The 106,348-nt window shown below is 46.0% G+C and overlaps 1 protein-coding gene across 1 annotated transcript; it reads left to right on the top strand.

Annotated features, from left to right (window-relative positions):
- Window positions 1–15,499: 15,499 nt before the first annotated feature.
- On the top strand, window positions 15,500–102,736 carry LOC110089234 (SPNS lysolipid transporter 2, sphingosine-1-phosphate). The gene is made up of 14 exons (XM_078378913.1): window positions 15,500–15,930; window positions 45,360–45,425; window positions 53,766–53,902; window positions 78,052–78,203; window positions 80,756–80,822; window positions 83,147–83,289; window positions 84,206–84,358; window positions 85,869–86,058; window positions 86,911–86,976; window positions 89,237–89,335; window positions 89,994–90,157; window positions 91,556–91,638; window positions 99,064–99,110; window positions 99,895–102,736. Exons 1-12 carry the CDS (start codon window positions 15,594–15,596, stop codon window positions 91,617–91,619), a joined length of 1,638 nt encoding a protein of 545 aa, XP_078235039.1. The 5' UTR covers window positions 15,500–15,593; the 3' UTR covers window positions 91,620–91,638; window positions 99,064–99,110; window positions 99,895–102,736.
- Window positions 102,737–106,348: the final 3,612 nt, after the last annotated feature.

Raw genomic sequence — 106,348 nt, 5'->3', positions numbered from 1 at the left:
CCCATTCTCTCATCAGTGGTGGCGCTGATGTCAGTGGAGGATGGACAATGAATCTGCTGCAGGTTTGACTAGAGATGTAAAATTTCTGAAAATGTCCATGTATTTCTTGGGGCGGGGGGAATGGAGCTTTTCAGAAATTTTACATCTCTGGGTTTGACAGTCTTTAAAGGATCTGTCCACAGTGCTGAACCAGCTCTATTGATGCGGTTCAGAACCTTGGATAGATCCTGTAAAGTTTGGACCAAGACCCAGAATGGCCCCAGTGCCCAGCTGAGTTTGCAGCTCACGATTGTCTACTGATTTCCTTCTGCTTCTAAATGCAGCCTTCAGGGCTCGTTTTCAGTCCGTCCACACCCTTTGAGTGTCACATTTCGTTTTGCACCCAGTGGTGGAATTTTCCTAAAAATAAACTGGGTAGCAGTGGCTGGGAGTCCCCGAGCTGTCAAAGCACACCTTAACAGCCCAGTTCAGCTCTGTGGGTTTTAAGGTTGTGGATAAATTGCCAACCCTCTGTTTTGGTCAGCAATAATATTCAGTCTTCCCTAGACTGAGATGGGGAAACTCAAATTTTTGGACTACAACTTCCACAATCCCACAATCAACATGGTCAGTATGAGATTCTGGGATTTGTACTCCCCTTTGATTTCAAAATAAAAAAATCAATTCTTCACTGCCCCGATTTCTATGGAGGAGCTAGTTTCTGGAATGAATTATGCCCTTAAAAGGGAACAATTGGCCTTGAAATGTCTGCCTCTTTCAGTGTCATGGAGCTTTTTTTTTTGCTAATTTTTCATCAGAGAGGTGCTTGGCTCTTTTTCTTTGTACAGAGGCATGGAGCCTGCTTTCCAGATTTGCTGTAATATTTCTGCTGGGCAACCAGGTGGCGAGAACAAAAGAAAAAAAATCAGCAATGCTAAAGCCACAGCAGTGACATAGGGGACAGCGCTGGGTGTTTGTGGCGCAGAGCAAGCCTGTGTGGTTTGATTACGTCACAGCTCTTGAAAAGAAGCTTGAGGGAGGCAGAGTACAATCGGTGTGGCAGAATTACTGGAATGAGGGTCAAGAACATCATAACCATAGGCCGAGTGATTTTTCACCTGTTTGGGATGTTTCAGAAGTGGTGTGGAAGGGAAAGAAGCTTTCCTGCAAAGCCTAAAGGTCTAGCGTGGGGTGAGAATCATTAGCAGACTTCAGGGCTGTGGTGCACTGCAACCAAATGTCGCAGCATGAATTATTACATATTCCGTTTCTTCCATCCTCTCTCGTTGTTGTCTGAGATTTCCACCCGTCAACTGAAACTCCACATTCAAAAACTGCTAACAAAACAGGATTAAGGCATGCTGAAGCCTTAAGCTCAGTCAGGTTTGGAAGGCCCATAGTAGGACCACACACACACACACAAAAGGCCCAAATTGTGTTACCTAAGGTACATTGGTAATTAAAGAGTTCCTCCTTTAGTTCCAGGGCTTGCTGTGCTAGCATACAATGAGACTGTTTGCAGGTGAGTCATGTGAGCACTGGGACTGAAGTAGGGATTCTTTCATCACCAGCCATTTGCTGCTGTTGGAGACATTGTTTCTGTTAATACTGGTATACTGTATATGCAACACAACTTTGGTCCACACATACTGTATTGTTCCAACACATTGCTTTCTGAATTGAAGACATTTCGGTGGATTGAGCCTCTGAGCAGAAACAGGCCCTTCCTCTACTTATGCTGGACTGTCGTTGGACCGATCCAAACATTCAAATGAAAAGCACTTTCTTCTTTCTTTGAAAGGCAGCTCTTAAATTGTTTAAGCTTTTGTGCCTTCCGCAGGGGAAAAAGTAAAAACTGGCAGCAAGGACAGGCACAAAACACTGGCGATGGGGGGCGGGGTTTGGTCTGTTCTGGTTTGGCATTTTTTTGTTTTGTTCGGCCATCTATTATTCAGGGTACATATAAATATTTTAGCATCGCCCTACTTGGATCTTGCAAAACTCCTTGCTTTGGGCTGTCATTCTTTCTGTGCCATTCTTTGCTTGTTTGCTCTGAAGAAAAATCTCATATGAACAACACTTGAAAACCTTAGGTACTTCAGAGGTGCATCGCTTCCGTGTAATTGCCTCCTGTACAAGGAGCTTTCTCGTACTTTGGCCCGGAATCAAACCCCACCCTCCCCATCCTAAGTATGCCAGTCTGATCTGGCTTTGGAAGCCCAAGCAGGATGAGAACTAAGTTGGATGATGACGGCATTCGGACAGTGGAAGCTTGTAACATAGGAGAGCAATGAATTTGCTGTGGGTTTCAGCCTGGATGCCAAAAGATCTATCCAAGGTCCTGAACCAATTCAGAACTATGGAGAGCTCTTAATGTTCTAAGTAAAAGCTAGAGTGGATTCCTCCATACCAGGACATTTGGAGTCTCCAGTAGATCTGAAGATCTTGGGTTGGTTAGTCTCAAAGGGCTGTTGTGAACATGAAGGTTAGGGTGGAACTTCTTGGCGAACTCCGGTCGGTTGGAAACACGGATAGAGAGAGGCTCGAGTTACACACTCCACCTTGGCCTCCATGAGCAAATGTGTCATGTTTTGGAAGCTTCTACCAGGGCAAAGCCAGTGGCCAGGCTGGCAGGCGGATTCAGAGGGCTGTCGTCCAAAGAAAGGACCTTTCCCAAACTCCGGAAATAGCTTGGCGAATCTTTAGCACACTCGGGTAGCTTGAGAAGGTCAGCCGAAAAAAAGAAAAGCAGCAGCTTTGCCAGGGGAGTGGGAAGTCGAAAGAACTTTGTAGGTTTTACAGGTGGGCAGCGTGAGGTGTAAGGGCTTCCTTATGCCCCCCCAAGGGCACAGGGGAAAATTTGGTGACTTTTTTTGGCCCCGTGATCGAAGGCGGTCCTTTTAGTTCATAAGAGGAGTCACTTCTGGTCCTATCTGAACCTGGTCCAAAGTTGGATAGATATGGAAAAGTGGAAATATTTGATGAGATATGGTGAAATCTGCATATGGGCCATTTAAGCTCTCTCTTTTTGACTACTCAGTCGGGTGTAATGGATTGTGATGGGCAACCACCCAGGAGATCTGAGTTTGAATCTCCCACTCAGCCATGGAAACTCACTGGGGAGGAAGAGCTGGTAAAAGCAATCCTTAAATATCTCGTTAACCTTGACAGCTCTATTACGCTCGCTATAAATCAGTTTCAGCTAGACAGCACATAGCCTCCCCCTCTCTCTATATAGATATATAGATATAGATACACACACACACACACACACACACACACACACACGTGTCTCACATACACCAACCTGGTTCAAATCTGGAAGGAGGAGAAAACACCTCTGTTAAGAGGGGAGGCCGTCCTGCAACATTTGGTTTGCAGCTTTCATTGAGCGTATCGCCCCCATTTTTCCGCTTGGGTGCTCGAAATAAAAATCCTTTTCCTTTGTGCGTTTTCAGCACTAATTCTGGGGTGGGGGTAGGGAGGCAGAAAGAAGGCCTGATTCGGTTCCCTATGATTTGGAGGCACAACCGTTTCAATTAGCTGATGACCGTTCCTACACCTTGTCATCCCTTAGCTTCCCGTTGGGTTATTTATGTCTGCTTTTTCCTCCCTTTTTGGTTGGGGAGTAGACAGTTTCCAATCTGTATCCATTAGCTTAATTAATTTAGTTGCAAAACCTCCACCGGCAGAAGTATAAATTGCTTCTCTTTGGGAAGGTTGCCAGGCGTCTTTACAATACAGCTGTTTCCCACCGAGGAGCAGCTCCGAGCAAGGGAATGTCAAATAAAATGCGGCAAATAAAAGAAATTGAAATGAAATGAAATTAGCACCTCTCCCTTTCTTTTCATTGAGATTTCTAGCCCCAAAGCCCTAGCAAAATGTTTTTTCTCCAAAACGGATGTGACGTAAAGAACCCCTTCTGATCTCTCAGGCCGGGGGTCTAATGACGAGCAATATGACAGTATGGATCATCCAAAAATCAAGGTAATATTTAGGCTGAGTGGAATCAGAAGCAGAGGCAAGCAAGATGAGAAACCCAAAGTGACATTAGCATATTTACATTTAAAAATAAATTGCATAAGAAGCCAAAAGAGGACAGGGTGATTCTCTTGGAGGCGGTGGGGGGAGGAAGCAGATGCAGTTGTATCACGCTCCCAGGTAGTGTACTGAGGAGGATGTACCATTCCAGAGTTTTGAATTTTGGGGGGTTATATTCCTTGAGCTATACAGCAGATGTGCAGGGATTCACAGAGCAGACCAGCTTCCAGTTTCCCAGACGAGTCCACCCCTTTCCTCATCCGCTGGCACTTACAGTCTCGGTGAACTCCCTCTGAAACTTTTCTAGGAAAAAAAAAAGACTAAACTGTTTCATGACTTCTAAGGGAACAGATAAAACAGCAAACTTGATTGCTTTCAGCCGCAGACCTCTAGAGAGGGAAAAAGCCACAGTGGAGAAGAGGTGGAACTCTGTTTGAAATCAGAGCTGGGAGGAAACTATGGGTGGAGGCTGAATGGATTGACGGTCACCCCAGCTCATAAAGGTCCCTTCCAGGCATTATGTCAGATTGTTCTTCTTTAAAAAAAAAAATTCATCACAGACTTCGGGATGTTTCCCTATCCTGGAGATGCGCACCTTATCCGAGTATAACATTTGCGACAATTTGCAAAGAAGTGTTTTTTTCTGGACTGCAGAAAAAGACCCATAGTAGTTATTAACTGATGTGAGTTCTTTGTCCCCCCCCCCCCTTTCTATACATTTAGATATGACTCTCAGAAAGCTGTGGGGCAGCCGTGGGTGTGTTTTATTTTGTGCCCCATCAGGGCAGGGACGGGCATGTCCCACCCCTTCAGTTGCAACCAGGTTTCCTTTTCTCCACTTCTGTTTCTGGTGCCTGATTCTGAAATCTAGTAACACGCTGATCTGATCCGAGGAGGTGTTTGTGAGTCAGCACATACCTTTTCCACCCCTGACAGGTAGTATTGCTCATTTTCCTCACACAATTAAATGCACCTTTGATGCCTTGCTCCTACACCCGCCGCCCTCGCACTCTGGAACTTGGATTTGCCCCAGTCAACAGAACCCCAACTTTAATTAGGAACCATGTAGTCAAGTGTAGTCAAGCCTCTTTCTCTTCTTCTTTTAATTAAAGGAGTATGCGTTTCTGATAGACCTTGCCTTGTATACATTATTGCTATGGAACTGCAATGGCCAAGTGTCACAGTGACAAAAGACAGCCTTGACAGATATATTTGGAGAACTTGCAAACAGACCACAGAGAATCTGTCACATGTCATGCCTTGGTCTCCAGCGATCCAGGATAGAACTGATCTGGAAACCAAGGAGCGTAGATTGCTTTTGAAGTGGACTCATATTCTTTCTGAGTTCCCCCCCCCCCAGGCAATCAGTATGTGATGCTGATTTGTTACCCAAACGAAAACAGTGAAACCTGTTGCAGAGTTTTGAATTTATGGGTAAAATTCCCTTTGCGACGCAGCAGAAGGATAAAGACTCACAGAAGAGAATAGCTTCAGGTTCCTCGGGTAGTCCACTTCTTTCTTTCTTAACTGGCCCTTACTGTCTCAATAACTCGCTCTGAGACACTTGTAGGAGAAAGAATAAAAATGTTCCATTACTTACAGTTGTGAACAGATCAACAGCGAGCTAACAAAACACCACTGACTGCTTCAGCAGACTTTAAGAGCCTAGAGAGAGGGAAAAGAGACACTCAGCAGAGAGGCGGGGCTCTCTTTGGATTCAGAGGTGGGAGTGAACGATTGGTTAGTGCTGGATAGATTGATAGTCACCCCAGCCCTGGAAACTCCCTTCCAGTCCTTCTAATCACAGGCAGCATGCAATATTATATAAACTCCACCACAGCCAATGCACAAATGAGTTGTTTGTACAAGTGGAGCGGAGGAGGGAGAGGGAGCCTAAGGCAATAAACAAAATTTCTGAAAATAGAAACCGGACAATGACGGGCAGAAAAAAAAATCGGGAGTCTAGAGGGGAGGCAAAATGGAATTTAACTGGTCCCTAATTTTGCCTGTTCCGGCAACTTGGTAGGTAGCCTGCTGTTGTGATTTGCTAAAATTCTCTTCCTTCAGCTGTGCTCTTCCCCTGAGAGTCTGCAAGAGTGTAAATTTTTCACACACACACACACACACACGTACGTCTCCTAGGAAGGCTTTTAAATTCAGAAAATAATTTCGAAACGACAGAGTGGCTGTCTTACTTTGGGCACAATATGAGAAGGCAGGATTCTCTGGGAAAGACAAAAAAAATACTGGCAAAGGTGGAAGGCAGCAGGAAGAGAGGAGGACCGAATACGAGATGGACTGACGCCCTAAAGGAAGCCAGCAGGATTGAGTTTGCAAGACCTGAGAAGGGCATTTGAGGACATTTTGGAGAGCGCTCATTCATAGGATCACCACGAGTCGGAAGCAACTTGACCGCACATAACAACAGCCACAACAAATGCTGAGAGATACCGGGGTTGTTAAAATGGGCAACCCCAGGGGGAACCACACATCCACACTGCTGCAGATCTTTAGGGGAAAAAGACACTCCACATTCTTGGCTTATAAGTCCCAGAAGAGAGGCGACTCCAGGGAGTTACTTTGCACAGAAGCTTAGGAAGGGGTGAGACTGGAGGCACGTGTCTCTGCCTGTGAAAATATATCAGACTAACGCTAGTCAGCTGGTTCTCGGCCAGCTATGGCATTTGGCAGAAGGATGTGAGTGTATCATGGGCTGGTCCCCTTTCACACATCACACTGGCTCATTCTACCTGGATTCCAGGAGAATGACATGATACATTTCACACAAGACTCCTTCAAAGTTGACCCAGGACATGATCTGGTAACTATTTTTTTTGCCCAGTCCTTTCAGTGTGTCTGAGCAGAAGTGTCAATTTAATCTGTTTAACAAACAAACAAACACATCCATTTTCTTATCCTCGTCAACTAGGGAGTATTAGTATGAACACACAGAATTCTCCTTGGTTTATATCCTGGTCATGCCAGGAAAAAAAGTGGGTCTGCTTTCACTGGGACCACTAGTTACACTTGAACCCGTAGATGAGTGGAATATACTGTTGACATAATGAATTCTCTTCCAGGATGGAAGTCAAGGATCTGAATCCGACTGTAGATCTCAACAAGAGTTGGGCCGTGCTCTAAACTGAACTGCTAGTCCCGGACATGGAATCCATGGCTGAATGGTAGGTAAGTCGTATAAATCTTATCGATGGAGAGGGTCTGTTTTAATTGGTCACTGAATCAATGGAACTTACATAATTGTTGACTTACGAGGTTCCCACGGATTCAGTGGATCCACTCAAGGTGGGACTTATGAAGGGATACAGTCCAAGGTGGTGCTGATTGAATTTCCAGGCATCTCCCATCCAAGCATCAGAGGCTGGGGATGTTTCCTTTGGTTGGTCTTCAACTCTTAAAATCATCCATCCATCGCAGGAGAGATGAATCTGGCAGTTTTATCCCCTCAATTCCTTTTCCCTTCCCTGTCATATTTCCCGAGAAATATGCAGATTTCCGAAAGCCTTCACCATGAAAATCAAGTATGCAGAATATTCAGTCTACACTATATATGAATATTCAGTCCACACTGTATGGAGCGAACCTTATTCTATTTATGTGCTCTGGCACTGATGAAAATCACCTGTCCGGGGGGGAAAAAATCCTTATCTATAAATACAAATTCAGCAGCACAGTCATCGAATTAACAGCAATTCAAAGTCAGGATTGGTCACATTTTGAGTTTTAAGGCATGTTTCTGTTGCGTTGTTGAAGGAATTTATGAGTTCTCGCACCAGTCACAGCACGCTGGGCATGGGAAACATGACCCCCCTTTGGACAACAACTCCCAGAATCCACAGTTTTTGGCTCACACATCCCATTGTTCTTGCAGGCTGGGTTTCCTTGGACTCGTGACCCCAAAAAGAAACGTTTTCACCTTTGGGGAGGGTGTGCCTCTGCGCCGTGCCGTTTGCTTAACACCTCTTTACTGTATTTGGAGGTCTTGTGGCCCTCTTGGCTTGTGAATTAAAACATCCCTGTTGCTCCTCTTTGTGGGAACCACTTAAATGCAACCAAAGCATGTCTTGAGGAGCCCGTCTGCCATCCGTTGTTGAGCTCCAACTCTTGCGATGCCTCGTTATGGTCCGTGCTGGATGGAGATGATGGAGTCTGACGATATATGGAGATTTGCAAGTTCCCCACTCCACTTGTATATACATACAGAAAGGAGGAGGAAGGCTTGCTCCTTTGGGCTGAATGAACCAAAGGTCTGACCATCAGTAGACGGTTGTGTTGCGCGACTCCAGTCTTGAATGAATCCCCGCGTAAGAATGGGTCTACAGTTATCACCAAGTTTCAGATCTGTCCTATAGACCAGTGGTCCCCAACTTTGGGCCTCCAGATGTTCTTGGACTTCAACTCCCAGAAATCCTGGCCAGCAGAGGTGGTGGTGAAGGCTTCTGGGAGTTATAGTCCAAGCACATCTGGAGGCCCAAGGTTGGGGACCACTGCTATAGATCAGTGGTTCCAGACCTTGTCCCCAAAGGTTCGTGGACTACGCCTCCCAGCAATCCAGGCCAGCCACAGCAGGTGCTGAAGGCTTCTGGGACTTTTAGTCCAAGAACATCTGGAGACCCATGGTTGGGAAATGCTGCTTTAGGCAATAGGGCCCCCTTTCATTTCTTCACCCTCTTCCAAGTCCACACCACCTGTGGATCTTTGGCAAGATGGGTGCCTTGGTCAGGTTCGCTGGATGATGGCCAACAAACGGTGAATCTAATATTTTCCCCCATCCCTTTTTCTGTGTCTGAGTTACACTGCAGTGTCTCTGTTGCCTGTGTGTGTGTCCGTGATGTCATTCCGCCTTTCCTTGAAAGTTCCTCTCCGAAATCTGCCACCCCACTGGACGAACTAGATATGAACCACAAGGGGATCACCACCATCCTCACAACGGCTCCCCTTTCCCTTTCCCGGTGTGATTCCCACCACCACCAACCCACTCCATATTCCAAATGCCAAATATTCAGGCTTGCAAGCTGCATTGGATCTTTTGTGTGTTTATTGAAAGGGAGTTTGGGGTTGTTTAAAAAAAAAAAGACTGAAAAGCGCAGATTGGCTGGAGGGAAAGCGGGGTGGAGCGCTTGACGCAGGGCAGCAGAAGCTCTCTCCATGGAGAATCCCACAGCAACAAAACCTTGGGAAGAACTCCAACCTACGTCATGTGCTAAGGGGGAGAAATCACACATATGGCAAATTTCACACTGTTACCTTCCCTCGCCTGCTGCCGCTTCGGTTCTCCCAGCGCCGCCTTCCCTAGGCTGTTTTTTTTGAACGTTTCTGCCCACCTCCCTTTCTTGTGTCTTGGTAACAGAGTGCATGAAAAATAACACTTTGCAAATGAGCCAGGGATGTAATTGAAGGCTGCAGTAATACATGGTTTTCCTCCCATTCATAGATGCCTTGCACACATTCTCTCTCTTACACACACACACACACACCCGTGTATGACTATGTCATGGCTTCCTCTCCCTGAATCACCTGTGACAAAGCCAGGAAATAGGAAATACTTCGCTTTCACAGCTAGGTTTGCCAAGTGGTTTCGGTATCTGGCTCCAGAACCAGAGGTTGGGAGTTTGATTCTTGACTGTGCCTTCTGTGAGCAGAGCCAGCCTGTGTGGCCTTGGGCTGCACAGTCCCAAAAGGCCTGCAGAGAAAGGCAATGGTAAATCCTTCAGAACATCCCCTGAAAATGAGCCCCAATGCATTTTTTGGAGCAAAAATTAATACAAGACCCTGTCTTCTTTGCGGGGAAACAGGTGTATAACACCCCTTATTATTAGTCAGTTTTACCTTAACTGGCAATATAGTCTCAATAGAGTCAGAAACTCTTGTGGTGAGAAAGAATAAAATGTGTTTATGTTTTACTCACAAATCTTCATATACTGTATGTATTGGAATAACAAACAAAAGATATTTCTTTGTTAGTTCATGAATGTCTGGATCCCAGATTTAGAGACTGCTGGTTCAATTCCGATCTCTTTGTAATATGAATCCATTGGGTTGCGTCCTACTCTCTGGATCATCAGAAGATCTTCTTGGTCCCTCTTCCATGGAACCCTTCTGGTCTTTGAAGACGGCTTTCCATAATCATGAGCTGTCAAATCAATTCTGACCTATGGTGAACTTTTTGAGGGTTTTCCAGGCAGAGACGACTCCAAAGTGGTTGACCAGGGCCTCCTTCTGGGGGTGTCCGGGGGCCATCCTGCAGCTTGCCCAAGGCTATCCAGGCTGGCTGTACTCCTGGGAACGTGGGATTGAACTCCCAGCCTTTGGGTCCACAGCCAGAGACCTAAACCACTGAGGTCTCCAGCCAGTATCGCTTCTCTCTCAGCTCTCAAACACCCAGGCTGCTCAACCCTTCTTCACAGGGTTTGGTTTCCAGGCTGTTTACACCATCTGGGTTCACCCTGTGATACAAAGCTTGAGTCCAAACCAAAGGAATGGCCTCGGTGCTGCCAAGCTGTTAAACAATCATTTAAAATATCTCTCTTCAAACAACAACAAGAAAATAAGAAAGCCTGCCCTAAAAACCACAGGGACAACCTGAGGTTTTCCACCGACCGCTGGATGTATTCTTAACATTTGGGGTTATTGTTGGGGTTATTCCCCCCCCCCCCCGCTAGCTAGTTGGCCTGCTTTGCTCTCTGGGAAGCGGATGACTCGTAGCAGTTTTCCATAACGTCCTCCCATAAGCCGGTCTTCCCTTCATTTGACAGTCAAAAAGGTCAGAAAAATGTTTGAGCTGAGCAAAGCTATTTTTCCTCCCCGTAAGGAGGGATCTTTCAGAACGTCTCATTCAATGAAAGACCAACCCTACGGTTCTTGAATGATCACACCTTCTCAGCCACTTTCTTCAAAACGTTCATGAAACTGTTATGGTCCGGACTTGTCCTGCGTTTGGAACTGCAGTGGGAAAGAAGTTACAAATAGCACAGTTACTTGCAACTTAGCTCCTTTTGGAAGAAAGGAGCCGTTCTCAAATTCCCTTTCAAGATTTACATGATGAGTAGCACCATTAGTGTCATCAGGAAGGTTTCCTAGTTACTTCCAAAAGGTATTTTTATGATGCCATCTTAAGGCATTTTAGGGGCATTTGCAAATAGTATGTCATTCTGTAGCTGGTTGACTAGCTCGGTGCCTTGGAGCGCATAGCTGTGGAGCCAGGGGTTCGATTCCCCACTCTGCCTCCTGAGGCAACAGCTCCTTACCTTTGGCCAAGCTGCCCTGGGATCCCAGCACACCATCCATAAGAGGGACAAGGGAACCACTTCTGAGTACCTTATACCTAAAAACCCCTGAGAAGTGATGTAAAAAAGATGCTGTCAAGTCAGTTCTGACTCCTGGTGACTCTTTCCAGGGTTTTCCAGAGAGAGATTGTGCAGAAGTGGGTCATCATTCCCTTCTTCTGGGGGTGCGCTGGGACTGTGCCGCTTGCCCAAGGCCACCTAGGCTGGCTTTACTCACAGGAGACATAGGGGGGAATCGAACTCCCAACCTCTTGAACCACTGAGCTATCCAGCCAGCTATCCGGGAATTGACTTTACATAATGATTGCATTATCATATAATTTAGCCCAAAATCATCATCATCATCATCATCATCATCATCATCATCATCATCATCATCATCATCATCATCATCATCATCATCATCATCATCATCATGTGCCATTGAGTCAATCTGACTTTTTTCAGAGTGACCCTTTTCAGAGTTTCCCAGGTAGAGAGTACTCAGGTTTCTCATTCCCTTCTTCTGGGGGTATCCCTGGGACTGTGCAGCTTGCCCAAGGCCACCCAGGCTGGCTCTATTCCCAGACAGCACAGTGGGGAATCGAACTGCCAACCTCTGGCTCCGCAGCCAGAGACCGAAACCCTCGAGTTCCCCAGCCAGCTTTGTAAACAGACCTGTAAAACAGCACAGAAACAAAGTGAATATAAAAAAGCTACTCTAAAGTGTGCAGGATATAAGGGTCATGATCCAGTGGCGTGGTTTGTTATGGAATTGGGACTTTCTTCTCTCCTTCCCCACTTGTGCCAAAAAAACTGCCTTTGGCATGTTTTCCGGGTGCTGTGATTATGCTGGATGAGGTCTCATCATTTGATTCAGCTCTTCCAATCCCACTGGTTGGATCCATATCCGTGTGTTGGGGGGGGCAAGGGATGGGGAAGGGTGCTTGAGATGTTGCTTGCGGCTTAACAGTAACCCTACGAATCACCAACCGCGGAAATATCCTGTCATTCACAGCTTGCTCAGCTCTTGTCAAGCCAAACCCGTGGCTTGCTTTATTGAGTCAATCCACGTCACGTTCGGTCTTCCTCTTCTCCTGCGGCCGTCAGCGTTTTGCAGCAGGATTGTCTACTTTAGTGGGTCTTGATGCGTCCAAATCACAATACTTTTAGTTTAGTCTCTCTCTTTTTTTGCTTCTAGAGAAAGGACGGCCTTGATTTGATCTAGCACTCATTTATTTGTTCTTCTGGAGATCCGTGGAATTTGTAATGCTTTCTCCCGACATCCCATGTCAAATGAACACATTTTTTCTACCTGCTTTCTTTACCATCCAGCGGGTAGGGAAAACTAGGGGGGGATGATCTTGACTTAGGTCTCCCACATATCTCAACTCCTAAGGAACTGTTCTAGTTCTTTCATAGCTGACCTTACTAGTCTCACCTTCACCTGAGGTCACCAGATTTCTTGGCTTCCCGATGCATACCAATGTAAACGATGGCTATGGCTCATGTTGTATTTCTTTTTCTGTTTCAACAACGCATCTGAGTTTCATTCAGAATAACGACCAATAACTGTAATTCTTTTATGTTCCCAAAAATGGAACAACTCAGGAGGTGGTGAGTGCTCCAGGAGCAATTTAAACAACCACATGGCAGATACCCTTTGATTTGGATTCTGGCCTTGAGCAAGGGGTTGGTCTGGATGGCCTTACAGGCCCCTTCCAACTCCATTATTTAATTTATTTATTTCAAATATTTTTACCCCGCCTTTCTCCTTAAAAGAACCAAGGGGGGGGGTTACATCATTAAAAGGACAATATTTAAAAGCTAAAAAGCAATAAGTATACAAATATTTTTTTAAAAGAGTTAAACAAATATTATATGAATAACGGTAAATAAAATCCATACTAAAAGCACATTTAAAAGTAACCAAGCATAACAGTTCAATTATTCTACGATTCTGTGTTTTCAGATAAATAAATCAACATAGTTTATGTCTTTCCTTTCCATTTTTAAATGTCCCTGGCACCATAGATCAAGTTTTAAAAAAAGAATCTGTTACTTTCCCCCTGTCCCGGGCACATGCATGGACACCAGACACCTGGAATTTATTTATTTATTTATTTTTATTTATTTATTTGGTTTATATCCTGCCCATCTGGTCTAGTCAACCACTCTGAGTGGCTTCCAATAAAAAGAAACATATACAAGAAATGATAGAGATTTTACAGACAGACTGTGGCATATACTGTACGATAATAAAAGAAATAATAAATGTTGCAGTAAAACAAAGATCTTTCAGGGAGATTAAGGGTGTAAATTTGGTTAGCATTGACACTGAAGTCCAAAACAGCCCGGCCAGTTTGCTGACCAGCCCCAGCCACTGGGAACATTTATGATGTCTCTTCCTGAATCAGCTTCATGGGCTACCAGTCTGTTTGCTTGTTTCTTTTCAAGTATTCCTACGTGGCCTATCAGCAAAGCAGAGCATGCTTCTTATATCTCACCCCATAGTGGCCTTCTCAGCCACACTAAACGTTGTTCCAAGACCTCTATTCAGAGCACCTTGACATAGTCCCTGGAGGCTGAAGGATGCCTACAGTCCTTAAAGCACTCTCTGAATGGTTTGAATTATGCAGGCTACATATTGCCCCTCCCCTCCCCAGGAAGTGGGGTCCTCAGTATACTGACCTTGGAAGGATGGAAGGCTGAGTGAACCTTGAGCCGGCTACCTGGGATTGAACCTGGCGTCATGAGCAGAGTTCGGGTTGCAAAAAACCAAATACCCTACCAAAATACCCTATAAAACCCTATATTGACTTAAGTGGATCATCTTCTTCCAGCCTTTGGGATTTTTCAGAAGTCCTTCTCTCCATCTCACGACCTTCCGAGATGCATGTGCTGAGCTACGGGACAATCGCTGTTGACCTTATTGATAGTTTTGTTTCCAAAAGTTCTCTTTCCTCAACCCTCTGGAGCGCCACACATTCTCTGCGGCTTGTTACGTTGTGCTCCCATGCGAGCCGGTCCTGGAGGGTAATTATATTGTATGGTTTCTATATAACCTTCCATTCAGCAGGAAGTCTCCAAAATTTGGCAGCTCCTTCAAGCTACGGAATGCCTTGGGTTCTCGTTAAATTCCTGATATTTCCACTGCTTGGGAAGTCTTTCGCCATCAGCGTTTTTTTTTTCGTGCTGGCTTACCCGGCTTCCTTTTTCCCCCCTTTCCTAAGCGGACGGAGGGAGGTTGCACACGTTGTGCCAGAGCCGTGGCCTATGAAAGAGGTTGCCGTCTCTGCTCAGATGTGTAAAGGACAACTTTTCTTGGTTGGGACATCCTGGTGGAGACAGTTACAAAAAAATAAAATAAAAATCCAACATGAAAACAACTCCATCCTCAGCCGATCTTGGACCAGAGACCCATGCGTCCACCCTGGCCTCCCTCGCAGGGCTGGCGTGCGAGGGAGGCCACCCGTGGCACATGGAAGAAAAGGTGGGATAGGAAGGTGGCTTATAAATGAAAGTGTGGAGGTGCCCAGGCAGAGAGGGACTCTGTTTTCCGGATTGCATGTTGTGTGTGCGGAGTACGCTAAGGCACCCTTAGCATGCTTCGCCTCTCGTCCTCTGCAAGCAGTGTGCAGTGCAAGCGCCTGGCTTGGATCCTGGCCCTCAAAGGAGCAACAGGGCAGATGTTGGCTCCAGAAAAGAGATTTACCAGGGGAACGGAGACCCGGGGGGGGGGCAGTCTGGGAACATCTGGTTTTCTAGAATCCATTATGGTGGCCAATAAGGGAGAGGGTTGCACGGGTTTAAAGCCTTCCCACGTTCCTCTTGGGAGACTCCAACACCCAGAAGGCTTGAGGATGGGGGTGGGAGAGGGCAACTGGATTTCAGAGCCGGGGAAACGTTCTTCCCTTTCTCCTCCATTTGGACTACCAAGCCCAGAACTCCCAGAATTCTGGGCCTGGTAGTCCTGGGGAGAGTAAAAAAAAGTGGGGTGAGGGGAAGGCTCACGCTACCAAGCTTGGGGCTGCGATCCTCCCGGGAGGGACCGACTGGAGCGTCTCCGCCTCGAAGGGCGGAGCAGGGCGGCCGGGCGACCAACCAGGCGGCGATCGGGGCGGGCCGGGAGGCGATCGAGGCAGCCGGGCAGGCAGGCAGGCAGGCAGGCAGGACCGGGCGGCGAGCGGCTCCGAGATGCAGCGCTGAGCCCAGCGGCCCCCGGGAGCAGGTGCGTTTCTGCGGCTGGCTCGCTCGCCCGCCCGCCTGCCAGCCCGCCCGCCGCGGCCCATGATGTGCCTGGAGAGCGGTGGCGGCGGGAGTGGTGGCGGGGGCCCTCCGGGTTGCAGCGGCCGCCTCCGGGTCTCGGCCGCCGCTAGCGACGAGGAGGAGGAAGACGACGGAGGAGGAGGAGGCGGAGGAGGCGGCGGGGATCGGGGCTGCTGTGGCCGAGGCGGCGAGGTGCAGACCCTCTCCGGCGCCGTCCACCCGCCCGCGGCCGCCGGAGGCAAGGAAGGCGCGGATGCCGGAGCCGCCGCCGCCAGCCTGGGCAGAGCCCGCGTGGCCGCCGCCGCCATCCTCAGCGTGGGCAACGTCCTCAACTACCTGGACAGGTACACCGTCGCAGGTGAGACACCCCCCCCCACCGCCGCTCCCCTTGGCCTCCCTTCCCCCCCTTCCAGGCTTCGCTTTTTCCTCTCGGGCTGCGGATGATGGGCCAGGTGATCCCTCCCAGCCGTAGGGCTCCCCTGGGGCGCGGGTTCCCTTCTGAATCCGGTGTGTGTGTGTTCCCGGCGGGTTGCCTTACAGCCCTCAGCAGCGAGTCCACTCAGGTCTGGGAGGGAGGCAGCGGCTCCCTTGAGCCCTTATCCCCCCCTCTCCCCCACCCCCTTTTCTCCCTCTCACCCTCTTCTCCATCCCACCCTCGCCATCCATCGCTGCCTTCTTCCCGTTCCTCCTCCCGTTAATTCTCTCCCATCTACCCCATTTCCCCCTCCCTGCTCCTGCCTCCCTTCCGTTTGTCCTGTTTCCTCCTTCTCCCCCTGCCAAGCCCACTACCTGCTCAGCATCCCCCCCTCTTCCCGATTTCATCCCCTCTGCCTCCTCCCCACCTCGCCCCAGCTTTCCCCCTTTTCCCATCTGATTCCCTCCACCCTTCCCTTTTCTCTGGCACAGCATCCTTCGGTGGCTCCCCAGTGGCCCCCTTGTTCCATCTGCGCTTTCTCTCCCCCTCCCTCCTGCTTTCTCTCTCTCTCTCCTTCCTGCTTTCTTTCTGTCCCCCTTTCTCTCTCTCTCTTTTCTTTCTTCCTCTCTTCTCACCTTCTCTGCCGCATGCTGTTTAGCCCTTTAGCAGCTTTTTGCCTGGACCACGGATGCACGGTGCATGTAAAAGGCAACCTGGCTGGCGGGCGTGGAGGTCCACTAGGCCACGAGAGAAACCAGGCGACCCTCCCCTCCTTTTCCTGATTTTTAGAGGTGTTTCGGTGGCTCTGGACACCCTTATCCATCCACGGCACCCGCTTTAGAGAGAAGGCTCCATTGTGACATGGTGCCTACCACCAACACCTCCAGCTGCTGCTGCTGCTTTTTAAAACATGCCATCCGTCCGTTCTTGTTTGGTGAACTGGGAACTGATTTTCAATTCAAGACAGGTTGATTGCAGCCAACATGGACTCAATATGTGTGTGTGTGTGTGTGCATGTGTGTTTGAATGAAAGGGAACAGTGAGGTTGAAAGAGTCTCTCTTCCCTGCCCATCTTCGCCAGGGTGGTTGGTCTGCAGTGCTTTAAATGAGGTGATAATTTTTAAAAAATTAAAACAGGACAATGATCCAGTATGTGAACATGCCTTGGTCTTGATCTGGTCATTGCGGGCAATTAGAGTAGACCTTTTGAATTAACGTGGCTTACATAAGTGTCCGCTTACCGTTTGTTTATTTGTTTATTTTGTTCTTACCAGTCATATTTCTGCCTTAGTTGCCTTCTAAGCAGAATCCTGGGAGAGCCCGTGGCTCTCCCCCTCTCCCCTCCTGGATCCCCTCAACAACGGTCCTGCAAGGAAGGTCAAGCTGAGCTAGAGAATGACTCGTTCAAGGTCACTCAGTTACAGAGACGGTTCAGTGGGGACTGGAAACTGGCTTTCCTAAGTCTGCCACTCTAGACACTACATCGCATGGATGATTATTAAAGCCACATTGGTTCTGTGGGTTTACTCTAGAAACACAGAACTAGATTCGAGCCATGGGGGTGGAGGTTTGCATTGTTGTCCACCTTATACAGTCTCCTCCTCCAGTACTAGAAAAAGCACACAAACCCATCCCCTCTGAGTTTTGCCTCACAAGCATTGTTTGCTTAGAAAAACATGCTGGATCCCACCCACCTTTCCTCCATCTGATGGTCCTCTCGGAAGCATTGCTGTCTGTATGTCTCACATCAGTGATTCCTGACTTGTTGGAGAAGCAGGAGAAGGGGTTGGCAGAGGAGTGGGCGCCCCACGTGGTACCCTGGCCTCTCTAGGGATGATGGTGGGCGCAATGGCCACCAGAGAGATAAGCACCGTCGGGGGGACAGCAGGACCGTGGCTTTTCCTTCTGATTTCTTTGGAAATGATTGCAAGGTGCAGACATGCTGTTCTGGGAGGGTGTGCCTAGGTGTGTGCGGAGTGTACGCCAACCGGTTGTGTGGAATATGCATCCTCGTCTTAAATTTGCACCAACAGGAGAGGGCAAACTTGGCATCTCTGGAAAGCCTCTCTTTTCAGCTGCAGGCTGTTAGGTTTGCAAGAAAGCATTCTCTCGTAGGTGAGAAAATAGGCTATGATTTGGCGTGCGGTTGTGTGTGTGAGTGCGAGTGTGTGTTTTCTTTTCCTGGAGGGGAAAGGATGGTGAAAAGCTCACAGTTCACATGTGTGTGTTTCTCTCTGAAATGGGGACTGCCTTCAAAATGGTACGCTTAACAGGCGAGAGTGTTAGAAAGCATTAGATCTGAATTATCACTGCACGGGACTGCAGTGACGATATTTTGCTGGCTTAGCAAAATAAGGTTCCACAAAACAGTTCTAAAAAGGGGGGCATCCCCAATTGATATTTACTATGCCTGCCCTTCTTGCTTTTGGGTTTGTGTGGTGGGATCCCTCTTGAGAACTTGCAGACGGGACCTTATACTTGTTTGACTTTCTCGGTTGTCCTGCCTTACAGGACTGTTGTGAGATGGACTGAGCAAAGGGAAGTTGCGTTTGCCTGAGTGTTTACAATCATGGGCTGTTGCCTTTGAATGTTGTGTTTTGTGTGCAGGGCATTTTGCCATTACAACAATGATGTATTTTAAGCTGAGGTCTAGTAGCTTAACTCATAGACATTTGGAACGGAGCAAAGGAAAGTGAAATCTGAGTTTTTTGGGTGTGAAGCCAACAGTATAACTCCAAGCCCCACAATGTAGTGCAAAAATTGTAAATTTCATGCTCCCCAGCCAGCTGGGGGTTGCCACCCTGCTGGTTGGCATTCTAGAGGTTGTAGTCCAAAAACATAAAGACACACCCCTTGAGCACTTATTTAAGCTTTAGACTATAGAGTGTATATTTGGAAATCTCCTGGGTCCAGTGTTATTTTCCTAGAACTGCTGGAGAGTTCAGTGATTTAGGTCTCTGGCTACAGAGCTAGAAGCTGAGAGATCACTTCCCCATGGTATGTCCTTGATGGGAGCTGGACTTGATGATCTATAGGGTCCCTTCTAGCTTTGCAGTTTGGTGATTTCCCCTAAACTTTGGAGGCTGTGAACATCACTTACGCATCTTTTGTGGACTTCCCTGAAATCTGTGTGTTAGCCACAGAAACTACAGCTCCCATGAGCCCCATGGAGGAGAATGCTGGGAGTTGAGGTCTGGAGGGCCAGCCGTGGCGAAAGCCCCTCTTGCATGAGATGTATGGAGGGATGCAGGGGGCCAGCTCCTTGCAGTGTTAAATTCTGTATCTAGAATCTCATGTTGGACAGATTCAGCTGGACGTCTCGTCCACAAAGGGCTTGATTTAAACAGCACAACAAACCCTCAAGGTGTTGATTCAGGATGTCAAAAACCTGCTCATCGAGGGGCACGTTTCCTAGATTCGGCCTGCAGTGGCTAAGATGTTCTGGCTGTTTTAGCCCCTGAAGTTAGTTTCCCCAAAGCTATCTTTTCAACTGTGATTTAATTTAGAAGTGGGCAAAGTGTGGTCTCAGGGGGTGCAGATGACACACACACACATGCACAGACACACACACACACGCGCACAGAGAGAGAGAGAGAGAGAGAGGGAGGAAATTTTTGTGGTCTTTAGATACCCTGCTTTTAAGGAGCAGTGGCTTTGCAATGAGACTCCAACAAACCAAAACTCCATAAAACTGAAAGTAGAAATGAACTTCCTATAATGTTTTTTTCTGATCCCCCCCCTTTTTTTCTTTTTTTTCTTTCTTTTTGTCCATTTTGGGATCTGATATAACTGTTGGGTCGTAGAGGTAAAAGAAATCGCCCTCAAGATCCTCAGAAGCTGCCCACCCCTGGCTTAATTGTGCACCTAAATTGTTGCATGCTATTAGGAGAAAGTCAGGTAGTCTCTTCCTTTGTGACAACAAGCAAACTTCCTGAATGTTATGCATTCTTAGCGTCCTGAGAAATCTGCTTGCTGGGCAATAATTCCGTATATTTTCATCGCTGAACAGAAAGCCACAGATGGCATTCTTATTTTCCATGTCTCTTGTTTGCCTCTTAGCAGAGAGACCCATCGCTGGCTCTTGACAGGAAAAAGAAGGCGTGGGGGACCGTCGGATAGGGAGGAAATATATGGAGGAAAGCCCACAGCTTACCAGGTTTTTCCCCCCCAGGAAGACTAGGAAACGGCTGTGTAAACAAACACCAGGAGGGAGTCGATAACTGGTGATCTATTTAGTCATAACACCTTGGTGGCTTTGAAGTGCAAAGTTCGTGGGCCTCCCAGTGAGCCCCACACTCTTCAACTGGACATTTAGATGGGACTGGTTGTTGGATTAAGAATCATTAGAATTGTAGAGTTGGGAGGGATCCGGAAGGCCATCTAGCCCAACCCCTGGTGACTGAAAGAGGACAGAATCGTGGAGTGGGAAGGGGCCTTGAAGGCCATCTAGTCCAACCCTCTGCTCAAGTCAGGAATCCAGGTTAAAGCAGATCTGATAGACGGTGGTCCAGTTTTCCCTTGAAGACCTCCAGCGTTGAAGGGGCTCAGAATGCCAGCTGCCACGACAGCATCCTCAACCAGCTTAGATACCTGTAGCAAGAAAAAGATTCATGAAAGGGATGTAGACGAGTTGGTTTCGCATACCTGTAGAAGCCACCTGCTCTGGGTCCGGTCAGTTCCTGGACTAAAAAGGCTCTTATCACTAGGAAGTTCCTCCTGGTGTTTTTCACCCAACATTGGGGTGCAAAACCTGCTTTCCCCAAGAATGGTTCTAATCCTGCCCCCTTGGGCAGGAAGAGAAGGGTTCTTCTGGTGTGAAATCCAAATTTCAAGGCATCCTAGGGGCTCCAGTGATGTGGGATCAAAAATACCCACACGTGTCTACTTAAAGGGTTACTTCTAGTTAGCAACAGAGCCTTGGAAGGGGGAACTCAACCAACTAGAGAGGGAAAAAATGTTCTGATGAGAATTCCAAGAAATGATAGTGATGTAGGGCAGGAGATGCTGCCATCTTGGGAAGCATTTGCCCTTCCAGCTTCTGGGAAGGCCGGCTTTAGCCACAAGGCCTGAGGTTCCCAACCCTTACCCTTCAGCCTTTTCTTCGTCTTCTGTGCGACAGCCCTGCAGATGGATGGATTAAAACATTTCTCCCAGGGCTCAGTTGTACCCCGTTCCACCGCTGAATGTGTGAAAATCAAAACCTCATTGTCCATACCTTACTTAAGGCCCATTGGAGGGTATATATGGTAGAGCAATCAGAAGTCCTCCAGATGATGTTCGGAGCTTCTGCATAGGGCTCTAAATACTCCCTTATTTCCATTCTGCAGAGAGAACAAAATGTTTCAACAGTTTTCTTTCACTGGTTGCGATTGAGGCAGACTTGCTGGGGCAATGAGATCACAAGCCTTTTTCGCCATTCTCATGGTTTGCCAAATTTGCACAAACTGTCTGTGTGCAAAACTCACTTTGTTCCCTCCAAGAACAAAGGGCAGATCCTGACTTTAAAAAAAAATCTCCTTGCTTCTAATCCTTAAAATGGTATGCAGTAAAACAGTTGCCTCATCATTTTGTGCAATTTATGTTAATTGTATTAATGTTTCATTTGCACAAGTTTGCTTAAGTTGATGTTCTGCAATTCCGAGCCCTGCCTCCTCTGGCAGGCACCCCTTAAGAGGGCATGCCTGAGGAGGCGAGGCAGGGAAGCCGGGGTGCTGCCTGAGTGGGTGCCTGCTAGAGGAGGCAGGGCTGGGAATCACTGGTTTGTTTTTCAGCTGAAAAATGAACCAGCGCAAAGCACCGAACCGACGGTTCATGCCCATCTCTAATTCTCTTGAGATCACCGTGGAAATTCCTCAATCTGTCGTAGAATAAGGAGGATTTTTCAGGAGAGTATCCATTGTTCTCTCAGTTCATATGAAGTGACAGCAAGCTTGCTGTTGAATTAATAATAAAATTAGAATTCTAGAGTTGGGGGTATCTTAGAGATCATCTAGCCCAACCTCCAGTGAATGAACGATCTGCAACACAGGCTTTGACCTTTGACCAGTGGCCATCCAGCAACAGCTGCTTAAATACCTCCTGCAAGAAAGAGGGCCACTAAAAGTGCGTAGATTTGAGAGTTTGGACTACAGCTCCCATAATTCTCATCCTCATAAAGATTTATATCCCTTCTTGTGTAAAGCGGTGGTTCCCAATCTCGGGCTCCCAGACGTTATTGGATTTGAACTCCCTTCGCCACTAGCTTCGCTGGTCTGGGAGATGCAGTTCACGAACATCTGGGAACCCAAGTTTGGGAACATCTGGGAACACCGAGCATCATCAAACCTTGTCCAGGATGACCCCTCCTCCCCACGTGACTAGAAATCTTCTAGAATCCTCTGCAGCGTATGAGTCTTTTCACAGTAGTTTATGTGTTCCTAGTCACGCCTTTCCCACGATGATGTTGGTGCCAGCAAAGCTTGGTATGAAACATTGAGGACTAGAATCTTTGACTCCAGTGTGGGATGAGAACTAGTACCTTGACACGGTGTGGCATGTAGCAATTATCGGCATGCAACCTGTTTACAAGGCTTGGGTTTGCTAACCTGAGCAAATGGAAATCCAACAGCCCAAGGCAATGGAAAGATTACGCGATGTTAATTACCGAGCCTGACCTATCCCTGTATAAATGTGTTACATACCTCCCACCCCAAATTTTTTCTCGTCTGGAATCCATGATTCAGCATTTTGGCGCAAGAAGGATTCGGCTCCAGATGGGTGTCGGCGGAGCCCGTTGAAAACTGAATCAGGTCACCGGGTGAGCGATCCGGTTTGCGCCTTGGGACAGGCGGCAATTAAGCCCGAATTGCTCTCCTGGGACCGTCCATGTTTCTGGCACCCTGGTTAGTAAGCCGGCCGTCACCGAAATGAGGCATGGCCTCAGCTACAGAGGTGGAAATGGAGCCAGAGGTTGGGACATCCGGAAGGCTCCCGATTCAGCATGTGTCAGAGATGCGGTTTCTGTCTTGGCTGTGCGTTCTTTCGCTAAACTGGTTTAGCAACGTGTGCCACTGTGCCGGCATTCATTTCCCGATACCTTGCTGAGTAACGACGTGTTATTTGTCGTCGTCATCGGAAAGGCAGGTTTCGAAGAGAGCTGCGGCAAGTTGCTTTTTCGGGACTGCATCTCCCCCAATCCCTCCCCCCCCCTCCAACGAGCTGGCTGGAGAGCTCAGTGGGTTAGCTCTGTGGCTGAGGAACCAGAGGTTGGGAGTTCGATTTCCCCACTGTGCCTCCAGAGGAGAAGAGCCAGCCTGGGTGGCCTTGGGCAAGCCTCACATTATCCCAGGGATACCCCCCCCCCCAGAAGAAGGGAATAATCAACCACTTCTGAGTATTAGCGACTTGGAAAATGCGGGAAAGGGCTGCTACAAGTCAGAATTGACTTGACGGCCCGTGATAATTTTTTAAATCCGAAAAGGGCACTTTCCTGATGCCTGAAATTGAATATTTATTTTTCCCTTTTTGTGTTCTTTTTTTTTAATGAATGTGAGTGCACTGTCCCGTGTCTCCCTATGAGGAAGAAACGGTGTAAAATTCTTCTCTCTCCCCCCCCCCACTTGTGCGGATGATACAGAAATAAATATGTGTGACTCAAAATGTAGATATTTGAAGAATGCGTCCACAAACAAGGTGTATGATGAACACAATGTGTCCATTGCAGGAAACATTTGCTTTAAAAAGTACACAAACTTCCGTGTAAAATAATGTAAGACCACTATTTGGAGCTAGGATGGGCCAAGAAGGAATGATAGGTTTCTGTGAAATGCAGATGTTCACGTCCCTGGCTCAAGGTGAATTTATCGGATTCTTTCCATCCAGAGAATTCCTGGGAAAGATTTTTCATGCAGCCTGCCTGTAACAAATCTGGAATTAATAACGATTAGGCGTTTAATGCATGATTGGCCGAGTGGGGGGATTAATCAGTTTTAAAGCCTTGTCATAAACTAAAAAAGTGTTGCCGATGAATCAGGTAAAGGGTATTATGCTTGGGCAGTGCACTATGGCACATGTATCAGGCCCAGGAGGAGGGGCCATTGACTTCATGTGGGTTGACTTTTGAGGAGACCCATGTAGGACCACTGAGCGGCGCATTGAATGGGTAGCTGCTCAGCGCTATCCTGTCTTTGGCGCAACGCTCCCCTGTTTCTCTCTTTTGCACCAAATGAATGACTTTTTATAAGACTCCTTCTCCTGTGATATTGCCATGCGTGTTTAGAAACCAAATGTTTTCTTCTAAAGACTGAGAGGGAAAGAGTCAATTAAAGCTCTTGAGAGTCACAGAGAAAGCTTATTTTTTTTAATTGGGGGGGGGCTATACGTACTTCATTTCCGTTAGTTTCCCTTTATGAGCCTGCTCAGCTGTTAAGATCAACAGGGGAGGCCTTTCTCTCCATCCCACTACCTTCACAGGTGTACTTGGTGGGAACACAGGAGAGGGCCTTCTCTATGGTGGCTCCCAAAGACTTTGGAACTCCCTCCCACTGGAGGCCAAGCTGACCCCCTCTTGGCTGTCCTTCCCGAAGCAGGTGAAGACCTTTCTCTTCAGGGAAGCCTTCCCCTCAGTGACATGAGTAGAGTTTTTAAATGGATGGCTGTGCCTAACAGCTTTGAATATGTTTTTGATGCTGTTTTCGTTTATCGTTTTGTTTCGGGTTTTTTAATGTAGTCTCTTGATGACACTTTGTGGTATTTGTACGCTGGCTATTTTCAGCTTTAAACATTGTCTTTTAACGATGTGAGCCACCTTGGGTCCTTTTTCAAGGAGAAAAGTGGGGTAAAAATATTCTAAATGAATAAATAAATACATAAATAAATGTTATAAGAAAGCACAGCTGGATTATTTATTTATTTATTTATTTATTTATTTATTTATTTATTTATTTATTTATTTATTTATTTATTTATTTATTTATTTATTTAATATCCCGCCTATCTGGTCGTGTTAGGACCACTCTAGGCAGCTAACATCAAAAAGAATAATACAATAATATATATATAAAAACCAATTTACATAACAAAAGATACTAAACATAATAGGAGAGCTATAGGGGAAGGGAAAAGTCGTCAGGGATTATCTGTTGGGAAGGCCTGCCTAAACATCCATGTTTTTAATTGTTTCTTAAAAATATCCTGTGAGGGCCTCAGGAGGTAGGTTGTTCCAGAGGCGAGGAGCCACTGCTGAGAAGGCCCGATTTCTGGTCTTCTCATTCCGGGCCTCTCTCGGCGTCAGGCTCCTCAGCCTCACCTCCTGGCTCGCGCGAGTGACACGGGTAGATCTTGGTGGGAGGAGGCGTTCCGCCAAGTATCGAGGTCCTAAACCGTTTAGGGCTTTATATGTGAGCATCAACACTTTGAAGTCGATGCGGAATCGGATGGGCAGCCAATGCAGTGCGGCCAGAGTGGGTGAAATGTGTTGGAATTTTTTCACTCCACTGAGTAATATGGCTGCCGCATTCTGCACCACCTGTAGTTTCCGCGGCAGCCTCAAAGGTAGCCCCACGTAGAGCGCATTGCAGTGGTCTAATCTTGAGATTACGAGCGCATGCACCAAGGTAGTAAGCTCAACGGTTGAGTTCTGTGGCTGCAAAGCCAGAGGTCGGGAGTTTGATTCCCCCCCCCACGGGCCTCCTTGACAGGCCGGACTTGGTGATCTTGAGGGTCCCTAGTTCTAAGATGATGATGATGATGATGATGATTGCTGCAATCTCATGTCAAAAGAGTGAACTCTGGATGCTCCCAGAATGTGATGCCCGTGTTTACTTCTTCATCATCCAGTCTTTTTGGCTTCTTACTAGATAACTGACTGTTTATAGGAGATACCATGTTTCCCTGAAAATAAGACAGGGAATTAATTTTTGCTCCAAAAAAACACATTAGGGCTTATTTTCAGGGGATGTTTTATTTTATTTTTCATGTAGAACAATCTATGTTTTTTTCCAATACAGTCAATGTCATCTTCTGGTTGCTGCACAAGGGTGGAAGGCGGGGTTTCACTTCACTGGGGTTTATTTTTGGGGGTACGGCTTATACGACGAGCATCCTGAAAAATCACACTAGGGCTTATTTTCAGGCTAGGTCTTGTTTTCGGGGAAAGAGGGTATGCAGAAATGGGATTTCTGAACGGCGCTACTTTTTAATATTTCTTCTCTCCAACCTGTGACGAATGTTTTACTGACACGCTCGCGCTACACAATGGCTTACCTTTTGAGTAAAATGCACCAGTTTGCCATAACAAAGGTATTCGTACCGTCTTATTCATTCTCTCCAATTGGCTGAAATCCAGTAGTAAGTTGCAGCTGAAATAGGCCCATTGAATTAGTGGAGTTTAGAATTGTTATGAGTGTGTGTGTGTTTTGATCTGGTCTCTGAGTGTTCTTTGTGAATTTAGTTTTATGTGTATACGTTCAATGACAATAAATTATTATTATTATTATTATTATTATTATTATTATTATTATTATTATTATTATTATTATTATTATTATTATTATTATTATTATTATTATTATTATTATTATTATTATTATTGGAAATTTGGTACGTTAACACCTATGTAAATCCCATTGATTCAACTGGGCCTACTCGAGTTGTGACTTACCACTGGGTTTTAGTCATTCATTTGCAATGAGGTTTCCTTTGGCTTTTTGAATGCGTTTGTCCGCTCCTTTGCCGATGTGCGTAGCTGTCAAAAGGCAGAGGCGCCCATGTTGCTAAAAAGTTGGCAACCCAGCCTCCACTTTTAAGAAGATGACAGGAAGACAAGGATACTGGTGGTAGAATTTGGGGGGTGATCCAAAATGGGCTGATTTGCGCCAGACTTTTTCCCTGCTGAGGCGTCCTGGCACCTCTTCTGTTCCTGGGAAAGGAAGGAGAAGAGGGTATGAGAACGCAGGCTGCCCTGTGAAGCGATCCGAGTCCTCCATTGAGAAAGAACAGCCGAGCAGCATTCCTGAGGCACCTGTCGACAGACACGGTGTGCTTCGCTCTTCTCCAAAGCGAACCTTTCCAGCGCTCAGAGGCCCCGCTGGAATGTTGTTCTGCAATCCACACCTCTGAGTCATCCCTTGCTGCTCCTTTGAGTAACTCTTTCCATGTCTTCCGGATCCTTGCTTCCTGTTTCCAACCATTGACAATACTGCTCTTTACAGTTGTTGATTTTTTTACTTCTTCTCCCCCAGCATCGCAAACAAAAACAGAGGGGGACCTGAGAAGATCTCCTTTAAAGTATATCACACTTCATAACAGGCATGCTATGAAATGGAGTCTTAACCACCTCTGGAAGAAATGTGGGTCATTCCAGAGATGTGGTGGTCCTCTGAGGGCCATATTTAGCTCTCTGGCCTGCGGTTCCCCACCCCTGACTTAGTCCTACATGCATGCACACAGACATATACTGTACAGTGTTACACCCGTGTCTTTCTCCACCTGTCCTGCCCCGCAGGACTGTTGTGATGATAAATGCAGAGAATAAATTATATTATCTCAAATGCTGTGGAGAAAGATGGGATAAATACATGATGCATTTTTAAACAGCCCCATGAGGTGCCAAGTTAACACAGGGTTTTTTTTTCCACGTCTAGAGATTTTGGTGCATAATAACATTATATTTTATTTATATCCCTCCTTCTAATGTTCCTGCTGTTGCGTGAGAGGAGTTTGAAGTGATTTATCGTAACTTGGAGGGGATCAGAAAACCCCCAAACATTGTAAGCCATCCTGTACACCTGCGGAAAGACAGCTGACGGAAACGTTTTGTACTGTTCTGCCTGCAGATGATGGGAGTTGTAGTCTAACCCATGTGGAGGGCACCAAGATTTTTTTTGGGGGGGGGGACGCTGTTTCATTAAAATGCAGCTGAAGGTTTGCCTGAATCATGTCACTGGAATCCTAAAAGATTTGCAGCTTCTGGAATCTGGACTGAAAATGGCTGGAGTTTTTCCAACCTCGCATGCTGCCTTTAGTACATTTGCCTGGGAGAGGCCTTCATGGGCTGGGGTGAATGTCAATCTCTCCAACATTAACCAATAGTTCCCTCCTGCCTCTGAATTCAAAGAGAGCCCCTTTGCTCTGCTCTGCACCTTTTCCCCTCCTGTGACTCTGTCGAAAGCAGTGAAGTCTCTTGATCAGCCCTGTTTGTCAGTTTGCTCTTTGATCCGTTCCATTGTAAGTAACTGAAATGTTTTTTATTCCTTCTCCTACTATTAGAGCGAATTACTGAGACTGTAAGTGCCAGTTAATAAGTAAAAGGGGTGGACAACTCTGGGGAGCTTTGTGACTCCTTGCTCTTCTGCAGCACAGCTCGAGGTATTTAACCAGAAATTCAAAACTCGGCGACAAAAATAACTTCTGCTGCTAGAAAGAATTTTATTTGGCTTAATCCTCACCATCAAAAAGGGCACTTCCTAGATGTGGCATCGCGTTTTGCAGAAACGGGTAATGTGAAGAATTAAGGTTGTCAGCAGAACCCAGGCTTCCTTCGAAGCTTGTGGAATTTCCTTCCTTCCTTCTGGGTCAGGGACGTTTCGGAAACCTGCAAACGCCTTTGGATGGAAACAGAACAGCAATTCCCCCCCCCCCTTGCCTTGTCCCCATGAGCTGACCTCATTCCTCTTTCCCCTAAGGAGTGTGTTAACCAGGACGGCGTTTTCCGTGGGTTTTGCAAGCCTCCTGAAATTGGTCATGCAATTCTCCGAAGAATCGTTCTTTCAAAAGCATCAAAAAGGTAGCCATGCAGGGAAAGGGTGTGTTTAAAAAAAAAGCATTAGGAAAAACAGGCTTTCCAAAAATGCTTACCCTAGGAGAAATTTATCACAGGGATAGGAATACGAGTGAGATGAATAAGACATGGCAACCGTAGTGGATCGCTTAATCTTCTTGGGTGGCATGCCAGCCAGGGTGTGCCCTCTGCGATGAATAAAATGCGGTTTGCCATCTTTGATCATCTTAGAACGGCAAACTGCATTTTATGGACCGCATGGATCATTTAGGGACCCCATTGAGTTCAGCCCCTCTTGAAGAGGCACTGTGAGGATTCGAACTCACACCTTCTGGCTCCGGCAGCCGGATGCTGTTTGGGTTACTTGACTTCTGTGTTACATTCCCCCCCCCCCCGCTTCCGTTGCGCTGACCTCAATGTTAACGCAGGCAGAAAATGCAAACGACGTTGGCAATATTTCTCTTTAAGCGAGACTTGCCGAGGGAGTATTTTATTTAGTTTTTATGTATTTATTCAAGTCCCACTTTCAGAGCCAACTATCAATAAGGTTTTTTTTTTTAATTGTTGCAATTAAAACGACACTTCTTTTTCCTGTTATTCCTCTCCTATCAAAGCATGTCTGACGTCTTCATGGTGTTTTATGGCTTTTTAAGCCCTAGCATTTTTTAAAAAAAGAAAAGATGGATTGTACCTCCAGCAATCTCTAACGTTCCTTGGCCAAAACATTTTCCTCTTTCGTCGGCCGCCCCAACCCTCGTTTATTCTACCTCAGATGATCAGGTTTAATAATTTCATTTCTCATTACATGACCGAACGTTGTCTAGCTTTCTGCCCAGTAAACACACCGGGGGGAGAATGTTAAGACACAAAATTACATCAATGATAATATGAAAACACAATTGAATTTAAAGCAGTGCTAATGGCTTTTAAATGGGTGTTCGCCGGTTTTGATTCGGTGCTTGTTTATAACATGATCACTTCTTTAATTGCATTTTAATGTTATAACTTATGTCTTTTTAGTTTTTCCACCCCACTCGTCTGTTTTGGCACATCTAACAAAAGGATATTTAAGGAAGTGTTTTGTGATTTATGAGACCAGAGGCTGAAATAAATCAGCTAGTTTTTAAGGTGCCGTAGTGTTTTTTAAATATATATTTGCTGGACTGTTTATGCATGTTTATAACTATCTGATTAATTCATGTTGTGAGTGGCCCACACTGGTGGAAATGGGCAGGAGAGAAAAGGAACGAATAAGTGCACCTCGTTTAAGATTCTAATAAGCAGAAGAAATAATCATTCGCCCAACAAAAAGCATGGCTTTGGTAATCAATAGGTTTTACCAAAAGCTCTGCTGAAAAGGGTTTGTCTGCTGGTGGAAGGACAACATAGGGGGCCCATCCAGGCTCTTGTGGCAATGAGTTCCACAGCCTAGGGGCCAGCACTAAGAAGGCTCTGTGTTTTTCTTAGGAATTTATCAACCAACACATGAATGTCAAAACTCAGGTCTCAGGGACTGGATGGGTTCCAGCTCTAGCTGAGGATACCTGGCTCAGGAAGGGAAAGATTTAGCATAACATTCTCCGTTAATTAATTAATTCAATTTCTCTCCTGTGTCCCACCCCTCCCCTCCCGAGGAACTCTTGGCTTGCGTCTCCTCTTCCTGGGACAGTTGTGGCAAATGGAAGAGTAGACCTGTATGGACTGAGCTGTGTCTGTTTATCTTGTCCATTCCTTTGTCCAGCCGGCCTGAGTTCGGAAGCAGCTGCATCCCCCGAATCTCCTGAGCATGGGGAGGGTTCTGCCGAGCACTCTGGTGTCGTCTTCCCTTGAATGGCGTCTCATGGGGCAGAGGGTTCCACAGGCTCATTGCTTGTTGCGTTTCTATCCGGTGGGCCCACCCGTGAGCTCACGTCGCAACAGATGTTTCTCCTTCTCCCCGCTCAAGACTCGCGACGGTCTTGCCAGGTAGGCCGGGCTCAGCCCCCTGCGACTGGCCGAGATCTGCTGCTGAGCTTCATGGCTGAATGGGGGATTTGAAACCAGGTGTCCCGAGTTCTAGCCTAATGCTAGCGACACCACACTGGCTCTTACTGTGTGCTGGGTGGGTGGCGGGTTCAATTCATCTGCCATGAATTCCCACCACCACCCCCGTTTCACTGAATGCCTCTGACGTTTTAATATACGTAACAAGAGAGGGCAAAACCTTTCCCTCCATTCCACAGCTCCTAAATAATAATGTCCCAAAAATGGTTTAGCCTGGCTTTACGCATCCTCCAGGTGGATCTGACTACGACTCCCATTGTCCTCAGATAGAAAGGGTTTATTTAGCCTTTATTCTTGCAGACAGCATAGCCGCCTTCCGATCCTTTGGGCCGCTCTTCATCTGCTTCCTCCAGTTCTTTGCCCGATTCCAGTAAAGAATGCTTGAATGGCAGAAGTTACTTTTGGAAACTACCGCTCCCAGAATGATACAGGCTGACTACACAGAATCCCGGTCGTTACTGTGCAAAAGAGGAGCGCTCTTCGTACTTGGATGACGTTGCTGGACGTGAGAGCTTGGAAAAGTGACGGACGTGGCCTGCTCCTCCCAGAATGCTGGGCAAAGGGATTCTGGGAGTTGTAGTCCAAAAAAGAAGCTTCCAAACCACCCCACCCCACCACTCCATTCCCGAAGTTCTGATTACAGAGCGAATGTCCCTTTGGTTCTTCCTGGAACGGTCTTCGCAAGTTGATTTTGGCAACTACGACTCCCATGTCGGCTTGGAGATGATGGGAACGGTAGTCCGTAAAGCTACCTTTTCCCATGCTCTGGCTGGATGCAAGCCAGCCTGGCAAGCAATGCTTCCTTGAAGCGTTTTGCAAAGCTTCAGCCTCCACTGAGATGCCAGCCAGCAGAATCTTAAATATTAACATTTTAATAGCCTGATGACAACAGGAAAAGAAAAAAAGGGGGGGGAGAGAGAAAAACAGGGAGGCGACGGCATAAATTTTAATGGGCCTTCTTCGTCTTAATGGTATTTTCCTTCTCCACTGAAACTGCTGACTTTTTCTAGATAATCTACACTCAGAAGCATCTGCCACCCTGCAGATATAATGTTCGTGTTATTATTACTATTATTATTTTCCCATTCCACTGGAAGCCGAACAAAGATATTTCCCAGCAAAATGTGAAGCCCTGGACAAGCTGCTCCCAATCCTCCTGGCTAACTAAAACGAGTGTCTGTTGTCCTTCGATCTGTTTCCTAGATTGAGCTCCCTATTTCCTTCACGGACGGTGTCTATCCCTTTTTCCTCTGAGGTTAAACCTCACGACGGCCTTGTGAGGTAGATCAGGCTCGGAGATTTCTGACTAGCCCCAGGCGAGGTTCCGTGGCTCGGTGGAAATTTGAACCCAAGTCTCTCGCGTTGGCTGCCCGGTGCTCCGGCCACTACACCGCACTGCTTCTGAGGGTCGCAAGGCAGGGAAAAGCAAAAGAAAGGGGGAGAAGCTTTTTCGCTCCAGATCTCAAGCCTCTCTGGCCGTTTGAAGATGGGCCTAGAATGATCAACTTTCCTTGAGAATATGCAACCCGTGACTTAACAGGGTTTCTCCCCCCTCCCCCCAAGGGCTCTTGAGAAGTAAGGAGTCCTCAAGATAATTAAAAAGTTTGTCGCAAGCCTTTACGACAACCATCAAGGGGAGAGTCGAGTCTGTGGCGAAATATTAGCAGACAGTCCGTATGCTCACTGGGGAATTAATATAATATAATCAAGAATGCAGGACTTGCTGTCAACTTGACTCAGACGCAGTTTGAGTGTTTTTTTTTTCTTCAATGATTCAACTTGTGACTTGGAACCCACACTCCCCCCCCTTTTTTTTCTGAATAAAAAAACACTTGTTTTTAATAGGGGATTGGGACTTAGTACAAAAGACTCAGCACCTGAACCCCAAAGGCTTGCCAACATCCCTGAATATAATATCCTAGAATGGCACAACGGGAAGGGGACCCTTTGGATCATCCAGGAGGCCCAGAGGGGAGAATCAAACTCCCAACCTTCGGCTCTGCTGCCAGAGACCCTGTTTCTTGATCGCCTGACTCTTCCTTACCCGGCTGTTGTGCCATTACTTAAAAAAAAAACAAAAAACCCAGCACAGGATCACTTTTACACCTTGAAAGAGATGCCGGCTAAGACTGGAATGAAGTCTAAAGAAATCCATTGAGTCGAAGGGGACCCTGTGTGCACCCATTTTAAACCTCAGGCTTTGGGGCAGGCCTGTGCTTATGAAATGGACCAGACCTCCTCGGTTGCAATTCGCGGCCCTTCTGGACCTCTTGTTTCCAGCAGGGAGAGACAAAACCGGTGTGAATCTGGGACAATGGGCTGAAACATATATTTTTTGCATTGTATTTTTCCCCCTGCGACGGCGACAGAGATGGGAGATCTGTAGAAGATCCCCTCGTTCAGCATCCATCTCCCTTCTTAGAATAGACCGGGTCACTGGAAAGCTGCTTCCTCTTGCCCCATCGAGGAGCACAAGCCTTGCAAATAGAATGTGTGCGTCTTGTGGTTTCCCGGTTTTGAGCTGTCAAAAGAAATGTCATGGGGGAAGAAGGAGGGAGAGGGTCAGAAACACACACACACCCCTGGCAGCCGATCTGGCTAAAAATGGGTTCCGTTTTTTGAAAAAGAAGGAAAATGCACCAGGCAGGCGTTGTGATGATGCTGTCCTTTTTCATAACAGGGAGAGGACGGGATGAGAGCCGGCTGTCATGACACAGGTCCCTTCGGCTAACAAGCCTGGCGTATTAATGGGTATCATTTGGAAGGGAGTGTGTGTAGATTTTCCAGCGGTGGAGCTGCTTCAGTCGGAGAGAGAGAAAGCGTGTGCTGTGTTATTTGAAAGGCTCATTTTTGTTGGTGGCTGAAAGATTTTTCTTTTTGGGAAGGGGGTAAAGCGGTCTCGGCTGCCTCCCCTTCACTTGGAACAGGTGGGACACGCAGCGTTGCCAAAATTTCTTAGGACGCATCCATGCGGTGGTGTCTCCAGTCCTTCTGGGGCTGTTATGGGTTGTTTGGCTGCTTTAAAATTGCAGACCCTTTTCAGGATTTTCGAGGTAGAGAAAACTCAGAAGGGGCTGACCATTCCTTTCTTCTGGGGGGGGGGTATCCCTGGAACTGGGCAGCTGGCCCAAGGTTACCCAGGCTGGCTCTTCTCCCAGGAGGCACAAGTGGGGAATCGAACTCACAACCTTCTGGCTCTGCAGCCAGAGACTTAACTCACTGATGTTTGGAATTGTTTTCTGCCATCGTAAGTCACGGAGAGGCGCAGACTGACTTGCAAAATGCAGCCTTCTGCCTATGGTTGGCACTACAAGTCCCATCAACCCCAGCCAGCATAGCCAGTGGTGAGGAAATCTAGGAGCTGCAGTCAAACAATGCCTGGATGTTAAGACACTTGGTCTTAATATCTCATTTAAGCTCCTTTTTCTACAAAACTGGAAGTTGCTGAACCAGGTTTCCAGAGAGAAAGGCCTCCTCTGATGATCTTAACACCCAAGCTGGCTCATCATGGGAGAGACTGTCCTCGAGATAGTTTGGACCCGGACCGTTTAGGACTTTATAGGTTAAAACCAGCCCTTTAAATCATGCCCGGACATGGATTGGCAGCCCGTGGAGTCGCTGTAGCAAGGGGGGGGGGTTATGTGATCCCTGTAACCAGCCCCAGTCAGCCATCTGGCTGCTACATTTTTTTTGGACCTGTTGAAATTCGGACTCTGACTCCCATGAGCCCCATTCCAAGGCCAAAAATTTTGGGAGTTGTAGCCCATCATCCCTCCATAGTTGCTGAGGGACTAATATAAGAGTCAGATTTGTCAAGAGTCAAAGATTGTCTGAATGGGTGTACCCTTGGGAAAAAAAGGTTTGATGGGGGCGAACGATCCTTTAGTGGGTCACACCTTATATAGGGTTATGGCAGGAATGGGGACTTGAGTCAGACTCATGGTATGCGGACTTAAGTTGCATCGGGGAGTCAACTCGGACAAAACTCAGGGTTTTCCCCCCCAATGAATCAGACTTGACTTTCGAATCAGAACCCACCCACCCCTCCCTTTTTCCTGGAGGGAAAGCTTATTTTTAATAGACAGTCGGGCTTAGGACTCCGCACTTCGTACCAGAGACCCAGACTTGGGGGGTCGGATCCAAAGACTTGCCAACGTCCCTGGATCAGAGGAGCTGTAGTTTGAAAACGTAGCTTTTCCAAGACCTGGAATAAGGTGCCTCTACGAGTGTGTTCCTCGGCTCATGTGTTTGCGAGTGGCGGTGAAACCGAGCTTTAAAAGTCCATTCATGGAATAGAGAGTAAACAAAGAGTACTAGCTAAGAAACGGTACTATTTTGGTTTGCTTTGAGTTATTTTGATCAACGTCGAGTTCTCGTCCAGAATTGTAACATTTTCGAGCTGGGAGTAACGTGTGAAAAAACAAAATGCCGCGGGAGTGATCAAAGAACAGGAAGAAAGCAGCCACAGTAGTTCCCTAGATGCAAACAAGACAGAAAGGCTTCTAGTTTTCCCCCCTCTAGAGTAGCTCGGCTCGGCTTTTTGTTTTTTGACAAGCAGCATTACCGAGGGCCGAGGCAGCGTTCCTGCCTTGCAAATCAACGAATAAAATTGCCGAGCGCAGCAGGGTGTCCCCTATAATTTAGCCGTGGCCCTGTTGCTCCAAACGTGGGCCGGTTATCAATCATGCAGGCAAGCTCGCCGCAAAATTATGACTTGAATCGGTGTCTCCCCGGCTCGGCGTTTCTGGGAGGCCAGAGCTACTCCCGTCGCGGCTTAAATTAGCCTGCTGCGTTCCATCCAGAAAGGGCCTTTGGGGCAGAGAAGCCGTGGAGGTTGGCCTTAAGAAGGGAAGAAGGGAAACACTTAAATATCGCTTTAGGAGGTATAAAAATTTGTCGCTCTTAATGACTCTTTCTGCAGCTCACAGTTATTCTAGGCATGTTTTGGATTTTCTCTTACATGGAATGTTCTTGGGAGGGGGATGTTTGGTGAACCCAAACCACAAAATGAGCAGGATCTGTGATTTGTATGTTTTCCAATTTGAAGTTTCTAGTCCTTAAGTTTAGGAAGAGGACTTAGGGAAGACTTAGCTTGCACACTGGATGCTGCTGCTAGTTCTGCGTCCTTCTAGTTCCGTATCATCAGCTTCATGGGTGTGAAATTTGCCCCCTTATAATACTCGGTTGTCAGAACGCCTGTTCCCAAAAAAGGTTATGTCCACTCATGGAAGCCTCCAGGATGGTGGTTTTGCAATAAAATGGGGTGCAGGATCTGTCATGGCTCCCAATTGAAAGAGAAAATTGATTTCTAGGAAGATCTAGGTCTGACTATTTTTTTTAAAAAAATCCTCATTTGGGGGAGCTGATGGGGTCCTGGCAGTTTCCCCCAGAAGCCTTGAAGCTGACTTCTAGAAGTGGTTGGGCTTCAGTCCCCACCGTTGGTCATGCTTGTTGGGGTGAAGTAGGGACATGAATTCTTGCTCGTCTTGCTTCACATGCAAGAATGAGGAACCAAAACACATTCTTCTTACTGGCCAGGGCAGCAAAATATTTCTTGGTGCTGTTGACAAGCATTCTCTGGTGAGAATGGGTTTTTGTGGAAAAGCACGCAATGGACCCAAACGATGATGGCTCCCCTTACATTTCGCCGGCTTTAAAGAATTAGAAACCTTGGATAGGTTGTGTGTGTGTCTTTTCAATCACTCATCGAGTTCCACTCTGCTGACTGGATGCCCAGGCTTTGTCCCTCCTAAGAAAAGGATGCTAGCTTTGCTCAGAAATATTTTGTGCCAATTGTAGACCTCTTGGGGGGGATTCTTTGTGTTGCCCTTGTGCTAGAGACAGTACAGTCAGGTGTGTGTGTGTGTGAGAGAGAGAGAGAGAGAAAGAGAGAGAGAGAGTGCACACTCCATTCTGGGTTTTAGTCCAAACTGTACAAGAACTATCTTAGGTGCTCAATATTACCCTCAAAATAGGTTCAGCACCATGGATAGCAGCTTTACAGTTTGGGTTAAGTCTCAGGCCATCCTTGAAAAATTGTATTCATCAGCTTCCAGTGGCTGAATACAAGGAATTGGGTATGTTAAGACAACCTAAACTATTTGAATATGTTAAGACAACCTAAACAGGTGAGAATGAGTAATTCAGCAAGCATTTTTCCAACAGCTTCTGGATGGCCATCTTTTTATCGCTCATCGAACGATCATTGGGTAGGAGCCATAATGGAATAAGCCAAAGGTCTAATCCATCAAGCATCTTATGTCCTCCTCTGCCCAACCAGGTGCCTCTGGAAAGTCCACTGGCAAGCATCGCAACTGTTTCTCTGCCATTGGTATAATTCAGAGACCTCTTTCCTTTGAACCTCAATGGAGCCTTCAAGACTGTGGCCACCACAGCCTTTCAAAATGACCTCTCTTTGGGGCCGCACCCCCTGCTTCTGTATCGCTGCTCCATGTTTCTGACTGCCAGCAGCAAAGGTGGACGGGAGAGCGCGGCGTGAAGACAAGGAAAATTTAAGAAAATATTGATAACTTCCCTTAAATGGATTCCAACTTAAGCATGGTTTTCTAAATATAGATTAGTCAGATGTGGCTTATGCTTCCCTTCTTCTGGGGTGCCCTGGGATTCTGCAGCTTGCCTGAGGCTGTGCAGGTTGGCTTTTCAACCAGGAATAAGAGCGGAGAATTGGAACTCGTGACCTCGGGCTCCACCGCCAGGTCCCCAACTCATTAAGCTACCGAACAAGCTCCAAAACTGCCTGTTACCCTTTTTGACATCAGCATTCAATAGCCCACTTTTTCTAGCCCCTGGCACTGGGTTTCGGATTGCACAAGTGTTTGTGACCACTTCCATCTTTCCCGGTCATTGCCTTTCGGTTCCAATGCTTGCTGTCGTTGTAGCTCTTCGTATATAATATTACCATGTCGTGTTATTATTTAGTATAATTTCAGAAGGGAGGGTAAAAAAAAACACCCTCCAAGTTCTTTCTCTGTGGGTTGTACTTAGCTTTATAAACCTCTGCCGTGTCTCCTCTTGGTTTCCTTTGGTCCGTAATGGATGGTCTTTATTTCCCATAGGAATGAATGACTGTTGTACTTCCACGAGCCAAATTCTTATTCCTGGGACCTGCCAAGAGCCACACAGACCCACCAAAATGTTTTAAAACGGAACAACTAAAGCCAGAGAAGGCTGGGAATCCATTTCTGATTTCCTTAAATTTTTAAAAAACTTCTCTGGAGGGATGTGTGTCTTTCTCCCCCCTTCCTGATAGTGGAGGACAATCTTAAGAGCCATGGGGTGCATGAAAATGGCCCGGAGGCCACTTCTAACAGTCCCCTGCCAGGTGCAACAAGGCTCACATCTCCGAGTTGTGCGTCCGTGCATGTGTGAGTATGCGTAGGGGCAAAATTCTCATACTTCCATCCTCCAGGATAGCAAGCCTCCAGCGAGGCCTCCAGAAAGGCTGAGAAGCACTGCTTTTCCCCCGTTTCGAGCATGTGGGACTAATTCTCTCCTTCTCCAGAAGCGCAAGATCTAATTAGGGGGAACAGCAGTTGCTCTCCGCCCAATTTCATGGAAACTTGAACAGCACGTCAACAAACAAAACTCTCTCCCCCCGTCCCTCTCTGCCGCATCATCTCCATCCTCAGAAAAGAGCTGTGTTTAAATAGAGATCTCTCTAATTCTCTTTCTTTCTGTGTGTGTATATGTGGTTCCCCCCCGCCCACCCGCCCGGGCGGCCTTAATTTGTTTTCTCCCTGGCAGTTGACATTCTTGGGAGATTACAGGTTTTTCTGCGGCAGAGCAGTCCCCGCAAGGATATAATTTGGCCCTCTTTGTGACCGGCAGCCGCCTCTTTGGAGCTGGCCCTGGGTTGGCTTGCGACCAGCTCTTGAGCATGTGATTTGGTGAAATCCAAAAGTGAGGGTTGAAACAGAGGTGTGTGGGAATTGATCTTGGCAGCCGGGAACACTTTTCCGCTGTAGCTTTTACTGTTCTCCCACGCACACTGCTTTCAAGGCCTCTTCTTCCCTTACCTGTTCTCCTCGGTGTCAAATTTTAGGTTGTAAGTTCCTCGAGGCAGGGATCTGTCAGCTCCCGCTCCATAAAACCCCATGGAGATTGATGGTACTGTACAATATCAACAATATTAGTAATGTCACGTTGTTCCTTCTAGTCATAAATTCAGGTATGTGGTTGTCAAAAGGAGCCCGGAGAAATCAGATGGGAAATAACAACGTTTTTGGGTGAACCTTGAAGTCTGAAATACGTTTTTCACCCGGAAGCTGAAGCAAATTAAATCAAAACGTTTGCTTGCCATTATTTTGATTGAGGAGTCTCGCGTTCCTCCTGCGTTTGTGTAGAGACACTTTGCAGACCGAAGTAGAGGTTGGATGGCCGCCTGTCAGGAATGCTTGAGCTGTGGGTATCCTGCCTGGACCAGAGGGTGGGCTGGATGGCCTTTGAGGTCCTGTCCGGCTCTACCATCCTATCATCCTATGGAACCTGAATGGGAGGAAAGGGGTTCCTTGTCTCACTCTCACGCTGAAGGTGAGGCCACTTGCACTTTTCAATTTCAATCCAAATTTAAATGCATTTGGTTTTTTAAAAAATCACTATTTTTTATCCACCTTGAATAAGAGCAATATTAAAAACACAAGTAAAACAACTGAATACGATAATCCCGTTATAAAAAATCTTTCTGCTCAACCTGTAGGAAATCTTTGCTTCCCAGGCTTCTTAATGTCAAGAACAAAGTCAGCTTTGTGTGTTTAACGCATGTGTGTGTGCGGCCAATTAGCAAGATCAAAGGCAAGCGCAGGATGCATCGTGCTGCTACAACGGTGGTACAAACCAGACGATTATGCCACCTGCTTCAGAGCATCTCCCCCCCCCCCCCCCCGCCTCTGGAGGACTTCTACTTTTTCAAGCTGGAACACTTCGAACTAGCTTTTTCTGGTGCGGTTAGTTGTGATATGTTCTTGTCAAGCTAGGGGGCATGTTTTAGGGTGGTGTTTTGGTGACAGAGCCAGATAGGATGAGAATATCAGGATCAGGGGAACATTCTCCTCCTCATTCTTTCCTTTCCCCCACCCCGATTCTTCAGATTTTTTTTAAAAAATTAAAATTTCTTACATATAAGATTGTCTCACTCTATCACCTTATTGCTGGGTATTCATTATTATTGTTTTCTTCATGTATACCCTGTGAAAGGATTGGCAGAGGTGGGACCAGAGGAAGGGAGGGAGGGAGGAAAATACAGGCTTCAAATCCAATTCCTGTGTAGCTGTGCTCTTCGATTGCTCGTGCCTTTCTCATTTAGGGTTGGGAATTCTGTCCAAATTCCTGGAAATCAGTTATCAGATCAGATATACAAGACTACACCAGATGGCCCAGTTTTTAAAAGGAGGCTGGCTGAGTAATACAAGAGCTATGGATACAGACTTTTATATTCAGTCCATGTTGCCACTTCCTGGTAAGGATGGGAAAGGTGTGAAACATTGGACAGCTCATGAGAGCAGAAGACAGGGAGACAAAGTACTCAGGAAATCGGTAATTAAGCCTAAATCAAAACCCCCTCCACTTTATCATTTGATGAAATCAATTTAGGGTGAAATATCCCTGCCTTAATTGCAGAAGCCTCTGAAACCTTCCTATGCATGTGGGCTAGTTAGTAGCTGTCATGAAGACTCCATATGTAGCTTCTGTTCTCTACCGAAGAAGTGGCAACTGAACTTTTGCGGAAGGAAGAGGAAGGAAACGGGCCTAAGAGTATCAGTCTACATGAACAAGGTGGTTAGTTGGAAAAGACAAGAAGGGGGAAGATACCTAGCTACTCTACCTGGCTTTCTATCAGTGTTATCTTCCCCAGTGGTCCAGGCTGCTTGTTACAAGTTTGGGTGTGCCCAACATCCTAACTCTTGCTATCATAACTAGAAAAGGATAAGGTGAGGGAAGCTTGCTCCAGCTGGCCAGTTATGCCCACCTGAATCTGGATTGAGCCCTGGATGTTGAGTGAATGACATTGATCCCTAGTTTATGGGGGATGCTTGTCGCATCTCCGAAAGGTGCTTGTGTCACCTGCCATCTCAGGGGAAGATGTCCCCAAAACATGAGATGTTTTCCTGATTACACAGCCAAGGGGTCGCCAGACAGGGTCCTACTTGTGGGATCCTCCAAGCTAGGGAGGATCCCACCTGTGAGGGGCAGACACACCGGCGGAGCGCCGACAGAAAGAGTGTGTTGCCAAAAGAGCTGATTGCGTGGCAGTCGCTCCGAGGGGTGTACATGTGTGCGTTTGTGTGTCGGTGTCCGTTGTGCAGAACAATCAAGCTGGCGCGTAATTGGGTTTTTTTGCTCTATCTCGGCTCATCTCCCACCCCTCGCCCACCGCAGGAGGCGTATCTCTTTTCTGAGCCGATTTCTCCCGCATTTCTTTCCCCGGCACTAATTGCACTTCATTTTCTCTCTCTGATGTTTCTAATTACCTGTTGCACGCTCTGGCAAGGCGCCAGAGCCCTTGTGTGGAGGAGAATGGAAGATCTCCTCCTTCCCATAGGAATGGTAAACAAAGGCAAGAGGACCTGAGGGGGAGGCAACCCTTTTCGGAACGCGCAGGCAGCCTGGCGCCCCGAGTTGGTGAAACTCGGGGTGCGTTCCCGCTGACGACAGGTCGGTTTCCCAAATGGGGAGGGGAAAAAAATGCAAGCCCAGCTCTCTGAGCGATTCCCACAGTCGAGGATGCAAACAGGCTTGACTGTGTAGCAACCGATCGGCTCTTAAAAATAACCCACCGCTGGGAGGTGGTGGGTGTTTTTCACCAGGCACGTTGAAGTATGAGTTTCTTTCCTAGCCACCAGCGTTTGCAAACAGTACATCACATAGAGTATCAAAGAATAAAACCGCCACATCAAAAATCAGGAAGAAAACTATAGCTGGGTGCATCGGATGGAAAACAGAACTGGATAAGATGAAGTCAATCAAATGGATTAAAAAGGTTTAAAGTTCAAGGCTCTGTATTCTATCTTATATTCATAGCACCTGCCCAGAATTTTGCACATTCGTCCACTCATTTTATTGTTTTAATCTGCAAAGAGGGGAAAAAAACACACAAATTCCAGGGGGTGGCCTAAGACTAAACAATCCTGAAGGATTTCCATCACTTGCTTATTTGTTGGTTTGTGGATTTAAATTTTTTTTACTGCGCCTTTCTCCTAAGAAAAGGACCCAACCATCCTGGGTTAACCATTCAGAATAGCGCTATGCACTCATGGGGTGGTATATAAATGTAAGAAATCAATCAGTCGTTGAAAACACAGTATTAAAAGTTAAAACCAGTAAATGATTCAAATACTAAATAGTGTGCAACATTGTATTGAAAATGTTAGGCAAAGTGTAACATTATACTGAAAACGTTATGAAAAACAGAATTGGGAGCAACAAAATAGAAACCATCCTCTTTGTTATCCCCTAAATAATCAGTTGCTAAGGTGGGAAAACTGCCTGAAGAGAAAGGTCTTTGCCTGCTTGCAGAAGGACAGCAAAGATGGGGCCAGCCTGGCCTCCAGTGGCAGGGAGTTCCAGAGTCTAGAACTGGTTGTTGAAACATAGTGCAAAAATGAAAGCAGCTGGGTTGATTCTCAAGAGCAAGGCATAATATCAAATCCACAAGTGAAAACTGTACCTAGGAGACATGGCTTCAGATTCCCATGGAGGTCTAAGGGTGTTCGGGTAGATCATGGCAAAAGAATCCTTATGGAAGGATGGCCTTTGATCCAGTCTACCTTACAGGATCGTTGTGAAGAAATGAATTGGTTCAAACAAGCTGCTGAAATGGTCTTTAATAATGGCGGTGCTCTACGCCAGGGCCTCTTCGTATCTTACGTCCCGCCAGTGTGTGGTGAGGAATAAAAGCTTTTGTATGTGAAGGATCTCCTTCCTAGGCCTGATCCAGACATTCATAAGGAATTTGCAAACATTGCATTTCACAAAAATTATTCTTTTGGAGGGGAATTCCCCCAAAGGCTCAGTTTGACAAATGCAAACCCTCCCACCGCTTGACGAATGGAAATCTGTTGGTTCAGTCTCCTTGTCAGATCTCCAGCCATCCCCCTTGATCTTATCCTTCTACCCTCTCTGCGACTCTCCTTCCCCTTGATTTGTTCTTCGGTGCTGGGGGGGGGGGGCTGTCTGTTCGGTCTTGCCGGCGCTTCAGATCACCCGGTCGCTCGGCTGAGAGCTCGCGTGGCCCTGGACTTGTTTTAATTCTGAGATGGAGCCAAACATGCTGGATGGCTGGTTGGGCAACTCGTCCTAATGATGTTATAAATATATGTATGAGGATGGTGATTAATCAGCGGAGAGATGGCGCAAGAAATCTCTCGTGGAGGGTAACTGTCAGCAGAAGGAGGGTCATTTCTCAGGGAAGGGTGTTGGCTGCTCGCAAGCCATTCCTTCTCTCGAGATGCGTTGATGAACCGTTTGATTAGTGCACAATTTTTTTGTCTGGCGCCGCCTGTGACTTGCTTTCCTAATCATGCATCAATGACTTCTGGAAGATATCGGAGGGATTATTCAAAGCAGGAGACACTGCTCTCAGATCTAGCACAGGATAGATTTGTCGTTTGATGAGCCGTGTCCGCTCCGAAGGTGTATAGGAACATTGTGCGCTGCCTTGGTCCATGGTCAGCTTTTGGGTAGCTAGAGTATTCCTGGCCAATGGCCGTACAGCTCCTCTTTGAAAACCTCCAAAGGTCATCGAATCATGGAGTTAGAAGGGGCCTCTAAGGCCATCGGGTCCAACCACCTGCTCAAGGCAGGAATACCAAATCAAAGCAGATCAGACAGAGGGTGGTCCAGTTTTCTCTTGAATGCCTGAAGTATTAGAAAGCTCACCACCTCCCGAGGTCCATTGTTGTACTGCTCTAACAGTTAACAAGTTTTTTCCTGATATTCAGCCTACGTTTGGCTTCCGGTCACTTGAGATAATGATGTGCCTTGCACTCTGGGATGATGGAGAACAGATCCTGCCCCTCCTCTGTACGACAGACTTTTCAGCTATCGCCCCTCAGTCTTCTTTTCTCAAAGCTAAACATGCCAAGTTCCTTCAATCTTTCCTCAGAGGGCTGGTTTCCAATCTCCTGACCACCCTTCTCACCCACCTCTGAACTTGTTTCAGTTTGTTGGCATTCTTCTTAAAGTGCAGTCTCCAGAACAGGACACAGAGTACTCTAGATCACTGGTTCTTAACCTTGGGTTACTCAGGAGTTTTGGACTGCAACTCCCAGAAGCCTCCACCACCAGCTGTCCTGACTGGGGTTTCTGGGAGTTGCAGTTCAAAAGCATCCGAGTAACAAAGGTTAAGAACTACTGCTCTAGATGAGGGAAACTAGGAGGGCATACTTCTGTTAATGCATCCTAAAATCGCATTGGCCTTTTTTGCAGCCGCTTTGCACTGTTGGCTCATATTCAGCTCTTGATTCACAACCGTTCCAAGATCCTTCTTGGCAGGAGAAGAGCCTCCAGCAAAGGAGGTTTTTGAGTTTGCTCATAAATCTATTCCATCTTGTCTCGGCGCCGATTGGGATGTGTTTAAAATGCAAACTGTATTTTGAACACAAGTGGCGCATGGCGACTGTCCACCTTGCTTGGTGGCTCAAGTACATGCACGTGCAAGCAAGAAAGCTGGAAATATACCGTAATTGAAGAAAGATAGGAGGAAGTGCGTCTGTCCCCTGAAAAATGTGACTTAAGGATGCTTGCCTTCCCTTGAGTGTCTCTCACATCATCATCGTGGTCCCCTTGCTGTGTGATCTTTCCAGAACGGTAGAAAAACACTCTAAGAGCCCAAAGGATTTCCAGAATGAGCTTATGTGTGAAATAGAATTGGATCCAATTAGTGACCTTAGTCCCAGTAGGACTGGTTTCCTTGAGCTATTCCCACTGGAATTTGGGCCATGTATAAGGAAAGCTGGTTTAAACATCATATGACACCTTAGGAAAAAAAGAGAAAAACAGAAGTACCTGTTTCTCTAGAAAGAACAAGGAAAAGGCCATGTGGTTCTCCGAGATTACACAGATGTAAGCATGGGGGGTGTCTTTTATTGGGCCAATAAAAAAAATCAAACAGAATGCAAGCTTTCATAGAGAAAATTCCACTTCTTCAGGCTTAGCACAACCCCTTTATGGTTAATGCAGAAAAATGGTACCCAAGTGTCCAAAAACCAAAGCCATTTTACTATTAAAAGAACTTCAATTCTGCAACTCATTAACTGTTGACAAATTATTGCTGTCGTTTGCACCACTGGAGCGACATGGAACTAACGAATCGGATTCTGCCTACAGGTCCCCCCTACCATCAGCCCATGGTTTCAGTTGTCAAATAATAAGTAAACTCTTCCATAAACCTAATTGATTTGCTGGATCTATTTTAGTTAAAACGAGCAATTGGATTTAAGACAAAAAAAATCTAGAAATGAGAAGCAAATCGGGTTGTTGAGAACATAGCTTGAAAAAATCAGCACGGTGGCCCAACCTTAGATTTTCAGTGTCCAATGTTCTTCCTCTCTTCCAGGTGTTTTGCTAGACATTCAGCAGCATTTTGGAGTGAAGGACAGCGGGGCAGGCTTGCTTCAAACAGGTAAGAGAATCCTGTTTGCGTCTTTTTCTCTTCCGGATGCCGTTTTTCAGAGAGGTTTGGCGTGTTTTTGAGACCGCTTTTTTGCACTTTTGTTAGCACTGGCTTGAAGGCATGCAATTATCATTATTTAAAGTTTGGACAAAAACCCAGAGCGGACTCAGGGCTTGGCAGGCAGCGGACTCACCAGCCTTCACTCGCCAATGGATCAAAATAAGAGCAGGCACGATGGAGGGTCAAGGGGACACGTCAGCAAATCCGACTCGCCCCATTGCATGCACTAGGAAAACAATGCACTCCGAACGAAGTAACATTTCCAAGTGCTGCCTTTCTCCAGTATTTGGGAGAGAAGAAAAATAATCAGTTCGGGTTCACCTTGGAATACATCTGCAGACTTCCACTGTATTAGGGCTTCCAGCCTTCACGTCGATTGCTCAATTACGTTAACAGAGGAAAGCGTTCAGATTTAACTCGGAAGTCCCTCCTGGTTAATTAGACAGTAGATTTTGAACAGTTAAAGCTATTTGTAAATCTTAGCCATAAAAAAGTGCTGGTGGCGAGCACCATCTTAGAGAGATTTTATTCGTTTTGTCTCCTCGGATGTCTGGACCTGTGCATTGTTTAAAAACCACCAAAGGGCTAAAATCCAGCAGCGCAGTGTAGCGGGTGCAACAGGGAAGCTGCCATCAGCAGCATGAAATGGTTGCATATTAACACTTTCCTTTGGGGTGCGCGTGGCTTGTCGCCTTGTGTACAAATTGCCCTTCCCTGAATCAGTGGTGAGTCTCCCCTTCCGGGTCCCAGGAGCAGAGCTTTAGAAAAACAAGCACGCTCCCTGGGGATTCTGGGACACGAGGTCCAAAAGGGTAGCAACCCCCCCCCACATTCTGTAGCCAGGAAGGCTGAATTTGGGATGTGTCTTCTCCGTATCAATTCCCAGCCTGGACTGAACCCACAAACACTGGAAGAAATGCCAAGGGCCCTAAACCCCAGTGTTCGATTCAGGGGCTGAGATCAGGCTTTGCGTCCTCTGGATGGTGGGGGGAAAAAAATCAACCTGCTAGCAACAAAATGAGACACTTCTGTAAAGCATATGCTCTGTCCGGTTCAGCCTGTAGCCTTTTCCAAAGTCAAGCCGGCTTTAAATCATGTATTTCCAGAGGGTTAGCAATGTTCATCCCCTTGCAGGAAAAATGACAAAGGATCTCGTGGCATTTTAAGAATTAACAGTTTTTTTTGTGGCTTTTGAGACTTTGGCCTGCGCCTGGAATCTTAGACCTGCTGAGCTGGAAGGGACCCTGTAGATCATCAAGTCCAGCCCCCTGTCAAGGAGGCACCCCGGGGGATTCAAACTCCCAACCCACACCTAAAGCAACAAGCGATCCAGTAATTCACAGCACAAACAGAACCCACAATAGCTTTTCAAACTGTAGCTCTGAGAATTCCTCGACTTGGGGGGAATTCTGGAGGATGTCGTCAGAATTTTTTTAAAAAAAGAACTTTCCCAATCCATCCACGTAAACAGAGAACGAAGACAAGCTCTCTCTTGTAATCCTTTAGCTGCTTTTCTTTTATGTGATGGAATGATACCTCCCTGCTTCTCCTGGATTTTATGAATCTGTTCACAAGTGTCTCTCTCCAACTCTGAAAAACAGCAGAATTAGCAGACGCTACCGCCGGCTTGTTCTGCACGGCGTGTTTAGAAGCTTCCAGGGATTTGGATTAAGCTCAGCCAAAAGGGCGGCTGGAGTTGAGGGCGCTCTGTCTGCATTTTAAAAATGTTGGTGCATTGCTTGCCTCGAAGAAGGAGACATTCTGACTGCAATTGATTGCTTCTCCCACTTACTTTTTCCTTCCTTCCTTCCTTCCTTCCTTCCTTCCTTCTTTCCTTCCTTCCTTCCTTCAGCTCCCTCCCATTTTTCCTAAAAGAGAGTCCAGTAAGCTGGACTACTTCGGTACTGCTCTGCATGGGTCTTCCCTTGGAGACAGTTTGGAAATAACAGCGACTGCTTAAAAAAGCTTATATGCATACACCCCACTGGTGTATGCTTCAGGCGTGCTTCTCACTGGATGCTCCATTTTCCAGAACTTTTAAGGATCGGATTTTCTGCTCTCCTCCAGACATAGGAATATGTCTGGTGGCGTAGGGTTAAGTTTGCCTTTTAGATGATTCTCCTGCTATTTTTATCGGCTTTCTCACCCACCTCCCTAGTGGTGCATTTCCCAGAAGTTCCTTTTTTACATTATTACTCATCTTGAGCAGGAAAAGCACCAAAGTAGAGCGAGGATATCCTTTATAACTCCAGGGATGTTCTGGCAACGTGTCCAGCTGTTTTGTTTTCTGCTTCAGATCCGCCAAACGTCTCCCCAGAACTTGCTGACTGCACTTAATGTCTGAGGAATCGGGTCCTCCTGTTGTGCTCAAGCTGGCATTTGTGCTGCGCTGTGTCTCTGTGTTACTTCGGAGTAGACATGCCCTTTTGGAAATGCCCCGTGAACATAGAATCATGGAGTTGGAAGGGGCCTATAAAGCCATCAAGTCCAACCCCCTGCTCAGTGCAGGATAGGAATCAAATCAGATCTGTTATATCCCATTATCTATCAGAAAAACAGGTGTAAGGATTTATATTATTTTGTCTTCAAGCTCCCGGCTTTCTCCAGCAGTATCAAAACAGGAGTGTGTAAAACCTAGCCTCAAATAGTGATGTGTTTGCATGCGTGGCAGGTGTACTCACTAACCTTCAGCATAAAACCTGTATCTCATGAGCAGTTGTGTGTTAGCCTCTTGATATCCAAAGTATGCCTCGTTCAACCTAGATGAGATGCCAGCTTCGCAGTTAAAAGCAGACCATACGTTTTCCCTCCAGGGACGTCATTCATTCAGAACATCATGCCTGAGCCACCGGACTTGCCAATGAAGTCTGTGTTGACCTGCCAATAACAAGAGCAAGCCGATTTTGCAAGATACAGGAGGCGAGGAATGCTCTTTGCTGGAATAACTATGCCTTTTCCACTTAGGGGAGTGCTTTAAATGACGTGCTGACTGTAATGTTTAATTTGACCTCTTAGAGGCCTGTTGGTGGTGTGAATTCCAGTTTCAGTTTCCCTCACACCTTCTCCTGATCGGTTTTTTTTTTTTTTGGGTGGGGAGAAAGGAGGCCTTTAGAAACCACAACCTGGTTAATCGCTATCCATTGCCTCCCCCAGTTTTTTTAAAAAATATGCTTTTGTCTTATTTCTCTGTAAATCAGCAGCGCTCTTAGATTTCCTGACAGAGAGGCGAGTTGCCTCGGTTGACTGGCATCTCCCAGGGCGGAAGATGTCCGCTGGCGCGTGAAGGGAACCCAATCGCTGTAGAAGATGGGCTGTTTGTTTTCCTCCATTCACCTAATTAAAAGCCGGGGAATTTCCAGCTACGTACAGAAAAAGAACAAGGAGAGTCGTGAGGAAGACACCTGTATTGGGGCGGATCAGCCCCATGGAAGCAGAAATAGTTACAGAGCCACCGGTCCTGCCTAGATAATTAAACCTTTCCTGTCTTTTCCACCACAGCCCCGGTGAGAACAAACGCATTATTTCCATCCTTTGAAAATATCACCTCAAATCCATCCCATTTAGGGAGAAACCTTCAATCAGAAGGGCGTTGTGTTGCTTCACTTATTTTTTTTTTTTACTCCTGTGCCCTTTTCTAGCATTGGCATCTGCTGGTATTTTGGGCCTGGGAAAAGCAACCCCTGTTTGGAGAAGGATCCAGTTAGCATTTCATTAGAAGCAGCGGTCTTGGGATCAAATAAAAGACATCTGATTGTCTTGGGACAATCTTCTCTCCTTCAGCATTTGGCCATTAGCTTGCTTTTGTTTTCTGGTTGGCCTGCTAACAGGCAAACGTGGACTTCAATTACAATTCTCCTGGTGCTTTGACAGAATTGCGTGCCTGGAAAGAATGCATTGTAATAGCAGGAAAATATGCATAATCTTTAATGCATAATCTGACTTTCAATACTGTAATATTTCTTCCCCTACCAAATGGCAGTTTATTTTGATGTTTCTTTTGTTCTTTGGCTTTTTGTTGTTGTTGTTAAAGCGCTGCCTTTCACAGAACAGGATTTTATTTTTTGTTACTGTTTTAAAAATAACTGCTAAAGAGAAGTTTAAAACATCACTTCTGTGCGTGGTGCTCTTGTCGAAGTGATCCTCGTTTGGGGGTGTCCATAACGGCCGAGCTGCGAGGCTAGCTTGGGTGGGCATGTGTTGTTGAGCAGAGTAAAATGAAATTCAGACGACTTGTGCAGAGTGAGGGCCGCCGTGCAACGGCTGGGGAAGTCGAAGGTCCATTCTGTCGAAGAAAGCAAGGGCAGGATCACTGAGTGATGACCTGTTTTCATTTAATGCACTACAAGGGAGTGAGAAGGAAGCAAAATAGGAGCAGGGGAAGGATCGTAGCTTCGTAGCAGGGCACGTAATTTGTAAGCAGAGGGTTGCCGGTTCAACCCTGTGTGGCTCCAGATATGAAGGTGTGTGTTCATGTGTATCTGGGTACACACACACACACGGGGGGGGGGAGAGATGTGTGTGAGAGATATTTTTTTAATAATCTAGAAAGCAACATTTCCTGCATAATAAACAGAAATTGACTATACAATACTAAGCAACATACCATTGGCTGGTTGGTTGGTTGGTTGGTTGGCTGGCTGGCTGGCTGGCTGGCTGGCTGGCTGGCTGGTTGGCTGTTTGGTTGGTTGGTTGGCTGGCTGGCTGGCTGGCTGGCTGGCTGACTCTTCGGTTGGTTGGTTGGTTGGTTGGTTGGTTGGTTGGTTGGTTGGTTGGTTGGTTGGTTGGTTGGTTGGTTGGTTGGTTGGTTGGTTGGTTGGCGGGCGGGCGGGCGGGCGGGCTGGCTGGCTGGCTGGCTGGCTGGCTGGCTGGCTGGCTGGCTGGCTGGTTACACCTCCCATCTGGCTGAAGGCCATCCTGGGCATGTTACAAAGCAAAATGAAACAATAATCGTAACACCAAAGATGTAACAGAAATTCAAAAATCAATACAAAAAAACCCAATACATTTTTAAGTACATTATAAAATAAGCAAGACCTTTTAAAATGGGAGTAACGTATCACATTGGAGGTGAATAGGCTTCAGCCATCTCCTCAGTTGGGATATTTTGAAACAACCAGACTTTTTAACGTCTGTGAATGAGGACTTTCTCTTCTTCCTTTTCTTCGTAGCCCTGACAAAACCAACTGTTGTCAACAAACACAACAGCAGTCGTAGCTGTGACCAAGTGCAGTGTTCTGCCACCAAAGACAAAATACAAGTATTATTTAGAACATTTGGTGACAAGTTCGGGACATATCAAGGGACTGTGGCACTTACTCATCCAGGCTGAAAGTTCTTCTCTTTTGCTTTAATTAGCTTGCATTCTTTTTACAAGACCGTTTCTTGCATTTTACATACTGTTCATTTTTATCGGCATATCGGCATTAGGGCTAGGAAGGCCCCGTCTCCAAAAGCCTGAAAAATCTTTAAATCCTGTCAGCGTAGACAGTGCAAAGGTAGGCGATTCCAACTTCTGACATGCCAGTTGGCTACATCGGTGCTGCTTATTCTTGGTCAGCTAGTAAGTTCCTCTCATGACAACCACTTCAATGGAAACAGGCCCGTGAAGGTCGCTCACTGGCCAACTGTCTTGAATTGGCCAGTGAGCGACCCTCACGGTCTTGAAAAAAGGACCATACACCACCTCAGGGTTCAAAGATTGGCAGCCATCTTTGTTTTCAAGATGGTGGCTGAACCTCCAAGGCCTTTGGGTTGGAAATGAATGCTGCCTTCTGGAACAGGTGGATGTCACCAATGTAGGGCCACCTGAAACCCCTTAGCCAACTGTGTTCTTGCTACATATTGTGCTCGTGCCCCACTTTGTGAGCTTCTGGTAAAAGGCACCTGATTGGCAATGGTGGTATAGTGGTTATAGCCTTATCTATCTATCTATCTGTCTATCTATCTGTCTATCTATCTGTCTATCTGTCTGTCTGTCTGTCTGTCTATCTGTCTGTCTGTCTATCTATCTATCTATCTATCTATCTATCTATCTATCTATCTATCTATCTATCTATCTATCTATCTATCTATCTATCTATCTATCTATCTATCTATCTATCTATCTATCTATCTATCTATCTATCTATCTATCTATCTATCTATCTATTTCAATGACCAGGAAGATTAAAAATATGTTATAGAGATAAAATTGCATGATAAAATGTTGCAAAGATCCCAAAGTCGTTCTGTGATCTTTGCAAAAAGATTCTTACAAAATATCACAGCATCGTTCTGAGGATTCCCAGGGAAGAAAGAGCTGTTTTGCCCAGGAGGATAAATGTGACCCATAAAGAAAATGAGAAAAAAAAATTACATATACACCTGTACGGATGAACACCAGAAGATAAATTACACAGATGAGGATCGGGAAGGCTACAGCGCTGGAACGTCATTCATCCGTCGCATGCGAGCGCAATCACAGGAATTGATTGGGACCTCATAAGATGAACCGGCATTCCAATCTGTCTGGAGAGGTTCACCTCCATTTCCTGAATTTGTTTGCAAGTCAATCAGCGTTCCTCCGTCACGCGCCTTTCAAGACCCCATTAAGTTCATCACCGTGGCCGGCCTTAGCGGCATTATTCTGCCACCCACATTCTGTCATGCCTTTGTCTCGCTGCTTGCATATTTTCCTTTGTTCTTCCAGATTTCTCTCCTCGGCTCCCACATTAAGGCCACCGATTTTTCCTGATATCCTTATAATGACAAATTGCACATCAGTGCACATCTTCTGATTAAACACACACACACACACACACACAATGCAAATATAAGAGAAATAGAAAACAGATGTGACGTAGCTTGTGCAAAAAAATTTAACATCCCTTTCAGCCCAAAACATATTAGAATAAGACGACAATGTATGCAGATTTTATGGTTCTTTAGATATTTTCATTGGATGCTCTTTAAATTCTGACCGGATGGGCAAGTTAATGACCTGTTCTTTCTTATTTCAACAATTAACGTCATTTTCAACTTCGCTATTTTTCAAATGGAAGATTGCAACCCATGCTATCTTTAATCATCCCATCTCCATTTTGAAATAGTAAAAACCAAGTGATTTCTGAACCAGCTTTAAAAGCAGACATCCCCTGTGTGTCTACTCAGAAGTAAATCCTTTTATCAGGTTGGCCTGATGGGCGAACAGTGTAGCTTTGTGCCTGTTTACTTAAGACCAAGACCCGGTAACTTTGCTAGGGCTGAGTCCTAGGCAAATGTAGTTAAAACTGTGACTTATTTCACATTTTTAATCAGTTTATGAGGTGCTGATTAATTAGGCTGCAGATTCTTGAGCATCAGGTGCTTTTTTGAACATTGAAAGGAGTACCGTAAGCCCTATCCTAATAATATATTTGCAGACGAATGCGGTTTTCCTTCCCATTCTGCAAACCTGTTCTCACATGTGAACTAATGTAGATTGAATCAATCAATGCAGTTAATTGATCAAGATGTCTTTTCATCTCTTGCTCTTGTTAATTTGGCTGCAAGCCCAACAGGTACGTCCCTTATCTGGGATGACAATCTAGGGCAGCTTCTCCTCATAGATCCCTCCCAGAGTTTTAAGATCAGTGGCCACCCAGGTAGGGGACGCTGAGAGCTATAGGCCAAAATACCTGGCTGGATAGCCCAGTGGTTTAAGTCTCTGGGTAATGGGAGAAAAGCCAGCCTGTGTGGCCTTGGGCAAGCCGAAGGGTTCCAGAGCACAAGCTAAAGTATTCTCTCCCTGGAAAACTCTGAAAAGGATCAACGAAAGTCAGAATTGGCTTCACAGAACTTGATGGTGATCATTGGAAAAAAAAAGTCATGCATCCGTGATGAGGCTGGACTTGATGATCCTCAAGGGTCCCTTCCAGCTCTGCTGCTCTAAGATTATTTATTATTATTAGAGAGTTCTGTTCCTATCAAATGAGGATGGGTTACTTCGCAAACCCTCTTCTGAAAGGTTGCTGTGTTCATCATTTTCCGCAACAACATTGAGAAAAGTACATTTGGTATGATATGTACTTTTGTATATAGTAGTGATAATACGGCGGTGATGAAAGTAGGCCCTGCTGTGTCCGAAGGGATGGGCCCCGATCTGTGAAAGTTCTCTCTAAAAAAAAAAAAAAAATCTATGTTCCTTCCTAAGATATTACAATACTTTTTTCTTGTTTTCGAGAACTGTCACGAGGAACAGGAATTGACCCCCTTTCAAAATGTAACTTTGGCAAGTTCTGGCTCAACCCGCCTCTCTGCTTCCTCCTCCAGTTTTCATCTGTAGCTTCATGGTGGCAGCGCCCATCTTCGGCTACCTTGGAGACCGTTTCAACCGGAAGATCATCCTCAGCTGCGGCATCTTCTTCTGGTCAGCCATCACGTTCTCCAGCTCCTTCATCACCGAACAGGTAAGATGGTTGGGGAGGGAGGAACAGCGTGTGGGCTAGAGAGCATGTGCTAAGTGGTGCTGGTAGCCACATTGACGGGGGGAGTCCGTTGGGAGACTTCCAGAGCCATTGGGTGGTTTGACGGGCCAGATCCACAAGCAGGGCCTTCTCAGTGGTGGCCCCGTGTCTGTGGCATGCTGTACCGATGGAAGGGCGCCAGGGCCTTGCTCTCCTGACATTGAGAAGGCACATCAAAACCTTGCTGTTTAGAGAAGCTTTTCTGGACATCCTTCCTTTGTAATTGTTATTTTTATGATTTTGTTGAGATTTTTTTTTTGCATCTTTTATCTTGCCTGTGGCTGCTATCTTGTGCTCTCTGTGAGTCACTTTGAAAATATATGTATTACTGGGATGTGAGTAGGAAGGTAGTTGTTTTTGTCATGTTTATGCTTATCTTTATGTTGGTTAACACCTGGAGTAGTAGCGTGTCACTAGGATGGTGTGGTATAGAAATAGAATGAATGAATGAATGAATGAATGAATGAATGAATGAATGAATGAATGAATGAATCGTCCCCACTTTCCAGTCTTGGGGATTTTGAGGGGAGGGTCTTCTCCATTCCCACCACCCTCTCCGGCAAGAGGGTACTTTCGGTGGGCTTTGTAAGTATTTAAAACCTGTTTGCATTCTGTAGTTTTAATTGTTGTGAGCTGCCTTTTTTTCCTCCCTACGGGGAGAAAAGCAGCACATCAAATGAAATTAAACTAAATTAAATGAAACCAACCAACCCAACCCATCATAGATGTGGGGCTCCCCTCCAACACCTTCTGTACACACCGAATATTGTCCCGGGCTTGCTCTCCTCGGCGTTCTTCTGTGCGAAAGGTTTCCCAGGGCGTGCTTGCGTTTTTGCACGCTCTCACGCTCCCTTCCAGCGGGCTAAATATAACCCAGCCGAGCGGCCGGAGCCGAGGGTGAGACACCACCTCCCGGTTCTGCCGCACGAGTGGAAGAGGCTGTGTGCGTCTGGGAACCTCAGCCGTTTTGCAACCTGTGGGACTCATTCATGCATTCCTAGCGCGATGAACGCAGCATCGTTGTCGATGACTCCACCTGCAACAACGGGGGGGTGGGGGTGGTGGTGGAGGGGGGAGCTTTGCTCGTATTTTCGGTCCGGCTGCATTCCAGAGATTGGTTTCATCCTCACCACACCCAGAGGGTGAGTGTCCGGCCGGCCAGGTACCTCACCCCGCCAGGATGTCATTCCAATACAGAGTGGTGTGACCAACACATAAAGAACGGGTGGGGATCGCTGGTCACTCAATCACACAGCTGTATTTCCTAGCAACAGCCCTGGGTGACAATAATCACATTTCCGACAGGAAACTCTGGCCAAACGGATCCTCCCGTCTGTGATGGGCTGGCTGGGTTCCCCGGTCACCCATTACCTCAATTTTCCCATCTGTAGAATGGGAACAATAAGGGTCATCTCTTTTTTTGGCCAGAATTTTCACAAAGGTAGCCATTAGTGTGGTAAAGCAGACATAATGACTAATGATGATAATGATCATCATCAACAGCTTGCTTGTGGATGAAGCACATGTTACATACAGCACTGATGTTACCTGTCTGTCATGGGTTTGGAGGGAAAGTTCCATCCTATGGGGAGTGGAAGGCGGGACATCAGGAGGAGGGGCTGTACTATATATATATGTGGAGCGTGTGTGGTGAAGTGGAAGAGACACTGGGAGACACTGTGAGACACTGGGATGTGACGAAGCAGCAGCTGGGAAGAAGAAGCTGTTGTGGGAGTCTGTGTGTCAGACAGGGTACTACTGTGTGTCAGAGTACCAACCTGATAGGTTCAGGTGTCTGTTGGTTAGCCAGAACTGATAGGTTCAGGGTCTGTGCTTCAAGTTAAGGGTTCTGGGTGAACCAAACTGTATGCATGTGTATGAGTGAAACTAAGCCACGTTACTTTATCCTATTCACCTGATTGTTTATTTTTCCCTGTGTGTATTTAAATAAACCTTATTCTTTTTATTGTTTAAAAATCCATCCCTGGTCTGTGTGACTTCTTAAAGGGAATGGTTGGTGGCAGCTTAGTGTAACTGTGTGGCAGATCCCAGTAGGTCTGGGTTTGTCACATTGATTGGTGTCCAGCGTGTGGGATACGACTGGTCCAGTTGTCCAGCGGTCCAGCAAAGCCTTGGCAAGTGTGCCCAGAGCAAGGGGGGTCTAGTCAGGGACAGTCTGAGGCGCGTAGGTAATCTTCTAGGTGTACCTCACGGGGAGGTGCGCTAGTAGAAGAACGTGCCAACTGGGGAGACTTAGATTAAGGTGCTCTGAGGCAGCCTAGTTTTGGCGGGAAAAAGCTGAGGCAAAACTGCATAGTAACAGCGAGCTAGCTTGCCAGCTGAGAGGCCCAGCAGAGGGGGGTAGGCTCTGACTCGATACTGTTGCAAGTTAGTGCTGAAGAACAGCAGCAATCTCTAGGGAGAGCTGGTTCTGAGGCAAGAAGGAAAAAAGTGGTCGTTTTATTTTGAGGCTTGACTTTTTAAAGCAGCCTGTTCTGAGGGGGGATTATGCCCTTGACTCGAAGCCAGATGGCAGAAATGAGTGAAGTGAAAGACCCCCAGATTGACCAAGGTTCTGAGGATGAATTTGGCTCAGTGCAGGGTGACAGCACAGGAGAGCAGAACCCAGAACTCAGAAAATTGATCCTAGCCCAACAGAATGAACTGAGGGTGAGGGAAATGGAAATCAGAAGAAAAGAAAGAGCTGAAATCAGTCAGGCAGAGGCAGATGCCAAGACAAGGGGAATGGACATGAGGATCAAACAGATGGAACTGAAACTCCAAATTAGAATGGTACAATTAGAATTGAAGTTCCTAAATAAGTTTATTAACAATTTATCAGTGGAAGAAATGTCAAAGAAAGAAAAGTATGAGGCTCAGGCCAGACAAAGTGAGCAAGATCTTGAAAAATATAATCAGCAAAAAGACATTAAATTAAAAGAAATCAGAGATAAGACGGAAGAAAAAGTAAAAGAGATAAAAGCTAGGGCTGAGGAAGAAATTTTACAGATCAGGGCTGAGTTTGAGGCCAAGCAAAAGGAGCTGGATTTGAGAATAAAAGGGAAAAGCCAGCAAGGGGGAGGGGCCCATGGTGAAGGGAAGCCCTCAGACATGAAACCAAGACCTCAGATTTTGGAGGGAAAACCAAAACAAGATGAGAGAGAATCAAAATACACCAGAAAATGTTATTTCTGTCAGGGAAAGGGTCATCTAATCTCAGAGTGTGAGATATTAAAGCAGCTAAAAGGAATGGTGCCTCAGGAGTCTAGTGGGACCAAGCCAAAAGCTGTGTTCTGTGTCCAGAAAGAGCAAGGCTCAGTGTCACTGAGGGAGCCTGTTGCCATGGCTACTCAGTCTGGAACAGCTACCTATGCTGATCAGGCTGAGGAAAATGGTCCTCTTATAGAGGTAAAGCGCTGCTTGCTGGTGAAAACAGATTCTCAATTGTTTGAGACAGCCGGGGTGGACGTAGGAATACTTGACCGTCAGTATAGGGGGCTGCGGGACACTTGTTCCCAGGTAACCCTGTGCCATCCAGATATTATTCCTAGGGAGTTTATAATCCCAAATGAGAGCATGAAGGTAGCAGGGATTGAGGGGCAGGTAATCTCTCTGCCAGTAGCAGAGGTACCTGTCAACTTTCAAGGCTGGAGGGGAGTTTGGAGGCTAGCGATTTCATCGACTCTGCCAGCAGCCGTGCTCGTGGGAAATGACCTGGCTGAACATGTGAAAAGGGTGCTAGTGATTACACGTTCACAAGCCACCACGGGGACAGTTCAGGGGGGTAATGATGAGCCAGAGACGGAAGCAGAGGGGAGTTCAGAAGCTGTGGTGGAAACCTTAACCACAGACAGCAGATTTGGACAGGAGCAAAAGGCAGACGCCACTCTCCAAAAGTGTTTTGAACAGGTGACTGACGCCCTGCTAACACCTGAAACCCCAGTGAGATTTCTGGAGAAAAAGGGGATTTTATATAGAGAGACCCTGAGAAATATCTCAAAAGGGGGAGATGGGATCAGAAGTCAGCTGGTGGTACCGGAAAAGTATCGCCCCATGATCTTACAAAGGGGGCACTCTGACATGTTTGCTGCACACTTGGGAGTGAACAAAACACAGCAGAGAATCACACAGAATTTCTACTGGCCTGACATAGGGAAGCAGATCAGGGAGTTCTGTAAACAATGTGATGTGTGTCAAAGGCAGGGGAATAACCGCGACAGGACCAAAGCAAAGTTGTGCCCTTTGCCTGTGATTGACACTCCGTTCAAATGCATAGGGGTGGATATTGTGGGACCTTTGCCCAAGGCTACAAAGAGGGGGAACAGGTTCATTCTAACAATTGTGGACCATGCCACAAGATATCCTGAAGCCATACCCTTGACTAACATCGAAACTAACACAGTGGCCGATGCTTTGGTGGGGTATATGTCCAGGATGGGATTTGCCTCAGAGATAATCACAGATTTGGGCGCATCGTTCACATCAAAGCTCATGAAACGCTTATGGCAAATCTGTGGAATTAAGCACAAGGAAACCACTGCCTATCATCCGGAAAGTAATGGGTTAACTGAGAAGTTCAATGGGACTCTAATGCGCATGATTAGGGCTTACTTGGCAGAGAATCCAAACAATTGGGACCAGAAGCTGCAATCCCTTTTGTTTGCTTATCGATCAGTGCCACAAGCCAGTACCGGGTTCAGTCCATTTGAACTTTTATTTGGAAGAAGGGTGAAAGGGCCCCTTGATTTGATCAAACAAAATTGGGAGCAGATCACCCAGGATGACCCACAAGACGTTGTGACTTACATAGACACCTTGATGAACGACCTAAAGCGAAATCTAGAGCTGGCAGCAGAAAACCTGCAAGCGCAGAAGGCCAGACAGAAAACCTGGTATGACCACAAAGCTAGAGAGAGGCACTTTGACCCAGGGGAGGAAGTGCTTTGGCTTAGGCCCTGCAGAGAGAACAAATTGCAGCTCAAATGGGCAGGACCATATAGGGTCATTTCCAAGATGTCAGACCTGAACTACCTAATAGAGCAGGAGGAGAACCAAGCAAGGAGGGTGGTTCATGTGAATGCCCTAAAACCCTACTACAGAGGGGAACAGAGGGTTTTATTCGCGATAAAAGCAGCTGAGAGTGAGGAAGCTGAATTACCATTCTGGGAGGGTAGAGGGGAAGTAAAATACAACCCAGAGGAGGTAAAGATCAGTCCTGCACTCACCCAAGACCAGCAGCAAGAACTAAAAATGCTGCTTAGTAAATATCAACAGGTGTTTTCCAACAAGCCGGGGATAGTGAAGGGAGTGATGCATCGGATCCACACAGGGGATGCACCCCCGCAGGCAGTATCCCCATACCGAGTAACGGGACCCTATAGGGACAAGGTGCGGAAGGAGCTGGACGAGATGCTGAGGGAGAACATAATCGTCCCCTCTTCTAGTCCTTGGTCCTCTCCGATAGTCCTTGTGGACAAGCCTGATGGGAGCATTAGGTTTTGTGTCGATTACAGGAAATTAAACCGTGTAACCACTCCTGATGCCTACCCAATGCCCAGGCTAGACAACCTGATTGAAACCATAGGGGGTTGTCGGTTCATCTCATCATTGGACCTGGTAAAGGGATATTGGCAATTAAGAATTGATCCCAGGGATCAAGAAAAGACTGCCTTTTGCAGCCCTTTTGGTCTCTATGAGTTTCGAGTCCTGAGCTTTGGTCTCAGAAATGCACCAGCCACATTCCAAAGGCTGATGGACCAGACCTTGGCAGGGCTCAGTGACTTTACAGTGGCCTACATTGACGACATAGGGATCTTCAGTAATACCTGGAAAGATCACCTGATACACCTGGAGTTAGTGCTGCAGAGGTTAAGTGCAGCAGGGCTAACAGTAAAGGCCAGCAAGTGTCAGCTGGGTAGCCCAGAAATAAAATACTTGGGTCACATGGTAGGGGGAGGAATGATAAAACCCCTGGAGGCCAAAATAGAAGCAGTTCGTGATTGGCCTAGACCCAACACCAAGAAAAAGGTCAAATCATTTCTTGGGTTGGTGGGCTACTACAGAAAGTTCATCCCGAGGTTTAGCGAGATTGCGGCTCCGCTGACCGATCTGATGAGGAAGAAGGCTGATGACCGCATCCCGTGGACCAGCGACTGTGAGGCGGCGTTCCAGAGGTTGAAGGAGGCGTTAATCAACTATCCTGTCCTGCGTGCTCCAGACTTCGACCGGGAGTTCATCATCTACACCGATGCGTCTAACAGCGGCGTAGGAGCAGTTCTGTGCCAGGAGGATGAGAATGGTGACCAACATCCGGTGTCCTACCTGAGTAGGAAACTTCAAAAAGGTGAGAGACATTTGGCAACCGTGGAGAAGGAGTGTTTGGCCATAGTCTACGCGATCCAGAAGGCCAAGCCTTACATCTGGGGAAGACATTTTATTCTGTGTACTGACCATTCACCATTGCAATGGTTAAAGACAATGAAAACCCACAATAGCAAACTTATGAGGTGGGCTTTAAACCTACAGGACTATGACTTTGAAGTGAAGGTGGTCAGAGGGTCAGTGAACTGTGTTGCTGACGCCTTATCAAGAAGACCTGAAGAATGAAGACGACGAAAGAACATGGACTATGTGTATATAATGATGACAAAAAGTTAAATGTACCTGGTTTTGAATTTGGTTTGTATGAATAAAGGTAAATTGATGTAATGTATATGGTAAATGTTTAAATGCCTAATTGCTAGGGTTAACGTAGAATGTAAGTATAAGTAAGTATAATATGGTATGTATAAATGTTGTTGTATATTTTATCCAGGTTGTTTTTTGGTGAAAAGCACGTTAGCTTTCCCCCTACAAAACAACTTATAAAGAGGGGAGGTGTTACATACAGCACTGATGTTACCTGTCTGTCATGGGTTTGGAGGGAAAGTTCCATCCTATGGGGAGTGGAAGGCGGGACATCAGGAGGAGGGGCTGTACTATATATATATGTGGAGCGTGTGTGGTGAAGTGGAAGAGACACTGGGAGACACTGTGAGACACTGGGATGTGACGAAGCAGCAGCTGGGAAGAAGAAGCTGTTGTGGGAGTCTGTGTGTCAGACAGGGTACTACTGTGTGTCAGAGTACCAACCTGATAGGTTCAGGTGTCTGTTGGTTAGCCAGAACTGATAGGTTCAGGGTCTGTGCTTCAAGTTAAGGGTTCTGGGTGAACCAAACTGTATGCATGTGTATGAGTGAAACTAAGCCACGTTACTTTATCCTATTCACCTGATTGTTTATTTTTCCCTGTGTGTATTTAAATAAACCTTATTCTTTTTATTGTTTAAAAATCCATCCCTGGTCTGTGTGACTTCTTAAAGGGAATGGTTGGTGGCAGCTTAGTGTAACTGTGTGGCAGATCCCAGTAGGTCTGGGTTTGTCACAGCACACTTCCATGATCCCCATAGTTGGGGGGGGGGCTTTGGGGAACAACATTGAGAAATTTCACACAGTACAGTGATGCCTCGCAAGACGAAATTAATTCATTCCGCGAGTCGTGTCGTATTGCAAAAATTTCGTCTTGCGAAGTGCGGTACTAACAGATATGCGATTTGAAACAACCCCAAAAAAGGAAAAAAAATCATCTTGCGAGTCACCAAAAAAATCGCAAAACACTTTCATCTTGCGAGTTTTTCGTTGTGTGAGGCATTCGTCTTGCGAGGCATCACTGTATTATAAGCGGCTGCAGGTCTCTGAAATCGCCCCCATCAGAGCTACAAAAAACAGCAGTGTTAAGAGAAGCATACGTCCTGTGCTGATATTTAACAGATCTGTAGGTTTTTGGTTAAAACTTGTATCTGTTATATAGTACCAGTCAATGTTTTTATAATTCTGATTTTACTGTGTCTGGTACATTAATCGTCGTCCTTGTCATCTGATGGGCATTGTAGTTAAACATTGCTCACTCTGATTCTCATTTTATGGAGTAAAAGGGGGATTTTGAGCTTCACCCCGTCCTTTGCCACATTTCTGTCCTCCCTCAAGCCTCTTGACCAAGGTACGTGGCCCACGTGGCCCTCACAGCTGTGGTCACGTCGGTCCTGGAGGGGGGAAAAAAACCCACCACTTTTTCCCTTCAAATTTTCCACTTTGAAGCTGGACGTTGTGAGGGAAACTTCTTCTTTTTGCAAACCTCAGGCTAGGAAGTCGGGTTATACCTCACGGTGTCTGTCACCACAGCTTACTCTCTCTCAAGGCGAAGCTTGTTCATGCCTGCCCGACTAGGTGGGGTGAAAACACAGCCCTTTCAGCTTTAGATACCAATAGGGATAAAAAATACATTTTTCTCCGTCTTAATGGGTACTTTTGGAGGCTCCTGAGCCTCTGTCGGCCAAGGCAGAGCCACTTCCGCCGCCTCGGCTGTGAAAGCGCCTTGCGCAGCTGGCAAGGCATGGATTTTTATTCCTGGTGCGGCCGACCCGAAAAACGCTGCTGCCTGAGGCAGAGGAGAACACCACACTTTAAGCTATGACTCACAGAAATGCCCCATTCGTAACTATACCGGTGGGCTGTTTCTGGCCATGCAAAAAGAAAAGTCACTTTTCCAAGATATGGACCCTCACCCCGAACTTACAAAACAACAACAAAAGCTTAACTGAGGAGTCGTTTGAGTTTTCTGAACGGGAGACATCTCTCTCGACAAAATTGCAGCTGGTTAAGTTAGGGGTTATGGGGTGCACAAACGGCTCTCTCCTCTAATCCGTTATTGTTTATTTTTTTCTAATTCCTTCGTCTTTATTCTTTCGCTTTATTCTTCGTTGGTCCTCTTCTCAATGGGGGGAAATACTTGCCGTTTCATAATGAATCCACATTTCAAATGCTTCTCTGCTTTTTAATCGCCTACACGAACATCCACCGTTCCCTGCCATACAGTAGAACTGAGTATACAAAGCACCCACACAATGCTTATTCTCAAAACCCATGTTAAGTTTTTGTTGAATTTGACATTCTGTCTACCTCAGATGCTCACAGAAAACTCCCTTCCTATATAAGCAAGTGTTTCAGAAGTGAGAGGGGGGAAAATAGCAAAGCCACAGATCAGACAAGGAACCGAAACTCCTTCATAGCCCAGACTGTGATGCTGGTAAAACAGGGAATATTCCTTCCCAGCTTTGGGAAAACTATTTGGGTTTGTGAGGATTTTTTTTTGTCCCACAGGAAAATAGCAGACTAGGGGACAAAAATAAAGAAATAATTCAATAACTCAATCTTAATCAGGAGTAGGTGATCTCGGTAAGCTTAAGGGAGCCCCCAAGTCTTGACCCCGAACTGGCTGGAAATGGCAAGAAAAAGGAAGTGCCCAAATGGGCACTTTTGATTTCTATTTTGGTGTTTTGAGGACAAAAATGTCACTCTGAGACTACTGCCATGTTGTCTATGCCTGACATTGAGAGAGTTTCAGAAGGGGCTGTACAGTGAGAGAGCAGGAAAGAATGAGGGTCAAATGAGACATTGAAGGAGATGTCTATTTCCTGTGATAGCTCCCAGTTTTCCTCTAAGGCACGTAATGCCTTCAGAGTTCCATGACGAAGCAATCAGACTTGCAAACAAAGGCCACCTTTACCTCCTGGTGTCCAATCCCACAGCAGAAGCAAGCTGATGTGCAACATGCAAAGCGAGGCCAGCTCATGGTAGGAGAAACAGGTGGAAATTTCCTCTTAAGGGAACTCTGCTTCAGATTATGGGCTACTAATGTGGTTCATAGTTTGACCTTCACAGTGTGATCCTTGCAACACAGGATTTCCCTAGAAATAAACTCTGTTTTGTTTTGATATGCCTTGAGCCAAGCTAAGCATGTGGAGGATTCTAGTCGGAGAAGATACCTAGAAAGTTCTCAAAAGTATGGCCCAAAGCCCTGTCTACCTGCATACTTCCTTAAACTTAACCCTGTTTTTAAATGTTTATTGACCTGTTTCTCAATAGCGCATAGTGGTTACTTTTATCAACATATTTATTGACTGATTTCTGTCCCACTTTCCTTCCAGAACTAGGGCCCGGATTGGCACATAGCAAGATAATATATAGGTACAGATGAAAAAGTGAGATTTTTAAAAAAGTCAAAAAGTGACATTGTAAAAATTCAGTGAAACATATAATAGCATTACACACAATGGAACAGAACAGAAATTTGATAACATATCAATAAAAAGTACAGTACTGATTTGTTAAAAGCTGCTTTTAAATTCTCCCCAATGGCGACAGATCCCAGTTAAGGATGCTGGTTCCATGGGGGATTAAGAATATCTGGTGGGCAGAATGTTTTCAGTCCATCTGTTAAAATCCAGACCCTGTTCAAGAACAAGGGTGGTCATTTCCTTTTGACTAGCGTGTGCATGAAATGATCTTTGATTTTTGGAAGCTCTGTATTCAAGCTGAGAGCCAATCTACTGGAAAAGAAGGGTCGTGGCTTTCCCCCGTGTCCTCTTCCAGCGTTTGACACATGGAAGTTGAGACATGGCTTTTCATTTTATTGTGGTTGTACCACATAGCATCTTAGCCCCGCCAGCCACTGGGTGGATTGGCCTACCTTGTCCTAGTTTAAACGGCAATTTTTTGGGTGCAAAGTTAAACCAAAGACTTTGGGGGTTAAATGTCTATGGCTGTAATAATTTTTAAAGGTTTCTAAGGGCTGAAATGGTTCCCTGTTTTTAAAATGGATTTTATTCTGAAAAGATAACTGTAAACTACTTTTAAAGTTCTACAGAGTTCAGATTGTTTTCATATTCTTTTTGTAATGTTGTGCCCTGAAATCTCATGGTTAGGTACGGTTCTACCTTCGTTACAGCCGTGTTTCCTGCTGCCTCATCCGTTCCATGATTCACCGCCCCAAAATGTCAGGCAGGAAGGGAGGCTTGGAAAGGTAACGAGTCTACCTACTCACATTAAAATGATAATAATCATAACAGGATATGAACCGAAGCGCGGTGATAAAAGCGGTCACTTTTCAGGGAGATCTAAAAGAAGGATGTGAATAGGGACAGCGATGAAATGGGAGAGGCCTCAAAGGCTATGTGGTGCCTACGCCGTACTGTTGTGGTGTCACCAAGAAGTGCCTCTGATTTTAAAATCTCGAAGAAAAGACAGTTCCCCGTCGAACTGCTTGTACCATCAAGGAAATTCTTCCTGGTCTTTAAATCAAAATCCGCTTTCTCATCCTTTGAATCCGTTAGCTTGGCTCCTGTCCCCAAGAGCACCTTTCTGCAATTCCTGGGAACGATGGGAGTTGTAGTTCGAATAAAACCTGGAGGTCACCCCACTGGGGAAGCTAATCTGGGAGCACCGCGTGGCGAATGAGCTTCATATCTCTAGGACCGCCCTGAACGTTCTTGTAGATGACGATCGTCACACCTCCTCACCATCTCTTTGCTGGGCTAAACATGCCCAACTAGGTATGGCTACGAAGAACACTTAGGGTGATAAAACGGTAAAATATAAGGCGCTCCAAGGGTCGGTTGAGTCCAGCTCCCTGTCAAAGCAGGAAATCCACGGTTAAGCATCTTTGCCAGATGGCTACTCACTCTCTGTTTAAACATCTTTAAGAAAGGAGAGTCTGCCACCTTCTGAATTAGTCCTCCCCGTGGTTCACCAGCTCTTACGAATCAGGACGTTCATCCTCCTCTTGACTTGACATCTTATCCCCTGTAATCTCAGTCGGTCCTACCTTCAGAAAACAAGCTCACTCCGTCTTCCCTATGAAATATTTGAATCCGGCCGTCATACTCACCTCTCCGTCTTCCCATTTCCAAGCAGATCCATCTTGGTGGACCATTTTTCAGCAGACCTGGGTTTTCAGGCCTTTTATCATCTTGGCTACTGCCCTCCAGGCTCATCCTGGCTTGTCAATATCTTCCTGACTGTGTGCCACTCCAAACTTGGATCCAGTATTAATGTGAGGTTTGACCAGACCAGAATATGATAATAGTGCATCACACTGACCCATGTTTATTTAGCTTCTGGTCAACTATGAACCTTAGATCATTTTAGTGCATATGGCTACCAAAACAGCTGTCTCTCCCTTCCTCAGTTTTTGAACCTGGTTTTTCCTGCCTAAAGGTACATGTTTATGTTGTTCCTTCTTGAGACCTACGGGCTCATTTACTTCCTTAATTATTTCATCTTTTTTAAAAATCAAAGTTATCTCAGTGGGACACACCGATCTGTCGTTTCTGTGAGTTTCTTTGCCTCTGGACAAAGGCAAGACCAGGAACAGCATTTTCTTTCACTCGTCAAGTCCTCTGCAATTTGCACAAACTGGTAATTTGCACAAATCTGCTGTGTTTTTTCTTTCTGAAAAAAAAGCTGCACAAAGAAAAAACACAGAACTGGTTGTTTAAGATTGTCATTTCTGTACCATTTGCATTTTTCTCATCAAATTTGTGTAAATTTGCTGAACTTATACAAAACATTTTTCTCTCATCTGGTTTTCTTTCATGGTCAGGAGTGACGCACATATCACCTCCATCTTTGACATAATGTCACCATGTTTTATTGTTTAACTCTTTTCCTCTGCCACCAAAATGGTGTATTTGTCATCAGGGCCCTGTAGAGTTGTTAATATGCAAGCTATTAATAGGAAATCTGACAAAAACAGTTTACTTTGTCACATTCCTTTTCCATCACATTAGAATATAAATTCATTTTGTTTCTGGATTATTTTTTTTAGTGATATTCTTCCTGGTAACCTAGCAAAGATTTTCCCATATTTTGGTGGTACACTATCAGGTGACAACAGATGTTCTGAAAGACCTTTCCAAAATGAGTTTAGTTATTGGTGCGCTTGCTCCTTTATAACAACCCCTTTTTTGTATTCCTGTGACCTGCAGACAAATGTTGCAGCATGGCATGCTTCTGTCCACATTGCAGTCAGCCAGCCATGATCTTCTCCAAAATAGTCTGATCCATTCCAAGGTGTGGAATATATATTTTCTTTATTTCTTAGATGACCATTCTTGTAATTCTCCATTCTCGGAGTTCTCTTTCAAAGACAGGTGCCTTATAGACAGTTGAATATGGGTCACCTGGGAGTAAGGCCTCAACTGGAAGGCTTTGAGCCTTAGCTAGGCCTAGCTCTGCATAGCTTCCCATCCAGAAAGAAAGCTCCCAGCTAGCACTGGGGCAGGAACAGGAAGCTTAGGCAAAGCTAGGCCTAGCTAAGCCTCAAAGCCTTCCAGTTGAGGCCTTTTCTCCCAGGTGAGCCACATTTTAGGTGTCTTGTAAAATGTCAGCCAGCCAGTCAGGTAGAACTCCCCAGAACTGAGAATTATGGGATTTGCAGTCCTAGAAACCAAAACTTCCAATTCCTAGCCCTTCCTCCATCATGTGCAATTTTCATTCTGCTCCCCCTCTTCCTGCCATTTTGTTTGTGCTTTTGATAACATTGAAGTCTGCCCAGTCATGACTGAATGCTGGAGAAATGCTAAAATACAAAACCTAAGTCAATAATTCCCTTTAAAAAGTGGATTGATTGAGGTTGCCCCTTTCCATTTGCAAATTTCCAGCTTAATTCGTAACCGGGTTGATTTGAATATATTATTTCCTGTCACTGCTCTCAGGTCTCCAGAATTTTTCATGGTTCATTTAGAAATGGAGATTAGAGCTTCTTATGTTCCTTAAAAAAATATTATGAGCTCCACCTTATTTGGCCCGAGAAATCTACTGTTTTATTTAATTTTAGCTGGGGTTATTTTTAACCCCACTTCTCCTCCTTTCAAGGTGCCTCGCCATAAAATTAGATAAGTAGAAACCCGATTTCTAAACGACTACCTGTTACGCAGAAACATTCACAAATAGCAGAACTAATTGCATAGCCCAAACACGGGCAGCTGAAACGGGAAACCCATAATCAGGCAGCGCCTCGTTCAAAATACCTGTCAAAAAGGAAGGTTTTGCACTTTCCTGGAGGATAAAAATAAGGTTTGTCGTCTGACCTAACAAAATCCTATCATTTAATTGTCATGCTCTTACGCCAATCTGAACAGGTTTTCGTAGGAGACAAAACCCACAAAGAGCCACACAATAATTTAAAGGGATTAAAAAAAAACTTATAGATGGTACACACCTGTGTCAGAAATGGCAGCGTGTTTTCTTGGGTGCAAAAGAAAGAATGTCTCCCTTAAGATGATGATTGCTACCTACATTTTTAAAACCAGTTATGGATGTTTGTTGTTCTGTCCCGTGAGGTTGTCTCGGACGGATGGCGACTCTACAGGGGTTGTGGTGAGAGGGATTAGTTGTCTCTCTCTCACACACACCCCAGTGAATGACTACAGCCCAGTGTCAATTTGAACCCAGGTCTCCCTGATTTCTAGTTCAACATGCTATCTGTCACACAGCACAAGAAAAATAAAGATATCCATAAAATGAAGCCCACGTAGAGAAAAGAATCAGTAATATTTTGCCCAGTTAGTCACTGGGAACTATTTGATACGTCAGAATGGCTGAACAGGTCAAATGGGATGATGGCCATATTGTGGCCCTAATCAGAGAACCCATATCTTTCAGAACCACCCATAGTTTACTACAACCTAAAGTTCAACCGGTGTAAGGACGTGTCCTTGGAAACAACTGGACACCAGCCATCATGTAGGAGTGAGAAATTTGGACAATACAGAAAGCTGGCAGGGAGGAAAAAACAGCAACACCAGTTTGTTGAAATGCAGGACTGGAGGAGAGTTTCGTGGACAACCCTGGAAAGACTAACAAGTGGGTCCCAGATCAAATCAAGCTTGAACTATCTCTGGAAGTTAAAACGTTGAAATGGAGGCTGCCCTATTTTGGGTTCATCCTGACAAGGCAGGAGTCTCTGGAAAAGACCGTCATGCTGAGAAAGGAGAGAAGCAGCAGGAAAAGAGGAGGACCAAATACGAGATGGATTGACTCTCAAAAGTCTATTGGGGGATTCTGGGAGTTGTTGTAAAAAAAACAACCCTAACATTCCTAAGCCTGTAAGGAGAGAAATTCCTATATTTTGACCTCATGTCCTTCTGACCCAAAAACTGGCTGTTCTCAGAGAGCCTATAACGGGGCATTTTGGAAATGCATCCTTAAATAGCATCCCTTTTTTCGTGTTTTGTCATTTTTGCCTGTAGCGGATTGTAAATGGCGGTTTGGGGCAGCAGTCCCCACCTTTGGGTGCTTTGCCCCATCCTGCCTTCTCTCCTCCCAGCATCACGTTGATGGCCCTTCACCTTGGATCTGCTCATCCGTCTCGGAGAGCCGAGGCGCCTGTCTCAACCGCCGGCTTAATCCAGCGTGATTCATCTTGCTTGGATAGAGAAGGGAGGCCGACCATTGGAGACAGGGAAGGGCGCCTTCGAAGCCCGGAGAGATGTGTGTGACCTGGCTTATACACGGCTCGTGACCCGCGTTGGTCGGGGGCTGGCGTGAGCGGGATGAAATTTGAACAGAAAGGTGTGCAGCTGTAGTCACCGCAGGAAAAAAAGGAGGCAGAAGTAATTCTTGCCCTAGAGTAATAGGATCATAGTATTAGAAAAGTATTCCGAGGTTGCCCCCAGCCCGCTGTCCTCCCCGTAGGGGAAATCTACTACTTTATCATCTAAGAGTATATTGAATTTTGACTTAAAACCCTCTGAGGAAGGAGACCCATCTGGTGCTGGGGAAGGCGGTCTCTTCTGCTCTTGAACCACGTATTATGTCAGGAAGTGTAATGTGGGCTCGTGGGTTCAGAGTGTCTGGAGCCACAGACCAAATGTATTCCATTATTTATTTATTTACATTTTATTTTTTATTAGACTTCCACCCCGCCCATTCTAGACCCAAGGGTCTACTCTGGGCAGCGTGGACGCGAAACCCTTTTAGATGTTTCAAGAGGGCTGGGTGGTGTAGGTTTGTAGAGTGTCAGACGCAGGAGATCAGGGTTCAAATGCCTACTCAGAAACTCACTGTATGGGGGTGGTCGGGGTAAAGCACTCCTGGACTATCTCACATACCTCAAACTACCTTATTGTCATTGTCATGGGCTGTCAGGTTGCTTCCGACTTAGGGCAACCCCGCGAATAAGCGATCTCCGAAATGTCCTGTCTTCCACAGCCCTGCTCAGCTCTTGCATACCTAATCCTGTGGGTTATTTTCAGTCCATCTCCTATTGGGTCTTCCTCTTTTCCTGCTGCCTTCCGCCTTTCCCAGCACGATTGTGTTTTTTTTCCAGAGAACCCTGCCTTCTCCTGATCTGCCCAAAACAAAACAGCCTCTGTTTCAACATTTTTGCCTCCAAAGGAAGTTCAGGCTTGATTGGATCCAGGACCCACTCGTTCATTTTTCCCCCCTGGCCATCCAGAAGATCCACAAGGCTCTCATCCAGCACCACGCTGCAGTCCTGCTAGGTTCACCCTAAACGGGAAGCAACTTGAGCGCAGTACATAAAAAAACAAAGGATATTGTATTTTAAGAAGGTAGGAAGTCATTGTACTGTAACCAACATTGATTCATTCATCCAATCTCCTTCTAAAGCCGTCCCTATGGGGAGGTCCTTCCTAGCTCCCATGGAGGCAAGTTTTGCACCCAAGACTGAAAACTCGTCAGGAAAAATACCCAGTGAATTCCAAAGGAAAGCTCTTTGGGATTCTGGAAACACAGAAGCTTCGAAATGAGAAAGTCTCGAGGCTTTCTCCGGGAAGTCTTGTAGGCTTGGCGACATCCCATCACATGCCCTTTCTAATACTCCATGACCCATGACTCCCCTCCTTCTCTCTCTTTCTTCCTCACTTTTTTCTTCTTTTTTCCCCCTGAGAAGTTAAGGCTTTGCCTCTGGGCTTTAGACATACTTCAGCAGATTATGGATTTATCTGTGGCCAAGGCTCTCTCAGAGTACAGTAGCATAATTCTCTTTCTGTTGAGCAATTTATAAGCCCAATGGGAAGCGTAGGAACATAGTTAGACGTATTAAAGTATAGATTACCTCCTTGGCCGGCTGTACCACCAGGAGATAAACTGGGTATCCAGGAGGGCCCTGGATTATTATTATATTTTTTTTCTCATGCCTTTAGAAACTTTTTTTTGGAGACATTAATATGGTGAAATTCTATAAGTAAGACGGCTGATCGCATCACAAAGCCAAATCTGGCTGAATAAAGAGGCTTCCATATCTCGCTGTGAACGTGAGAAAATTTCTCCATACTTTTACAAGCCCCCTCCTCCCTGTATATTTTTTTAAAACGGCTGTGTTTCCCAAGGGAGAGAATCCTTCTGCAGAGTAAGGAAAGTTACTTTTTAAAAGACATGCAAACAAACAAACAAAAAGGATGGGACCAGGTCAATCCATGGTATTATTTTTGTAAATTCCAAATCCACACAAGTGCAATCTCTTTATTGGGATCAACTACAAACCGCAAAGTACACTTTTATGGTCTTGACTTCTTGAGGAAGTGGATCCATGAAAGCTCATGGTGAAATAAGCCCAGCTCCCATAGGTTCCTCCTCTTTGCCTTTTTACGAAGAGAGGGACAACGTTAGCTCTCTTCCAATCATCTGGGATTTCGTCCAGTCTCCATGATTTCAGTAAAATAATAGATCGCTTCAGCCCATTCCATCAACCCTCTTGGATGCAGTTCATTCATCCCTGAAGATCTGAACTTGTTCAATGTAATAAGGTATTCCTTGACTATTGGTTTATCACTCTGAAGTAATCTTGTCCTCTCCATTTGCACTTCACATTTGCATGGAGGGTCATAGACTCTCTTTCGGGAGCTGAAGTGGGAATTGAGCACTTCTGCCTTTCCTTCGTCATCTCTTACCATTTTCCCATCCCCGTCGAGTAGCTGAGCCACTGTTCCTTTTCTCCGTCCTTTGCTACGCACATAACCAAAGAATGCTTTTTTGGTTGCTTTTAGCCTCTCTTGCTAACCTCAGCTCATTCTCAGCTTTTGCCTTCCTAGCGCCATCCCTGCAATTCTTTGCTACTTGTCTGTACTTTTCCTTTGCACCCTAGCCTTCCTTTCGCTTCCTATGTGTATCTTTTTGTTTGTTTGTTTCAGGTCCTCTCTGAGCATCTTGAGAGTCTTTTTTTCTTCCACCTTTTTTTCTTGTTTGTAATTGTGCCTTTAATCTTTAAGGTGCCGTATCACTCTTCCTTATATTTTTGCTTCAGATTTGTTTTTATTATCCAAGCACAAACTGCAAGCTTTTGAGCTGTACAGAACTATTCATCAGATTAAATGGGTTAAAAGGGAAGAGGGAAGGATATAGGTAAAGGTAAAGGTTCCCCTTGACAGTTTTGTCCAGTCGTGTTCGACTCTAGGGGGGCGGTGCTCATCCCCGTTTCCAAGCCATAGAGCCAGTGTTTGTCCGAAGACAATCTTCTGTGGTCACATGGCCAGTGCGACTTAGACACGGAACGCTGTTACCTTCCCACCGAGGTGGTCCCTATTTATCAACTCGCATTTTGACATGCTTTCAAACTGCTAGGTTGGCGGGAGCTGGGACAAGCGACGGGCGCTCACTCCGTCACATGGATTCAATCTTACAGCTGCAAATCTATAGACCTCACAGCACAGAGGCTTCTGCGGTTTAACCCGCAGTGCCACGACATCCAAGGGAAGAGGGAAAGATATAGATCTCCTAATATTTGTTCTGGTAATTCAGTGCTAAAGTAGTTGAAGAGCACTTACATTTACTTTTTAAGCTCTTGGATATGTAAAGTGTTACATTTTTTGTGATGCTCTTTCTGAATTTTAGGGAAGAGGCTTGGCATTGATAAGAGAAAAGCAGAAAAATCTTTGCTGAAATGCCTCCAAAGAGGATATTTAAAAAATAAAATTTGAAAGTAACTAGAAAATCTTGTTCGTGAGAAGATCAGTAAATTAATTTTGACCTTGCAGATTATATTGCTTTTAAACTGTGATTTTTTAAATGCTTGCATTACAAAGAGAGAGAGAGATTCCTTTGGATTTACGTTACAAGTAATGTAAGTCCAAAGTAATTACATTACTTGTGCTTCCAACCTCTGCTACACAGAAAACAAGCACTTCCAGAGCTTTGAAAAGTTACTTCTTTTAGGCTGTGACCGGGGTGGTTGGTGACTCTGGGTTCATAGGGGGTGAAGGATATCCACCAACTTGCTTTTTCTTTCTTTCCTTTTTCTTTTTACACCGACGTTGCATATCAGTTTTAAAGGAGCTCTCCATGGTGCTGATCTTATTTCCAAAATAGGTCCAGTTTATTGAAACCTCCCCCGCAAACCTCAGGCTAAAGCTGGTCCAGATTCACCGGTCTTGGACCAACTGCATTGACTTGTAGTTTATTTCCCAGCTCTGTTCAAGGTGTTGGGTTTTGATTTCCAAATCCCTTGACAGCAGCAGGGCTCAGGATGTCTGAAAGACTACAGTGGTGCCTCGCATTACGATGTTAATTCGTTCCAGCAAAATCGCTGTAGAACGAAAACATCGTAATGCGAAAATAAAAAGCCCATTGAAACACATTGAAACCCCTTCAATGCATTCCAGTGGGATGGAAACTCACTGTCCAGTGAAGATCCTCCATATGGTGGCCATTTTCGGTGCCTGTGCAGCGAGGAATCCATCCCAGAAAACAGCGGGGAGCCATTTTATTTACCCGGCAGCCATTTTGAAACCGCCAATCAGCTGTAGAAAAATCGTCGTTTTGTGAAGAATCGGTTCCCGAAGCAGGGAACCAATCATCACAAAGTGAAATTCCCCCATTTAGACCATTGTTTTGCGATCGCTGTTGCGATCGGGAAAAAGATCGTCTTAATGCGGCTTCATTGTAATGCGAGGCAATCGTAAAGCAGGGCACGACTGTATCTTTGCCTGCCTGAATTCTGCCCAGGACCAGAGATTCACAACAGAGGTGCTACTACATATCCCATCACCCCCAGAACCAAACCTGTTGAGGTAGCAGCCCCTCCAGTCATAGAACTTCCTCTCAAGGAGAGGCAGAGCGTTAAGCTTTTGACTGACAGCCAAGACCTTTGTATACCTTTTAAATCTTCCCAACTGGGTTAAAGCTGGTTGACACAAACGTTGGTGAAGAAAACTGGTTTTCAGAATTGGTTTTCAAAAATCATCTTCTATTTGTTTTTAAGGGTTTTCCTCCTTTTTTCATTGCAGCACTTTACTTTGAGGGCTAAGACACAATAAGTAAATACTTTCAGTAAATAAATAAATAAAGGCAACCAGCGTGACAGGATTTTCAACAACTGACTGGAAACTGAAGATCCTGCATTTAAGCGGTTGGGTTAGATTGGGGCGGGCAATGTATGCTCCCCACCCAAGCCGAGGCCTCAGAGTTGAGGGAGGGAAGGTTAGGCTAGATTATCTTCAGGTACCCCCGTTCTGTGATCTTTGTGGTTATATCTTCATCTTCGCTCATTGCTCGGCCAGCCCAGCACTTGGTATGCATCTCAACTACCAAGAGCAAAAGGGGAGGAGAGGAAAAACAAGAGATATTAATTGGATATTACAGTAATTGAATATTAATATTCCCCAAACTGGGATTTCTACTCAGTAGAACTCAATCCCTTGAAGGTCACCTTGAGCTTTGCTATAATCACCCGCTTCTATCCACACACACACACCCAGTCGCTCTCTGTTACTTTACCCTGCAGCAGGGAAATCATAAAATCTCAGCTCCTCTTTCAACAGACAGTGATATTTTATTTTCATGTGAAGCAAAAAGCAGGTTATTCGTCCCTCTGCGAAGCGTTGCAATACTGGAGATCATTTCTTCAGCACACGTCTCTAGAGCTCAAATACACACCGGCACTCATTTTGTAAGACCGGCGTTCGTTCTCTCTCCGTTCTACTTTGAAGTTAACCGTGTTCCTTTTTCTGGAAGCAATTTTATGCTTTATTATTTACTGCAAGGAGTCTTATGGCGTCTTAAGGACTAAGACGTTTTATTTAGCAGCAGCTTTTAGGAACTGTAGCCCATCAGTTCTAGATACCTTGAAGACCTGTGATTTCACAGGTGCGGGCAGTCCCTTGCCCAACATACAACAGCCCCTGGACATCATCCCATCCGTGGCTGCAATAGCCAGTTCATTACCTGGTGGCCACTGGCCGTTTCTGATGACGGACCTTCTCTGTAGTTACCCAGGCTGATTCTTCTCCATCAGTGGTTCCCATCCTTGGGTCCCCAGATGGACTACAACTCCCAGAAACCTTTGCCAGCGCACCTAGTGGTGAAGGCTGTTGGGAGCTTTAGTCCAAGAACCTCTTGGAACCCAAGCGTGGAAACCATTGTTCTGAAACAGACATGATGTTTGCCCCCAACACATACTTGAGCTCTTCCTTGCTTGGTTGAAGCTGCCAGAACGAATGTCCTCCATAAACATAGTCTTTATCTAGTTATATATCTTCAGTCGTAGGCGCCTTCATGTATGGAGACGTTGACTGAGAAGGACATTCGAGAAGGACCCATTCAGACTCAAAGATCACTTTCCAGATGACTTCTATAAACACACTATCATTTAAAAAAAAAAAAAATAGAAACGCAGTGCACCAACAATGTGCAAAATAATCTTGTGCTGTAGCTGAAATTCACACAATGAGCCCTCTAGCGTGGTCTCAGGGATTATGTACGGTTCATTTAGCTCCAGGAAACCACTCCAAACCTTGAAATTTAAAAAGAAAAAAGAAAATAAGCATTCTGACTCCATCAAGTCAACATAAAAAAATGATGACGTCTGAAAAATGTTATTTTGGGAAAAAGGTATTAAGAACCCGTACTTCTGTATGGTGGCCTATTGCGCAACCCTTTGTATCTGAGTTGTTTACTTTCTGTGAACTGCTTTGAGGGCTGTATTTCTGGGAAATGAGGCATATAAATAAACCCATCGTGATGATGCTAAGTAATTGCTTAATGATAGCCACCACTTAAAGGCTGACCTGGTTTGCCACCGTATCGGATCACACAAGGGGAGGAAAGAATGGACCCACAATTAGTTGGTCTACTTAGTACCGTGGTTCGTCATGATCTGTGCCACGATCTCACATCCTCTCTCTTACTGTTGTTGTTGTTGTTATGTGATGTCAAGCCAACTGCAACTCATGGCAACCCTATGAATGAGCCATCTTCAAAAAGTCCTCTCCGCAGCTGCCCTTATAGACTCCTGTCTGTGGCTTCCTTTAGGGCGCCAGTCCATCTCATGTCGGGTCTTCCTCTCTTCCTGCTGCTCTCATCTTTTCCCAGCATTATTGTCTTTTCCCAGAGAATCCTGCCTTCTCATGGTGTGCCCAAAGTAGGACAGCCTGGGTTTCGACATTTTTTCTCTCTCCTCCAGATAAAGTTCAGGTTTGATTGGATCCAGGACCCATTTGCTTGTCTTCCTGGCAATCCAAGGTGTCCACTAAATCCTCCCGATTGGAAATGAATCAATTGTCAGCTTTCTTTACCATTTCTCTTCCTTTTACCATTTCCCGTTATTCTTTTCCATTTCTCCTATTATCAGAGTTTAAAAAGCTAATCTTATCTTTAAAAAGCTCCTATTATCAGAGTTTAATAAGCAGTCCATGGCTGCTTATTTGAGATTCTTCTGAGAGACAGCCATGTTAGCTGACCTTAGCTATGGAAACCTGTCTGTGAATAGCAGTAGGATTTTGATCCAGAATGAACTTTGTTAAAAACGACCGCTTCTTTCGAATGGGGTTTGGCTCTCTTCCTGGCCAGGACCTCAGCAACTTTTCACGATATTCTGGAACACTTTAGCATCGAGCAGCAATCCCATAATGACTCTGAGTCACAGCTTTGCCCTTTAAGGTTGTGCCCACATGCACCTCTGTCTCTGATACGAGCAGGATGCCAGGAGACATTTAATCAGACCTGTAATTATGGGGTCTTTGGTAGCAGTGAAGTTCTCAGCAAAAAGAAGACTAAGGTGGCGCAGCTGGCACCATAGCTCAAATGCTGGGGGAGAAGGCTCCACTGTACGTGGGATGGGGTTAACAATGTGCGCCATGCATGCGCTGAGAATGGATGGTTCTTCCAGGGGAAAAAGCGCTTCCGATCCCTGGAAGTGGACCTGATCCACGAAAGCTCACAGGAAAACACAGCAGCTAATCTTTAAGGTGGCACGGCATTTTTGTCTCTTGTTTCTGTATTGCTTCAGGGTTTGTTTGTGTTTTTTGGTCTGATCTCCTTATCAGACACGTTTCTGAGAAGCAGAGCATGGCCTAGCCTGTGTGTTTGTGTGTGTGTGTGTGTGTGTGTGTGTGTGTGTGTGTGTGTGTGTGTGTGTGTGAGAGAGAGAGAGAGAGAGAGAGAGAGAGAGAGAGAGAGAGAGAGATTGAGAGAGAGAGAGTATCTACAAACACAACTGCTCCATCCTATCAGGATCTATTCTAGAGTGTGACTTTTCTTTGGTTCATCCTTCATGGAAGATTCAGAGAGTCACAGAGAGAGATCATTAACTCCTTTTCCATTTTTCCTACAGTTATGGCAGGTTTTACCTCTCAAAAATGACGGAGGGGTATCATGTGTTTTTGTTGCATTTAAGTGATCACATGATGGTCCAGGTGAAAATCATGGCCAATGAAGGCTGACGACTCTAGTTTCTTGGAGGGTGGAGGGTGGGTCCGCTCGGCATTTTAATCTGGAATTTACTGAAGGAGGTATCCAAGGTGCTGTAACTGCCTCTAGGGTGGGTTTCAGCACCATGGTTAGCTCCTCTGGAGCGTTTTTAGAGCCATTGTAAAGCCATTATTCTAGATAATGTTGAGAAACAGGATGGTCCAGGGACTTCTTAAAAATGTAGCTCTCCTGCTCACTGACTGCCTTTCCTGAGGTTCAGAATGGAGATTGTCGCCAACGACAACGATGTCCCAAGCTCTGTGACAGCTCTGGGAGGTTACACGTGCTTGAGAAAGGCCAGACCTTCTTGTACTACAAAATCCAGGATTCCCCCATCGCTGGCGGGTGACGGGAGATGTCGTCCAGCCGTTTCAGAGGGTACTCGTCCAAGGAGGTGGCGGTGTGCTAACCAGCTCATCTAAACTGGGTTTAATAAATAAATAAGACATTTAACAAATAAGAAAGACTGCTTCACTCTATAAATCATTTGTCTCTTCTTTCTTCCCTCAGTATTTCTGGCTGTTTGTCCTTTCGCGAGGGTTGGTTGGCATCGGAGAAGCCAGTTACTCCACCATCGCGCCCACCATCATCGGAGACCTCTTCACCAAAAACACCCGGACCCTCATGCTCTCTGTCTTCTATTTTGCCATCCCTCTGGGCAGGTACAGAACCACCCTGGGGGGGGGGGAGGGCTCTTGATCCCAAGGAGGTTGGCAGGTCTTTGGGTGTCCGAAGTCTCAAGTTCGAGTCTTTGGTTCAAGACCCAAGTCCTTATTAAAAACAAGCTCTTTTTCCCCCCAGGAAAAAAGGGAGAGGTGGGTGGGTTCTGAGTTGCCAGTAGAGTCTGAATCATTAAAAAGAAAAAAAACGAGTTGAGTCTAAGTCACCGGTATGACTTAAGTCCAACTTGACAGTGACTTCCGTGACTTGAGTCCTCATCATTCCTTGGTAGGTGGGTTTGTTGACTTCTTTGGTTGGACCTTTGATCGCACAATGTCCTGCATTCTAGAGCGCTTGGCTTGGCCTGCACAAATCAGGAACAGGATCTCACCCCAAACCAGGGGATCTAGAAGCTACACATCCCAATCTCTGGAGCTTGGAGGTCCATGCTTTTCCCAAGACCCCCTACAATAAAGAAACAAGATATTTAGGGGGGGAAAATCTCACTGCACCCTCTCCCTGTGATTCCAGTAGCCAACGTTTCAAAAGAATGAAATGGGGTGGAGGACAGCATAGAAAAACTGCCGCCCAATACCTGCTCTGCTTCCAAAGTGGATTTTCTTAACATCAGTTTAAAAAAAAAAAAACATTAACTAGCTGTTTTGGAGGTGGGCTGCTGTTTTTGTTTGTTTGTTCCCTCCCGGTTTTTATATTCTTGGGCCGCTGGGGGCCTTCTCTTTGGTTCTCAGCCCCCCCTCCCTTATAGGATGCCTTGGCTTGTTGTGTGGACTGGAGGAGTTCTCCTTGTCAACGGGCGTCTGACCCTGAATGAAACAAGGTTGGAAGGAAGGGTTGCCAGGCCGAGCCAGCCTCCGGATTCCAATCTGCAAAGCCATTTCCTGCAGAGAAGCCGGGCGCTGCTTGTTGATTTCCATGCAGTGCGGGAGGAACCGGTTTTTCCCATTAATGTTTTGGGTGGGAAAACATCTATGACCGGACGGAGAAGGCCATATCCTGGCTTTGGGACATCCAACCTTGGAGACAAAGGCTTGAAAGCTTTCCATTTGCCGCTTGCAGGGGGAAACGTCCCAGATTTCTAGCTTTCCTAAGTCTGATGAGCGAAGCTGGTGTTGAATAATTACTGGAAGCTGAACCATGGCCCTCGATGTGGGCTTTCCAGTCAGTGTTCATCTTTATACACCAGGTTGAATCATTCAAGCAAGAAAACAAACAAACAAAAAAAACATTATCATTAGCTCTAACTCTAAGCTGGTGGCTTGCGCTCTAAGAATATTGCAGGCATTATTCGTATAGCTGTAGGGGGTATAGTGGAAAATTAAAATATCAGGCACTTGTAACAAATAGTTGGCTGTCTGCCCCAATGAGAGCCCAAAAATATGGGCTGCTGGATTGATTTGTATCCACTAAGGGCAGGTCTTTTGTAAAGCTAATGGTTCTTAACTGTCTGTTCAAGACCAAGCCAACTTCCTATATTTTACTCCTACATTACTTTGCTGTACGAAAAGCAGCAGCACTATGACAAAGGGCAGGAGTGAGGGGGTAAAAAGTGCTGGATGGGGAACTCTGTTCTTTCTTTAGCTACAGGGTACTTGAATACATGTAATTTTCCTCTCAACAGGATTTGAATGGCTACCAGTAGACTACTAAATTGGTAGAAGTATGTAAATAGAATGGTAAATGCTCATGTTGCTTTAAATTGGATCAGTTAGCTGGTTCTGCGCATGATGGAATAAGTATAATCAGGACTTATCAGGAAATCAAGTGGACTAGGAACCTGAATAATTGAATGAAACAGTGATTTGTTTTCTTCTTTTTTTGGTTTATTTTGCTATACAATAAGACTCTTGTATTGGTTCCAAGCCCCCCTCCCCGCTGAAAAATGCAATTATAGCTAACACTATTACAACAGCAAACACTATACAGTGGTGCCTCTCTTAACAACATTAATTCATTCCAGCGAAATCGCTGTAGAGCGAAAACGTTGTAAAGCGAAATAAAAAAGCCCATTGAAACACATTGAAAACCGTTCAATGCGTTCCAATGGGCTGAAGAACTCACCGTCCAGCGAAGATCTTCCATAGGGGTGGCCATTTTCAGTGCCTGTAGAGCGAGGATTCCGTCCAAAAACACAGCGGGGAGCCATTTTGAGCACCCGGTGGCCATTTTGAAAACCCGACGATCAACTGTTTTGATCGTCGTAATGCGAAAAATCAGTTCACGAAGCAAGGAAAGCGAAAAAACCCCATTTAAAACATTGTTTTGTGATCGCAACTGCGATTGCAAAAACATCGTCATGAAGCGGATTCATCGTTATACAGGGTAATCGTTAAGCGGTGCACGACTGTACATAAAATGGTCTCTGTCTCCCTCGAGTGGCCAGGTCTGGTAATTTCATATTTAGAAATATATACTGTGGATAAGTGAATCAGCAGATACTGGTCCCATGGATAAGGGGGTCCTACTATATATAACAAAGACCATATGTACTATTTCACTGCTTTATTTTGTCTTTTTGTTTCCTTTTCTTTTCCAGTGGCTTAGGATACATCACCGGTTCAAGTGTGAAGCAAGTAGCTGGCGACTGGCACTGGGCTTTACGAGTGAGTAACACCCTCCTTCTCTGGTTAATAATCTCTCCAAAGGTCTCTGCCCTTCTGTGCCCGATTGAGGCTCAGTTCATCAATACTGCCGAGGTTGGCGGGAACAATGGGGGACCCTGCAGCAAAATGTTGCTGTGTCGAATCAGGAGGCCTTTGTCTGATTCCACATAGTCCGCTCTGGGTTTGAGTCTGAACTTTAAACAGAACTCTCCTTGGAGTTGAACCCTAACCCTCCCACCAAGAGGTTCAGCACTTTGGAGAGCTCCCGGGATATCCACACGTAAAATCTGGTGTAGATCCACCATCCACAAGAGATTGGGAGTCACCAGCCCTGACGGCTTGGAATGGCAGATACTCTCTGATGGTCACAGACGTCTGCCATCTGGTGACTGGAGATGGTATTGCAGGCAACTAACAGATGAAAATTAACAGAAATTAACTAATCCACTTTAAAAACTGGATTGTCCTGAGGTGCCCTCCTTAGGGCCACTGGCCATACTTGCTGAGAGATACAGAGACTTATAGACCAAAAAAATTTTTTTTTCATTCTCTGGCATGTAACCCAAGTTGTTTCGGCTTTTTCCACAATAAGTTACATATACAGGGTGTGCTTTCTATGCCCCTAGACCATCTCTGTGGTTCTCTTTTGAACTCATTCCAGTTTGTTGGTAAATCCTACTTAAATTATGTCTCTCGGAGCTGAAATCCAGTAATACAAAGACTAGGTAAAGAATTACCGTAAATCTATTTCAGAATTTAGGATGCTTCTCGTTTACGGTAAACTGTCGCCTGGCCAGTAAACCCAAGACAGTAACATTCCACCAATTCCGCTCTTCATAATTCCTTTTTCTCTTTTTAATTGCAATTTTCCTTTTTTTTTTTTTTGCAGCCCTGGGGTAGGTGGGGGGGACCCCTGGCTTGCCTGTTTTGGCCATTCGGCCTTCTGCTTCCTCCTGTCTGATCCCAAAGGGGATGCTGAAGAATGTATGGAGAAGAGGCTCGTGCCGTGTGTAGAGCAGGCAGAAGGATCTGGGGGGCTGGGGAGGAGAGAGGAAGAGCAGGAAATGAAACAGAGAAGCTGTTTCCTGACCTTTGGCCCCAACTTCCTCTCTTGGCAATGGAGAGACAACCTTCATAATCTTCTCATTGTTGGGTTTTTTCGGAGGGCAGGACACCTTTCTGAAGTATTTAGTATCGGAACTGTCGCATTCCAAGCCTGGAGTAAATATTTGATTTCAGGAGAGTTAAGCCTTGGCTGTACTTAAATCAGGAATTTTTTCTTTTTCCGGACGACAGCTCCCACCATGTTGGCTGGACGATTCTGGGAGCCGTCGTCTCCAAACATGCAGATCCGTCAAAACTCTTGTTATTTGTGCTTTTAAGTGCCGCAAAGTCCTTTGCATAGATTCGCACCACACCCACCGCCTTGCACAACTGATAGGTGAATTGTGTTCTTCATCTTATAGTCAGGGGTGCAAGGTGGACTGAGGCTCAGCAGGGGCAACCTGCCTGTACATGTAGTGAGTGCATGGCAGGGGTAAGATTCGAACCAGGCCGCTATCTGATTTGTTGTGCAGTCCCTTTAACCACCGTACGACACCAGTTCCCATACCGTGAACAAATTATAATTAACTGTCAACCCTGTTCATTGTGGGGTTTTTAATTGTTAATTTCTTAGTAGTGTTTTGTAGCTGTTTTCTTTTGTTTGAAAATTAATAAAACCTTTTAAAAATTAATAAATTCACAAATAGAGTACTTAGGACATCATCGAGTACACCCTGCATTATACTAATTTTTATGTTCAGCTTGTGTGGGATTTTAAACCTTTAATTCATTCATTTTTTTTTCATAAGGGAGTGTTGAAACGTTCTCTGAAATAGTATATCTCACTTTACTAGCTTGTAATTGGCTTTTCCCTCTCCCTTCCTATTTTCTAATACAAGGGTTCTCTCTTCGGCTCAAATGATAGAAAAATGGATCCAAACAGCTGTCTTGGTTAGTGGGTTGGTCAGTTTTGAATTTTTTTCCCATCTGGTGACTCTGATTCCGTGTAGTGGGGCAGTTCATCCGCACCCCATTTGACCCAGAACTTCGTAGGTGTTGTCCAAGGTCCTGAACCCGAGCCCTCAAAATAGATTCAGCACCACGGAGACCTCCTTTTAAAGTCACACTCTACTCTGGAGCAGATCTACTGCTGTCATGAAATGCAAATGGCTTCTCTCCCCCAGGGCAAGACTCTGCCATCTCATGGGCAGTCATAAATCTGGATGGAGGCACCATGCAGCGTTAACATTTCGTCTCTTTCCCTCTCCTTCCTTCCCCAGGTTTCGCCCCTTTTAGGCATGATCACTGGGACGCTCATCTTAATTTTTGTTCCGGCGGCAAAGAGAGGCAACGCCGAACAGCTGGGGGCGCAGCTGAAAGCTCGGACCTCGTGGCTGAGAGACATGAAGGCCTTGATCAGAAAGTAAGAGATGAGGCACAGTTGATTTCCCCAGCGGACAGCTTTGAACGCCATGTAGCAAAGATAGTCCAAAGGGAGGAAAATAAGTCTTAAAAGGAGCCTCTACTTTCTCACCTGTTGCTTTGCACACGAGTGGGCCCATTGGAATCAATGAAAATTATGGGGGAGTTGACTCAGCAAATCCGCACTGATTCAATGTGTCTCATGCCATTGACTAAGCATCAGTATTTCAGATCCTGGGAAATTGCATTCATGGATTACAAAACCCAGAATCCCCAGCCATAACTTTCCCAACCGAACTCATTGTCTCCAACCACTCCCCTGTGTCCCATGCAGAGAGGGGAAGTTTCTTTTTGGACTACAGCTCCCATTCTCCCCAGGTGGGAGATTCTGGGAGTTGTAGTCCCTCCTCTCTCTCTCAAAAAAGTAGTTTTCTCATGATCTGTCTCCTTTTCCCCAACTCTGTGCTCGTTGCAGAGACACCTATGCGGTTTACAAGATTTTGGGGCCTGTTTTTTTATGGAGGTATGATGCTCATCGGTGGTCCCGTGGCACCAATGTGGACTGCACAGCATAAATTTATGCCACAGAAGTGATACCATCTGTCCGTCAAACTCTTTCAGCTTATTTATATATCCTAGTCTTTAGACTTTGTAGTTTACAGTCCTCCAGAATCTGGGAGTTATAGGGGGTTTTTGGGGGGGAGGGGACACACCAGTATTTGAGTGGAACTACAATTCCCAGTATGATCAAACGACACCTCCCAGCCTTCTTTGGAAAACCTCAAGAGGTCGAGCTGACGTCATGTTTGTAGGGTGGGTCTGTTCCCCTCCCTCTTTCCCATGCTCCCCACCCACCCTCATACATTCAGGATGACTCCTTTTATTTCCTCACTTGCGACCTCTTTCTCTCCCTCCAGCCGCAGCTACGTTTTCTCCTCTCTGGCTACCTCAGCCGTCTCCTTTGCCACGGGAGCTCTGGGCATGTGGATCCCCCTCTACCTCCACCGGGCGCAGGTGGTGCAGAAAACAGCCGAAACCTGCACGGCGCAACCCTGTGGGACCAAGGACAGGTGAGGCTTAGTGCTGGCTTTGTCGTTCATTTGGAAATCTCAGTTCCAAGGGTGAGGAGATTCTCCAGCTCAGGGGCTGGATTCCTTACAGTGGTGCCCCGCATGACGACAATAATTGTCCCATTGGAATCGCTGTTTAGCAAAAACATCATCTAGCGAAAACCGTTTCCCCATTGGAATGCATCGAAACCCGTTTAATGTGTTCCAATGGGGAAAAATCCTTGTAGTTCTGCGAAGATTGCCCATAGGGAAGCCATTTTACGAAGCGCCGATCAGCTGTTAAAATGGCTGCCCTGTGAAGCATCGGTCCCGAAAATACCCGATTGCAAAGCGCCGATCAGTGGCAAAATTTTCATCTTGCGGAAATTGGTTTGCGAAGCAGGGACCCAAACATCATCCAGCGGAAATCGCCCATTGGAATCACTGTTTTGCGAATCGCTATAGTGGTCGCAAAACCTCATCATTCGTCGTTTTGCGAGGTCGTCGTCTGGCGAGGTACCACTGTATTTGGGGACGGGCTCAAGGCCTCCCATTCCAGAAATAACTGGGGTGAAGGAGTTGCATCAAAGGCAAAATAGGATCAGGGGTGTAATTATTTTCTTACTCTTACCTAGCTGCCAGTTGGGCAGGAAACTAATCAGTTGGACGTGAGCCGTATTCATCCCGTAGACCAGAGGTTCCTTCTTCCTGTCCCGTTCAATCAAGTGTTGCTCACTCTCCTTAACTTCTTAAAAGTTTTTTTTTGGGGGGTGGGCTTGCAAAAGAAAGCAGGGCTTGCGTGTCAGAGCTTCCTAGAGGGCCTCTGAAGAGTAACCTTGTTATGTGTGCCTGGTTTCAGATGTCTAAGGTTCTGGGGGTCTGGATTTGGAACAAAGATAGCTACAAGTCAAACATAAAATGGATATAAACATGATGTGAATGTGATTATCTTTCTTTCTTTTTTTTTTTTTGCTGGGAACCCACCTAAGGCTTCAAGTTCTCGGAAGAACATAATGGCATCTCTTGACTGTTATTTTGCTTCTCCAAGTGAAGTCAGCTCACAGAATTTCAAGTAGCTGTTTGATAGAAAGCACTTCTAATTTTTCAGTACCTCCTTGGCTGGGTTGACATTTTTACCCGGCCGTCTAGGTGCCTGGGTGGTTGTTGATTTTAACAACACACTGAGGTTTGAGTGCTTATCTAATCTAAAGGCAGACAAGTGGGGGGTATATTTTACACATCTCAACAAAAGGTGTTTCTTCCAATACTTGTGCCTAATCTATTTTAAAAATGAGAGAAACGAGCATTTCCTTGGAAGACAGTTCTCCTAGAATCAGCACTGGTTGAGTTTTGCAGAATTTCCCTTACCACGGGGCTCTCATCACCTCTCTCTCTCCTTTTTTCTTCTGGCTAATCCATCCCCTTCTTGTCTCTTGCTTTTCCAGCTTTGCATCTAATAATGCAAGTGCCTCCCACCCCCGGTAAGGGAGACATGCCTTTATTTTTGTTTTGAATTCTTCCCTGTCCTTAGCTTGATCTTCGGGGCCATCACCTGTTTCACCGGATTCCTGGGCGTGATCACCGGGGCCGGAGCGACCAAGTGGTGCCGGTTGAAAACGCAGCGGGCGGATCCGCTGGTGTGCGCCGTCGGGATGCTGGGCTCCGCCATCTTCACCTGCCTCATCTTCGTGGCGGCCAAGAGCAGCATTGTGGGCGCTTATGTAGGTATTAGATCTGGAAAGGGATGAACGGTTCTCGCATCGGTCGGTCGGTCACTCTCTGTCCGTCTGCCCACCTGTCTCTCAGTTCATCTGTGCAGTGTTGGTTCTGGATTTGGGGAGGGGAGAACTTGGCCAGGTTCATCACCACCATCATCACACTATTCAATATTTGTATGGTGCTTTTCTTAGCTTAAACATTTGTATGTTGCTTTTCTTAGCTTAAATATTTGTATATTGCTTTTCTTAGCTTAAACATTTGTATGTTGCTTTTCTTAGCTTAAATATTTGTATGTTGCTTTTCTTAGCTTAAATATTTGTATGTTGCTTTTCTTAGCTTAAATATTTGTATGTTGCTTTTCTTAGCAGCCCAACCTTTATAACTGGAACATTTTACAAGTACCTGTCTAACACGGTGATTCCCAACCTTGCGTCACCCAAGTATTCCTGGACTACAATGCCCAGAAACCCTGGCCCAACACGGACGGTGGTGAAGGCTTCTGGGAATTGCAGTGCAACAACCCCTGGATGACCCAAAGGCAAGGGATCTAACCTGATCTAACCAAATGTTCAAGTTTCTTCCAAAAGAAAATCCTATTGGAACTATCAGGTGGACCGTAAAATCCATCACCCTCTGTTCAGTAGCATCGTAATAAGAATAGTGCTTGGAAAAGTTACTTTTGCGGACAACGCACCCCACAAGATTCACCCAGCCTGTGTGGGCAGTTGGATTCTGAGGACTGCCAGCCTCAAAAGTTGTATTTCCAATTAGTATTTGCAGCAAATTCCTAATTTATGAGCCCTTCTAAAGCTTGTGTGAGTCAACCCTACATGTGTCTTGTGTTTCAATGGCAGGTCTGCATTTTTATTGGGGAAACTCTTCTGTTTTCCAACTGGGCCATCACCGCTGATATCCTTATGGTAAGTGTGCTCGTACTTAAGTGTGCTTGCTTGTATTCCACCCCATAGTGCTCAAACCACTCTCTGAGAGGCTTACAATATGATGATGCAGACTACACGTCTCTCCCAGAGAGTTGGGTACTCAGTTTACCAACCTTGGAAGGACAAAATGCTGAGCTAACCTGCTTCTGCCTATTATATAGATGGGCCTGTCCACACTAACATATAGAAATGGTATATGGATCGCTGACGGCACAGTTTGCATTTTTAAAAAAGACCTTGTCTGCAAGTGTTGCCACTTGGAAGGATCCATCTTCCCCCTTTAAGAGTGGCCACACACCTTTCTGGCCCAGGCACAGGGCATGCATTCTTTTTTGGCATGTTCGTTATTTAGTGGGGAAGCTAACAGCCGTCATGGCTGTCAATCCGAGAGAGAAAGTGGAGGGAAAACAAGGGAATGGAAGCAGGGAGGAAGGAAGAGATAAAATGAAAGAGCACTGACAGAGGGAGACAGGAACGGCATAAAATAACTCACTTCCCCTGATCCTCTGCAGACGATCAGGGGAAGCACTTAATTCACAGTTGACCAGGCAACAAGGGGACGTTTGCTGTTTGGATGGGAGAATCACTCCAAATGGCACCTTACTCCTCCCCACCTGGATCTCAACAGACCCTTTGTAGCCGGATCCACCCCACACCCCAAACTGCCAGTCTAGACAGGCCCATCTTCCCTTTCAGTTCTTCCTACAGTCATTTGGGGCCGACAATCCAGCTGCGGATTTTGGAACTTGTAGTCACCCCCCCCCCAGGAAAAGAACTTGTCCAAGCTCTGATGCAGAATTCTTTTGTGCCACAAAAGCACAGGGCTTAAGAGCTGCCTTCCGGCCATCCTATAAATAGCCTGGCTTGGGTTTTGTGGCGGGAAGAGGCCATGAGTGGCAAAACCCCAGGCTTTCCTCCTGGTCTCTACTTTAAGGAGGTGGAGGTTTGCCTTCTCAGCTCTTCCTTATCCTTCCGGAGCGGTGGGTGTGGTGCCGCTGAGCACCTAGCAACCAACTAGCGATCCCACACTCTTCCTTAGAAACGGGCCGGCTTGGCTCACTTTGGCCATCTTTGGCAGGATGATTTGAGCCGGCTCTTGCGGCGTGACTTTTGGGTCTGGCTCTGTGGTTGGGCTAAAAATGTCGTCTAGGGTCGGCGTCCTATTCAAAAGTGGACGAGTGTGCATGTTTTCCTGCTGGGCTCTCCCACACCGACCATCCTGTGGCATTTCATGGAGGACTCAAATCAAACACGCTCCGCTGTGTACACAACCTTGTGGGTTCGCCGTCTCTGGCCGACCAAAGTTTGGCGCGCTCCGGAGGCCATTTCGTGTTGCAGTCCCGGCTACCATTTTGTTTCCCTGCCAATTCATTGTCGGCGGCGCTGGGGGAAGCTTCTTTTGTGGACTACAAAACCCAGAATCCCCTAACTTGTCTGACACACACACACAAAAACAAACCCTCAGCTTCTACTGTCAGAAAGAGGCAGGCAATGAACCCAAGAAGCTTGGTTAACGACCTCATGCTTCACAGAGCTTGGGCAAATTACAAAACCCAGGGAGACCCAATCCTCTTTCAGACGTGAAGCTCCGTGGGTCATCTGGAGCCATCTGCCTAACCCTAACCCTAACCCACCTCACAGGGGTGTTCTTTTGCAGTAAAATTGGAGAGGAATTCACTGTAAACACCACCTTGAGCTCTTAGGATCTATGCCGTGAATGAATATACCTGCAGCTTTGACAGCCAGTGTCAAAATGCATTGCAAGTTTATACCTGCAGAAGAGAAATCACATATGTCTTGGCACCAAAGGGTTGATTAATGGGATGCTGGACATATTTTGGGCATGCGCACCCAGGAACACAGTTAGCACCTCATTGGTGAGTGGCTATGAGCCACCCAGATGTATGTGATTTCCCTTATCTAGGTGGAAACCGGCAGTAGAATTTTGGCCTGATTGTATGAAAAGTAGTATTCAGCTGCTAAAAATGGATTCCTCGTTAATTAGGCCGGCTTTTTAGAAGCAGATGGAAATATCTTAGCTCACTCATCCTCTTCAGCTGGTTCACTAGCACTCATTATTGAGATTCCAATAATTGCCCAATAAAGATAGGAAAAGAAGTCCCTCAAATGCATGTTGGAGTAAAGCTTAGAAAGCAATCGGATGGTTCAGTTTATTGAAAGCGGTGGCTCTCTTTTTAATCGCTTATGCCTTCCTCTTCCTTCTCTTCTGCCTCTCCAGTATGTAGTTATTCCGACACGACGCGCGACGGCTGTAGCTTTGCAGAGCTTCACGTCACATCTCCTGGGAGATGCCGGGAGCCCGTATCTCATTGGCTTTGTAAGTGACCGCGATGGGGCGCCCGGGCCAGGGAGGCGGTGCGGGATTGGGGCCCTTAGCCTTCTTCACTACGTGCACAAATATGCAAAGACTTCGATTTCCGTACACAAGTTTCCGCAGACTAAACGACAGGCGTGCATTTTTGCTATAATTTGTGCAGAAACGCTGTACATCTCAGCATAGAACGTAGGTGGTAGGTTGGCCGAGTGTCCTACTTTGTATTTTTTAAAAAAATAATTGTGGCGTGATCCGTGATAAATCACCAACATTCTTGAGCAGGGATGGAATCCAGAATGGCTTGCAGACTCTACTTTTGATCTGAGGTTCCCTCCCTGGTCTTATCCTCAAGGGACATTGTCTGGGCCATTAGAGGAATTCCTGAGGAGGTCCCTGGACATGTTGGCTGGAGGCTAAACAATGGGAAACCCCCGGGAACAATGCAGGAAAAGAGCCAGTTTCTCCTTCAGGCTTGTTAAGACTTGTTTTTCCTGTGAAAGCCAAAACGCTCGCACATATCTCAGGCGGGGAAGCAATCTGTTCTCCTTGACATCTTGAATAAACTCTGCCCGACTACAACTCCATCACCCGGAAATGTAACAGCCTCTCGTCCCCCGAACAACCTTGTTTCCCTCTCCTCATCTCTGTTTCCTCCCTCTAGATCTCAGACGTGATACGCCAGAGCACAAAGGAGTCAGCGCTCTGGGAATTCCTCAGCTTGGGCTATGCGCTTATGCTGTGTCCGTTCGTGGTAGTCCTGGGGGGCATGTTTTTCCTGGCAACGGCTCTTTTCTTCCTCAGCGACCGGGCTAAAGCAGAGCAGCAGTGAGTATTTATTTTTTTAAATGTATTTGAAATACGTTCATCCTGTCTTTCTCCTGCAAAGGATCCAGTACTAGCGTGCAAAGCAAGGAAGTACATGTGTTTATTTCAAGTGCTTACACACTGCTTTTTAGCCAAAAAAATACCCCAGCACTGGCATGTGAGAGGAATATCACAGCTTCTGCCCTCATGTCTAGCATTCAAATCTCTGAGTCCTTCCAGGTAAACATTTGCTCTCCTAAAAGGACCCCATTCTGCACTGATATTGTTGTTATCTGTCCCTTCGTCCACACAGCATTCTGTGGCAGAGTTTTGAATTTTTGGTTCAGTTCCTCTAGCTGTGCAGCGGAAGTGCAGGGATTCACAAAGCAGAAAAGTTTCGATTTCCCCAGACTGGTCCACCCCTTTTCTTTCATTAACTGACACTTATAGTCTCAGTAACTCTCTTTGAGACATAAATAAGAAGAAAGAATAAAAGGCATCATTACTTACGGTTGTCAGCAGATCAAGCAGCAAACAGACAAACAGGACTGCTTTCAGCAACAAACCTCAACAGACTCACTGATTCCGGCTGACTCAGGAGAACGAAAGAGACACGGAGCAAAGAGGCGGGGCTCTCTTTGGATTCAGAGGCAGGGAAGGAATGATTGGTTACTGCTGGATAGATTGACAGTCGCCCCAGCCCAGAAAGGTCCCACCCAGGCAAACCTACTAAAGGCAGCATGCGAGGTTGCCAAAACTCCCAACACATTCCTCCTATCTCACTTTGTACAGTGTTTTTTCTCTGTGTCTTTCCACTCCTTTTTGTTCGTTTTGAGAGGACTGTGTCTTTTTAGCGAGGCTTTGTGCTGGGGCGAAGTTTAGGGCTACGTCCCCTCCCATTTGCCGTTGATTTCCACCCCGAGAAGCCTCCCTGCCAGAAGCTTTCGGTTAGCACTTTCACGAAAGAAAGATGCCAGCAGAGAAAAGGGATTTCTTAAATATTTCCTAAAGAGAAAGCAGATTTCTTAAAGAAAAGTGGATTTTTAAAAGCACAGTTTGGATGCCAATCCCGGCACGCTCTGCCTCCGGAAGAGCTGTGGGTCGTGATGCACAAAGAGGAAAAGACCGGGAGGAAGGAGAAGAGGCGAGAGAGGGGGGTGGCTTGTTATAAAGCAGGCCTGTGAGTCTATCAGAGGGGGTCATACCGGAGCACAGAATCCTCTCTCAAGCTGCCGTTTTTCCCAGAGCTTGGAAAAAGTTCCTTTTCTGGACTACAAGGCTCAGCCTCTTGCCAGCCCGAGGGCTCCAGAAATCAAGGTAACTTTTTCCAAGCTCTGATTCTATCCGAGGTTTTGATAACGGTTGGCTCAAAAGGAATTAAAAAAAAAAACAGACCAATGTGGGCTACCTGTTTTTCAGTACGGATCTGGACCACCTCGCCATTGGTAACTCCACTTATTCAGAAGACGCTGTCACACAGTAACCACGAGAGATTTCTGAGGGTTAGTTTGTCTTTCTTTTTTTTTCCCCCGTTCTTTTTTTTTTCTCTTTAAACTTTTTTCTTTGCTTTGCTAAAGGACGGGAAACCTACCATATCTATATATATTTCTCAAACCAAAAGAAAACACAGAGAAAGCTGATTTCTTCCCATCAGGAAGAGCAAGTTTCAGCACTGCCCAAGGGTACATATTTTATTTATTTTATTTTATATTTTTGTGGGAGGCCCTTCCAAAAACATGTGGTTCCTGAGGCGTATTTGTGGTGGTGCTTTGACGTTATGCGATGGATTTTTTTTTAAGTGGGTTTCTGAAACCCCTGTGTTTATCTTAACGTTATTATGGATAGAGACCCATCCTCCACCACAATCTTCCTGTCTCTGGCTGACGAGTTACAAAACTTAATTGGGCAGTAACGTGGTTCACCTTTTTCCTCCCAACCTCGGTTGACACAAGTCAGTTTTCTTCCCTCCACCAAAAACTGCCTGACATGAACTTTACAAGAGAAAACTTAATGCTGTGAGAAAGTCTATAGGGTCCTGCTAGATAGCTCAGTGGCTTAGAGGTTGCGAGTTCGAGTTCCTGACAAGGGCTGGACTCAATGACCCATAGGATCCCTTCCAGCCCTGAGATTATTATTCTAAAATTATTATTATTATGGAACTGTTTTGCAATCCTCTTTTGCTCAGAATCTCACTCCCCTTTCCAACCTCCCATTCGGGATTCTGATAACTTCAGTGGGTGTCCCCTCTGTGCTTGACCGCCATGAGGACTAGTGACCTTGCCACTTTGTTTTTGAAAGGGGAGCCGAGACTCTAAAGGAGGTGGAAATTAGGATTTGGTCCCCATGTTGTGACCAGCTGGGAAATATCCATCCATCCTGCTCAAGTTGAAAGGAGCCGTTGGCGATCAACTAGGGTGGGGCAACATTGGGTAGCATGTGGATCGCCTTCCCCCTTTTTCGGCATTCCTTAGATTGCCCTGAACCACTTCCATTGGGGGGGGGGGAAGTCAGCCCAAAACGAGAATTCTCTGCTTTATTTTGCCATTCTTCCACTTCACCTGTTCTTCTCCTTTTTCCTCTGACCTTTCTCTGAACCATACAGGAAGTTCTCGCTCATTTTTTTTAACTATAAAGCCATTGACAATAAAACATACCCATTTTTCTCGAAACATGCATCGCTAACAGATCCACAGAACTTGGGAGTGCAACTTTTTTTTTTAATCGCCAGCTTCCATCATCCCCACAGCCAGTGTCATCTCTGGCCACCGATCAGCTTTCCGAGATATCCTGGGCTTTGTTGCCAGAGCTCGGAAATGCTACCCATCGGGAAAACAGCTCCTAGAATCCTCTCGCCTGCATGTTCATGATGACTGAGCTGGTTGGGGGGGATTATGGGACGTGTAGTGCAAAAATAAATAAATCCCAAGCTCTCTCACTATAGTCTTAAAAAAAAAAAAGAACTTTGCCAAATTGTGTGTTTGCATGCTAATTTTTTTCTTGAGACACCTCGTGGGAGTTGATTCTACATCCTTCCCTTATTTTTCCTTTGTTTCTTCGGAATTTTCTGAAATATTTGTGTCTATATGGTGGGTTTCCTCCATGCCAGCCGAGGACTGCAGATGGATCTGCATGTTGGCTGGAGCTTGCTCCGAAGGAATGCACGGTTGCAAGGCTTCGATGATTTCCAAATAAGCAAACGGCATTGATGTTGGTGATGATGATAGATAAGCTTGGCTACAAGACCATGCAATTAAGTGCAGTACATTCTTGATAGCAAGAAGAGGTGTCTGTGCTCTTAAGCTATAAAAAGAGAAGATGAGAATTGGCTGAAAAGCATGGTGCTTGCGGAAGTTATTTATTTTTTTCAGAACCCCCCATGTAGAATCGGGCTTTGGGCGTCTGTATTTGAGAATCCAAACTGCATAAGTCGCAGACGTGATTACCAGCTGCCTGTATTGATGCCTCTGGAATTGGGAATTCGTCTGTTCTGTGGATTTCTGGACTCTTTTCCCGGCAGCGTCGGGCACAGAAACAATGTCTATGTTTATTGCTTGGCCCCAAAGGTTCTCAAATATCAGACCAAATTATGCCAGCAGATAAAATCTCTGGCACATGTCCTTGGTTTGTTTTTCTGCATGCCTCTGTGTGTGCTTGATTCTGAACTCAATATGGGAGGCTGACCTTGTTTCCCCCCCCCCCCCCCCCCGCTTTGTTGTCGTTTCGTGCCATCAAATCGCCTCCGACTTATTTTAGGAGCACAGAAAGTGTAGCATATCAATCCATTGAGCCCTGCGTGAGCCACTCCGCTTGACAGCATCTCTCAGACAGTAAAAGAGAGAAAGAAAGAGAGAGATCGTAGCTCGGTGATGTGGCACCAGGAAAGAGAGAACATACTCCTAGACTGAAATCCACAAGGTCCGCCACCCAAAAACATAGATCAGGAGGCAGATTTTGGGGTCTGGGCTGTGGAGACTGTATGAAGAGACAGGGGCTGGAAAAGCACCAGCCATGAGCGAGAGGGGGTTACCGTTTTGCCCCTAGTTGTTTTTGTACTTTTGGAAACCTCAGAACTCTCTAGAGCCTGAAAAAAAAAATCTTCTCTTGCTGTTTTTGTTGCAGAGTTTTGAATTTCTGGTAAAATTCCTTTGCTACACAGTAAAAGCACAGAGACTCACAAAGGAGAATAGCTACAAGTCCACCCAGATAGTCCGCCCCTTTCTCATTAGCTGGCACCTAAGGTCCAAACCACTCACTCGGAAACATTGGTAGGAGAAAGAATAAAAACCGTTTCGTTACTCACAGTTGTGAACAGATCAACAGCAGTGAATGCAACAGATGGAACAGAGTGAAGGAGAAGCTCTCAGCAGAGAGGCGGTTCTCTCTTTGAATTCAGAAGCAGGAAGAAATGATTGGTTAGTGTTGGATAGATTGACAGTCACTTAGCCCAGAAAGCTCCTTCCAAGCCACACCTTGCATTGACAGCATGCGAGGTTGTGAAAACTCCAACAGATCTGGCATAGCCAGAGTCTTGTGTGCTTAGTCTATGGAATATCATAAATAAATTTATCCTGACTGGAAGAACAATTGTGCCTTTCTGCCTTCAACCGGCTGAAAGCATAGGATAGTGGGACGTATGCAGGGTCTCTGCATCGAGATCAGATGAAGGAGTAAAAGATATATATGGTGATCTTGGGCCGTTTAGCCTCCATCTCCATTTAGATGCTTTAATGAGAGGCCGTGAACAGTTTCCCCTTTGAAATTTAGTTGGCTGGAAAGAAGCCTATTGATTTTCTTTACAAGAGCGGCTTTTATCCCCCCCCCCCCCCGAGAGGTTTCTGGGAGAGAAGAGGATGAGAGGGGAGAGCTGAGTTTCTCCTCCCTTAAAATCTGCAGAGAGGTTCAAGCAACTCTTATTAAAAAACAGTGAGAAAACGTAAAAGCTGGCCAGACGTTTTGGAGAAATGGCCAAAGAAAGCCTTCCGTCGTCAGCAGCGGTCTGCTGCGGCTGATGACATCATTAGCCTTAGGTTACCTGGAAGTTATATTCCATAGAAGGAGCTTTTCAATGATCCGTGTGCTCCGGAGGCTGCAGCATCATTTAACGTTTTGAAGGCATCTGATCCATTCCTTAGTTTTTCCTTTCGGGTAACCACAGCTCCGATTTGTCCAATGCAGCCCAATTCCCTTACGAGCAAAGAAGAGCCGCCTGTCACAGCACATCACATAATCTGTGAATTAATGGAATTTTTTTTTTACCTGGGGCATCAGCCTTTTTTCCCTTCCCCCACCCCACCCCACGGTCAGCTTTTCATTTTCAGAGCAGCCGCCTGCGAAGGATTAATCAATGAGGGCTACTCAATTAATGCAAAGAGGGATGAGTCTGACGGGGAGATTTTCACTCCCTTGTTTGGTGCTCAACCTTTTATTTGTGTTTTTATTTCTGTTCACTAATAGATCATACTCCCTCTCCTTCGTGGCAGGGAGCGATTACCAGATTATCTGCCAATATTGTTGTTTGGTTTTATGTCATGCTGGGACGTCGTCATTTCTGAAGTGCTGCTCCTGACCTTAAAATAGACTACTGGGAGCAGAGTCTTGCCCGGAAAAAGCAGAATACAAATAAATCGGACCATGATTCTCAGAATATTACCTGCGGCACACACTCATGGACTACAAGCTACTTTGTGAGGGCTTATGCCAAAGAGAACTGATTAGACTTTGAAATTTATTTATTATTTAATTTATATACTGCCTCCATTAGTGCCAAAGCACTATTCATGGTGGTTTCGTAAACATTTAAAATAGAACCACAGCAAAACACGAAACATTTAAATATCCTAACAATAATAAAACAAAGTCTTTTTAAGGAGTCCCTAGGCTCATTATTGTTTTTTATGCGATCGTGCCTGTGTGTGTGTTTTCAGAACAGCTCTGAGCAATGTCAGAAATGAAGTTACATAAGCCAAAGCAACAATATTTACAGATAATTCACTAAGACTTGCAATTATGATTGAACTAGGCTAAACATGTCACGGAAATAAATGTGCATTAAGATGTAAACAATCCAGCCATGATCCACAGCAGGTCTTAAACTCTAAAAGAGAGAAAGCTTAGGTAGATTTCCAGATTCCTTTGCCTTTATTTTTATTACTGGCATTTTTGAACGGCTTCTTCTTCTCTTCCTGGGAAATGTATCGTTCGACTGTATTTTTCCAGAGCGAAGCTCATGATCCGATGACGATCCAATTTCCACTTCATTTCCATATGTCTGAATTCTCATTTTATTTTTAGCAGAGCTGTTTGCTTTGTTTTTTTTTTTCCATTTTGTTTTGGGTCGTTTAAGTTCCCTTTTGACATTCTTCAATGCTCCCCCTCAACAACTTCACCGGCAGCTTTGCAGGAATGCAAATATCTCAGGATGACCTGCATATGCTTATCTTCTACTGATTTCCTCACCTCGATAGCCTGCTTTTCCTCCACTGAACGGAAGGCACTGGAAATCGCTGTCGTCTTCTCCATTTTTATCTTCACTGCACCCCTGCGAGATAGCTCAGGCTCAGACGCTGTGACTGGCTCGGGGTCACCCGATGAGTTTCATGGCTATGCAGAGATTTGAACCCAGATCTCCCAGATTCTAATCCTTTCTCCACGCTCGCTCTGTCTTTTCTCACCCAGAATCTTGGGGAGGAGAAAACCATTAACAGGGTAACTGCAGGAGAAATGAAGCCAGGAAGGAGTGCTAGATAGCTCAGTGGTTTATGTCTCTGACCTACGAAGCCAGAGGTTGGGGGTTCGATTCTCCACTCTGCTTCCTTGAAAGGGATTATTAGACTCCATGATGCATGAGGTCCCTTCCTGCAGTTCTAAGATTTAGCTGCTGGATAGCTCAGTTGGTCTAAGCATCTGGTTGAGAGTTTGATTCCCCGCTGGGCCTCCTTAACAGGAGCCGGGCTTGACGATCTACTTTGCAGCTCTTAAGTTACCAGTAGAGGAGGCTTATAAGTAGAAGCGTGCCCTGAAGTTGAGTGGCATTTCTTACGCCTCTTGCAAATCCTAAATTACAGAAGCTCCATGTGGATTGCAAAAGGGCTTTTAGCCCGTGGCGCGAAGGCAAAAAGCTAAGAACTTCTGAGAACAGCCAGTTGGGTCTGTGTGGGACCCCGGAGAGGCATTTTCTTTTTGCTGCGTGCACATTTTTCACTAGAGAAAGCATCCATCAAAAAGGGAAGCCGGCTTCCTCGAATTCCAAAACCCTATTTTTTCCCCCTCCTGTTACTGAAAAAGGAGAAAAACAAGAGTATTAAAGCTCCTTCCTTGTTTTTCAGGAAATAGCAGGAAGCCTGTCGCCATCACCTCCCACTCCTCCTTTCCAGCGGCAAAAACAACTGTAATCTCGAGAAAATGGACATGCTTTAGATAGCCGGGTTAGAAAACAAAGAAGTCTCTAGAGTATCAAGGCAGGGGATTTTGCATGAAGTAGCTGCAATCTTTTGGACCATCCCCGATTGATTTCAATGAAGCACAGATCCCTTTTTTTGGGGGGGGGGGGATCACCATTCCTTTAATTGCTAAGAGTGTGGTGGGAGCTTTGAGGAATTACAGCCAAAAAGGGCCAGAAAAAAGGAAAGCATAGCTGGATAGCTCAGTGTTTTAGGTCTCTGGTGGTGGATCCCAAGTTTGGGGGTTTGAGTCCCTCCTTGATAGGAGCTGGACTCTATGATCCATCAGGTCCCTTCCAGTTCTGCAAATTCTAAGATGATGATGACTGCTGTTGTTTTCAAAGTCTGTAACCAAAGTTCCACGAATGGACTGCATAAAAGGAGCAACGCCGGGCCACGACTTACATAAACCCCATTGATTCCAATGGTTGACTCTCGTTGGAATTACCCATTGATTCCAAACTTTGTTTTGCCCATTGAGTCCAGCTTGAAACTGCTGTTTTCTTTCCTCTGATGCTTTCCGCTGATGTTTTGTTTACAGCAGCCTTAACCAGCCCGCGATGCTATTTCTCTACGTTTCTTTTTTTAAACCTTATTTTGTTTCATCTGTCACGCAGCGTGGGCATTTAAAAGCGAGAGAAAAGGAAAACGGCAATATCCTATTTTCTAAAAGACATCAAGCTGCTCTTAAACTCAGAGGTGCCCTGAATTGAAGACACGATTGCCCTTCTTGCTGGGTTTGGCCAGGATGAGAATTATGGAAGTTGTAGTCCACTGCCTCTTGAGGATGGTGGGAGTGGGAGGAAGCCTGGCATTTAAAGGTGTCTGTCACCCTAAGGACCCTAAGCTACCTGCACATAACAAAATAATTTCTCTTTCTAAAAAGAGAGCATCTCAGAACTTCTGTCCTTTCTGACAATTAGCAGCATAGCTATCTTAAATGTCGTGGTCGGCTGGCTACAGGTGGCTCCTTTTACAGCCAAGGTGGGAAAGACAGCGCTTAGAAGCCTTATTTAACTTATATGCCGCCCACACTACCCAAAGGTCTCTGGGTGGCTTGCTCATTTTTCCAATCCTGATGGCGAGGAAGAATCTTTATTCCTACAAGCCTTCTCAAGCTGTGGTTCCTCTTTTAAAGATGGCTTGTGGGGCGTCCCAGACAGAGTTTTTGGAACCTGGAATTCATCTTCTGGCATCATTTCGGTTGGGGGCAGCTTATAGTGGTTTCCAGGCTAGGAACCTGGACCCCCAAATCCTCCTGGCACCTCCCTCTCCATTTGATTCCATCTGTCCTTTTTGGTTTTTCCCCCCATTTTCTTCCCCAAACTAATCGACAAACTGACCAGACATGTTCTGAGTTCCAGTCTCGACTGAGGCCGCTGGCATGTGAAACGGTGCGTGCTGTCAGTGGCTCTGGGTGTGAGTGCGTGGATGGGTGCTTGGGCTCCTATTCGGACCTTGATGGCTCTGCCTCTCCTCCTTCTACAGGGTCAATCAACTCATGATGCCTCCAGCCTCTGTGAAAGTCTAAGGAGGTGAGTCACCCCTACACTGAGAAATAAGCAAACGCAATTTCCAATTCTTTGGCTTGATTCACTGGCAGACGGGAGCACGAAGGATGTGCGCCGATTGGCCTGATGTCTCCACCCTTCTTCTCCGACCTGCTAATTGATCAGCTTCAAATTTTGTTAGCTAGCTTGTCATCATCCTGAATTCCTGCCTAAACTATTGGACAGAGTTGTTGGAAGGATAAAAGGAAGAGAAGGTGATTTACATACAGTGCCTTGAGTTATTATTGTTATAATACTACGCTCAGAGTGGCCAGCCAGAATGCTCCGTGACTTCAAGAAAGTAAAAAAAAGGACTTCTACACCAGTTGTCTGCCCAAGAACCTTACAGCGATAGTTATCTAGACATCCGCTGTCTTTGGATCTTGTGTTTTAGTTTGTTTTTGTCAGAGACAAACTCCGAATCCATTGCAAATGGACTTAATCAGGCCACCAACAGCCCTTGTAATAAACAGCCATTGTGTGGTTTCCAGTAAGAAATAGCCCTCCGTCCACCACACTTTAAAGGCCCAATTCAGTCGCTCGTAAAGACCTGCGCGAGGCTTTTGAGTAGAGAAGGGCATCTATTTTCCGATCCTGCTGTCTGTAGCCTGTTGGATTCCGGTCACGTTCTCTTTAATGGTCCGAGCCGGTACAAAGGATGGGAAAAACAGACCCAGCTCTTTCTGTCCGCCTCTCCCTCCCTCTCTGAAGGCTCGTGTCGTCCTTCCCCTGCGCTAACAGCTCCTCTTTTGTTTCTTTCCCCGCACAGCTGTCCCCATCTCGGGCCATGAAGAAGACCTTTTGTGGACACTGGCTTCCCCGAAACGCCCAAACGAGCACTTATAATCGGAGAATTCTCCCCCGGTTCCACTCTCTCTGCGCTCAAAGCAAAGTAGGAGGGAGGAGCTAGGTGACCATCCTCGGACCGGTCAGGATGTCTCCAGACCAAGATGGAGGTCTGCTCTTGTAGGTTGTCCTCACGCTCCTGATCTAGAAGGACCCTTCGGAGTGGGTGCTACTTCTTCCCTACTTCTCCTGGCAGAAATCAACTGGACAATTGTGCATTGAAGTTCACTTCCGGTGAAGAAAATCCTCACTTTGGCCCATCAGCCAGGTGCCCGCTCCTGATTTGACTCACTGCTGCTTTTGGTGATGGTCTCATCTCCGGCCAGATGCCTTGTCCCGGCCAGACAAGCGAACCTTGCAGCTTCTAGTTGCCCAACCTAGATGCATTTATTATTATTTAAATCGCCCCGTGGTTTCTTCGCCTTTGTTTTTCTGCAGAAGGGCGAGGAAGCTGGCCTAGATGGATGGCGTACGTTTTTTATAATTTAAGGGTGTTGTTTGCACTAGCTGGAGCTACCTCAGACCCACCGTCAGGTTTGCTCTCGGACCGGCGCGACTCGGGCGCTTTCATTTTCCATAAGGAATTCTGGGAATTCCAAGTTATCTGGAGAGGGAGGGGTAGGGAAAAAAAGGCCGCTCAAAATGAAGATTCAGACTGCTCTCGTGTGACATTTACCCACCCGTGGGTGTCATCCAGGACAGAGAAGTGGTTGGCAAGAGGTTTTTTTCAAAGGTGGCCCCCTCCATGCGAAGGAATTTTGAACAGCACTCTTTTTTTCACGTCCATGCGAAGCAGAGAAGATGGGCTTTATATTCAGTTCTCATGCAACTGTTCTGCTACTGCTATAGACGTTGGTGGCCGCCATTTTGAAAAGAAGGGTGTCCATTCCCTTTGGAGGATGCAAAAGGGGGAACTCTGTCCACTCGGTCTGGATCTCCTCTAACATCACGTCTCCGGTCTCTGTGGTGTGTGAGAGAGAGAGACAGAGACAGAGAGAGAAGCTTTCCAAAAGAACTGTTGGGCCAACCAACTCTGGTGCTTTTTCGTTGCATCGAACGGCATCGCTGATGTTTTCCGCCCAGATGTAGCCAGACGGTCTCCCTCCACTCACGCCCGCCAGATTCCTGTTGGGTGTCCCCCAGAGCAGCTAATTGGCGATGTGGCGGGGCACCCGTTGGGTTGTACAATTGGACCTGTGGACCTGTTGGGGCCGCAGATCTTACGTGAATGCCAGAAGGATTCTGGCCACTTAGTGGCAGAATCCACATGGAACCAAGATGTCTGTGGTCAGGGCTCTGAAGCATTCACACCTGACCAGCAGATAATTGGGATTCTCTTCCCAATTAGACCCCTTGGTCAGTAGGATCTGCATCATTGTGGGCTCACCCTTCAATAAGGGACTCAGGTAGGGCTGCTGGACAGATTTTAGTCCCCAAACGGCAGGTACAGGTTAAAAAAAATTCCCCCTTCCAAATCTTTTCCCCAATACATTTGATTTTTTTTTTAAATCCCCTTATATGCAGGTTAAGCTTCCTAGGGCCTCTGCTGGACCACAGCTGCTCATCAGGACCATGGCTGAGGTCAAAAACTGACAATCCCAGTCCATGGTGCCCCCCTGGTGATGCGATAAAGCCCTATTAAGGCCCACCTCCCTCTCTTCGTTAACCAACAAGGGCGGCGGGCTTGGCTTTCATAGGGACAGTGAACCTTCGTCCCGACTTCACAGGAGATTTTCGAAGTGCATAACCCTGCTGTCTAAAACGGGCTCCGTGGTCTGCCCTTTAAATTTCAGGCAGAAACCCGGACTGGATCCACTGCTCCTCTGAAACTGGATTCGCCACCACCGTTGGTCCTAGTTCGAGGGGCAGCTGGAGGAAAAAAAAAAACATTAAGGAGCACAAGGCAAAGCTACCTGCATATGATGGCAAGGAGTCCCCCAGAGAGAAGGGGAAGCTCACAGGTCTCCTTCAGAGCCGGATCAGGCCCTTCAGTGGTGAGATCAGACTTACCTGGTAGAAAGAAGGCATCTTAGTTTCTTTTTCCAACATCCCCTGAGTGGGCAGCCTTAGAAATGCAAAACCAGCCAAGGATTCTGCTTAGTTTTGCATTTGTTAAACCCCCACCCCCACCCCACCCACTGTTTGGTGTGAGAATGTAGGAATGGGTAAGCTTTGGAGGGGACACAAGACTCTGTTGCAAAGAATGTCGAAGAAGCGGCAAAATCTGAGCAGCACTCGAAAATAATTTCAGATATACAGGAGGAGGTTGAAAAGGGTCTTTCTGGCTTCAGCTGAAAAGAACCAGAGGAAAGTTTGTATTTTCATCATTGAGATGAACCAAGATCATCTCTAAGCGTAAAGCTCAGAGAGATAATAGGGAGGCCACCCTACCACACCTTTGACCCAGCCCTGATTATCATTGGGATCTGGTAAAAGCTCTGTACGTACTTTTTTCTTCTTTTTAAATAAAGAAACCCTTCAACAATCACATTTGATGACAGGGGAGGGGAGAGCGGTGTACATGTTTTCTTGTTATACAAGGCAGGACTCAAAAAAGTCGTTTTCTGATTTTCTTTCAGAAGCAAAGAACAAAAAAAAGACATCAAAAGGCTATTTTATTTTTTAAAGAGCGATAAAATTGATTATGGCTCTCAGAGTATAAGAAAAGAAGGTCAAATTATATATATAAATATATATAAGTATATATATATATATATACATACATTGTTATGTAAATTAAGAAATAAAAAGTATTTAAACACTTATTTGTTTGCTGGTTGTTCTTAGCTTTTCAATCACACCCCTGCTATGTACTTTGTTGTGGGAATTTCTACTCCACGGGAAGTACAGTGGTGCCTCGCTAGACGATGATAATCCGTTCCACTGAAATCATTGTTTAGCGAAATCATTGTCTAGCGAAAAGCACTTCCCCATTGGAATGCATTGAAACCTGTTTAATGTGTTCCAATGGGGAAGAATCGTCGTTGTCTAGCGAAGATCGGCCATAGGAAAGCTGCTTTGCGAACCACCGATCAGCTGTTTAAATAGTTGTCTTGCGAAGCTTAGGTCCCGAAAACACCTGTTTTGTGAGCGTGAAGGGAGCTGTCAAAATCGTTGTCTAGCAAAAATCGGTTTGCAAAGCAGGGACCAAACATTGTCCAGCGAAATTCCCCCATAGGAATCACTGTATTGCGAATCGCTATAGCGATTGCAAAAAGCCAATGTCTAGTGAAAAAACTGTCATGCGGGGTAACTGTCTAGCGAGGCACCACTGTAATTTGAAAGAGATGATTGCTTCACAATGTAACTTGTTAAGTTTTCCTTTCCAGGGGTAGTTAAAGCAGATCCCACCAAGGCAAGATTAGAATCCTAGAATCATGGAGTTGGAAGGGGCCTCAAAGGTCATCAAGTCCAACCCTCCGCTCAAGGCAGGGATCCAAGTCAAAGCAGATCAGACATAGAGGGTGGTCCAGTTGTCTCTTGAATGCCTGAAACATTAGAGAGCTCACCTCCTCCTGAGGTCATGGGTTCCATTGTCGTACTGCTCTAACAGTTAAGACGTTTTTCCTGATATTCAACTGAAATCTGGCTTCCCGGAGTTTGAGCCCGTGATGATGTGTCTTGCACTCTGGGCAGATGGAGAACGGATCCTGCCCCTCCTCTGCAAGACTTTCAGTTCTTTGCAAAGGGCTCTCCTATCTCTCCTTCTCCTTGCTTGGAAGAAACTCACCACATCTCGATCTTTGGCGATGCAAGTCCTGCTTCCATTGGCCAAGATTACATCCCACACATTTTTGACCAGTTTTAAAGAACAACACAGGCTGAAATCCTGTGGCGCCACTCAGTGTGCCTAACAGTGGTGAGATCATCAGCCGTGGGAAATGGCTGCCGATGAATGGCTTCCTTCGAGGATTTCCGGGTCCCTGTAACTTCGTTACAAATGGTCTTGAATCGGCACACGCCGAGATTTGCCTTGGTGACCACTCAACGCGCAGAGAAAATCGGCCGTTTCTTTCTGAGTTTCTCAGCTGCTTCCCGCAACCTGCTTTCTTCCTTTTAAAACCAGAAAGCCCCGTTCCTGAAATCCTCACGGAGGGGGAGAGTAACTTCTACGGCCATCCCAGCTGCCGTGCAGCTCCTGGTTAGGTACCCCTTAATTCTCCCTTGGGTCAGAACATGTTCCGTCGATCACGCTGTACCATCTGTCGTGGCTCATCTCTCCAGAGAGGATGGTGATGTGTTTTTTTCTGGGCTGCAGACAACCTAAATCCTTGATGTTTCCCGGGAAGACATGTCAGGCTCCAGGAAAATTCCAAATGTCAAACAGGGCACTGTTTATGCGACAGGCGCCTCTCCACCAAGCGAGAGGGTGGCCGCCACAGGTTCCCAGAAGGGACAACCTGACCTCAAATTGATCCTTGTGTGGCTTTTTGGCCGAAGGTGCTGCCTAAACGTAATCTCCAGCTTTTTAAAGATGAGTTGCTACGCCTCCCGAGTGATTCTCAACAACAGCTGCGGTGCGTTTCAAACCATCCTCCTTCCGCAGGAGGGCATGGAAAGGTAAAATGATTCGCCTTCCCTGGCAAAGAGGGTGGGCTTTTTTTGCACAACTCTTTGACGAGAGGAGAGGATCAGAAGGGGGGGGGCGAGTGTGTCTCTTTTTGTGCAAATTAGCACAAAATCAAAAGAAAGCTACACTTCATAGAAACACACACACAACCTCTCTTTAGCACGGAACATCTGCATCTTTCTGCCAGTCGTAGGATGCTCACTCTGCATGTGTAGGATAGGACCCTAAATGGATGTTGGGGTTGGTTCGCGCTGGTTCCACTTCTCCCTGATCTCAAAGCACCCCACGGTGCTAAGATCTGGTCTGCTCGGGATGTCTCTTAATTTTCTAGGCAAGGCCTGCACACCCCAGCAAAGAAAATGCAGCATTCTAGACACGTGCCCCCGCCTGTCTCCCCCCCCCGACTTCCTGGTCAGCACTGATCTGTGCCTTTGGGTGCCAGAGGCTCTGCCCCCGCCTGCCCTCTCTTGCATTGACTTGCAGAACGCGTGACCCTCCATCCATCAGAGCAAACCCCCAGGGACCACAGGATCGTAGAACCATAGAGGGGGAAGGTAAACTGAGGATCATCTAACCCAGTCTGGAAATACTTGGGAAATACTCCTGCTTTCCTTCCTTCTCTTTACTTCCTTCGTCTCCCTTCCTTCCTTCCTTCCTTCCTCTTCCTTCCTCCTTCTTCCTTCCTTTTCAACTATTTTTACCCTGCCATTTCCCATTAAATGGGCCCGAGGTGGCTTACATCATTAAAAGACAATGTATAAAGCTAAAACCAGTGAGTCTAAAGATACTGAAAGGGTTCAAAACAAATAACAGATTAAAAAACATAAGCAACCTCAAAACACTTGCAAAGCCTTAAGGCACAACCATCCATTCAAAAGCCCCACTCGGGCAGCCAGTCACTCTGGGAAAGCTCGCCTGAGGAGGAAGATCTTTGCCTGCTTGCAGAAGGACAACAAAGAGGCCAGCCTGGCCACCAGTGGGAGGGAGTTCCACAGTCTCAGGGAGCAGGCACAGAGAAGGCCCTCTCCCGCGTCCCCACCACTGAGACTCACTGTTTTGGTCACGCGTGCTGAGGAAAAGAGAAAACAAGGGCTGCAGAGAGATGTCAAAACACGTTCAATAAATCAATAAGCCACAACCCACCGACCGCCTTGGCTGAGCATCTCTCACGTCAAACCTCCCCGTGGTTATCAGGGCCGTGAGGGAGACGCAGATGGCAGCCGGCACCGTGGTTTCTTGGCTCAAGACGGTGAAGCCGCTCGAACGGGCCCGTCTGGTGGCCGAGGCGGCCTTTGTCAACCAACGGGGGCTCCGTCTCCCTCGACCCGAAACTTTCGAAAGCCATTCCAAACGCTCTCTTAGAGGGCTCCCCTCCTCTTCTCTCCAGCACAATCAGCGAACAGCTGTTTCCTTCAAGGAACGCACAGAGGGGGGCCGTTCCCGCTGACTCGTTAAGGAATAATTAAAGCTTGAACTTGAAAAGGGGGGGGGGAAGAGATCACGTGCCGTCTTTGAGGCTCTCATCTGACACCCACACACAAACAGCAGGGAAGGAAAAAGACCCGAAAGGAGAAATGTAATGCTGTCCCCTCCGTCGGCCAACGGTTCTTCCCGACTTACACCGAGCGAGGTTCAGCGAGGTTCGAGCGTTATGAAAGGACCCACGCACTCCTCTCTCCTGCCAGCTCGATTCGCGGGCAAAACAAAGCAGGTCCCAGCAGGCAAAACATAAAAAATAGACATAGAAATTAAAATTTAAAACAAAGAAAACTGGGAAGAAAAAAAACCCTAGCATTTCAGCTTCTTC

The sequence above is a fragment of the Pogona vitticeps genome, chromosome 7 (genome assembly GCF_051106095.1).
Source record: "Pogona vitticeps strain Pit_001003342236 chromosome 7, PviZW2.1, whole genome shotgun sequence".
Classification (NCBI taxonomy): Eukaryota; Metazoa; Chordata; class Lepidosauria; order Squamata; family Agamidae; genus Pogona; species Pogona vitticeps.
Note: the sequence above shows the minus strand (reverse complement) of the source record. Positions and strands in the feature narration are given on the sequence as shown.

Bases quoted from the DNA above. Each gene is read 5' to 3' on its own strand.
- LOC110089234 (XM_078378913.1), top strand. From the start codon at position 15,594: ATGATGTGCCTGGAGAGCGGTGGCGGCGGGAGTGGTGGCGGGGGCCCT. The intron at 45,426-53,765 runs GTAAGAGAATCC...TTCCTCCTCCAG, and splicing joins GGCAGGCTTGCTTCAAACAG to TTTTCATCTGTAGCTTCATG. The intron at 90,158-91,555 runs GTGAGTATTTAT...CCTGTTTTTCAG, and splicing joins CGGGCTAAAGCAGAGCAGCA to TACGGATCTGGACCACCTCG.